This window comes from Mustelus asterias, unplaced genomic scaffold (assembly GCF_964213995.1).
Source record: "Mustelus asterias unplaced genomic scaffold, sMusAst1.hap1.1 HAP1_SCAFFOLD_129, whole genome shotgun sequence".
Classification (NCBI taxonomy): Eukaryota; Metazoa; Chordata; class Chondrichthyes; order Carcharhiniformes; family Triakidae; genus Mustelus; species Mustelus asterias.
The window spans coordinates 10,884-155,062 of record NW_027590163.1 but is presented as its reverse complement, the minus strand read 5'-3'; the positions used below and the strand labels follow the sequence as shown (position 1 = coordinate 155,062).

Below are 144,179 nucleotides of genomic sequence, written 5' to 3'. Positions count from 1 at the left end.
GCCATTTCAGAGGGCAGTTAAGAGTCAATCACATTGCCTTTTCTCTGGAGTCCCATGGAGGCCAGAAAGGAGAAGGATGGCAGATTTCCTTCTGCAAGATGTGTTTTCATGACAATCAGAAAACAAAGCTTCATTACTGAGACTAGCTGTCACTTCCGTTTCAGTTCGAGACTGTGGTGGGATCGTGACCTGTGAGCCTGGGCCACAGGATTCATACTCCACTGATTTTACCACTATGTTACCATCTTCCCGGAAGAGCGTAAGTTTAAATGCTTCACATGGAATCAAACCACTTAATTTCACATTGAAAACAATCATTTAAAGCAGTGCACTGTGGAAATCAGTGTCGTCCACTCAGGATACAGGGGAATTGACGAGATATCTATTGCTTTCATTCAAAGACAGAAAAATGTGGTGAATCCTCAGCGTGAGTGGTGAAGGAGCTGCGCTCCGAAAGCTCGTGATTTCAAACAAACCTGTTGCACTTTAACCTGGTGTTGTGCGAATTCTTACCGGGCACTGAAGGGCATTTCATTTACAATTCGCAAAAAGATTACTTTTATAAAATTAACAGCTTTCAGCAAATCGCACCGCAATCACATTGCCGACGGTGCAGTTACTCTCCTGGCCTCATTGTATCAGCCCCAGAGGACGATTTCTCAAGAACACAAAAGGCTCAGCGATAAAAAGGTCGGTGGCTTCATTCATCAATGATTACCCTCGAGCACGTGACCTTTCTCCCAATTCTCACACGCACACACAAGCACACAATTGCTCAATAATGCTCAGGTCACCTCAATTTCCGTGTTGGTTTCGTTGATCGAATTCACTGCTTTCACTGCAATGGTCTGGGTTCGATTCGCGGTTAGGGAATGATGATTCATTGCTCTCGTGCAACACATGAATCAAGGAGAAAACGGGAGCGATACTTGTGGCAGTTTGAACAGGAAGAAGGAAAAATCTGCCCCATTCCACAATCCTGTCAATTACCCACAACAATTCATATTTACATGAGGAAGTCTTACAACACCAGTTCTATTTGGAGTCAGAAGCTTTCGGGGCGCAGATAAAATAAAGCAAATTGATTTTATTATCGGAGCAAATGAACCTGTTGGACTTTAACATAATGCTGTGAGACTTCTTATTGTGCCCACCCCAGTCCAACCCGGTATCTCGACATCATATTTACATTGCAATTGCTGGTACCAATTGTCAGAATGAGTGAGTTACCTTCTGCTGCATTAAATTTCACTGTTGCTCACCACATTCAAAGAGTAATGTTTGTTATAAATCTTATTGTGGTAAATCTGTTGAAAAACTTCAGCTTATCACTGCTCTGCTTTCATCACACTGGAAGCTAATGTGAAAAGATGAATAATTTCAAAGCTGAACAACGTGCACAAGACTAGAAGGAGAATGCGACTGTGAATAATTGGCACTGTGCATATTCCTGTATCCAGTCTATGGGAGAACCAGGAGAATGAAACCCTGGTGGTCCAGTGCTTAGGATTTGGCGCTTTCAGGGTCATAGGTCGGCCTCGATATGCCAAGATTTAAAGTTTTTGCTAATCTATTTCACAAACCTGAGTTGTTTCCTGATCGAAAACAGCTCTGTCAGCAGCAGTGGAGTTAGATCTATATTTCTGTCCGAATTGGAAAGTCACATGGGCAACAGTTCAAGAACAAACACAGATAGTGAAGGACAGTGATAGGCTGCAAAGCGCTGCCAATAGAGATGGGGATGCAAGGTCAAATCTGTATGACAATGGGGTAGATTGTATCGATTAGATTGACACAAACATCTCCTAGACCTGGATCCAAATCTCAGCCAAATCACAAGAAAGCATCTCGCTAACTTAAACGCTAAGCTCTCCGACTTCACTCAGAAACTCTGAGACAAAGCGGGATGCAGTCTGACCACTGGATCCCCCTCCACCACTTAATAAGACTATGCTGGATCCCGAGCACTAGTTTACAGCTGAGGGGGCATAGCTCAGTGGTAGAGCGTTTGACTACAGATCAAACGGCCCTCGGTTCAAATCCGAGTGCCCCATTCCTTGTCTAATTGTTAACTTAGTTTCAATTGTGCCTGTTTTTCTTTGGCTGCAAAGCGCATTGTGACGTCCACCAACCCTGAAAGGCGTTACATAAATACAAATCGGTCTTTCATAAATTACCTTCAATCCCTATTATTTGCTTACTGACAATCGTCAGTGGAAACAGTTTGTCCCTTTCTGCTCTATCAAACGGCTCTTTCCCATGTTGGGAGAAGCGGGAAACCACTAAATCGCTGCAACCACTGTGGGGAATGAAGTCGTCAAAGGGGCTTGCATAGTATTGTAAACGATGTGGTCATGTTGTAGTTCTCGACTATGTTTTTATAAAGAGAATTGGGGTTGGATATATACAGCACTCGCTGACACCCTAATATAGTGTGTCTTCATCTCAGTGGCGGGATTCGTTAATGCGTTCGACTTTAAGCAAATGGTTGGTGGCTCAGTACCATCCAGAGGCGGTGGTTGTACTTTTATTTTCCCCATAAGCATTCATTGTCGCGCAGTTCCGGCTTGTGAACCGAGGCAGCAATAAAAATATTTCTCAAGTGTTGCCGCTCGACTGTTGTCAGGTGTTGTCAACGTTATTTATTTAATGAATATTCATATCATACATATCACATGGTATAATATATATTCATTTCAAATATGCAATTAAAGTTAAGAATTAGAGTCTTGGTTGGATGTGTTTGTGTGTCAGTTCTCCGATGAGTCCTCATCTGAGACTGGGAAACAATCTCTCATTATTCTGTAGGTTCAATAAGATTGCCTCTCAGTCTTCCAAACTCCAGGGAATTTCAGCCCAATTAACACAGCCTCACATCTCAGGAGAACTCTCTCATCACAGGAACCTACCAAGTGGACCGTCTCCAATGGAAGGGTAGCCTTTTTCTGAAAAAAACATTGTGGATATCAGAACTGCACCGAATATTCCACACTTGCTCCCAACAAAACCCTGTATAAATGTAGGTTGGTGTTTTTATTCTTATACAGCAATCTGTTGGCAATAAAGACCAAAATGTCATTTCCCTTCCTATTGTTTGCTGCACCACCACGCTATCTTCCTGCGTTCCTTGGACAAACACACCCAAATCTCTCAAGATAAATGCTTATATTAGGAAGGACGATGGCCTTGTGGTATTATCGCGAGATTATTTATCCAGAAACTCATCCAATTTTACGGGGCCCCGCTTTTGAATCCTGCCACGGCACGTTGTGCAATTTGTATTCAATTAAAACTATCTGGAATTAAGAATCTACTGATGACCATGAAATCATTGTCGGTTTTCGGAAAAATAAACATGGAGTTCGGTAATGTGCTTTAGGGAAGGAAATCTGCCGTCCTTTATCCGGCCTGGTCTACATTGATTCCAGAGCTGCAGCAAAGTGGTTGACTCCAAACTGTCCTAGGGCAACCAGGATGGGCAATAAATGCTGGCCAGCCAGCGACGCCCATTTTTAATGAATTAAGACAGAACTACGTCATCTTTCCAAACATTGTCTGCTCTTTCTCCGTTTATGAACAAGAGAATATCTTTTTGGGCAACATGGTGCCACAGCTGCCTCACAGCGCCAGGGACCCGCTTTTGATTCCCGGCATTGATTACTGTCTGTGCAGAGTCTGAATGTTTTCCCCGTGTTGCGTGGGTTTCCTGCGCGGGCTCCTTCTTACTCCCACAGAGTGAAAGATGTGCTGGTTAGGTGCATTTGCCATGCTAAATTCGCTGTCAATTTACCCGAGAAGGTGCCGGTTCTGCCGACGAGGGAAATGTCACAGTAACTTCATTACAGTATTAATGTAAGCTTAACTGTGCCACTAATAAAAAAACCTTTCAATTGTCCAACATTATACCCGATGTGCTCCAACCACTGAGCTATGGAGCCAATTCCTGCGCCTAGTGCGGAGTTCGTGTATCATCATCAGTGGAGCGAAGAAGAGGTTGAATTTTCAGGTGGGTGATATTTGATGGATGTGGAAATATCCGAGGTGGAGAACAAGGAGTTAATCGATGCGATTTGAAAGAGGAAGAATTTGACATGTGTGTCAGTTGTTTTTGTGATAAATGTCTGCCGTGTCATTCTTCTTCAGAGTTTACTGCTGTTGTTACATCTCCGATTTTTCCAGCTCTGATTTAATTCATCTCAGTGGTTGGAGCACATCGGGTATAATGTTGGACAATTCGGTTAATGAAGAGTTAAATAAGAAGTTATTCACTACTTGCCTGGCAATCCAACGCGGAACATGGCGCCGAATCCTAACCACGGGACGCCAGGAAAGCTGATATCAGAGATTTGAAATTCGTTAATAACCATCTCTGTCTTCACTGCTTCACTTCAGGTCACGTTCGTTACTGACATTGTCACACAGTCATTCCAACATCTTGTAACCAACTGAAGCAAATTATGTCTTCTTCCTTTATTTTCAGATACTTTCAACTCCAGAAATTGAGTACGTGCTGAGCAAAGTGCTCTGTTTAGTTAACAGTTTGTCATCAATTCCGGGCCATAGCGGTGGAAACATTGACTCTGAACAACTAGACCACACAGGCAGTACTATCACTGGCTCAATGTTGCCTTGCCTACCATTCCTGGTGTCATGAAATTCATCATGCCTTCTGATCTATCACAGAAATTCCTTTTGTTCCTTTCACTGAGTGATTCCTGACTTTGCAATCAGAAAATACTGGGAATACTCAGTAAGTCAGTTCATTTCGTCGTGATAAACGCGCAACTAATTCCAATAGTCGAATCCTTTGAGATTAAAAGCATTTGGAAATTTTTGTGTGAGGGCAAAATACTGCTGGAACCTGAAATAAAAATTTTAAAAATGCTGGAAAATCTCAGAAGGTCTGACAGCATCTGTAGAGAGAGAATAGAGCCAACATTTCGAGTCCGGAGCTCTGACGAAGGGTCATCCAGACATAAAATGTTGGTTCTATTCTCTCTCCACAGATGCTGTCAGGTCAGTTTAGATCTTGCAACCTTTTCTCTTTATGATGAAAGTATTTCTGCCCAAATCAAACCGGGGACCTTTCGCGTATAAGGCGAATGTGACAACCACTACACCACAGAAACATTGCGATGCAATGATTCAAGGAAACTGGTTCCACAAACCCGTCAATTGCCAACAATAATTTACATTTGAGTTGCATGGAATTAGTGTGATAACAAAGGTATTTCGCAAAAATAATTAACTGGACATATAGCATTGGTGAGATTCGATCTCACGCTTCAACTAATATTACTGTCCTGTAAGTCCAACAGGTTTATTTGGTAGCACGAGCATTCGGAATACTGTCCCTTTATCAGGTGACTCATGTGCTGAACGGGCAGTGCTCCGAAAGCTTGTGCTACCAAATAAATCTGTTGGATTTTAACCTGGTGTTGTGAGACTACTTACTGTGCTTACCCCAGTCCAACGCCGGCAACTCCACATCATTACTGCCCTGAACTCATCAATGGTACCAACAGAACCTATTGATGCCGTATCTGGTGTTGCCAGTGAATAGAATCAATGGAGTAGAATTGGTTCACATGTCCCATTGAACCTCCTCCACGATTGAATCAAGGCAGATCCATAGCCTCAACCCCAATTTCCCAGTTTATCCCGATTGCCCTTCATTCAATTAGATTCCAACAACTCTCCACCTCAACCTTCAATGTCTTCATCAACTGAAGATCCACAGACCTCTGTGCGGCTACAGAATTGATGCAAGGTGGCGCCCGAGCGAGGCTATTTCTTGCAAGCTGTGCCCTGCATACCTTCTAATTCTATCCTTCACTCTCGTTCTATGCTTCTAAAACTTCATTCGAACTATTTTAAAGTCTCCAACAATGCTTTCATCAATTTCTTACAATCTAGCTTTGATTGGAACACTACATTCTGCACTCTCTCATTCCCTTCTCTATGAACGGTATGCTTTCTCTGTAAAGCGCGCAAGAAACAATACCTTTCACTGTATGCTAATACATGTGAAAATAAATCAAAGAATTCCAAAGATTCACAAGACTTTGAGTGAAAAAATGTCTCCGTACCTCATTCATAAATAGCTGAAACATCATCCAGAGAATATTAGCCCAGAGTACCTTACTGAGGCACTTTTTGTCACCGTATAACCGTAACGTCACTCACATGCCATGGCAAAACCATCTAGCCTACATCAGCTGCACCGTGAGTGTGACAGTGGAAGTAGAAAAGCAACAGAAGTTCAGTGGCGACTTTGCTGAGGGCATTTTTTAAATAAATGGTGAAGAACAAATTAACATTTTGTCTGCTCCAATCCAGTTCATATGCAACAACGATCTAGAATCAGGGAAAAAAAATTAAAAATATTAATTTCGATTATGTCTCCACCTTATTTTGAATCGAGGAGCCCATCGTTTATGAAATGAACATGTTAACTCCTCCAATCCAGAAACGCTGCTCATGTCCAATGTGACCAGCCGAGAATATCAAACCGTGCAGTCAGATTGCAATGTAAATCCTTGTTTTGTAGAATTTTAATTCTGTTGAAAATCTTAGCCAAGTGGCAGAGTCATTGATCTAACATAAGATTCAGAAAGTAACATTTGCCCCGAATTTTATCTCTTTCTCCGTGACTGCAGTTGCCGAATATTATTCAAGCATTGGGGAAGTGTAAGTGCCACATGGCTGTGAAATAATGTGATGCCTTAATATTTAATAACACTTAGCGATGGGACAGCTGCTTTGAAAAGGTTTTGTCAGTTTTTTTGAACTCAATAATCAGTATACTTCAGGAACACAGGTAACACATGGAAGTGTTTAAAATTTGATGCGTGTCCAAAGATTCTGCCAAACCTGCTGATGCGTGTATTATAAATATAGGTTTTGCCAGAACCTAAAACAAACTGCAAGACGGCAATGATAAATGAAATAGTCCCACAAGCTGTTCGCGTGTAACTTCAAATTTCAAAAACCCACCAATCTCATCATTGCTGATCCTGTGAAACTTACCATGTAAAACACGGCAGGCATTCATCTCTCAAAGAAACTCAAGTGTGAATTATCTGCTCTCAATCTCAGGACTTTGCAATTATAAAAACAGCATTCTGGTGAAAGTTTAACTCAGTCCTCATTCCACTGATTATTGCCGACTTGTTGTGTATTTCCCTCGTTGAACACATTTCAGGATGGGATAGGCAAATTCCTGATCTATCTGAGAAAGAAGGGGAGTGTGCAGGATAATGGCAACCCAAGATCAAACATGGGTTAAAGTTTCGAGTTCACTTATTGAGTTTAATAATATTTGAAATATATAAATTGTTACAAATAATATGTTAGAGATAAATGTTCAATAAATTAACGTCGGCTAACAGCAGAGACAGAAACATACGATACGTTTTTTTTTAGTGTTGCCCAAGGACTCAGTGACACTCAAAACCCAAGAGACAATGAAAGCAGATGGAGAGAAAAAAGAAGTGAAATCACCATCCCTGGATGGACTCAAACCACCAACCTTTCGCTTAACAGCCGGACGCGCTAATCAATTGCGCCACAGAGACTGACACAATGAAGAGCAATATGGCATCCTTAATCAGGGTGGCAGCGTGTTGGCTGCAAATTCGACGCCAATGTAATTTTCACGAAACCTGACACAGAAAGACCAAATGATGGTATCGTTTACAAATCTAAACATGTAGATTTTACTATTTTACCCCACAGTGTTCACGTTTTACCCCAAGTACTGTTCACGTTTAGTTCAAAATTGCACTCAAATTAATTACCTGTAATAAACGCTCCAAATATTGCACAGATACCGAATAACGACATTGCTGTTTGTCTTTACGCCTATTTACTTAGAAACCTGCAGACACTGACAATATGTCACCGCTGGTTCTACCAGTATTGAGGCTCGGTGCCTCCTGTTCCCGCTCATATGTCATGACATTCTGTGTTTGGCGTAGGGTACAGCCACCAGTCTCCTGACAATCAGACAGTAACTGATCCAAATGCACACACTGCAAAGATTGAAATTTCAAGCGGGATAATGATATTCAGAAGGAAGTAACATTTATCATTCAGTGACATCAATGCACAATGCCGCGATTCACACACTGGGTGTGTGTGAACGCACAGTAATCACTGACACTGCTGAATACTCGAATTCCTTTTGTTTAACAGCAATATATTGAAGTTCACTGACGTCGTACGTACGTCATAGCGAACACAGAATGTGACACACATTGATAACTTGCAGGGAATATATTATAAATAACGGATTTTTCATCAATGTTTAGTTCATGCAGGATTTTTAGAATCCGGGATTAATATTACACACATTCAAAGGGATTTATAAGTTTCTAGTTTGACTTATGGACAATTCTGCTAAACTTTCAGTTAGCACTTGTTCAGCAGAGTTTTTTTTTACCTTACGTCCTCGCTGTGACCATAACTTGCAAAATCAGTCTTCCAATGAATGAAATGCTCACTCTGTCACCTTTACCCGAATGAAGATTCCTTGAGGGAAAAAAAGTGCACCGTTGTCAGTTTAACCGCTAACGTTATTATAATCCGAGGTCGGGAGGTGGAGCTTCTCGCTGCTGCCACAACCTGAGATTGGCAGTTGCGGTCCCAGTTACCTCAGTCAGATACATGTGCACTTCCGGTTCTAACGGTAGTTTCCCATCTACATGTAACTCCTGATAGAAACAGTGACCGAGTGTAAGGATGTGTAATTCTCTGCTGAAGATGATTCATGGAAAAATAGTCAGCTACTGCAAATGCTACTGAGACCACAGATTTCCGCTCCTAAATTCATTCTGATGATCAGATTATCTAATTCAATTTGAAGCAATTGAAACATAAAGTAGACTAATCAAAATCAGAACAGAGAAGGGGAAATGTTTTAACAGGGCATATGAAACACCAACACTTCCTGTGACGTCAGCTTTCGAGACGAAGAAAAACTTTTAGCGCTTTATAGTGTTCATTATCAGCAGCAAATTCCTCAGATAAATCATTAAAAGTTTATCAATTTTGGAGAATTGGAAACTGGAAACAAATACATTTCAGCACCACGAGTTATCCAAAAGCACGTGACAGCCAATCTGGTACTTTCGCAATGCAGTCACTGTTGCAATGTCTCGAAAATAACTTCCCTTATCGAGGAGACAGTGGGCATGTGACAATGTCACTCCGCGCATTAGTCAGAGGGCCACGTTAATCTTCCACACCAATTGATTCAATTCTAACATTTGAAACTGGTAAACGTTAAATTAACACAGTCTGTGATTGAAAATTAATATCAATAATGGTGATCGTGAATTTTCATCGTTTGACATGGAAAATTAATTTACTCAGCAATGTCCTTCAGGGCGTCGGGCGAGGACATCGCCATCTTTCCTTAACCTGACCGAAATGCGACTCCAGATTGACTCTACACTCCTCCCTCAACCCATTTGCAAGCCATTTACTTTCAGGACAATGAGGGATCCATGGAATGCATGCGATCCCTGCAGTGCAGATGATGGCCAATTGGCCCATCGCGTCTGCGCACATTTCCGAAAGAGCGTGTAATGTCACACATCACCTGGAACTGTTAGATTTTGTACGAGTGTTAAGGCTCTATGTAACATGGTGCTTCATCGCCGCGCAGTAATACACGGCTGAGTCAGAAATCTGAGTGTCTGTGATGTTCAAAAGGATGTTTGTGTTCATTTTATCCTGTACAGCAGAAAACCGCTTTCCAAATGTAGGCGCGTTCTCTTCATTACCAGCAGTATGTCTGACCAGAATGTACTGAAGGCCTATCCCGAGTACTCTACGTACCAATATAGGTAAGCTGCTGTGTATGTGGTGGGGTAGTGACAGGACAACACCACAGTACCCCCTTCACTCACTGCTACTACTATGGGCTTTTGGAAAAGTTTCTCCAGCTGGCTCTGCGCTGGAAAAAAAACAGAATGTGACAAACATAACTTTTAGATGTGTTTTTGATATAAAATGAAATACGTTTTGAGCACAATTTTTTACTCTCTCGAACGCATACACTCTTACAGACAAAAATACACACATTATCTCTCTCTTTCTGTCACATACAATCACAAAAAGATATTCTTTCTTTCGCCACACAGATTCCCTCTTACAGACAAAAAGAGGTACGGTTACACAGAAACTCACAAAACGCAGGGACACAAACAAAGACACACAGACATCCACACATAGTCAGGCACGCGCAACCATACAGCCAAAAACATGTACACAGACAGATAGACACACATATACACACACACACGGAAAAACACACTTACACAGATATACAAAAAATAACGCGGGCTCTTATTCACTAATCTACTGAAATTTAGCGATGGACTGCATTCCGTGAGTAAAATTAAAATGGGGGAATGTTCAGAGATTATTTCCTTAGCGAACTGGCCCCAGGCTATAAACATTGCAATTTTCTTCTGGGTATATTCATCAGCTAAGGCTGCTCTTCTCGGAGAAGCAAAACCCCTCCCCCAGACCGGCCGTTCTGACTGAGATAGTTCAGTTTGATTTTCCATTCAATGGACTCGGGGCATTCATTGGTCCAAGAGCAAAACTCGAGGAGCCAGGCTTCCCCAATGAGGGGAATAAATATGAGAGGAAAATCGAAAAAACATCAGTGAAAGAAAACGGTGATAATCGCCCGAAATACTCACTCGTTTGAAGGATCATGAGCAAAAGTAATAGGTTGGTGGATATTGTTCTGGGCCTGCAATCACAATGAGGATCAGAAGGAATGTTTGTGCTGAATATTACGTCCAAATTCTATACTGTATGGAAATGTACGCTGCACATTCAATCAATTTGATACGTCCTATTACCGCATTTGCCAGCACATGACCATGAATCCCATACACAACATGCAAACTGCGATTGCCAGCTAACTTTTCTGACGTGTCCAGGCAGCCAATTGGTGCGGTGTTGCGGCTTTGTGTGTGTGTGCTTGCGTGTGTGTGTGTGTGTGTGTGTGTGTGTGAGAGAGAGAGAGAGAGAGAGAGAGAGATTGGGCGGGGGGTAGAGCCGGGCGTGGAACGGTGGGGGCAAGAGGGATGGGTTAAGGGTAGTCATGGCAGGAGAGCTTGCACCTATGACTGTTCGATATGGCAAAAGTGCAAGTTTCAGGTGTCACTAGTGACCATGTGTTCAGGAAGTGTGTCCAAACGTAGCTACTGGCCAACCACATTTCGAAGCTGAGGCTCAGGAGATTCAATGTGGGGCATACCCATGGCTGAGCAAGTCGTCGATAACACGTTCCGAAAGTGACCACACCGCAGGTGAAGTTTGAAAAGGCAGAAAGCCCATGGGTGACCATTAGGTGGAGTAGAGGAAGGAAGGTAGTTCAGGAGTGGCCTGTGGGCATCTAGCAGATATAACGTTTTGGCTACTGTTTCTTTCGTGGGGGGATGGGGGAGGGGGGCTGCTCTACTGGTTCTTTCGCGGTGGAGCGGGAAGGGGGCTGACTGTGCCGGGGAAAGCAGTGAAAGTCAACGTCGTGGCAACATGCATGGGTCTGCTGCACAATAGGGGAGGAGGACAATGGCATTGCTATAGAGGGAGGGATTCAATTCTAAGGGGAAAAGTGTTAACATTTCTGGGACGGTGTGCTGCCTCCCTCGTGCCAGGGTCAGAATGTCAGTAAACGGCTGCAACTTTTTCTGAAGGTGGAGGGGGTGGGGGAGGGGGGAGGGGGTGGAGATGGCTACAGAAACCGTGGTAAATATTGATTTTAACTAAATAATAGAACAAGCGAGGAAATCCTGCAAGCAGAGTTCAGGGAGCCAAGAAGTAGATCAAATTTAAAAAAACAGAAGTTCGCAATCTCTGGATTACTCCCGTGCCACGTGTCAGTGAGTTTAGAAATAGGCGGTTAGTTCAGAAGAATGCACGTCTGGAGAATAGGTGCAGGAGTGAGGACTTCAGACTTCCAGAACTCTGGAACTGTTCTGGGAGACGGCAGGACCTGTGCAAGGAAGTCGGTTTGCAACTGAACCGAAATTGGAATGGCTACCAATATATTGGTTTCAATAGTGTAAAATTCCCTCGATGCAGAAATAGTTCTGGTGGATTGAAAATATGCAAAGACAACGTCCTAGCTCTTTAAACTCGGTTTGACTGACATCATCAAATCTGAAAATGTTTATCTCACTCACGAGTGCAGCTTATTTTGTTCAAGTCAGAACCCAAATGCATTTATTTTTCTCAATTAAAGGAGCTTCTCATTATCAATCCACACCAGACTGGAGAGTAAAACTGTGAATCTCATGTCCCCAGCAGTTCAGACTTGGCCCTGTGAAGAGAGAAACAGATGATCAGGTGACAGCTCTCTGACCTTTCATCTGAACTGAAAGAGAAATGTAATACTTTATTACCAAATGAAAAGGGGACACGTTAAAGCCAGGAGAAATCAAAATTGAGTTCAACATTTGATATATTAATCTCTGTCTTATTTTCGTTCGCTCTTCTTTCCCCATTCATTTGTCTCTCACTTTATGTTGCTTGAATCCCTTCCCGCAATCCCCGCATGATCACAGTTTCTCCTCAGTTTGGTTGTGCCTTTTTTTCCTTGTTAGGTCGGATTATCAGCAGAGGCGTTCGTCACTGACAGAGGACATGTTGCATTTCTCCTCACTGTGAACTGTGCTTAGTCATAGAGTCGTACGGCGCAGTAGAGACGGTTTGGCCCATCGAGTGTACAACGACAATAACTGCCACTAGCATCGCGCTGATCCCATTTTCTAGCACGTGTCCCATATCCTTGAATGCTATTATTTTTCAAGTGTTCATTCCGACACTTTATAAAGTTTGTAATTTTTCCGGCCTCCAATACCTTCCCAGGCGCTGTACTGCACATTCCCAACAACCTCTTCGTGAAAGAAATACCTGCCGAATCTCGAGCCCCTTAACTTAAAACTATGCCCCGTCGTGATTAACATCTCAACAAAGGGGAAGAGCTGCTTTCCCTTCACCCTGTCCATGAACCTCAAACTTATATGCCACAATCAGTCCCCGCACTCCCTCAGCCTTCTCTGCTCAAAGGAAAATATTCCAACACTATCCACTTCCCCCTTTTCGCTCAAATGTTCCGTCCCAGGAAAAATCTTGGTGAATCTGCTCTGTTCCCCTGTTAGTATAATCACATCCTTCCTATAGTGAGCTGGCCAGAACTGTGCACAGTACTCCAGCTCTGGCCTAACCACCGCTATGTACAATTCCAATGTTAACTCCTTGCCCTTATATTCTATGCCACGACTGATAAAAACAAGGTGCCCCTTATGCCGTCGTAGCTATCCTATTCAACTGCTCTGCCACCTTCAGGGATCAGTTTATAAGTATTCCTAATCCACATGTTCCTCTGAACTCCCTAATGTCCTGCGATTCATTAAATATTCACCTGTGTTATTATTTCTTCCAAAGTGCATCACCTCGCACTTATCCGGTTTATACACCATCTGCCACTGTTCGTTCCATCTCACCAACCTATCGAAATCTTCCTTGAACGTAGGGCTTTCGTCTTCAATATTAACCACGTCAACAATCTTTGTACCAGCTGCAAACTTGCTTATAATTCCCTTCAAATTATCATCTATATTATTTATGCATGTAACAAACAAAAAGCGTCTCAGCACTGAAACCTATAGTAGGCCACTTTGCTCTAACCTCCATTCATTCGAACAGACTTCTACCACTACCCTATGTGTCCTATTATGAAGACATTTTCCGATCCATCTCACCCAGTTTCCTGAATTCCAAGTGCTTCTATATTCTCAATCAGTCTCCCTTGTGGGACCTTCTCAGTGCTTTGCTCGAACAAAACAACTAGATCAACTGCACTTCCCTCAGTTACAGGGGAAGGAAGTTAAAATATGCAACTTGAAAGTGTATCATCTGACTCTTCTTCAGAGTTTATTGTCAAAGATACACCTTTGATTTGTCCAGCTCTGATACAAGTTCATCCAGCTGGAAGATTAACCTTGTTTCTCCCTTCACAGGCGCTGTGAGTCGTGTTTTCAGTAAATGAAGAATTGAACAAAAGATGATTGACTCCATGACCGGGAATTGAACGTGGGGCCACTGCGCCGAATCCTGATCATTATGCTCTCAGGGAAGCTGATGTGACACATCGGTAATGAGATGACCATCTCCGTACCCATTGCTTTAATTCAAATAACTTTCCCTAAAAACATAGTCACAATGAGGAATGATGGGAAGCGGACATGACAGGATTTGAACTTCACTTGGAAAATCTAAATTCATCACATTTGTCCCTGGAACCAAATCAGAAAATGTTGGAAAACCTCAGCAGGTCAGGTGTAGCATCTGTAAGGAGAGAAAAGAGCTGGAGCTTCGAATCCAGATGACTCCTTTTCAGAGATTCCAGCATCCGCAGTAATTTGCTTTTATCCAGAGCTTAACCCCTGGGCCGGGAATACAGTCTCACTGTTTGCAACACTGTTGCTTATATCGGCAGCCAGTCATTCAGCCAGTGTTTCCGTGTGTGCTCCCTGTCGGAGCAACTGCACTCCTTCCACACTCTCTCCTTTACCCCAACAACTGTTTAATTGGCACTGTTCCTCCTCTTTTTTCCTACCAGGAACGACACCACCCACACTTCTACATTCAATCTGAACTGTTTATCTTCAGCTGCAAGGGCCAAAGCAAACAACAATTCTGTCAACTATCGAATTCGAAGAAACTTTTTTGCAGAACTGGAGTATTATTTCCAGCGCCGTAGATCACTCGGCCACGCTAAACAACATGGTAAGCGTGTTATTTACTGTTATTGTTACTGAAATACATTAGAAGCAACGGAGCTGGGAAAGGCCATCAGAAGGCTTGAATCTGCTCCTTCGCTGAATCTGGTAATCCTGAACTGTGTAACAAATAGATTCCATCTCCAGTCTGAAACAAAATGAGCTGCAGTGAAGGGTCGGCACCATTTAAACTACCTTAACCTTGCCTGTTTCCCAATCTCCTGCGAAATTAAAATAAAACTTCCTGTTGAATTTGATCACGGTCTTCACTTCAGACAGGACGGACACGAAGCGAGACTGAGATTTCCCTGTTCTTCCAGGAAATATCCGATATTTATTTTCACGGTTAGGACGAGAGCAATAAATCTTCATTTTCTGACCTGCAATTAAAACAGCAGTGAAAGTATCAAACTCTAACCCCCAGACAAGCATCTTGTAGCGTGTTTTACAATTTGATTCATCCACATTCTATTTGTTATTTTGTCATCATCCATAATTGAATGTGTTCAGATAATGACGACAAACGCTCCACTGCAGTTATCACGTTTGGTTCCGAGGGTGCGACACCGGACATAAATATTTCCAAAGATTGTTCATTACAGAGTGAGATAATTTTCAAAGTTTTACAATTCAGTGTCAGTATAAACGGTGAAATCTGATCCATTCTCTTCCAGATTTTACCTTGCTTCACCATCGCTGTCCTCAGCGATTTGTAATCTATCACTTTTAGAAGTCTCACAACAACCAGGTTAAAGACCAACAGGTTTATTTGGAATCACCAGCTGAGGGAGCGCTGCTTCTTTGAACTATTTATTCCGAATAAAGCTATTGGACTTTCAGTTGGTGTTATTAGATTTATTTCTGTGCCCACCCCACAATGCCAGCAGCTCCACCTCATCACATTCTCTCACTGTTCTTCTCTTTCTGAGTTTGTTCTTGGCATTTCCAGCTCTGAAGTAAACTTGCAAACTTCACTCTGCTGATTCTACTGATCTGCTTTACATCAGAGTTTAAATCAGATTACTTTTAACCGTTTGCTGAGAGCAACGATTTACTTCGCAACCAACGGGAAGAGGTGCTTTCCGTTCACCCTGTCCATGAACCTCAAAATTGGAAACGGCAAATGATTCTTCTTTTCCTGAGCGGGAATTGAAAGCAAACATAACCTGGGGTGGGGGTGGGGGTGGGGGTGGGGGGGGGGGGGGGGGGGAGGGGGGGCGAGGGTTACTTACACAAACCACTGGACTCCAAGGGTAACGGGTGAACTGTATTTTTAAACTGACGTACCCTATGGGACGGTGGTGTAGCGTTTGGTACTGTTACCTCACAGTGCGAAAGACAAGCATTCGATACTTGGCTTGGATCATTGTCTGTGTGGGGCCTGCACGTTCTTCGTGATTCTGTGTGGGTTTCCTGCGAATGCTCTGGTTTCTTCCCAGAGTCCAAAGATGCTCACGGTATTTGGATTGGCTATGCTAATTCTTCTGCTAATTACCTAAACAGGTAGCCAAGAGTGGTGACCAGCCGATTTTCACAGCAACTTCATTGAAATGTTAATGCAAGCCTTCTTGTCACACGACTAAATAAACTTTAAAATACATTTCTTTGCTTATTATTTTCATCTCAGATCATTTTCATCAGCGACAAGTATTTCCTTCAGAATATCCTGTTTAGATGGGACATAATTGGTTCCTTCAGCGAATGACAACACCCACTGTGTTTGCCAGGACATGAAGTCGACAGCGAGCTGAAATAGTCTCACAAGTTGCTGAAGTTATCGAGGTGTACAAAAGTCTAAAGGGAACTAATGGAATAAACGTCGACCAAATGATTCCTCTATGGGGCAATGTAGAACAAGAAGACGCAGGTATAGGTTGAGAGGCGGTGGATTTAAACCTGAAATGAGGAGGAAGTACTTCTCGCAGAGAGTGTTCTCGCAGAGTGGTGAATCTCTGGAACTCGCTGCCCCAGAGCGTGATGGGTTCTGAAAGATTGAATGGTTTCAAAAGGAGATAGATATATTTCTGATGTTTCAAAAAATGTTTAAAGGGGAAAGAAGAACAGATGGGAAAGTAGACTTGAGACCAGGGAGAGATCAGCCATGATCTGATTGAATGACGAAGCAGGTTCGAAGGGCTGAATTTGCCGACTTGAGCTCCTGATTCCTTTGTTTCTATATTACTGAGTGGAACTTTCAAAACTCAAGACCCACCAACCTCATCAATGTGGCTCCAGTGTAATCTATGTACATTACATCCACCGGTTCCCCTTTATCCACAGCACATGTGTGTCCTGGAAAGAACTTCGGAACGGCCTCATTATGTGGTTAATCGCTTTGTGATTCTCTGTTTCCGTCATCTCACCTCTCCTGACTTCCACCCAACAGGATGTTATGTTTCCTCCCTCCTGCATCTCATTTGCGCAAAACGTTCTACATTTTTAAACATCCCCAGTTTCAGTGAAAGGGTAGAGAGATGAAAGAAAAGCTTTGTTTCTCTGTGCACACACGCTCTCTGACTTTCTGAGCTATTCCAGCATTTTCAACTTTCAATGCAGATGTATGATCTATTTTGGATGACAATGAAAATATAATTATTTGGCAGATCTCTGCAACGAAGGCTCGTTGGTCTAGGGGTATGATTCTCGCTTTGGGTGTTGAAATTCGCAAGCTTGCGAGAGGTCCCGGGTTCAAATCCCGGACGAGCCCACATTTTGCTGCTGTTGCATATTGGACAAGGTACTGGTTCTGTAAATTTATTTTCCTTGCACACGGCGGGATTGCTTCACATGGGCTTTGGGTTGAGAACCTGAGCACAATCTAACACCATAGCAGGCTCACAAGTAAATCGAAACATTTTCAATGGTTGACTCTGCTGGCAGACACGAATTGAGAGGACCTCATTCCTTCAGACGACCTCCCACGTTATGGGAGACTCGGGGGAAATAGCAGGACCCCTTGCAGAGATATCTGAATCATCGAAAGCCCAGGTGATCTGCTTGAATACTGGAGGGTGGGAAATGTCGTGCTTCTGTTTAAAAAGGGTTGCAGGGAGAAGCGTGGGAGCTACAGGCCGCTGAGCCTCACATCTGTAGTGGGTAAGTTGTTCGAAGGCAGTCTGAGAAACAGGATCCCGAGGCATTTAGAGAGGCAAGGACTGATCAGAATGGCTCTGTGAGTGGAAAATCATGTCTCACGAATTTTTATTGAGTTTTTTGAAAGGGTAACCAAGAAGGTCGATGAGGGCAGTGTAATTGATGTTGTCTACATGGACTTTAGTAGGCATTTGACAAGATACCGCATGGCAGGTTGTTGCATCAGGTTAAATCTTACGGTATTCCGCGTGAGGTAGCCAAATTGATGTAAAATTGGCTTGATGACAGAAGACAGAGGCTGGTTGTAGAGAGTTGCTTTCAAATTGGAGGCCTGTCACCAGCGGTGCGCCTCAGGGTCGGTTCTGGTTCCACTGTTATTTGTCATTTATTTTAATGGTTTTGATGAGCATTTAGCAGGCATGGTTAGTAAGTTTGCAGATGACACCAAGATTGGAGGTGTCGGCGGGCATAAATTTTGTGGGTATTAGGATTAGAATATTTTTTAAACTATAACTCGATAAATGAAGCAAAACAGGACAGCATTCAGCCAGAAAGGTGTGAGTAAGGCAAGCAGACATCTTTTAAACACAGAAACCAGGTTCACAAAGACTCAGGAACTCGCATCAATATGCTATTCAGAAAATATCTTGAGACCTGGAAAACTTCCTGACATCCCATCAAACACCCATTGTCCAAAGGAATTCAGAGACATAAAGCAATTATCACACTCTTAAACCAAACTTTACATATTAAAACTCTAGACCAGAAAACCCATTAACGGGATAACTATAAAAGAAAACCATTTACACATCAAACTCCACACCCACAAACCTATTGAAACAGGATGATTATATCAGGAAACCACTCACAAACCATTTACATATCAAAACAGATCGTTACTATAACTGTACTCCGTTTTGGCAGGCAAGCAGAGTACTTTACGGGACTGTCTTGTCTGTGTCCTGATTGTACCTCCGTCGACGTAAAACACTATAATAAACTGTGCTGCTATCGATCTTGGCTCTGGGTGCTAGTGGTGTGGTATCTGTTCACTCGCGCTAACAATTGGGGGCTCGTCCGGGATCGTGACCGCCGCTGGAACATCGCCTCTCAAACACTGGGTGAGTATCTTTACTCATTTAAAGTCCGCGGGAATTCCCAGTGCCAGCGGTGTTCCACGGCTGCCGCGATCTGAACTTGTGAACAGAGCCCGATCGAGAGCTGCACAGCGGGGTAGGTTCTTCTTTGGGCGGGTGAGCGGGGTCGCGAATTGTAATTGATTGTGTACTGTTGCATTCCGTGTATCCCTGACAGCGGACCCGACCAGACATTAGCTGACCCAAAAGGTACCTAAGGAAGACAAGGGTTAAGTGGCCGGGAGGCCGGGAGGACGTCCAGGGTTAGGGCCAATGAACGCGGACTCACGAAGTTCGGTTTAAGTCCGGGCGCTGCAAGTCGGGTAGGACCTCTGCAGGCGCGAAAGTCTGGGCCACTGGAAACAGATCCGCGAGGAGTCTGCTACATGTCCGGGCGCTACTAAGTCTGGAGCCTCTGTGAGTGCTTCGGGCACTACAAGCAGGAGACCTCTGGTAGCGCGAAAGAACGGCTACACGCCGGGGGAACTCCTACCTGCGGTCAATCCCACGCTTGTCCGCACCCAGGTCAGGGTGATTCCCGGGGAGATAGGGAAACGGCGAGCCTCTGTGGATTGATTTAGCGGTATGATTTGGTCAGGAAAGAGTGGCCCCCGGCCCCTGTAGTCGTGGTCAGAGCCCCCCCCCCCCCCCCTGTTTCTGTGAGCGGTGATCTCCCCGTTACATGCAGGACGGGCTCTGCGTGTTACTGCTGAAGGTTTAAAGGTACTGACAGTGGAAACACCAAACCAGGAACCCCAGGGATACCTCCACAAGTATCTGTGGGAAGCACCAAACCAGGATTAGTACACCACTGATCTTAGCTAAGAGATTCGACATGGATAGCATTGAGACCATTTTTGAATGGGGGCCGGAAGGGTCCCTCACCCGCTATCTAGCAGATAAAAACAAGAACCTAATTAAAAGCATGATTAAAACAGGGTGGAAACCCCAAGACCCCCTTGAGAGCCAACGGGAATGGTGGGCAACGGAAAAGAGGAACAAGGATGATAAGGCTTGGATCCTCATACTAAAGGCACACCTCACCCTAGCAGGGCGAGTCCATAAATACGTTCAGGATAAACAAGAAAAGGCTGAACAGAAAAAGCATGCTGCTGTGATGGCTATTAACCCCGTGTTGCCGGCACTGACCGACTTCTCCCGTGAAGCCCCATACGAGGAATGTCCCGATTGGGAGTGCTTAATAGACGAGACAAGTCCTCGGTGCCCAACAGGGGGGAGTCCCCCGGTAACCACCGATCCCCCAAACGCCAAAGCAGCACCTCTTAAGATCGAATGTATCCCAGGGGGACAAGGGAGAGACGGGCGAGGAAGGCAGGCCCAAATTAAAATGACTTATGTGTCACTCTCGCCAGGGGACACTATGAAATTACTAGAAAAGCTCCCAACCCTGCAGCCCAGGCACAGTAACGCAATTTTTTGGCAAAAGATGAAAGAGATGTGCCACAACTTACACAACCGAGATATAGCAGGGTTAGTAAGAGCCAAGATGCCCGAGAATCACTGGGCTCGGCTCCGGGCAGAACACCAGAATGGGACTTGGTGTGCAGACCTAGACGGGAGCCGCCGGGAGCAGGAACAGGCTCTGACAGGCTTTAAAAACGATATTATCCTGACCATGGGGGAGGTCCCCGTGAGTTGGAGTGTAATAGTAGGAGTAACGCAGAAAAAGGAGGAAGGGGCTCAGGAATACGGGCGACGAAAATTCGATGCCTTTGTAGCCCACGGAGGAATGCCAGATGCAGATAGACAGAACCCGGCATTCCTCCAGTTATATAGGGATGGGCTGAGCCCAGCACACCAAGCTATCCTAAAGACAGGATTGGTAAACTTTAACACCTTCGATGAATTAGAAAACTGGGCTGTCACTGTAGACAACCAGCAAAGGAAAACACAGGGCGCCAGAGCAGGGATATCAGCGGTAGGAACTGAAGGAGGACATTGCTACAGGTGCGGGGAATTAGGCCATTTCAAAAGGGAATGCCGAGCTATAATCCCGCACCCTCCTAATACATGTAATAAGTGCGGCAGAATCGGACACACCGAATCTACCTGCAAAGACAGAAGGATCCCAAGGAGAAAGGGAGCGCCCCCGAAGAGACTGGAGAAAACCCCGGCAAGCGCCCCAGATATAAGGGAGAACGAGGTGGTTTCGGACCCAGTGCACCTCAGCCACCAGCAGCTGCTGGACATTATACAAACCTTGGCGGCACAAAAATCTGCATGAGTGGCATCGGCCCCCGCCCCGGGAACGGACCCCCGTATCTGGGTGAATGCATCGTTAGGGGGCCGGCGATGCAAAATATTAATAGATACGGGGGCTTCGATATCCCTCACCAACATGGCACTACCCACCACCCACCGTTCCATAGTAGTAGTAGGAATAGGGGGGGATAGGACTATAGCATATCAGAGCGAAGCAGTGTTACTTGAGGTAGAGGGGATCATACTCCCCGTACACTTCTGGGTGGGCCCAAATGAAGAAGGGACAATTTTGGGAATAGACCTCCTGGGAGAGTTAGGAGCAGTGGTGGACGCTTTCAATAAGCGCCTGCTGTGGACGGCAAGGAAAGAACACAATAGCGGGATCCAAGGATACTGGGTCCCTAATAAGAACGTAGCAGCCATAGGCATGGGGGCTCCGGCTCCGACGGCCCGAGACTGGAAGAAGGAGGGACTAGTGGGACTCTTATGTCAAGCACTACCCCGGGTCTGGGCTACAGGCAAGCAAGACTGCGGTCTCGTCACAATCCTTCCTTTACAAATACAAGGACCAGCCCATGCCCCTCATAAACAATATCCCATAAAACCCGAGGCGTTACAGGCAACCGAAACAATCGTCCAGGCTTTGGTTAAACGGGGCATCCTGAGACCCACCGTGTCCCACACAAATTCCCCGATGTGGCCCGTCCGTAAGCCAGACGGGAACTACCGACTAACCATCGACTATACCGCCCTGAATAAGGTCACCCCAAAGGAACACCCTATCGTTGCGAGCCCGGCCACTATATTTAACGGACTGCGACCTGAATATTGTATCTTCTCCGTGCTAGACATAGCAAACGGATTCTGGTCAATTCCACTCCACCCAGACTCCCAGGAGAAGTTTGCCTTCACCTGTGGAGGTAGACAGTACACCTGGACCCGTCTCCCCCAGGGATTCCACAATAGCCCCAACATATTCCACCGGGTTATGAGCAAAGCCCTCGAAAATTGTAACTTATCCCCCTATGAGAGCGCTTTTCTCCAATATGTGGATGACATCTTGATCGCCTCCACTAACCCGACGGGGCATTTGGGAGCCCTGTCAGTAATCCTGCGGGGCTTACAAACAGCAGGATTTAAGGTTAACCCAACCAAAGCACAACTCGCAAAACCAGAGGTCCGATATCTGGGGCATTACATAAGTCAGGGAAAGAAAACCCTTCCCACGGACCGAAAAACAGCAATTGCCAACATGACCCGTCCGAACACAGTTAGGGGGGTGCGTAGGGTAATGGGACTCTTTAATTACTGTCGGAATTTCATCGATCAGTTTGCATCCATAGCAGAACCTATCCAGCGATTGGTAAAAGGGGGGAGGCCGGGGGCAGAAATCATTGAATGGGGACCCGAACAAGAAACAGCATACTCCCACCTGAAATCAGAATTATTAGCGGCCCCAGCCTTATGCCTGCCCAACATAGCGAAACCGTTCCATCTTTTTTATAATGCGGAGGACGGATTCTATAGCTCCGTTGTGACTCAAGAAAGTGGGGGCACCATGAGACCTGTAGCATATTATTCGGTGCGGCAGTCCCCGATAGCCAAAGGACTACACAAATGTGTGGCAGCCCTGGACTGTGCCGCATGGGCAGTCAGGGTGTGCGAACCCATTACTATGTTAGGACAGATCATCCTGCACACAAAACATACAATAGTAGAATTATTAAACACAGGTCGACTCCGAACTGTTTCAGATGCTCGAAGGGCAACTTGGGAGGCAGTGCTCCTTCCTCAGGACCAATCTATTAAAATCGTACGAGATACCGGAAGAAACCCAGCAGAGGGGTTCCTTCCAGACGGCAGTCCACATCACTGTCCGATTAACCCAGACATGGATACAGAGGATGGGATTAGTGATCAGCCACTGGAGAACCCCGATATAATACTATACGTAGACGGGTCCCGAAGGCAGGTGGAGGGACAGTACCGCACAGGATGGGCAGTGGTAGATCAGGAAGGAACACTAATAGCAAAGGGCACCATGGGGGGGGAGACCTCTGCTCAAGTGGCCGAGCTTATAGCATTAACAAAGGCCCTTAGCGCAGGAAGGGACAAAAGGGTAAACATATACACGGACAGTCAATATGCGTTCGGGGTGGTTCACGACTATATGATAGCATGGAATAGGCGCGGATTCATTACCGCAGCGGGGGGACACATAAAACATGAAAATATAATTCGAGACCTGGCCACAGCATCCAGACTACCCTCAGAAGCAGCCGTAATTAAAATAAAAGCCCATCAAAAGACAAGGACTGTAGAGCAGAAGGGGAACCAACTAGCAGATGCCGCTGCTAAAGCTGCAGCAGGGGAAGCCCTCCCACAGATAGCTGCCATCATCTCTTCCCCCATGGAAGAGATGGATGTTCATAAACTACAGGGTAGCGCTGACCCAGACGAGGTGGCGCGGTGGAAACAGACCGGGGCGTCCTTAGACGAAGATGGTATATGGAGGAAAGGACATCAAGTAGTCGCCCCCTCATTCATACAGGCGGAACTACTTCGACTCCACCACGAACCAAACCACTCCGGACGGGATGGGACCCTAGCTCGTTTATCAGGAGATTGGTGGTGGCCAGGGATGGGGCGGGATGTAGCTAAGCACTGCCAAAGATGCATCATATGCGCACAGCATAACCCTGGCCGGCCCCTGAAGGTTAAACTAGCAAACCAACCCAGACCAAAGGGACCTTGGGAAAACCTCCAAATTGACTTCATCGGCCCTCTACCCACCAGTCGTGGGAAGAAGTACTGCCTGGTCCTCATTGACCAGTTCACCCGATGGGTAGAAGCCTTCCCAACCCGGGATTGCGGGGCAACCACTGTAGCCCACATCTTAGCATATGAGATAATACCCAGATGGGGAGTCCCGTTACAACTGGACTCCGACCAGGGGACACACTTCACAGGCAAGGTAATGAAACACGCATGTAAAACCTTAGGGATCCGACAGCGGTTCCATATACCATACCACCCCCAGAGTGCTGGAATGGTAGAGAGAATGAATCGCACCCTCAAGAACACGATAGCAAAAACTATCGCAGAAACAGGTCAGGGGTGGGTAGATGTCCTTCCCTGTATCCTGATGCGCCTACGGGCCACCCCAGGTCGAACCATAGGGCTCACCCCGTTCGAACTAATGACCGGGAGAGCAATGCGACTCCCCGAAAACATCGCCGTGGGAGGGGAAGAAATGACACCCCTCCGGGACAAGCTCAAACGATATGTGCAACACTTAGATTCACAACTCCGAGACCTGCACCACACAGCCAGGGACCAGCAAGCCATTAGAGACCAGGCTAAAAAGGAAAATGTCAGTCATACCCCCACCCTCCCTCGAGTAGGGGATAGGGTTTTGATTCGGATTGCCCCAGACCGACCCGGGTTTGCACCGAAATGGATGGGACCCCACGAGGTTATCCTTACCAGCGATACATGTGCGTGTGTCGATGTGAAAGGAAAAGGCCGATGGAAACATTGGTCGCAATTAAAATCCTATCACCACGGGGAAAGAGGACAGAGCAGACTGACTGAAAGGACAGAGGATGCTCCGTCCACTCCACGTATTGGCCCTTAACCATCTTTGTCCTTACAGCGGAAATCGAAATAACAACCTTTATTTTCCAACACTAAAGGAACTATATGCCAACCGAGGCATGAATGTATATATGTAGATAGAAATAAGAATAAGATAAGTAAGACAAGTTCATCACCTAATATGAACCTAACGACTGGCGGCCACCAGGTTTTATATATCCTCCCCCAACCCCTCTCCAGAACCATGTGGACCACTTGGAGGATGATCCTCGCGGCGACCTTCCTGACGAGTGTGGCACCCGAAGAACACCCCATCTACCCGCGATTCCACGGGGTAGCCTTCAACACATCCGAGGCACTATGTGTGCCAGCTGGACCGGACCCTATGAACAGTAGAACTTATCTTAACGCATGGCTACAAGTTTACCCGGGTATCAACGAGATCTGCTTCACTTGCACTTTAGAAGGACTCCGAACATGCATTCAACAGCGGGACCTCCAGAACAGAGACCAGTGCGTTTTTGGGACTCTCTGCGCCCTCCCCGACAACCCACAAGAGGCCCGACCACAGGACACTTTGAATTCAAACATGGACATTTGCGGCTATTACGGACTTGTTGAGGCTCCCGCAGTCTCATTGTATGTATGTTTTGCACCGCTTCCAGCGCGGGCCCCCACGACCACAAGGCCCGAAATCTTACCCTGTCCCTTGCAAAGCAGGGGACCGGAGGGAGGACTGGTGTTGTGGAACGAGGGGGAAATTGTGTACGACAACGTAAAACATGAGGTGGTACCTGTCCTGATCGACATTTCAGGAATCCAGGTACCCAGGCATTGCTCAGAACAGGTACAGAACTTGTATCAGATGTTAGAGAGAGAGACCATAAAACGGGCCATTGACGCAATGGGGGCCACACACTACAGGGGAAACATAAACACCAACACATACCGAAGCAAACGGGGTATTATCAATGATATGCTCACAGGGCTGAATACAGGAGACACAATGATTAACTCCATTGACATCCAGGGCCTCAACAGTAAAATTGAACAGCTGAAAGGGGTAATGAAAAACATATTACAGCGGTCATTAGACCAGCAGGCGGAACAAGCATTCTTAGGGGAAGCGGGCGCCCATATCCAACTAGATGGGATTGCAGTGTTAGAAGCACATGCCCGAACTATCAATCGCCTCATAGACAGGGAAAGGGAAGACACTGCCCGGGTACAACAGGGACAGTTATGCCATGCATATGGTCAGTGGATGGTGGCACAAATACGACACAATTTGGACCAGGTACACAGGGGGGAAGTGCCCGATTGGATCGACAGCGCCCAACTAGCGCAACTCGCAGATCAGAAGGGGGTGCTGGATGACCGGACCCTGAAGGGGATGACACGAGTATATCCAGTAATCCCCGACTGCGAGGTTAGTGAGGGCACCGGGATAGGAATGGTTCTGCTAATTCCAACGGTCACACAGGACGCTGGACCATTCCCCATCTTCCGAATTGAAAATATTGGTGTTGTTAGGGGCAATGCTTCCCTCCGCTACCACATAACCGAAAACATGGCCATCTCCAAACATGGCATAATGTCCAGTGTTTCTCTCGCAGGGTGCAAGCAGAGGGGAGAGGTCACCATCTGTCCTCACCCACTGAGACAAGGAGAGGCAGCAGAATGTGGGTTTAACCGAACACAGGACTGCACCTTAGAGATTATACCCGTAGACCCACATTTCGCCCGGGCAGGATACGGGGGGCGGGGTAGATACTGTGTAGCCACCACACGTACATCATTCACATATAACGGATTAACATGCCCAATCCCCGACCCTAACTTCTGTTTTACCCCTCGCAAGCCAGTCACTATAGGTCAAGCTCACATCACCAATATCCGAAATAGGCAGACCATAGCCTTTAATGCCACAGACCCCCTAAAAGACAACCTAAGAGACTACCAAGAACCCGAGCAAGCCCCCATCCCACACCTGACCGAAGTCCTAAGGGAGCTCCGACTTAAAGTAGGACACTCCGTCCGATTATACCACCAGTTACAGTCACACATCAAAACCTTGGAACAAGATACCGAGACGGCGTTACGAAGTCAAACATGGGTACAGAAGGTGTGGGACTGGGGTCTAAATGTAAACATCCACCCCTGGGTCCGAATTACATCGCACACACTGGTGGTCATCCAACTCATCTTAGCCCTTTCCTGGGGATTGGCTACATGTTATACCTACCGCCAGCGGAAGAGAATGAAAGCACATAAGAACTTAGTTAGAACAATTGGTATGATGGGGCAGGTAGCCAAGCGGGATGATGACTCCCGCCTACACATGATTTGACAAACTCCGGGACTCCCCTAAACTGTACGACTGCAGCGTACGGAGGCAGGAAGCACCGGACACAAAATATAATAAAGGGGAGAAAGATCGGTTAGAAAAGTGAAAAGGAAATAAACAACAAAAATTCACTTTTGACCGACAGGGGGGACTGTAGGCGGGCATAAATTTTGTGGGTATTAGGATTAGAATATTTTTTAAACTATAACTCGATAAATGAAGCAAAACAGGACAGCATTCAGCCAGAAAGGTGTGAGTAAGGCAAGCAGACATCTTTTAAACACAGAAACCAGGTTGACAAAGACTCAGGAACTCGCATCAATATGCTATTCAGAAAATATCTTGAGACCTGGAAAACTTCCTGACATCCCATCAAACACCCATTGTCCAAAGGAATTCAGAGACATAAAGCAATTATCACACTCTTAAACCAAACTTTACATATTAAAACTCTAGACCAGAAAACCCATTAACGGGATAACTATAAAAGAAAACCATTTACACATCAAACTCCACACCCACAAACCTATTGAAACAGGATGATTATATCAGGAAACCACTCACAAACCATTTACATATCAAAACAGATCGTTACTATAACTGTACTCCGTTTTGGCAGGCAAGCAGAGTACTTTACGGGACTGTCTTGTCTGTGTCCTGATTGTACCTCCGTCGACGTAAAACACTATAATAAACTGTGCTGCTATCGATCTTGGCTCTGGGTGCGAGTGGTGTGGTATCTGTTCACTCGCGCTAACAGAGGCATTGTGCACAGTGAAGAAGGTTATCGAGGATTGCAGCGGGATCTTGATCAACTGGGCTAGTGGGCTGATGAATGGCAAATGGAGTTTGTTTTAGATGAATGCGAGGTGATGCATTTTGGTAGATCGAACCAGGACAGGACTTGCTCAATTAATGGACGGGCGTTGGTGAGAGTTTTAGAAAAAAATATATCTCGGGGTACAGTTCATCGCTCCTTCAAAGTTTAGTCACAGGTGGAAAGAATGGGAGAGACGGCATTCAGCATGCTTGGTTTCATTGGCCAGAACATTGAACACAGCAGTTGGGACGTCTTGTTGAAGTTGTACAAGACATTGGTAAGGCCACACTTGGAATACTGTGTACAGCTCTGGCCACCCTATTATAGAAAGGATATTATTAAACGAGAAGGAATGCAGAAAAGATTTACTCGGATGATGCCGGGACTGATATTTTGAGTTATAAGGAGAGGATGGATAGCCTTGGACTTTTTTCTCTGGAGCATCATAGAATCCCTACAGTACAGAAAGAGGCCATTCGGCCCATCGAGTCTGCACCGACAACAATCCCACCCAGGCCCTACCCCCATATCCACCCACTAATCCCTCCAACCTACGCATCTCAGGACACTAAGGGCACTTTTTAGCATGGCCAATCAACCTAACACGCCCATCTTTGGACTGTGGGAGGAAACCAGAGCACCCGGAGGAAACCCACGCAAACACGAGGAGAATGTGCAAACTCCACACAGGTCCCGTTATTTAAGAAGGGTAGGAAGGATAACCCGGGTAATTATAGGCCGGTGAGCTTGACGTCCGTGGTGGGGAAGTTGTTGGAGAAGATTGTTAGAGATAGGATGTATGCGCATTTAGAAAGGAATAAACTCATTAACGATAGTCAGCATGGTTTTGTGAGAGGGAGGTCATGCCTCACTAACCTGGTGGAGTTTTTTGAAGAAGTGACCAAAATGGTTGACGAGGGAAGGGCCGTGGATGTCGTCTATATGGACTTTAGTAAAGCGTTTGACAAAGTCCCTCATGGTAGGCTGGTGAAAAAGGTTGGATCTCATGGGATAAAGGGGGAGGTGGCTAGATGGGTGGAGAACTGGCTTGGTCACAGAAGACAGAGGGTGGTAGTGGAAGGGTCTTTTTCCAGCTGGAGGCCTGTGACTAGTGGTGTTCCGCAGGGCTCTGTATTGGGACCTCTGCTGTTTGTAATTTATATAAATGGTCTGGAAGAAGGTGTAACTGGGGTGATCAGTAAGTTTGCGGACGACACAAAATTGGCAGGACTTGCAGATAGTGAGGAGCATTGTCAGAAGCTACAGAAGGATATAGATAGGCTGGAAATTTGGGCAAAGTAACGGCAGATGGAGTTCAATCCTGATGAATGCGAAGTGATGCATTTTGGTATAAATAATGTAGGGAGGAGCTATATGATAAATGGCAGAACCATAAAGGGTGTAGATACGCAGAGGGACCTGGGTGTGCAAGTCCACAGATCCTTGAAAGTGACGTCACAGGTGGAGAAGGTGGTGAAGAAGGCATATGGCATGCTTGCCTTTATAGGACGGGGCATAGAGTATAAAAGTTGGGGTCTGATGTTGCAGATGTATAGAACGTTGGTTCGGCCGCATCTGGAATACTGCGTCCAGTTCTGGTCACCACACTACCAGAAGGACGTGGAGGCTTTGGAGAGAGTACAGAGGAGGTTTACCAGGATGTTACCTGGTATGGAGGGGCTTAGTTATGAGGAGAGATTGGGTAAACTGGGGTTGTTCTCCCTGGAAAGACGGAGGATAAGGGGAGACTTAATAGTGGTGTATAAAATTATGAAAGGCATAGATAGGGTGAACGGTGGGAAGCTTTTCCCCAGGTCGGTGGTGACGTTCACGAGGGGTCATAGGTTCAAGGTGAAGGGGGGAAGGTTTAACACAGATATCAGACGGACATATTTTACACAGAGGGTGGTGGGGACCTGGAATGCGCTGCCAGGCAAGGTGGTGGAGGCGGACACACTGGGAACGTTTCAGACTTATCCAGACAGCCATATGAACGGAGTGGGAATGGAGGGATACAAAAGAATGGTCCAGTTTGGACCAGCGCGGGGTTGGAGGGCCTATTTCTGTGCTGTATTGTTCTTTGATACAGTGACCCAAGCCGGGAATCGAACCCAGGTCGCAGGAGCTGTGAAGCAGCAGTGCTAACCACTGTGCTACCGTGCCACCCTAGTTGAAGACTGAGGTTGTTCAGAGGTCTATAAAATAATGAGGGGCATAGATCAGCTGGATAGTCAATATTTTCCCCAAAGGCAGGGGAGTCTAAAACTGGAGGGCATAGGTTTAAGGTGAGAGGGGAGAGATACAAAGTGCCCAGATGGGCAATTTTTTCACACGGAGGATGGTGAGTGTCTGGACCAAGCTGCCAGATGTCGTAGGAGAGGGGGGTACAGGTTTGTCTTTTATAAAATGTTTAGACAGTTAAATGGGTAAGATGGTTATAGAGGAATATGGGCCCAACACAGGCAATTGGGACTAGTTTAGTGTTTAAAAACGTGGCGGCATGGACAATGTGGGGCGAAGGGCCTGTTTCCATGCTGTAAACTTCCATGACTCTATGCTTGTAATTCGGACAGCTGGCTGTGTGTTTATTATTGTTCATTCGTGGGTTGTGTGTCCATCCCAATCTCTGTCACTATCTGTCTCACTTTGTCTCGATGTTTCCTCCGGGTGCTCCGGTTTCCCCCCACAGTCCAAAGATGTGCGCGTTAGGTTGATTGGCCAAGCTAAAAATTGCCCTTAGTCTCCTGGGATGCGTAGGTTAGAGGGATTAGTGGGTAAAATATGTAGGGATATGGGGGTAGAGCCTGGATGGGATTGTGGTCGGTGCAGACTCGATGGGCCGAATGGCCTCTTTCTGTGCTGTAGGGATTCTAAGATTCTAAGATTCTAACGGTCCCATTGTTTTCTCCCCTCAGTCTCTCTGTCTGTGCATCTCGCACTGTTCATTTTTTGCTGTTTTTTCCTGCTGTGTCTGTGTGAGCTAAATTCCCTGGATTGATTTCTGTGATGAGGCAGTTGTCCAGGGAGGACACATTCAGTGGGATGAGTCTGTTCGTCCTATAGTTCAGAATAACCAGAAGTAATCTGATTAAAAATTCTGAAACTGGGAGACAGTTTTACAGTGTACATACCAAGACGTTGATTCCACCCAGCCGGGGTACTTGGAACAAAAATATTAAGGTGAAACATGTAAGAGGAGTTTGCTATGTTAGGATGGAGATGAAACTAAGAAGTGGAGGGTGTGAATGAAATTATTGATGATTGAGAGGAATACATTGAAACCTTGGGGATTATGTCGGTCGATTAATTGTAAACTTTTTAATCAGAATAAACTGAGACAACAAATGGACAAAAAACAGGCTAGTCTTCACATATTTTAGGATATGGAGTGCCGCTTCTTCCATGTTCCTGGCTAGCTCAGTCGGTAAAACATGAAGCTTTAATTTCAGGGTTTGAGCCCCAGTTAGGTGTCATTACTTTTAAACTTTGCTGCTTTCCTGGGTGAACTCCAGCTCCACTTTCCCCCGGCAGTGTCAACGCTGAAACTGAGACTTTCTCCATCCCACTTTGTTCACATCACATTTATTGCTTTCTGCTTTAAAGTTATCTCTGTTTCCCTGCAAGTCGACTAGTTTAGTGCTTTATTCAGCGAGAAGGATTCTTCTAATTTTGCGCCAAATTTGAAACCAAATCTGGGATATTGTGTCAGTGGAAACAATAATGATTCCCGTTGTCATTCAATCACTCCAGCCTTTCATTTTATCGTAAGGACGTTTGATCTTTCCTCCTCTCATCATCTGTTTTCCTTGACTCTGTTTTTGTTTGTAAACCATTAAATCTCTAATTTCTTCCAGTTTTATCCCACATTGTATCTGTTTCTCTGCATCTCCGTCGGTTACAGGACCACAACTATTTTTCCAAGTATTCTATTTTCAAAACCAATGGAGGGTTCTGCCTCATCACAGCTCAGGCTGTGAGTTCTATAAGCCACCGTCTGGGTGAAATGCATTACTGAACCACTCCCTCTAATCCTGCCATTAATTCTGTTACATTCAATAGTTTAATTTCCTGTGACTCTGTTGGTAACGATTTTGGAATGTCATTCGGCCAAATTGTATTACTGCCACTTGAACACAACAATATAGGTTAAAACTCCCGCAATAACTGAGAGTTTGCTGCACTGACGGATATTTTAAAATGATGTCCCCTCTGTCCCATCAGGTGTTGATGGAATATCCCATAAAGGAATATTTGTTCGGCTGCAATGACAAACGTTTTCCATTTACTCCCAGTGAAGTTGGGCGGGGGGGAGGGGGGGGGGGGCGGCGGGGGGGGGGGGGGCGGTGGCGTGGGGGGGGGGGGTTAGGTGTGGTGAGGGGGAGGGGCGGAGGGGGGTAGTTTTCAGTGACAGCTTCAGTGTATTGATAAACAGAGCCAATCGAGTTGCGCAGAGACACAATGCAATTCCAATGAAAGAACATAGACTGGAAATGTAAACAATGTTTCGCTCTTCACAGACGCACTCAGATTGGCTGAAAGTTCCAGGATTTACTGCTTTTATTGCAATGTAAATCATCTGCAGCAGGATAACTGTGTTTAATTGGTGAGTTCCCGCAATAAGGAATTATTGCAAAGAAAGCTCTGAGATCCCCCTGTGAGCTGAAAACTGACTGGTAAAATCAAAGTGTGAATAAGGTCATTAGCAGCTGAAAGTGAAAAGGGATTCACTCGGTCATCCCATTCACTGATACAATAGTAGAGTCACACTGGAGAGGAACCATTCAAATACTTCACTGTTGTGATCGGATTCACACCAGGGCTGGTTCTGACCCGGGATTTCTTAGTATCATCGAATAATACAGCGCAGAGGAGGCCCTTTGGCCGATCGAGTCCTCACCAACACATTAGAAACATCCGAACTGCCACCTAATCCCATCCACCAGCATTGGCCCATAGTCCTGAATGTTCTGATGTGCCAAGTGCTCATCGAGATACTTCTTAAAGGATGTGAAGCAATCCGCCTCTACAGCCTCCCATGTAGCGGATTTCAAACCGTCACCACCCTCTGGTTAAGAAAGGAAATCCTCAGATCCCCCCTAAGCCTCATCTTAACCCCGTGTCCTCTTGTGGCTGACCATTCAGCTCAGTGGAACAGCTGTTCCTTGTCCACTGTTTCCATGTCTCTCATAACTATAAGGACCATGGCGAGAGTACACAGGAATCAACTTTTCCATTTGGTGGAGAGACCAATGACTCGGAGTAAAGATTTAATGTAATTGGCACGAGGTTTATTGGGGATGCGATGAAAACAACTTTTCCCCCAGAGGGTGATGGGAGGCTGGAAATCGCGAGCTGAAAGGATGGCGGGGCAGAGACCTTCTTAACATTGAAGACATATTCCGATATGCACTGTGAAGCCAAAGCACATACGGCACTGGACCAAGTGCTGGAACATGGGATTAGAATTGAGAGACGATTTTGACTGGTGGGGACGCGATGGGCCGAAGGGACGTTTCTGTGTGATTTATGAATGGGCATTTGCCCCTGTGAAAAATGACTCTTTCTGGACACTGAAACCAACGATCTGAGTTCAAATCTTGGTGAAACCTTGCTTTTCTTTGCTGAAGCCGATGACCGGTTTGCTGAAGGACATTTTATTTCAAAGGCTCAGAAAGTGGAATTCGGAACATTGAAATGTTTTCATCAAATTCCACCGCAAATACACTGCAGACGATGCAGTGAATGTGTCTCCTGGCGCCATTGCATCATCCCCAGAGGACGACTGCTCAAGAATACAAAGGGCTCAGAGGCAGAGGTGCCACAGAAAGCAGGGGGTCCACCTACAGATGTTATTGACTCACTCATCTGTCCCAATCTACGTAAGAGGTGGGACGGCGACAGTCCAGAGTGCTAACCGTTACACCATGGAAACGACAGCACTCTGACCTAAAATACTAGACCATTCTTCCAACTCACACACACACACACACTTGCACAATAATTGTCTGTCTCCAGTTGAATAGTTGTTATGTGACATCAGCTGCCCCTTTCTTTGAACAGACAAGTTAAAGAGAAGAGAAAAGACTTTAAAAAAACACTGATGTTGCAGGCATCTGTCGCCAGAGGCTCAGCAATGTGCAATGTAATAGAAGTTAAACTGGCTGACAATTTGTCCTCTCGCTTCGTACTTGGTGAAAAATTTAAACGAAATTTCCTTCAGTAAACTAATCATCAGCTTTTGGAAAGAAATCAAAAATCCGCCTCTGGATCCAGAGTGCTCACCATTCGACCAGAGCACATAGAACAGAGCAGCCAGCTGCTAATTCTCACTCAAAGCATTTCACCCACTTGGTGTTGCTGCCATATTGAATGAAAGAGGTCACATGCTTTGAGTGACCATTTGCAGATGGCTGCTGTGCTCCTGGATCTGTGGTGTAATGGCGAACACTCTGGACTCTGAATCCAGCGATCCGAATTTAGATCTCGGTGTAACCTTGCTTTTCTTTGCCAAAGCCGATGATGGGTTTGCTGAAGGGCATTTTATTTAAAATTCTCAGAAAGTGGTATTTTAAACACTGCAGACGATGCAGCGAATGACTCTGCTGGTGTCATTGCCTCAACCCGAGAGAACGATTGCTCAAGAATACAAAACGCTCAGACACAGAATCATTGAATCCCTCCTGTGCAGACGGGAGCCATTCGGTCCATCGAGCCTGCACCGGCAACAATCCCACCCAGGCTCGATCCCCGTAACCCCACGTATTTGCCCTGTTCGTCCCTCTGATGCTATGGACAATTTAGCATGGCCAATCACCCGAAGCCGCACATCATTGGATTGTCCGCCGGGTGCTCGTTTTCCTTCCACAAGGGGAGAAAGTGCAAACTGCACATAGACAGACACCCGAAGACAGAACTGAACCCCGGTTCCTGGCACTGTGAGGCAGCAGTGCTAACCACTGTGCCACCGTGCCAGAAAAGCCACATTGGTCAGGGTTCCCCTACCGATACCATTCATTGAATCACTTGCCCCAAGTTAAACAAGAGTTGGGATGATGAGCATACTGGTTCCCCGAGATTCAAACTCGGATTGCTGGATTAAGAAACCAGAGTGCTAACCGTTACACCATGGAACCAACAGGGCGCATGTTTAAGGCAGGAAACCTTTCACCCAGATATCACTTGCACACTCTTTCTCAATAATTGCCAGACTACTTTCGAAGGATTGTTGTTGTTTGGCACCAACTGCTCCTTTGTTTCGACAAAGCTTTAAAGAGTAGCGAAAAGTAAGGGAGAAAAACACAGATGTTGCAAGCACCTGGCGCCGGTGCATCAACAATGTGCATTGAAATAGCAGTTGAACTGGCTGACAAATTGTCCTCTCGATTCACACTTTGTGAAAAATTTAAATGAAATGCTCTTCCGCAAAGCAATCATCATTATTGGCAAAGAAAGGGACGGCCTCGCTGAAGTTTGAACGCAGATCGTTGGATTCAAAGTCCAGAGTGCTTACCGTTACACCACGGAACGCAGGATACAACAAAGCGCTGCAAATGACCTGTGAGACATGACTATTTCTGCTGCTATCTCCCGATACGGCTTGCGAAGGAAATGACTTGATGTCGAACTGGGGGACTGTGTCTTCGCAGAGTGAGGCGTTTCTGTTGCACTTGCTGTTGCTGCCACATCGAATGAAAGAGGTCAAATTCTTCGAGTGATCATTTGCAGCTTGTGGGCGCGTTTCGGGATCCGTGGTTTACCGGTGAGGACTCTGAACCTTGAATCCAACAATCCGAGTTCAATCCCGCCAGCGCATTGCTTTTTTTTTGCTGAAGGGCATTTTATTTCAAATTCTCAGAAAGTGGAAGTCTAACCACTGAGGAAATCTCAGCAAATTCCACCGCAATCACATTGCAGACGATGCAGCGAATGACTCTCCTGGCGTCACTGCATCAGCTCCAAAGGACTTTTCCTCAAGAATACAAAACTCTGAGAGACACGGAAGCCACAGTGGGCAGGGGGTCCACCTTCATGTGTCGTGTCATTCACTCACTCATCTGTCCCAACTTAAACCAGACTTCGGAGGCGACAGGCCAGAGTGCGATCCGTTACACCATGGAATTGACAGCACTCTGAGCGAAGACACAATACTTTTCTCCCAAAACACACACACACACACACACACACCTACACATTCTCTCTTTCAAACACACACACACACACTTGCTCAATTATTACCAGACTCCAGTCGCACTGTTATTTTGTGACACCAACTGCTTCTGTCTTCCAACAGATGGTTTAAACTGTAGATAAAAGATGAAATGCACTGACATTGCAGGCATCTGGCGCCAGTGGCTCAGCAATGTGCACTGTCTTAGCAATTGAACTGGCTGACAAATTGTTCTCTCGATTCTGACTTTGTGAGAAAATTAAACGAAACGCCCAGTATCATATCAATCATCTGCGTTGACAAATTAAAGCAAGGTTCCGCCGAGATTTGAACTCGGATCGCTGGATTCAGAGCCCAGAGAGCTCACCATGACACCACGGAACCAAGCACATGGCACTCTGACAATGTTCGTTCAATGCCTGTGCCAATTTGAACAGCAGGGAGAAATATCAGTCCCACTCACAATCCCGTCAATTACCAAAGCAATCCACATTCACAGTGCCCTTGCTGGTTCATTCTGTCAAAATGTGTAAGCTACCTTCAACTGCATTAAATTTCACTGTACCTCACCACATTCAAAGAGCAATGTTAGCATCGAACTGATATGAACCTTACTGCGGTAAATGTACTGAACAACATCAGCTTATCACAGCTCTGCTTTCGTCACAATGGAAGCCAATGTGAAAATATAAACAATTTCAAATCTTAATAGACAGGAAGGAGTTTGTGCCTGTGGATAACTGGCGCTGTGCACGTTGCTGTAATCAGTATCTGGGAGAATCGGGCAGATGAGATCCTGGTGGTCTTGTGGTTCGGATTCGGCGCTTTCAGGGTCGCAGACTGCCTTCGATATATTCAGATTTTAAAAAATAAACAAGCCAGCAATACTTCCTGTTCCAAGGCACCTCTGCCAGAATCAGTGCAGTGAGATTTGTAGTTTTGTTTCCGAGTTGGAAATGTTACATGGGTGACAGGCTGAGATCAAACACAGACAGTCAAAGGCAGTGATAAGCTGCAAAGCGCTGACGATGGAGATGGTGATACAAGCTAAAATCCGGGTGGTAAGAGGTCAGATTTAACCGTTTACATTGACAGAAATATCACTTATTTCTGGATAAAAATCTCGGGCTAAATGACTTCTAGAAAACTTCTCTCTGAATGAAACACTAAACTATTTGACTTCTACTGATTGCAAATAGTTTTTATTCAGAAATCCGTAATTGTGAGATGAACAACGCGGGATGGAGAAAGTCTCAGTTTGAGTGGTGTCACTGCCGGAGGAATGGAGAGCTGGAATTTAACCAGGAAATCAGCAGAGTATAAAAACTATGGCGCCAAACGTTGGGCTTGAACCCAAGACTCTGCAATTACATCTGCCATGCAACCGACTAAGATAGCCAGGCTACTGCTGTGATTACCGTTGTCCGACTCTTAATATGCATGAACCCAAATATTGTTCGAATCTGGTGTCTCAGTTTGTTCTGATTACAAAGTTTACAATTAATGGACGAACAGCATCCCCAAGGTTACCAAGAAAATGCTGGAAAATCCCAGCAGGTCTGCCAGAATCTGTAAGGAGAGAAAGGAGCTGATGTTTCGAGTCCAGGTGACACTTTTTCAAAGCTCAATTAGAAATGTCAGCTTTGAAAAGGGCCATCTGGACTCGAAACGTCTGCTCATTTCTTTCCTTACAGATGTTGCCGGACCTGCTGAGATTTTCCAGCATTTCGCCTTTTGGTTTCAGATTCCAGCATCCGCAGCAATTTGCTTTTATCCCCAAGGTTACAATGCGTTCCTCTCAACCATCAATAACATATTTCAAATCTTCCAGTTCTTAGCTGCAGTTCCTTCAAACATTACAAACTCCTCTTACAGCTTTCATTCTGATCTTTTCTCTGTAACATTTCGAGATTCAACTTTTGAACGAATATGAATCATTTTGTGACGGTAACAGCTGTTCGTTCCCATCGGGAACTGAAGCACATTGAGACACAGAGAAAACGAAGCAAATACACACACCCGAGAGACAGGGGCCTAAGGAGAGACAAACACAATGAAAACAAGCCTGACACTAACATGGTTCTGATGTGTTCCAGTTCCGGCTGCAGCATCCGTGAATGCTTCTGTGAATTAACGGAAATGGGAACACGCCCGAGTTTTTGCATGGATTTGATTTAATTCACTCTGTAGACATACAATTAAAAGCAGGAATAATGAAAAGCGGGAAATCCCAATGGATTTTAACTCGATCACGTTAATCACTCGGACACGATTACTAGTTTCTAAGCTATTAAGCCAACCGCAGGTCCAATGTAACAGTTACTCTACAATTTACTTTAAACGTCATTACTTCTAACGTCATTAATCGAACATGTAATCACTAAAAATTCATGCAGTAGAATGTAGCATTATTCATTTTGACAGGAGGAACGAGCAGAGGCAATGCAAACATGAATTGCTGTGGGCAATTGATAGGCTTGTGGAACCAGCTTCGTTCGTCCTCCAGCAAAGTAGATCCGTTAGTTCAAAACCCGTCATTGTATATGTGCAGTTTAGTTCGCCTCACACGCGAAAAATTCCAATACTTCAATTTCAGAACAGCTCCGATTTCAGTATGATTTGCATTCGTCATTTGCATCAACTGCGTTGCTGCGTGTAACCAGCATTTTCTGCTTTCAGTCAGTGTCTGTGAAGGGCAAAACAAGACTCACCTTCCAGCTGGATATCTTGTATCAGACTTGGAAAAGTCAGAGATGTAACAACAACAACAAGCTCAGAAGATAAATCACATGGCCCAAACATTGTTCACTCAAGAATTTGATACATGCCCAAATCTGCCGCTCTCAAGTCACATTATTTTAACTCCCTGTTCTACATCTCAGACATTTCCACACCCATCAAATATCAACCAACAAAAATTCAGCCTGCTCCACAGTTTGTGGTAAACTTACTGTCGATCTTCGCAAGTAGTTGGCTTCATTACAGCACTGTTTTTTTGTAAACCAATGGTCGCGAGTCAAATTCTCGCTGGAGCCTGAGGTTACGTTTGAGATTCCGGTAACAAGTTAGATGGTGAAATAAGCTGTCGGGGGGAGACAGACATTTTAGATTAATGAGCAAGAAGATTTAGTTACGGAGGGAGAGAAGTAGAAAGAACAGGACCTACTTGAAAATGTTGAGAAAGTTATGTGTTGATGTTCAAAGTGATGAATGGGTATTTGGGTCTTCATTATCAGGAGAATGAAATGGAAGAATCAAGAAGTCTGCCACAATTGTAACCTGGTTCTTCTGAGACCACAGCTGCAACATTCTGTGCAGTTTTGATCCCCACGGTGGAGAACTGATAGACTTTCATTGGAGGTTGCAGAGGGAATGTTCGAAAGATTGGATCCTGAGATGAGGGAGTTGTCCTATGATGATGTTCCCAGGAGCAGGCAGAGGGTAAGAGAGTGGGTTTTCTGACTTTAATTAATTATTTAATTTTTCAGTTAATTTCGGGTTTAAAATCGGAGGTTTTTTTCAAAACCGGAAGTCGGGCCAGGAGGGGCCTGGGGAAGTTTTTGGAGGGTTTAAAAAGGGCTTACCTTGGAGGTTCAGCTTCATTGTTCCCAGGAGCAGGCTGAGGGTAAGAGAGTGGGTTTTCTGACTTTAATTAATTATTTATTTTTTCAGTTAATTTTGGGTTTAAAATCGGAGGTTTTTTTCAAAACCGGAAGTAGGGCCAGGAGTGGCCTGGGGAAGTTTTTGGAGGGTTTAAAAGTGCACCAAAGTATACAGCGGGCAGCATCGTAGCGGGCAGCAGAGTGAGTGGGAAGTTGAGTGAGCTGTCAGGGCTTTGGCTCACAGGGCTTGGACGAGCAGGGGTGAGTTTTTGTTTCCTTACATTCTTATTAACTTTTCACTGTCTAACTTGACATAAAGTGTCCAATATGAGTGTGAAACCAGTGTGTTGTTCCCAGTGTAGGATGTGGGAGGTCCTGGAGGCATCTGGCCTCCCGGACATCCACATCTGTGAGGGGTGTGTCGAGCTGCGGTTCCTGAGGGACCGTGTTAGGGAGCTGGAACTGCAGCTCGAGGATCTTAGGCTGATGAGGGAGAATGAGGAGGTGATAGACAAGAGCTATCATCAGGTGGTCACACCAGGGCCACGGGAGGAGGCCAAGTGGGTGACGGCCAGGAAGGGTAAGGCTAGGGTGGTTGAGAGCACCCCAGTGGATTTGCCCCTGCACAACAAGTACTCCTGCTTGAATACTGCTGGGGGGGACAGCCCGCCTGGGGGAAGCAGCAGTGGCCGTGTCTCCGCAGTGGAGTCCAGCCCTGTAACTCAGAGGGCTAAGGAAAAGAGGAGGAAGGCGGTATTAATCGGGGACTCGATGGTGAAGGGGACAGACAGGCGTTTCTGCGGAGGTAGGCGGGATTCTCGCATGGTGGTCTGCCTCCCTGGGGCCGGGATCCAGGATGTCGCTAGTCGCGTCCCGGAAATCCTGAGGTGGGAGGGAGAGGAGCCTGAGGTAGCGGTACATATTGGTACCGCTGATGTGGGTAGGAAGGGGGAAGGGGTCATGAAAAGGGAGTACAGGGAATTAGGGAGACAGCTGAGAAAGAGGAAAGCAAAGGTAGTAATCTCAGGATTACTGCCTGTGCCACGGGAAGGTGAGGGCAGGAATGGAGTGAGGTGGAAGATGAATGTGTGGCTGAGGGACTGGTGCAGGGGGCAGGGATTCAGGTTCCTGGACCATTGGGACCTCTTTAGGGGCAGGGGTGATCTGTATACAAAAAACGGGTGGAACTTGAATCACACGGGGACCAATATCCTGGCCGGTAGGTTGGCTAAGGCTACTGGGGAGAATTTAAACTAGATAGGTTGGGGGGAGGGGAGCTAGAAGAGTTGACTAGGATCAAGGAACTAATTGATGGGGGGGAGGATGCAGGGGTAAGGGGAATTACAAAATTAATGGTAGAGGAGAGGGTGCAAGTGAATGAAGGCGGTAATTTAGATAAGGGAGTAGAGGGAGAGGGTGTTCGCGACTCATCAAAGCGGGTCCAGATAAAAGCTGGAATAAGGACACTTTGCCTGAATGCACGAAGCATTCGGAACAAGGTAAATGAGTTGATGGTGCAAATCAGCACAAGTGGGTACGATCTAGTGGCCATTACAGAAACGTGGCTGAAAGGTGACCAGGACTGGGAGATGAATATCCAGGGGTAGCAGGCGTTTAGGAAGAATAGACAGGAAGGAAAAGGTGGTGGGGTCGCGCTATTAATAAGAGATAATATCAGGGTAGTACTGAGGGATGACATAGGCTCTGAGGAACAAAACGTGGAATCATTATGGGTAGAGATGAGGAATAGTAGAGGGAGAAAGACACTAGTAGGTGTGGTATATAGGCCCCCGAATAATAATGTTGAGGTAGGGAGGGCTATAAACAAGCAGATAAGGGATGCGTGTAAAAACGGAACGGCAATAATCATGGGGGACTTCAACATGCACATGGACTGGCAGACTCAAGTCGGTAAGGGTGGAATGGAGGAAGAGTTCTTAGAATGCTGTCGGGATAGTTTCCTTGAACAGCATGTTACGGAACCGACGAGGGAACGAGCTATTTTGGATCTGGTATTGTGTAACGAGGTAGGTAGAATTAAGGATCTTATTGTGAAGGACCCTCTTGGGTCTAGTGACCACAATATGGTCGAATTTCTGATTCAGATGGAAGAGGAGAAAGTTTGGTCCCAAACCAGTGTCCTCTGTTTGAACAGAGGGAAATATGATAGGATGAGGGATGAATTGGCTAAGGTAGACTGGGAGAGCAGGCTGGCAGGTAGGATAGCTGAGGAACAGTGGAGGATTTTTAAGGAGATCCTTTTCAGTTCTCAGCAAAAATATATTCCAGCAAAAAACAAGGATTGTAAGAAAAGGGAGAACCAGCCGTGGATAATGAAGGAAATAAAGGAGAGCATTAAAATAAAAACAGCTGCGTACAGAGTGGCCAAAAATAGTGGAGAAACAAGTGATTGGGAAAAATTTAAGAAACAACAAAGAGAGACTAAGAAAGCGATAAAGAAAAGAAGGATAGACTATGAAGCTAGGCTAGCAATTAATATAAAAAATGATAGTAAAAGTTTTTATAAATATATAAAAAGGAATAGAGTGGCTAGAGTGAATGCTGGACCCTTGGAGGACGAGAGGGGGGAGTTAATAGTGGGAAATGAGGATATGGCTGAGTCTTTAAATAAGTTTTTTGTGTCGGTCTTCATGGTGGAGGACACAAATAGTTTGCCAAATATTAACGATAGAGGGTTGGCAGCAGGAGAAATACTTAATACAATTAATGTTACCAGAGAGGCAGTGCTGGGTAGACTAATGGGACTGAAGGTGGACAAGTCCCCGGGTCAGATGGAATGCATCCCAGGGTATTGAAAGAAATGTCAGAGGTAATAGTGGATGCGTTAGTGATTGTTTATCAAAACCCGTTGCATTCTGGGGTAGTGCCCGTTGATTGGAAAACGGCTAATGTTACGCCGCTGTTTAAAAAAGGAAGGAGACAAAAGGGGGGTAACCATAGGCCGGTCAGCTTAACATCTGTAGTAGGGAAAATGCTGGAATCCATTATTAAAGAGGAGATAGCAGGGCATCTGGATAGAAATGGTACGATCAATCAGACGCAGCATGGATTCATGAGGGGAAAGTCGTGCTTGACGAACATGTTGGATTTTTATGAAGATGTGACTAGGGCGGTTGATGGAGGAGAACCGGTGGATGCGGTGTTCTTGGATTTCCAAAAGGCGTTTGATAAGGTGCCCCATAAAAGGCTGCTGAAGAAGATTAGGGCATACGGAGTTGGGGGTAGTGTGTTAAAGTGGATTGGGGACTGGCTATCCGACAGGAAGCAAAGAGTCGGAATAAATGGGTGTTTTTCCGGTTGGAGGAAGGTAACTAGTGGCGTGCCGCAGGGTTCGGTGCTCGGGCCGCAACTATTTACCATTTATATAGATGATCTGGAGGAGGGGACGGAGTGTAGGGTAACGAAGTTTGCAGACGACACAAAGATAAGTGGAAAAGTGAATCGTGTGGAGGACGGAGAAGATCTGCAGAGAGATTTGGACAGGCTGAGTGAGTGGGCGAGGATATGGCAAATGGAGTATAACGTTGAGAAATGCGAGGTTATACACTTTGGAGGAAATAATAACAAATGGGATTACTATCTCAATGGAAACAAATTAAAACATGCTACCGTGCAAAGGGACCTGGGGGTCCTTGTGCATGAGACGCAAAAGCCCAGTCTGCAGGTACAACAGGTGATCAAGAAGGCAAATGGGATCTTGGCCTATATTGCGAGGGGGATAGAATATAAAAGCAGGGATGTCTTGATGCACCTGTACAGGGCATTGGTGAGGCCGCAGCTGGAATACTGTGTGCAGTATTGGTCCCCTTATATGAGGAAGGATATATTGGCATTGGAGGGAGTGCAGAGAAGGTTCACCAGGTTGATACCGGAGATGAGGGGTTTGGATTATGAGGAGAGGCTGAGGAGATTGGGTTTGTACTCGTTGGAGTTTGGAAGAATGAGGGGGGATCTTATGGAGACTTATAAGATAATGCGGGGGCTGGATAGGGTGGAGGCGGAGAGATTCTTTCCACTTAGTAAGGAAGTTAAAACTAGAGGACACAGTCTCAAAATAAAGGGGGGTCGGTTTAAGACAGAGTTGAGGAGGAACGTCTTCTCCCAGAGGGTGGTGAATCTCTGGAATTCTCTGCCCACTGAGGTGGTGGAGGCTACCTCGCTGAATATGTTTAAAGCGCGGATGGATGGATTCCTGATCGGTAAGGGAATTAAGGGTTATGGGGATCAGGCGGGTAAGTGGTACTGATCCACGTCAGATCAGCCATGATCTTATTGAATGGCGGGGCAGGCTCGAGGGGCTAGATGGCCTACTCCTGCTCCTATTTCTTATGTTCTTATGTTCTTATGAAAGGCTGAGTAAATTGGGTGTTTATTCTCTGGAGTCAGACGAAAGAAAGGAGATTGTTTCCGCTGGTCAGAGAATCTAAAGGACGGGGACACAGTCTCAGGATGTGGCGCTGATCATTTAGAACTGTGTAAGATGCTATATCAGAGATTTGGTTCAGAATTGGTGGGCCGCATGTCCTGATTCTGCATTGCAGGGACACAATGATAGCAATAGATTTAGCAATGTCGAATTCAAATAAAATTAGACAAATTATATCAGTCCTGCACATATTATCAAACCTATTGTCATTCTCAGTAACTGATAGAAATTGATGCTCTGGTTGTAGATATAGAACTGTAACGCACCATCACACCGAGCAAATCCACTGCCCGTTTAAATGTTGATCAGTGAAATTTTAATCAGCTTCCGCTATGAAACATGCGGGAACTGACTCAATAAAGTCTCCATTCACGAAAGAAGTGTTATTTCCTCTTACAACTTCAAAGCTTTTGTTATTTTTTGTACCATTTAGCGTGAAGATTTATACAGTAAGTGAACAGAGATTTGATGCTAAAAATACGTCCACATGTTCCCTCCGGGTACATAGCCACAGTGACGCACACAGAGGAGCAAACGTAAACATAGACGGTGAGCGTGACAGACGCTTAAGGACGACAAAGGCAGAGGCTTGACGCTCAGTTGTTGAACATTTGACTGCATATCAAAAGGTTCCTTGTTCAATTCGGGATGTCCTCTTCAGTATTTAACTGGATTTTTTTGTATTTCTGACAGTCCTTCAGTGGTTGGAAAGTTCTTTATGACGTCCGCTGGTCGGAAGAGGCTCTATAAAAATGCAAGTATTTAATGATCTTCAATCCCAGTCCTCTGTTTACTGACTCAAGTCAATGGAAATAGTTTGTCCATATTCTGCTCTATCAAACGGCCCTTTTTCCATTTTTGGCAGAAGGATTTAACCACTGCATCAAAACAACACTGTGGAGGTAAAGTAGTCGAAGGAACTTGTTTAGATTTGTAAACTATATCATCATGTGGTCTTCCTGTATCAGGTTTGGTGCAAATCGAACTGGCGTCAAATTTGCAGAGAAAAAGCTTCCAGCCTGATTAAGAATGTCGTGCGTGTCATCCTCTCTGGCGCGATCGGTCAGCGAACATGGTTATTAACCGAAAGATTGGTGATTCGAGACCGTCCGGAGATGGCACTGCCGCTGTGTTTCATTTTCCCCCACCAGCTTTTATTGTTACATAGTTTTAGTTTTTCTTTTTCATTTCGTCCATGGGCGTCAATGAAAGTATTTCTCATGTGCTTCCAGCTCTGCTGTTAACCGGTGTTATCGACATTACTAATTCAGTGAATATTCATCCCAAACACATTTGTAGTAATTTATATATTTCAAATACTATTAAACTTAATAACTGAACGCGAAACTTTAACTCATGGTTAATCCTGGGTTTCAATTTAATTTTCCCACCCACTCCACTTCATTCCCGGTTCAATCAGAAATCTGTCCATCCCAGCCTCAAGTGTGTTCAGTGAAAGAGCTACTCTCATTCCAAATTTCTTGCTCGTGGTTCTGGAGAATAGAAGAATGGTTAGTGATTAGCGCCACTGTCACACAGCTCTCTGGACCCTGTTCGATTCCCGGCTTGAATCACTGGTTGTGCGGGTTTTCCCCATGTCTGTGTGGGTTTCTTCCGAGTGCTGCGGTTTCCTCCCACGTTCTGAAAGACGTGCTAATTAGGTGAATTGACATGAACTGTGACGACTCGGGTAGCTTCACTGCAGTGCTAATATAAGCTGGATTTGTGACGAACAAATAAATTAAAGAATGAGAGGGGATGTCACTGAAACTTACACAATTTTGACAAGGCTTTATAGACTCGACAGTTGGGTGTGGTTTGCGATGGCTGCGAGGGGGACGGCTGTGGAACAAGTGTTCATAATTGCAGGATACAGGGGAGCCAGTTCGATCTGCGACACGGAGAAATATCTTTACTCTGAGGGTGGTGAACCTGTGGAATCCTCTGCCACACGAGTGTCTGGATGAATTGTTTATGTATCGATCCTCCAATGAGGTTTCAAAAGTGAGAAACTTATGAATGTTGATGCCGATTTGGTTGCGTTTGTACAAGAAATGCAGTTTTATTCCATTTCTGACGAGAAGTTTGTAAGTAGCTCAGATTTCATGCAGCAAAATGAATGGTATTCATTTTGACAGGAGGAACCAGCAGAGGCAATAAGTTGCTGGGGATAATTGACAAGATTGTGAAAATTAGCGATTTTGTTTCTCACCGCAGTTCAAACTGGGTCAACTATTATTCCTGTTTTCAATCAGGAAATAATTCCAGCTCCTCTTCATTCATGTGCTACGCGCATTCAATAAATTTTCATTGACCGGGAATCGAATGCGGGTCGTGGCAGTGGGAGCGCCGAATCCTAATCATTAGACCATCAGGGAAGATAACGACGCAACGTTTAGCCTGACTTTTCCACTTCAGAATTTTTTTAAATGCACAAGAAATATTTGTTGGACAAAAATCACATCCAGAAAGAACACGTGTGACTCCTTCAGCCAATGAAACACTAATTGTTGCTGTCTGGAACAAGGAATCAACAGTGAGGTCTCACAGGCTGTTCATGTGTATCTTGCAATTTCCAAAACCGACCCATCTCATCATGCTGATCCTGTGAAACGGATGAGGTAACACACAGCAGATGTTCATCGCTGCAAACTATCTGCTTTCCACCTCAGCATTGTGTAGGTTTAAAAGCACCGTTAAAGTTTAAGACTATCGTCATTCCACTGATCATTACCGACTTTCTGTGTATTTTATATTGTGATAAAACCTGTATTTATAATATAAACAGCTGATGGTAGACATTCTCTGCTGATTTGGCAGCATCTGTGGACACATAAAAATCTAAATACCTCCATGCGTTAGCTGTTTCTGAATTATAGCGATTGTTGCGTTTGCAAAGCGGCAAAATATTTTCAAAACAACTGACTCATTTCAAATTTGTTTTGTTAAATATTAAGGCATTACATTGTCTCACAGCCATAGGACATTTACACTTCGCCATGTCCTGAATAATATTGTACAACTGCAGTCAGAGAGAAAGGAAAACAATTGGGACAAATATTATTTTCTGAATCTTACGTTAGATCAATGAATATGCCACATTGCTAAGGTTTCCAGCCGAATTGGAATAGGAGAAAACAAGGTTCTAAATTGCAATCAGACTGCACGGTTTGATATTCTCGGCCGGTCACATTGGTCATGAGCAGAGTTTCTATAGTGTAGGGGTTATCATCTTCATATCATCCAGGATAGGCTCCCCGATTCGAAACGGGGTTGAACATGATCGAAATTTACTGCTGGAAAGTTGCCCGATTGTAGTTCGTTGTTGGATGTGAACTGAATATGGATCAACCAAAATATTAATTTGTTCTTCATCAATTATTGGAAAAAATGCTGTCCGTGTGCAGCTGATGTCGGTTTGATGGATTATCCATGGGAAATGTGTGGGCTTAAGTGGGTTAAGGTGGCGACAACAGTCTCGGTCAGGCACCCTGGGCTTACATTCTCTGGATCATGTGTCAGCCATTTATGACGAAGGTATGGAGATATTTCTTCTCTCAAAGGCTTGTGAATATTTAGAATTCTGCAGCCGGCCAGAGGTGTGTGGATCCTCAGTCGATGAGGACACTGGAGGGTTGAGTTGGAGTGGTTTCTGAAATCTAAGGGAATGAAGGGCTATTGGGATAAGCTGGGAAATTGGGGTTGAGGTGGCGGATCTGCCTTGAATCAATCGTGGAGGAGGCTCAATGGGACATGTGACCCAGTTCTACTTCATTGATTCTGTTCACTATCAATACCAGATCCGGTACCAATGACGTCTGCTGACAGCATTGAAGTCTTGATTAAGGCGTATGGTCGAAACCAATCACTGCTGAATTTTCAATTAATTAACTTCATGGAGTACCTTTGATTTGATTTTTTATTGTCACATGCATTAGCATACAGTGAAAAGTATTTTTCTTGCGCGCTACACAGACAAAGCATATCGTTCATCGGGAAGGAAACGAAATATTGCAGAATGTACTGTTACAGACACAGCTAGGGTGTAGAGAAAGATCAACTTAATACAAGGTAGGTCGTGCATGTTAACACGTGAATTCCATGCAGTAGAATGTGTCGTTAAACATGTCAACAGCAGGTACCAGTAGACACAATGCAAATATAAATTGCTGTGGGCAATTGACGTGTTTGTGGAGCCAGTTTCCTTACATCGTTTCACCGCAGCGTTTCTGATAATTATCACGTTCGCCGTACACACGCAAGTTTCCTGGTTCAATCCTGGGCAGAAATGTATTAAACAGGAACAGAAAATGTTGGAAAATCTCAGCAGAACTGACGGCATCTGTGGGGAAACCAGCGTTTCAAATCTGGATGACCCTTCATCAGATTTCCTGATTCGACACACTGGCTCTGTTCTCACTTCACAGATGCTGCCAGACCTGCTGAGATTTTCCAGTATTCTTTTTGTGTGTTTCAGGTTCCAGCCTCAGCAGTATTTCATCTTTACAGAAACATTTCCAAATGTTTTCAATTTCAGAGTAACTCAGCTTTCAGAATTAATCACGCATTTGCCACGAATCATTAACTGCCGAGTATTTTCAACATTTTCTGATGGTAACGCCATGAATCAGCTTGTGAAAAGAACAAAACGGATGTTCTGTGATATAAAGCAAGGGAGGATGATTAAATGAAACAAGCAGTGATGGATAAGGCAAGATTTAGCTGGCGATGGTGGAGGCCGGGTGGTCAAGTCGTTCAGACTCAATCCATTCACCACCAAGGCCCAGAATTGATGATAAACTGTCAACTAAACAGAACATTTTACTGAGCGTGTAATCAGTTTCTGGAGGGGAAAGTATCTGAAAGCAAAGGAAGAGTATATCATTTGCTGCAGAAGGTAGAATGACTGTGTGACTATGTCTGTAGCGACAGTGACCTGGAATGAGGGAATGGAGACAGTAATGATGATCAATGAGATACAAATCTCTGATGTTGTTCAGCAGATTTACCACAAGAAGCTACAGAAGACGCAGAGGTTACGAATGATCTGTCAATGTGGTGAGCTACAGTGAAATTTAGTGGGGTCGAATGTATTATTATTCATTTTGACAGGAGGAAGCAGCAAGGGGAATGTCATGAAAAGTTGCCGGGGACAATTGACGGGATTGTGCAAGTGGGTTTATTTTGTTTCTTCAGGTCGTTCAAACTGACACAATGATCACTCCTGTTATTGATCAGGAAGTAATTTCAGCCCCTCCGCATTCATGTGTTGGTCGGCAGCAATAAAGCCTCTATTCCCTGACCGGGAATCGAACCCGGGCCGCGGCGGTGAAAGCGCCAAATCCTAACCACTAGACCACCAGGGAAGATTCAAGCAAGCATTTTAATCTGACCGATACATTGCAGCGTTTTTCAAATACTCGCGAAAGGTTTGTCGGGGAAAAAAAACCTAATGTTTCGATCGAACACGAATGACTCCTTCAGCCAACAGCAAATTACTGCAGATTCTGGAACTTAAAAGACAAACTTAAAATGCTCGAAAATCTCAACAGGCATGACGGCCTCTCCGGAGAGAGAATAGAGCCAACATTTCAAATCTGTATGGTCAGTCATCAAAGCTGAAGACAGGAAAAGAGGACAAGGTTGATACTTTAAGTGTGGGATATGTTGTGTGAGGGTGGGAGCCGTGGGTAAGAGTTGACAAAGTTGTGATGGGAAAAAAATCAAAGGGAATGTAAATGGTGGCGCGAAAAGCAAAATACTGCGGTTGCTGGAATCTGAAACAAAAACAGGCAATGCTGGAACATCACAGCAGGTCTGGCAGCATCTATGGAGAGAGAACAGAGCCAACGTTTCGAGTCTGGATGACCCTTCGCCAGAGGTCTGTCGATCCTCAGTTAATTAGAATATTGAAGTTTCAGGGGAGATATTTTTGGAATCTAAGGGAATGAAGGGCCATCAGGATACGTTTGGAAATTGATGTTGATTCCTGGGATTCGTCATGATCTCCTTAAATTGTGGAGGAGACTCCATGGGACATGTGAGCCAATCCTACTCCATTAATTCCGTTCCCTGCAGCACCAGATCTGATAGGAATCACCTCTGTTAAAAGGGTCGGTGAGTGTTCTGAGGCATTGAATTCGAGGCAGCAGCATTTGTGGGGGAAAGTGATCAAATGCCGCAAATGTCAGGTGTTCGGTTGATTTGTTTTACACGTCATGAATACTTTTTCTCGAACATGTTATTACGAAACGTTAATGCAGTAGGATGTATCATTACTCATTTTGACAGGAGAAACCAGCAGAGACAATGTCATAGCAATTGCTGTGGGCAAAAGATGGGCTTCTGGAGCCAGTGTGGTTGTTTCTTCAGTAAACCGGATCTGCTTGCCCTGAGGTCATCACCGTGTTTCTGTAGTTCGGTGGTTATCACAAGAGCCAGGTTAATTCTGAAAATATCTGGTGAGAACGAGGAATGATGGGACGTGTACATGATAGGATTTGAACTTCACTTCGAAAGTTCAAGTCCATCACTTTAATTCCTGGGCAGGGAATAAAGTCTCACTGTCTGTAATCCTGTTATTTATATCATGATGCAAAGATGCCGGCGTTGGAATTCAGTGGGTACAGTAAGAATTCTCACAACACCAGGTTAAAGTCCAACAAGCTTATTTGGAATTGCGAGCTTTCAGGAGCACTGCTCCTTCATCAGGTTGTTTGACTCCGCAATCAGAAATTCAGCCTGTGTGTGCTCTCGAAAGGAGCCACTTGAACACACGCTGCTTTACCCCAGCAACGTTTTAAGTTGGTAATGTCCCTGCTCGTTGTTCATGACGAAAACGACACCGCACGCACTCCTGCACTTAATCTGAGCCGTTAGACCAAAACTCAAATCTATTTTGGCAGCGGTGGGATTCGAACCCACGCCTCCGCAGAGACTGGAGCCTTAATCCAGCGCCTTAGACCGCTCGGCCACGCTACCACATCGCAATACATCGCGATCATGTTATTTAATGATATTGTTACTGAAATTCATTAAAAGCAATGAAACTTGGAAAGGCCAACAGGAAGCATGAGCTGCTCCTTCACTGATTCAGGTAAACCTGAACTGCGCAACAAACAGAAATCATCTCACGTCAGAAACACAATGAGCTGCAGTGAAGGGCCGGCATCATTTAAACTGTCCTTAAGCTCGTCTCTTCCCAATTTCCAGCCAGAAATTACAAGGGAACCTCCTGTTGAATTTGCTCAGGGTCTGCACTTAAGGACACGAGGCGAGATTATGTTTTATATCTTCATCCAGGCAATAACCCACATTTGTTTTCAGAGTTTGGATGGGAGCAATAAATCTTCAATTCCAGACCAGTAATCTAAACAGCAGGGAAAGAGTCAAACTCTAACCACCAGACCAGCAGCTTGCAGCGTGTTTTAGAATTTAATTTATCCACGCTGCTTTTGTTACTTTAATTTTCACGCCACTTTCGCCACAAATAGCTTTCTCCTGCAAAATGGCGCCCTCTGTTTCAACGCCAGTGATCTGTTCAGCCAATGACAACATATAACAAACACTCCAGTGCAATTATCGCTTTCGCTTCCGACGGTTCGAAACCGGACAGAAATATTTCCAAGTGCTTTTCAATGCAGAGTGCGGGAAAAAGTTTCATTATTCAGTGTCAATGTAAACGGTAAAATCTGACCAATTACCAGACAGATTTTACCTTGCAACAACTTCTCAATCGTTCGTACGATGCACCCTATCACTGTCCTTCTCTTTCTGTGTTTGTTCTTGAACTGTTGCACAGGTGAAACTTCCAGCTCTGATATAAACTTGCAAACCTCACTCGGCTGATTCTAATAGATCTGTTTTCGATCAGAGAGTAAATCAGATCATTATTAATGGTTTGCTGAGAGCAAATAGTCCTCTTTTCCAAAGCGGGAATTGAAACCAGACATCACAGGGAGAGTGCTGAACACAAGCCACTGGACTACCATGGAAACCGGTGAACTGTGTTTTTCAAACTGACTTCACACATGTCCCTTTGCTCATTATTTTCCGCTCAGATCTTTTTCACTTGTGACACGTTTCCTCTTCAAAATGTCCTGTTTGGGTGGAACATAATTGCCTCCTTCAGCCAATGACAACACGGATTGAGTTCGCTGGGTCATGGAATTGATAGTGAAATGAAATGGTCCCACAAAATGCTAAAGTTTAGAAGGATGAGGAGGGAATCTGATAGAGGTATATAAAATTCTAAATGGATTGATAAAGAAAAGGTAGACCAAAAGTTCCTGCTCATGGGGCAATCAAGGACAAGAGCTCACGTGTATAGTTTGAGAGCCCGTGGATTTAAAACTGAGGTGAGGAGAAACTACTTCTCGTAAAGGGTGGTGAATTGGTGGAACTCGCTGCTCCATAGCACGTTGGAATCTGAATCGTTGAATGATTTCAAGAAGGGATAGAAATATTTCTGATGAAGAAAAACACATTAAAGGGATATGGAGAATAGGTGGGGAGGTGGATTTCAGATCAAGGAGAGGTCAACCATGATCTGATTGAATGGCAGAGCAGGATCACAGAGCTGAATTTGCCGACATCTGCTCCCAATTCCTATGTTCCTATGTTTCTATGTATAGCGTTCAATTTTCAAGCCCACCAACCTCATCACTGCGGTTTTGTTGAAATATATGAACAGTACGCCCTCTGGTTCCCCTTCACCCACAACGCATGTGAGTCCTGCAAGTAAATTTGTAATCGTCTCATTCTGTGGTGTAATCATTCTGTCATTCTCTGTTTCCCTCATTTATTTTCCCCTGGCTTCCACCATATCAGATGTTGTTATGTTTCCTCCCTGCTGGATTTCACTTCTTTTAAAATTCCTACATTTCTAAACATTCCGAATGTTAACGAAAGGTCATGGAGGTGAAAGTTTATCTTTTCTTTCCCTATGCACAGACGCTGTCTGACTTCTTGAGTTTTTCCAACATTATTACATTTCATTGCAAATTTCTGATCCGCTGTTAGATGGCAATGAAAATATATTTAGTTGACATGCTTTTTTGACGCGGGCCTGTTGGTCGATGGGTAAGATTCTCGCTTTGGGTGTTAAAATCCGCAGGCTTGCGAGAGGTCCCTGGTTTAAATCCTGGACAAGCCCTTGCTTTGTAATGGACATGTCGTGGATTTTGTTAGTTTATTTCCCGTGACATGGCGGAATTGGTTCACATGGGGCATGATTTGAGAACCTGAGAACACACTGAAAGGCTTCCCATTGACTCTGTCTACACTTCCCGCTGTCTCGGCAAAGCAGCCAGCGTAATTAAGGACCCCACGCACCCCGGACATTCCCTCTTCCACCTTCTTCCATCCGGAAAAGATACAAAAAGTCTGAGGTCACGTACCAACTGACTCAAGAACAGCTTCTTCCCTGCTGCTGTCAGACTTTTGAATGGACTTACCTTGCATTAAGTTGATCTTTATCTACATCCTAGCTATGACTGTAACACTACGTTCTGCACTCTCTCGTTTCCTGGTGCATGAATTGTATGTTTTGTCTGTAGAGCGCGCAAGAAACAATACTTTTCACTGTATGTTAATACATGTGACCATGAATCAAATCAAATTCTGTTCGCACAACACACTCACAGAGGTCCAGACATTTTCAAAAGGAGACAATGCTTGCAGACATTCATTTAATCCTTATTCACCCATTCAGAGGACCGCATGTTTTGTGGGTTCCGACAGTTGTTTTGTGTATATTGAGTTGCGGGTGATTGCTTCACTTTCTTTCCCTGTCTGTCTCTTTTTGTCGCTGGAGACCTGTCTCTGACTCTTTCACTTTTCAGTCTTTTTGTCTGTGCATCGATCACTGTTCCCTCTTTTGCTCTTTGCACCCTCTATTCTCTCGCTGTCTATGTTTCACCAACGTTCACTGGATTTGATCCTGTGATGAGGCGGTTGTGCGGGGAGGAGAGACTCAGTGGGATGATTTTGGGCTGAGAGGTGGTCAGATCGAAAAGTCTGAAAATGGGGCGATAGTTTGACTCCAGGCATACTGAGATGCTGTTTCCCCACCTGGTTTGAGTAGTTAGATCAAAAATATTAAGGCGAAAGATGTAAGAGGAGTTTGCAATGTTTGGAAGGAGATGCACCTCAGAAGTGCAAGATGCGAATGAAGTTGTCGATCATTGAGAGGAATGCATTCTAACCTCAAATATTCTGTCGGTTGATTAATCGCCAACTTTCTAATTGGAATAAGCTGAGATAGTAGATGGAAAAGCCATATTTGTCTCCATGCATTTGAGTATATGGAGTGCCAGTTCTGATATGTGTCCGTCTAGCTCAGGGTCGTGCATTTGAGTCCCACGTTGGGCTCTGTTTTTACTGGGTTAAGTTCCAGCAGTGTCGCCGCTCAAACTGAACCTTTTCCCATCCCGTTTTCTTTTAAAGTTTATTTAGTAGTCACAAGGAAGGCTTGCATGAATGAAGTTACTGTGAAATTCTCCTAGTCGCCAGACTCCAGCGCCTCTTCGGGTCAATGCACCTAACCAGCACATCTTTCCTACTGTGGGATGAAACACTCGCTGACACGGGGAGAACGTGCAGACCACACACAGATAGTGACCCAAGGCGAGATTCGAACCCCGGTCCCTGGCGCTGAAAGACAGCAGTGCTGAGCACTGTCCCACCGTGCCGCTCTATGAATTTCACAGTTACTACTTTCATGAGTTAAAGCGATCTCTGCTTCCCTGGCAGTCGAAGAGTTTAGTGCTTAATTCAGCTAGAAGCTTTCTTCTCATTTTGCGCGAGATTGGAACCAAGATCTGGGAGATTGTGTCAGTGGAAACAATAATCATTCCCATTGCCATTCAGTCACTCCAACCTTACATCCTGTCACCAGGTCATAAAAAGAGTTCTTGTCCTCTTTTTTTCCTTCACTCTGTAGTTGCTTGTAAACCATTGAATCTCTAACTTCTTCCATTTTGGATATAACGTCAGCGACCCGAAACATTCACTTTGTTTCCCTCTCCAAAGACGACGTTTGACCTGCTGAGTTCTTCCAATATTTTCTGTTTTGAAATGGGATTTTCAGTAACTTCAGTGTTTCTTTTTCTAGTTCAATGTGGATTAGTTTTCTTGGACTGAATGTTCCCTGTTTAAATCGTTAAAGGGCTGAGGTATTAAAAAATAAGATACAAGAATGTGTCACCCTATTTGACATAAAATGAAACAAAATGAGGATCAATCATTCCAAAAGATGTTACTAATTCAAAATATCTTTTGCAGGGGGTCCACCTCCGGGTGCCATTCACTCACTCATCTGTCCCAATTGAAACAAGAAGTCGGACGGCGAGAGTCCAGATTGCTCAGCGTTACACCAAGGAAAAGACAGCACTCTGACCTATGACACCAGACCTTGCTCCCAAAACACACACACACACACACACACACACACACAATAATTGCCAGTCTCCAGTCGAATGGTTGCTGTTGTGTGACACCAACTGCTTCTTTCTTTCAGCAGATGATTTAAAGAGTAGCGAAAGATGAAAAAAAACATTGCTGATGTCGGCATCTATCGCCAGAGGCTCAGCATTGTGCAATGTACTGGAAGTTGAACTGGCTGACAAATTGTCCTCCCGATTCCTGCTTTATGAGGAACTGAAATAAAAGATCCATCGACAAATCAATCCTCAACAATGGCAAAGAAGAGCAAGGGTCCGCCTAAATTTAAACTCGGTTCACTGGATTCAGAGTAGTCACCATTAGACCAGAGGACCTACAACATAGCAGCCGGCTGCAAATGGTCACTCAAAGCATTTGACCCACTTGCTGTTGCTGCCGCATTGAATGAAAAAGGTCACATGCTTTGAATAACCATTTGCATCAGGTGGCTCTGTTTCTGTTTCTGTGGTGTGATGGTGGGCACTCTGGACCCCGAATGCAGTAAACGGAGTTCAGAACTCGGTGAAAGTTTGTTCGAATTTGCTAAAGACGATGATGAGTTTGCTGAAGCGCATTTCATTTTTACTTCTCAGAAAGTGGAAAACTAAACACTGTGGAAATTTCAGCAATTTCCAGCGCAATCACATTGCAGACGATGCAGCGAATGACTTTCCTGGCGTCATTGCATCAGCTCCAGAGAACGATTGCTCAAGAACAGAAAGGGCTGAGAAGCAGAGACACCACAGTGGGCAGGGGGTCCACCTACATGTGTCACTCATTCACTCATGCGTCCCAATTTAAACCAGAATTCGGAGGCGAGAGGCCAGAATGCGAACCATTACACCATGGAATCGACAGCAGTCTTTTCTCCAAAACACACACACGCACCGACTCTCTTTCTCTCACGCACTCACACGCACACACACACGCGCACACACACATTTTGCTCAATAATTGCCAGACTCCAATCGAATTGTTATTGTGTGAAACCAACTGCTTCTATCTTTCAACAGAGGAGTTAAAGAGTAGCGAAAAGATGAAAAGCACTGATGTTGCAGGCATCTGGCGCCAGAGGTTCAGCAATGTGCATTGGAACAGCAGCTGAACTGGCTGACAAATTGTCCTCTCGATTCGGACTTGGTGAGAAAATTAAACGCCCTTTAGTATATCCATCATCTGCAAATTAAAGCAAGGCTCCGCCGAGATTTGAACTCGGATCGCTGGATTCAAAGTCCAGAGTGCTCACCATTACACCACGGAACCCAGCACACATAAGCAATCTACAAATGGTCGTTCAGTACCTGTGGCAATTTGAACAGCAGGGCGAAATATCAGTCCCATTGCACATTTCCATCAATTATCCACAGCAATTCATATTTACATTGCCCTTGCTGATTCCTCCTGCAAAAATGAGTAGGCTACCTTCAGCTGCATTATATTTCACTGTAGCTCATCACGTTTAAAGAGCAATGTTAGCATCGAACTTTTATAAACCTGTTGTGTTAAAGATGCTGAACAACATCAGCATATCACAGCTCTGCTTTCGTCACACTGGAAGCCAGTGTGAAAATATGAACAATTTAATGTCTTAACAGACAGGGAGGAGTGTATGAATGTCGATAATTGGCACTGTGCACAATCCTGTCATAAGTATTTGGGAGAATCAGGAAGATGAGATCCTAGTGGTTCGGGTTCAGCCCTTTCCGAGTCGCAGACTGGCTGCGATATATTAAGATTTAAATGTTTTGATAAAGAAACCTGCAATACTTTCTGCTCGAAAGTAGCTCTGCCAGAAACAGTGGAGTGAGATTAGTATTTTTGCTTCCGAGTTGGAAATGTCATATGGGCATCAGGTCAGTTCGACAACCAATACTGATAGTGAAAGATAGTGATAGCCTGACGTTGGAGATGTTGATATAAGGTAAAATCTGTGTGGTAATGTGTCGATTTAACCGTTTGCACTGACAAAAATATCACTCATTTCTGGATAAAAATATCTTGCTGAATGACAAGAAACTTCTCACTGAATTTAGCAGTAATCTATTTGACTTAGACTGATTCCAAGCAGTCTTCATTCAGAAAGCAGTAACTGTGAGATTAACAAAGTGGGATAGAGAAAGACTCAGTTTGATTGGTGACGCTGCCGGAGGAATGGAGAGCTGGAGTTCACCCAGGAAAGCAGCAAAGTTTAAAAATAATGAGAACCAGCCAATGTTGCCCTTGTCCATCATTCCTTGTTTCAGTTCATCCATCCTGTTATACTCTCTATCACAGACCTTCCCTTTTAATCTCTTTACTGATTGCCAAGTTCCGCACGCATGAGGACGGCCTCAACCGGGATATTGGGTTCATGTCACACTATCTGTAATCCCCACAGCTCGCCTGGACTTGCAGAATTTCACTGGCTGTCCTATCTGGACATCTCTTTAACCTGTCTTAATGCTCTCTCCACTCACATTGTTTGTACCTTTAAGACTTGATTAGCTGCAAGGATTCGCATTCCAACCATTATTCTGTAAATTGAGTTTGTATCTTTCTATGCCCTGTTTGTGAACAGAATTCCCACTCACCTGAAGAAGGAGCTTAAGGCTCCGAAATCTTGTGGCTTTTGCGACCAAATAAACCTGTTGCACTTTAACCTGGTGTTGTTAAACTCCTGACTGTGTTTACCCCAGTCCAACGCCGGCATCTCCACATCATGACAATCAACCTAACCCACACATCTTTGAAAAGGAAAGCGGATCACCAGGAGGAAACCCACGCAGACAGGGGGAGAACGTGAAAACTCCGCATATACAGTAACCCGAGAAATTGAACCTTAGTCACTGGGGCTGTGAGGCATCAGTTCGAACAACTGTCCCACCGTTTCGGCCTTTCTACTACATTCAATTTTACTGCAGCTCGCTGCGTTCAAAGGGCAGTGTTAGTATCAACCTGTGATTAAATTATGTTGTGGTAATTCTGCTGAACAACATGAATTTATCACCGTTAATGGACCGTGGGTTCCAGCCCCACGTTGAGCGCGATTGTTTTTAAACTTTGCCGCATTTCTGGTTGAACTTCAGCTCGCCATTCCACCAGCAGTCTCATCACTCAAACTGAGTCCTTCTCCATCCCGCGCTGTTAATCTCACCGTTACTGGTTTCTGAGTGAAAGCTGCCACCACTTCACTGGAGGTCAGAAAGTTTGCTGTTTAATTCAGTTAAAGGTTTTCTTGTCACTGAGCCTGAGATTTGGATCCAGATCTGCAAGATCTTTGTGTCAGTGGAAACAATGAAATCCACCCCATTATCAGCCAAATTTTACCCGCATCACCATCTCTATCGTCAGCGCTTTCCAGTCCATCGGTTTTTTAAAATTCTTGACGTGTGACATTTCCAATTCAGACACAAAAGAGGAAATCTCCCTTATACTGATTGCGACAGAACTGGTGCTGACCCGGAAGTAACGCGGGACTGTTGTACAGGGTATAGCAATAAATCGACATCCCCTGACCGGGAATCAAACCCGGGCCGCGGTACTGAGAGCGCTGAATCCTAACCACTCGACCATCAGGGAAGTTAATGCGAATTCTTTAAAGCAGTAATTTATACATGGACCACCTGCCTTTTATTTTATGTTGGACATATATTCACCAGAGCATGTTTCTCCTTCAAAGTTTAATGTTTAGATCGAACACAAGTGACTGCTTCAGCCAATGAAAACAGCGAATTCTGTTAGTTGGAACATGAAATCGACAGTGAGGTGAAATAGTCCCGCAAGCTGCCATGTGACACTTTCAATTTCCAAAACCCACCAACTCCATCACTGTGGCTCCTGTGAAACTTACAAGGTAACACACGGCAGGCATTCATCACGGAGAGCAAGTGATACAAGTCGTTTACGAAACACTATCATGTCGCTTCTCTTCCTGTTTCTGTTCTCCAGCTTCCTCTGACCGTCCAGCTCCCAGGGTCAATTAGCTGCTTAATGCAGACAGAGACAAGTAGTGAGCCCGAGCTATACCTGGAAAGCAGGGGCAGGGAATGTAAGACACACGGGACTGAGAGGAGATGGAGTTTAGAGATGACAGTATAAAGAGATCCAGATATCTCATCTTCCTGATCCTCCCAGTCACTGATTACAGGAATGTGCACACTGCCAATCACCCACTGTCACACTCTCCTTCCAGCCTTCAACACGGAGTTAAGTTTTGAAATTTTTGAAGTATTGCTACTGTTGTTCAGGGTTTAGCAATGCTGCCTCACAGCGTCAGGGACCCCGGTTCATTTCTGGCCTCAGGTGACTCTCTGTGTGGAGTTTGCACGTTCGCCCCGTGTCTGCGCGGCTTTCCTTTCAGTTGTTCCACTTTCCACCCACAGTCCAAAGATGTGTGGATTCGGTGATTGGCCATGATAAATTGCCCCTCGTGTCAGAGGGGTTAGCAGGTTAAATACGTGGTGTTGCAGGGATTTGACGTCGGTGGGATTGTTGTCGGTGCAGGCTCGTTGTACCGAATGGCCTCCTTCTGTGCTGCAGGGAATCTATCATTCTATGAATTTGATAGGGTGTATGCTGATACATTATTTTCCCTGGCTGTGGAATCTCAGACTTTCGCAGTAACTTCATTGCAGTGTTAATGTAAGACGATTTGTGAAACTAATAATGAATAATAAATGAATAAACTTAAATAATGTTTTGCTTCTAATTGTTAAGTTTAATGGTATATTGGAAGCAAATTTAAATTACGTGTAATTTGTTTGAAATCAATATGCATTAAAGAATGTTGATAACACCGGATAACATTCCAACCGGTAACACTTGATGGATATATAGATGTACGAGACACGTTATTTACACAGACGGTGGTGAGTGCCTGGAACTCATCGGGAGAGATAGTGGAAGCAGATACGATGGTGAGTTTGAAGGGGCGTCTGGACAAATACATGAATAGGATAGGAATAGGGGGATGTGGTCCCCGGAAGGGTACGGGGTTTTAGTTCAGTCGGGCAGCATGGTCGATGCAGGCTTGGAGGGCCGAAGGGCCTGTTCCTGAGCTGTAATTTTCTTTGGTCTTTTGTTCTTATATATTTAATGACACCTCCGGGCCCATTGCCAACCCGCAACTGTTTGCCTATGAATGCTGATGGGGTCAAAACAGTGAAAACTACGTCTCTGGGTGGTCTTAAACTGATGTGGAGATGCCGGCGTTGGACTGGGGTGAACACAGCAAGGGTTTTAACAACACCAGGTTAAAGTCCAACAGGTTTATTTGGTAGCAAATACCATTAGCTTGAGAGCACATTTCCACTCCAGCTGACGAAGGAGCAGCGCTCCAAAAGCTAATGGTATTTGCTACCAAATAAACCTGTTGGACTTTAACCTGGTGTTGTTAAAACTCGTGCTGTGGTCTGAAACTACCACAGTAAGAAGTTTAACAACACCAGGTTAAAGTCCAACAGGTTTATTTGGTAGCAAAAGCCACACAAGCTTTCGGAGCTCCAAGCCCCTTCTTCAGGTGAGTGGGGGCTTGCAGCTCCGAAAGCTTGTGTGGCTTTTGCTACCAAATAAACCTGTTGGACTTTAACCTGGTGTTGTTAAACTTCTTACAGCATTTATTACCGATCCCTAGTTGAGTCAGAAGGTTTTTTGTTTTAGTTTAGTTAGGGCATCATGATCGGTACATCATAGAGTACATATGGGAGAAGGAAAGCAGAGCGATTCAAATTAGAAGTACTGAACAATCTGGAATCAGTGCTGATAAGAACATAAGAACTAGGAGCAGGAGTAGGCCATCTGATCCCACAGTCAGAGCATTTAAAGGGTCTCTCATTGGTGTGAGTGAGATTGTGACTCAGCAGGCTGGATGAATGAGTGAATCCCTTCCCACACACAGAGCAGGTGAACGGTCTCTCCCTGGTGTGAATTCGCTGGTGAATCTGCAGGTTGCATGAAGTTCTAAATTTCTTTGAGCAGTGAGAGCAGCTGAACGGTCTCTCCTCAGTGTGAATGCGCTGGTGGGACATCAGATACTGAGAGCTTTTAAAACCACTCCCACAGTCACAGCATTTAAATGGTCTCTCATTGGTGTGAGTGAGATTGTGTTTCTGCAGGCTGGATAAATGAGTGAATCCCTTCCCACACACAGAGCAGGTGAATGGTCTCTCCCCAGTGTGACTGCGGTGATGAATTTCCAGCTCAGATGGGAACCCGAATCTCTTCCCACAGTCCCCACATTTCCACGGTTTCTCCATGGTGCGGGTGTCCTTGTGACTCTCCAGGTTAAACAATCAGTTAAATCTCACACAGAACACGGGTACAGTCTCTCCCCGCTGTGAATGCTGTGATGCATTTTCAGGCTGTGTAACTGGTTAAAGCTCTTTCCACACTCAGTGCACTGGAACACTCTCACTCGGGTGTGTGTATCTCAGTGCATTTCTCATCACAGCGATGTTTACAATCTTTTGAAGCCAAGAGGCCAAACAAACATTTCTCCTGTTAGATTCAAAGGCCAATGATATTCAGGTCCCAAGAAATCGAGTCACTCTGTCAGATCTCGATGTGATGTTGGAGATTTCTGTCTGATTTCTCCTTGTCTAATATCCTGTAAGTCAATTTAGAAAAAAAAATCGCAATTCAGAATACAATCGAAATTCAAATCTACATTTCTAGTTTATGGAGCATTCATTAAAGACACAGTCATGGAGCATTAAACTTGCCGAGCAGGGCCTCCCGTATCAGCACACAGGCAGCTGCTTTGTGAGACTGCCAGCAGTACAGACAAGTCAGAGATAAGGGTGTCCTCAGAAGTGGGATTCATTGTGAAAGCTCAGGGACGGTTGATAAGATGCAGCAATTCTATGATTCTAATGAACATTCTTTCCTCTCCCATTCCCCAAAAGCCGTGAATCTCCATTCCACACACTCTCCCTCCATTCTCACTCTGCTGTATCTAATATTCACCCTCCCAATTCTCCTGAAGGTGCTGATTGAGGCTGATTGACAGATCCATGCTCACTGCTTCCTGTCCAGCACAGAAATCAGAACAAATAGGAGCTGCAGTCAGCATTCAGCCCATCGAGTCTGCTCAACCATTCATTGAGATTATTGGTTGATCTACCTCTGCATTATTTTCCCCACACTTTCCCCCATATCCATCGATATCTTCACTATCTAGAAACCTATCAATCCCTCTCTTGAAAATTTTTGATGACTGAGGCTCTATAGTCCTCTGGGGTAGAGAATCCAAAACATCACCACGTCCTTGAGTGAAGAAATCCTTCCTCATCTGAGCTTTCTCTCCATTTTCCAGCCTGTTCCCAATAATTATTGACTCCCTTGTCATTCGAAAACTGTCTAACTCATCCTTGAATATATTCAATCCCTCCACTGGTCCCTATGGAAGAGAAATCTAGATACTAACAATTCTCTGAGGGAAGAGATTGTTTGAAATATAAAATATAGCTGCAGTCCAAAATTACACAGCCAGATATAATAAGTGTATTTTATTACAGAGCTATAAATAATATATCTAATCTGTACCATATAACAACAGGGGAGCTGATAGCCTTGTGGTATTATCGCTAGACTATTAATCCAGAAACTTAGCTAATGATCTGGGGACTCAGGTTCGAATCCTGCCACAGCAGATGGTGGAATTTGAATTTAAGGGAAGGAAATCTGCCGTCCTTACCCAGTCTGGCCTACATGTGACTCCAGAGCCACAGCAATGTCGTTGACTCTCAACCATCCTCCGAAATGGGCCAGCGAGCCATTCAGTTCAAGGGCAATTAGGGATGGGCAATAAATGCTGGCCCAGCCTGCAATGCCCGTGTCCCAAGGATGAATTAAAAAAAACCAACATCAGACATGTCTCTGTCCGATATTAGTTTACTGTCCCCTTTAATATATTTCAGAAATTAGATGGGCACATGAAGGAAATAAACTTGCAGGGAAAAGGGAATATAGAAGGGGAATGGGACTGACTGGATTGTTCTACAAAGAGTCGGCATGGATTTGAGTTACTGAATGGACTCCTTCTGCGCTGTAATGACTCGATGAGTGGAAATATATAACATAGCTTCAGTGTTACATTACAAGATGAGAAATAATAATAAATGTACTTTGTTACAGAACCATAAATAATATATCAAATCTACAATATAACAACACTAGGCATATCTCTGTCCTGTATTAATTTATTGTTCTCTTAAATGTCAGGCATCTCCTGGGAAAACCAGCCCTTTAATTGTGAACATTAGGAAAGGGACCATCCTTTTAGCCAGACAAATCAATGTGTCAAGCTGAGGGAGCAAAGGATGTCAATGTCTTTCAGTCAGAAAGAGAGAGACCTGGGCCAACCTTTCCAGAGTCTGCAGCCTCCCTGGATTCACTTTCTTTCCCTTCAGTTGCTGCAAGTCCCCAATTTCCCCCAGAATGAGAAAAGAAATGGATAGGGGGATAAAAGAAAGTGTTTTACTCACAGATGTGGGAGACAGAAGGAAGTTTGAGTCTGTCTGTACTCAATCTTCATTCAGAGAGACCTCTTTTTAGGTCAAACCAAGTAAACAAACTCAAATTAAATCAGGACTAAGTAAAAGGGGCAGCTCCCCAAAAAGGAGGGGGAACAGCCCGAACAGAAATCAAAATGCAAAGGAAACTTAAAAACATCAAATTAAAATGTGATTATCAGGGTCAATAATGCACCCCAACCCCTGCGGTGCCCAGTGGGCGCGGAAAGCGTCAACCTCGCCCGTGGACACCGCATGCTCCCTCTCCAGGGACACCTGGCCGCGAACGTAGCCGCGGTAGAGGGGAAGACAGTCAGGATGGACGGCCCCCTCGATCGCCCGCTGCCTGGACCGGTAAATGGCGCGTTTCGCCAGGCCCAGGAGCAGGTTCACGAGGAGGTCGCCATCCCGACCCTCCCCTCTCCGCACCGGGTGTCCGTAGATCAGGAGCGTGGGACTGAAGTGTAAACAAAACATCAATAAAAGGTTCTTCAGGAAAACATAAAGGGAGTGCAGCCTAAGACACTCAACATAGACATGGTCCACGGACTCCACAAGGCCACAGAAAGGGCAGTCTTCGGAGCCCGTGAACCAGTGAATCCTACGGTTGTGCGGAACTGCTGCATGCATCACCCTCCACCCCAGGTCCCCGACGTAATTGGGGGAGATCCCTCCGTAGAGGGACCTCCAGCGGGGACCTCCGCCGCCCGGCGGCAACAAGGCCCGCCAAGGTGTATCCGGGCGACAGGCGAGGAGGCGGTAGTGGAGGGTGTGCAGCAGCAGCCCGCACAGGAAACGCCTCCGCGCGGTAGAAAAAGGCACGGAGGGCATTTCCGCGAGGCGGCTCAGGCTGTGGGGCACCTCACCCAGGGGAGGGGGCTGAGGCTTTGGGCCAATGTGGAATTCCGCCCGAACAGGGGAACGCTCGGGCGGGATCCCACCGCACGCCTGCGCCGTCTCGAGTTTGCGTGCAGTTTCGGGGCCGAGCACGACCGTCCTAAGGTCTAGGATGGCTTTGGCCGCGCGCCGGACGGACGTCCCCGCGCGCTCAGCCAGCACGCGGGGACTCATCCAGCCCGCTCCTCCGCCATCGAGCACGTCCCCGATTCTGGTCACCCCGGCGTCCACAGCCCCCCTCTCCGCCAGCCACCTGAAGTTATACGGCTGGAGGAGCGGATTCCTGAGCAGCGGCTCTCGCACAAGAGCCGCTACTCCTGACGGGGGAGAGCTGCGTCGCGAGGCGACCTTGTTCCAGACAGTGAGGAGGTCCTGGTAAAAGACGGGCAACTCCTGCAGGGTGGTCGAAGCACGCCCCAGTTCGATATGCAGGAGCTGCACGTCATAATTGAGGCCGTGCCACTGGCGGAAGAAATACGTCGCCATGGCACACCACTGTGGAGGGGGCTCAACGTAAAGGTACCTCTGCAGGGCCTGGAGGCGGAAGGTCGCTATCTGAGTGCGGAGGCACACCAGACCTTGTCCGCCCTCCTCAAGCGGGAGATACAGGACCGCAGCAGGGACCCAGTGCAGTCGATTGCCCCAGAAGAACCGCACGAGGGTTCTCTGGATATCGGTGACAAAGCCAGGGGGAGGGGTCAAAGGGACCAGCCGGTACCACAGCATGGAGGCGACCAGCTGGTTTATGACGCGAGCTCGCGCCCCGTAGGACAGCACTCGGAGCAGTCCTGTCCAGCGACCCAGGCGGGCGGAGACTTTGGCCTCCAGCTCCCGCCAGTTCGCCGGCCAGGATTCCTCGGCTGGGCAGAGATGGGCCCCCAAGTAGAGGAGGTTGGTCCTGCTCCAGGTGAAAGGCCTGAGCTCCTCCGGAAGGGGGTCCGTCTCCCAAGGACCGACAAGGAGTCCGGAGCACTTGGCCCAGTTGATCCTGGCGGAGGACGCGGCGGAGTACACCGCCTGGCATTCTCGCATCCTCCGCAGGTCAGCCGGGTCCGTGAACATGAGGAGCACGTCGTCGGCGTAAGCTGACAGGACCACCCCTACGTCCGGTCCGCGCAGGACCAAACCTGACAACCTCCTCCGCAAGAGGCGCAGGAATGGCTCCACGCATACGGAATACAGTTGGCCGGACAAGGGGCAGCCCTGCCGTACTCCTCTCCCGAAGCGAAGGGGCGCCGTCAGGGACCCGTTAACCTTAATCAGACACTCTGCGGCAGAGTACAGTAATCGGATCCGGGCGACAAAATGCGTCCCGAACCCGAATGCCCGCAGAGTCCCGAGTAAATACTCGTGCTCCACCCTGTCGAACGCCTTCTCCTGATCTAATGACAAGAAGGCGCCCGACAGACCAGCCCTCTGGGTGTGATGGATTAGGTCCCGGACCAGGTGGAGATTGTCATGTATGCAACGGCCCGGGACCGTGTAGGACTGGTCAGGGTGGATCAAGTGGTCCAGCACGGATCCAAGGCGTGAAGCCATAGCCCTGGCAAAGATTTTATAATCCGTGCTGAGGAGGGAGACCGGGCGCCAGTTCTTGAGCAGGTGGAGATCCCCCTTCTTGGGCAGCAGGGCAATGACGGCCCTGCGCCACGAAAGGGGCATCTCCCCGGTAGCGACGCTCTCCCCCAGGACCCCCGCGTAGTCACTCCCCAATGAGTGCAGATCTTTGGGGGCGTGCGGGGAGGGGGGGCGCGGGGGTGGTGGCGGAGGTGGAGAGAATGTTTATCCTCCGACCTTGACCCGGGAGCCGTAAAGGTTGGTGAGAGTCGTAGCGGACATGCCGAATTTCCTTAGTCTTCTGAGAAAGTAGAGGCGTTGGTGGGGCTTATCTATGGTGTAATTTTTCATTAGAGAGAAGAAGGTGAAGAGGTGACTTAATAGAGGCGTACAAGATGACCAGAGGATTAGATAGGGTGGACAGTGAGAGCCTTTTTCCTCGGATGGTGATAGCTAGCACGAGGGGACATAGCTTTAAATTGAGGGGTGATAGATATAGGACAGGTGTCAGAGGTAGGTTCTTTACTCAGAGAATAGTAAGGGTGTGGAATGCCCTGCCTGCAGCAGTAGTAGACTCGCCAACATTAAGGGCATTTAAATGGTCATTGGATAAACATATGGATGGTATTGGAATAGTGTAGATTAGAGGGGCTTTAGATTGGTTTCACAGGTCGGCGCAACATCGAGGGCTGAAGGGCCTGTACCGCGCTGTAACGTTCTATGCTGTCTGATCTGCTGAGATTTTCCAGCATTTTCTGTTTTACTTTCCCTTTCTTTTTCCTTCTCTGTCACCGCCTCTGCCTCATCAATAAGACATTGGGACTCAGAGGGTTGATGCAGTTTGATGGACAAGTTGTCTCCATTCTGAACACTGGGGAACAAGCGCCTCCCACTGATCGACAACATTGCCCTCTACAAACATGGCGGCCGCACGTGCGCACTGCTGCATATTGCCCCCAATAAAGATGGCGAACGTTAACCCCAGACGAACATGAGGAACTGCAGCCCTGCTCGGTACAAACGGGGTCCGGGAAGCACTCTTCTGCGGTTTGCGGCTTACACAACATGCTTACGCAGCGTTTCCACCCACCTGGGCGATCCATTGCTCTCTCCGTACCGCCAATCACCTCGAACAGATTTCCGAGCCCAAAATAAACGTTTTCCATCGCCATTACTCACACTGCGCATGCTCGAGTCAAAGTTGGCCCCGCCCCTCGTTCGCTCCTATTGGTTGGAGGACCGACCGCTCCAGATCGGTCCCCCAGCACTGCCCCCTCCTCCCATTGGCCCGCGCTGCCGTCAATCAGCTGGTCATTGTGACGGTAACTTGCTGTTTGTCCAATAATCACAGTGACAGAGTCTCAGTATAACAATGACACACACAGGCTCCAATACAATCAGAGTGGGGATGGAGCACAGAGACAACACAGCAAAGCACTGACTTACTCTGAGTGTAACAATGACACACACAGGCTCCAATACACTCAGAGTGGGGATGGAGCACAGAGACAACACAGCAAAGCACTGACTTACTCTGAGTGTAACAATGACACACACAGGCTCCAATACAATCAGAGTGGGGATGGAGCACAGAGACAACACAGCAAAGCACTGACTTACTCTGAGTGCAACAAATACAATGTTTGTTCAAATAATAAGAGTCACGTTGCAGTATGTTAGCGAACACAGCATTAGATCCAATGTAATGATAATACAGTCAGTATCTAGTGCACCATAACCAAAGTTTAGGTTTCATTTGATAGTGTGAGTGAGTCATGGTCCATTGATATAATGTATTTAGATTCCGGTGTGTGTTACTCTGCCACTGTCAGTATCAGACAATAACCTGTCTGTTCTTCCAATTCTGCTGTATTTTACAACGTCGATGGTTGTTATGATGTGGAGATGCCGGCGTTGGACTGGGGTGAACACAATAAGAGTTTTAACAACACCAGGTTAAAGTCCAACAGGTTTATTTGGTAGCAAATACCATTAGTTTTCGGAGCGCTGCTCCTTTGTCAGCGCTCCGAAAACTAATGGTATTTGCTACCAAATAAACCTGTCGGACTTTAACCTGGTGTTGTTAAAACTCTTACTGTATTTTACAACTGCAGCTCCTGGGGCTGATTGGAGTCTGGTATAACAATCACAAAGGTCGGTTTCAGTGTCTCTGAGGTCATTTTAACTGCAGGTAATCTGACATTAAGGGAGACAAGAGGCCCAACAAACATTTGATTATAATAGGAGGACAAAGTGTAAGGGAACAATGATATTTTAAGGTGTCTGTGTTATGGTGAGTGTCACTGGGAAGTGAGTGATAAAATACAAGTGGAAACATCATGACAGAGACACATGTGACTGACTCGGCCTGACTGAGAGCTGTTATAGTCAAGGCGAGAATAATGAAGACATGTGGATCTCCTGAGATTTCTGATATCTGAGGTGTGTCTGTTAGAGGAACTGAAAATAATCAGTTCCTCCTCATGGTTATCTCCAGTTCGCAAGTTACACAGACACACAGGAAAGAGATCTGACAGCTCATCAAACACAATATTTTAATCTTCTGTTTGAGACACATTATGACCGAAAAGTTCAAATATTAAAACTTTAGGAGAGAAACATTCAGAATGTCACAAAGATGAGTGAACTGTCCAGTGGGTGGCACGGTAGCACAGTGGTTAGCACTGCTGCTTCACAGCTCCAGGGACCTGGGTTCGATTCCCGGCTTGGGCCACTGTCTGTGTGGAGTTTGCACATTCTCCTCATGTCTGCGTGTGTTTCCTCCGGGTGCTCCGGTTTCCTCCCACAGTCCAAAGATGTGTGGGTTAGGCTGATTGGCCATGCTAAAATTGCCCCTTAGTTTTCTGAGATGTGTAGGTTAGAGGGATTAGCGGGTAAATATATGTAGGGATATGGGGGTAGGGCCTGGGTGGGATTGTGGTCGGTGCAGACTCGATGGGCCGAATGGCCTCTTTCTGCACTGTAGGGTTTCTATGATTCAGTAACTGATCCACAGACACAGCTGGCTATATCTGCGAATGGAAACTCTGAACAGAAATAACTGACTCATTTGTAAATGTCACCACAATGTGACCTGTGTGACTCCGCCCTGACTCTGTGGACAGATAAAGGCCGCATTGACAGATGTTCTTAACAGATTGTTGTCCCTGGATTTATTTTCTGCTCAGAACTGAGATGTGCGTTTTTGAACCGGCAGCAGAGAGACAGGAAGTTGTGTTACCCGAGAATGAAACAGCCGGCGTCAGTTTGATGTTATCACCGTGAACAGTCTTCCTTCCTGTGAGGGTGAACTCACTCTGACAGCATCAAGAACAACCACACAGATTGCTACCAGTCTCAGCATTACATTCAGCTCCATTCCCATTTTAAACAATAAAGAAAGGAGATCATTTGGATTTTTAACACATTCACTGAATTGGGAGATGGACTGAGGGTCATCACTGGGAGAAATGAGGAGGAATTAGAGAACAAATGAGTTTTCCCAAAGAGGGTTATTAGAAAAGAGGAGATTTAAAGTGAGTCAGGGCCTGTCAGAGGAAGTGGGAGAGAGAAACAGAGAGGATTGAATCTCCATCAATTAGATGTTTTCTCAGACAGCGAAGAGAGATGAAGTGTGTTTGTGCTTTTTCAGAGAGAGATAATGAGAGAGAGAAAACAATGAATAAGTTTAAGCATTATCTGAAATAGGAAGGTTAAATGAGTGAGTGTTTGAAAGAAAGATAGAGAGACATTAAGTGATGAAGACAGTTTCTGAGAGGAGAGAGGTTAAGTGAAAATGAGAGAGGAGCGAGGTTAGAGTGTAAGAGAGGTGGAAGGTAAGGTGTGAGTGAATGCCTGGAGAGAGAGAGAGACGTTCAGTGAGTGTGAGAGAGATGAGAGATGTTAAGTGATTGAGTTTCTGAGAGAGAGGAGATGTTGAGTGAGTGAATGTCTGAAAGAGAGGAGAGCAGGTTCACACCCAGGGGTCACTGAGAATGATCAAAATAGGGAGATCACCCAGAAAACTACCAACAGGAAACTTCAGCTGAACACATCACTCATTCTAAAATGGTCAGTCAGGGCTCTGATGCTGCTCAGCTTCTCTCTGTTCTGTTCATAATGGTTAAAGGCTGATAGGAGTGAGGTTTATTTGAAAGGATAGTGTGTGGGAAGCACACAACAAAACTGAGAATTCTTGGACAAACACTGCAGCTTCTTCTCTATCTGGGAATCAAATTGTTGTCTCATTGTCCCAGCAGTTAACAGGCTCCTTTGAACGTCTCCAGCTGCTACTTTAATGCAGACTTCAACCAATTTATTTGAAGCCAGTTTCTGTTCAATAAACCAGGACTGATGCACACACACATTAAAATGTTTTAGACTTTTTTTCATTTTTAGTCTGGAAATCTAAACCTGCCATTTCACTCTCAGTCACGAATAGATCCCAGTTTTACACCAATCTTTGACAGCACGTTTCCAGCATTCACCGTTGTTCTTCCTGACTCTAAACACAGTTGTAAAGGAGCTTCTGTTCCGTGTCTAGGAGCTCTGAACCATGGAAAAGAGCAACTGGGACACATTTCTTACACACCTCAGGATTCACCCACACGGGGACTTTGCTGTCAGTGAAAAAGTGCCGAAAAAGACCAAAGTGCTGTGTGACCCTCTCAGCGTGACCCTGAAGGACTGTGTCAAGAATTAAGTTCTGTTCCTACTGTATGATCGTCCCTCAGATTGCCCTTTCTGAGCTCCAGCCTGGTGACGTTAAACACTCAAATGGAAAAGACAAAAATCTACAACAATAATTCAATTAAATGTGTATTTCACATTTATTCAGAATATCGAACCTCAACAGAAGAAAAAAGTCAGAGTGAATATGATTCAGACCTGGATATGATTCACAGCATCGATAAGTGTAGAATCCAAACCTTGCAGTCCCTTGTGAACTCGCCGGTGTGTTAGCAGGTGGGATGACTGAATAAATCCCTTTCCACAGACATTACAGGTGAACGGCCTCTCCCCAGTGTGAACTCGCTGGTGGTTCAATAGGTTGGGTGAAAGAGTGAATCCCTTCCCACATACGGAGCAAATGAATGGCCTCTCCTCACTGTGAACTCGCTGGTGTGTCAGAAGGTTGTATGAACGGGTGAATCCCTTCCCACATTCAGAGCAGGTGAACGGTCTATCTCCTGTATGGAACTGCTGGTGTATCAGAAGGTTGGATGAATTAATGAATCCCTTCCCACAGTTGGAGCAGGTGGAGGGCCTCTCCCCAGTGTGAATTCTCTGGTGGTTCAATAGGGCAGATGGGCAGCTGAATCCCTTCCCACACACACAGCAGGTGAATGGCCTCTCCCCAGTGTGAGTATATTGGTGCGTCAGCAGATCCTTTTTGTTTTTAAAGCCCTTCTCACAGTCAGAACAATTAAAAAGTTTGTTGTCAGAGTGAACAAGTTGATGTGTCTGCAGGTGGGATGACTGAATGGATTCTTTCCCACACACAGAGCAGGTGAACGGTCTCTCCCCAGTGTGAATACGTTGGTGTGTCAGCAGATCTTTTTTGCATTTAAAACTCTTCTCACAGTCAGAACATGTAAACAGTCTCTCATCAGTGTGAACAAGTTGGTGTGTCACAATGTCGGATGAGCGAGTGAATCCCTTCCCACACACAGGGCAGGTGAACAGCCTCTCCCCAGTGTGAACCCGTTGGTGAGTCAGAAGGTTGTATGAATGGGTGAATCCCTTCCCACACACAGAGCAGGTGAACGGTCTCTCCCCAGTGTGACTGCACCAATGAACTTCCAGTTGTGATGGGAAATGGAATCCTTTCCCGCACTCCACACATTTCCACGGTTTCTCCATGGTGCTGGTGCCCTTGTGTTTCTCCAGGTTGGATGATCAATTGAAACCTCGTCCACACACACAACATACATGTAATTTCACCCTGCTGTGAACTTAACTGTGTGATGTTTTTTCAGGCTGTGGACTAGTTAAAGCTCTTTCCACAGTCAGTTCACTGGAACACTCTCAATCGGGTGTGTGTTTGTTTCAATGCTTTTCCGGTCACACTGATGTTTAAAATCTTTGCCGACAGACAGAAGAGTCAAATATTTCTCCTCCCATATTCAAAGACCAATGATATTCAGCTCCTAATGAACAAAATGACTTTGCCAGTCATGATGTTCGGTTTGAGTTTTCTGTCTGCCAATCCTCCACTTCCAATATCCTGTTAAAAAAAATTTGGAAAAGTCATCAGCGTCAGTCCAGGATAGAAATCCTGAACAGACAATTCTAGTTTCTCTGGGACATTTTTTCCTTTCTTGTTCCCCAAAATCTGTAAATCCCTGTCCCACACACTCTCCCTCCTCCCTGGGCTGAAATCCAAACCCATCTCACCATTTCTTTCCTCCACTCCCAGTTTTCTCCCTCCCTCTCCTCTGTCTGGGTTCAGTTCTCCAGCTCCAGTCTGCAGACTGACAATAAAACCAATGGGTCTTATTGGGGGTGTTGGGGCCTCCAGCGGGTGTTTGTGAATCCTCCCCGCCCACCTCCCAGGGTTTCCTTCCTTCCCAGAGATCAGAGTCCTCATTGATTTGAGGCCAAAGTGTAACCTCATATTTATTGTCCCCCTCCCCCATCCTCTGATGTGAACCATCCTCCAGTGGCTGAGCCAGGATGGGGCCGTTAACCTGGGCCTGTTCCCGGGAGGGAGGGAGGGAGAAGCCCCGCAGCTGCAAACCAGGGAGCTGACAATGATTCTGAAGGGTTTGCGGATCCACAAAGTGTTTCCAAATCCTCCCAGCCACCGCCTAACGCTGACTCCGCTTCTCCGGGACAAACAAGCGCCAAGGACAGCAATGACACTGCGCATGCTCCACATCACAATGCCCCGGGACTGATTGACGGCAGCTCCGGACCAATAGGAAGAGGGGGCAGGGCTGGAGGACCGAGCGGGAGCGGCTGGTCCTCCAACCATTCGGAGTGAATGAGGGGCAGGAAGTGCGGGTAATGGCGACGGACAGGCGGTTTTAACTCGGAAGCGAGATCAATACCAGGTAGAGGGCGGCGCGCGGGGAATGATAAATGTGGCGGGTGGGTGGAGAGGCTTCGTAAACATGTTGTTCAAACCCAAGCCCCGGAAATGAACTTCCCGGTCCCCCCCTTTGTACCCAATGGAGCAGCAGCTTGTAGTGTTAGACCCGGGCTGACTGCCGCCATTGAGGCTGCATGTGGGAGGCCGGCAGGGATTGTGATCGGAGAGTGAAGCCCTGACGTCACAATGGAATGGGTGAGCGTGTGACGTCACAATGGAATGGGTGAGAGTGTGATGTCACAATGGAATGGGTGAGGGTGTGACGTCACAATGGAATGGGTGAGGGTTCCTGATGAGCTGAGACTGGGCTGGAGTCGGGCGATGGCACTGACATGTGGCCCGGTGGCACAGTGGTTAGTGCAGCTGCCTAACAGCGCCAGGGACCCGGGTTCGATTCCAGCCTCGGGTCGCTGTCTGTGCAGAGTTTCTACATTCTCCCCGTGTCTGTGTGGGTTTCCTCCGAGTGTTCCGGTTTCCTCCCACAGTCCAAAGATGTGCCGGTTAGACGGATTGGCCATGATAAATTGCCACTTGGTATCGGGGGATTAACAGGTAAATATGTGGATAGGGCCTGGATAGGGATTGTTGTCGGTGCAGGCTCGATGGGCTGAATGGCCTCCTTCTACACTGTATTTTATTATTCATTACTTTTAATTAATTACTATTAATGCTTCTATGAATGCAGGTGGTCTTGATGATGATGTGGACATGTGGCTGGAAGCTCATCTTGAGATGAACTATTTCACCCTGGTTGTGAACAGCCTGGTTCAGCCTCAGACAGTTGCCAGGAGGAGAGATAAAGTTGTTGGTGAGGGAGTGGAGTTCATAGTGGGGACTGAACACAATGGGTTCAGTCTTCCCAGTATTTATATGAAATAAATTTCTGTTCTTTCAGTACTGGATGTCAGACAAGTCAGGATGGTGTGTGGGTTGGAGAGGAACTTGGAGCTGATGGTGTTCACAGGGTTTGGAAATTCTGTCAAAGTTCCTGTTGAGTTGTTGATGAATAAAATCTCTCTCTTCACCTCCGGCCTCTCCTACTTCTCTCTGTTTCCACTCAGAGTGTGGAGATGCCGGCGTTGGACTGGGGTAAGCACAGTAAGAAGTCTCACAACACCAGATGAGAATCCATTGATATGGATGGAGATTTACAACTTTTTGGGAATGAAATAGGAAAGAATGTTCCATAGAAACTAGAATTGTCTGCTCTGAATTTCTATCCTATATTAACTGTGATGACTTTTGCAAACTCATTTCACAAGATTTTGAACGAGGAATCACAGGCAAAAATCTCAACTGTCACATCGAGACAGTCATATTCCTTGGGATCTGAATATTTTGTAATATGGAACTGTAGCTACGTTATATCTTTCCAGACATCTCTTCCCTCAGAGGATTGTTAGTCTTTTGGATTTCTCTTCCACAGGGACCAGTGGAGGCTGAGGATCATTGAATATATTCCAGTTAGACAGATTTTTGACTGACAAGGGTGTCAAAGGTTTTGGGGAACAGACAAGAAGATGGAGCAAAAGCTAAGATGTGGGGGGATTTCTTCACTCAAGGATGTGGTAAAGATTTGGAATTCTCAACCCTTGAGGACAGTGAAGCCTCAGTCATCAACTATTTTCAAGAGAGAGATTGATTGGTTTCTCGATATTGAAGATATCAAGGGATATGGGTTTAGTGTGGGGAGAATGATGCTGAGGTAGATGAATGAATTATCTCATTGAATAGTTTAAAAGGCTCGATGAGCCAAATGGCCGACTGCAGCTCCAATTTGTTATGGTCTCTGTGTCCAGGACAGGAAGCAATGAGCATGGATCTGTCAATCAGCCTCAATCAGCACCTTCAGGAGAATTGGGAGGGTGAATATTAGATACAGCAGAGTGAGAATGGAGGGAGAGTGTGTGGGATGGAGATTTACAGCTTTTGAGGAATGAGAGAGGAAAGAATGTTCCATAGAAATTGTCTGTTCTGAATTTCTATCCTGTACTGACACTGATGACTTTTGTAAACTCATTTTACAGGATATTGAAAGAGGAATCACAGGCCGAAATCTCAAACGTCACGTCTAGATCTGACAGAGTCATATTCCTTGGGAGCTGAATATCATCGGCCTTTGAATCTAGAAGGAGAAATGATTGTCCAGTCTGTTGATTTGAAAAGATTTCAAACATCAGTGTGACTGGAAAAGCACCAACACACTGCCACACTCGAGTGAGAGTGTTCTAGTGCTCGGACTAAAGAGCTTTAACCAGTTACACAGCCTGAATAAATACCACACCATTCACAGCGGGTAGAGGCGGTACCCGTGTTCTGTGTGTGGACGAGGCTTCAACTGATTGTCCACCCAAGGGAGAGGCAAGGACACCTGCACCATGGAGAAACCATGGAAATGTGGGGACTGTGGGAAGAGATACAGAGCCCCATCACAGCTGGAAGCTCATCGGCGCAGCCACACTGGGAGAGGCCATTCACCTGCTCTCAGTGTGGGAAGGGATTCACTCGGTCATCCAGCCTGCGGGCACACGAGCGCATTCATACTGGGGAGAGACCGTTCACCTGCTCTCAGTGTGGGAAGGGATTCGGTGATTCATCCAGCCTGCTGAGACACCAGCCAGTTCACACTGGGGAGAGGCCATTCACCTGCTCTCAGTGTGGAAAGGGATTCTGTGATCCATCCAGCCTGCTGAGACACCAACGAGTTCACACTGGGGAGAGGCCGTTCACCTGCTCTCAGTGTGGGAAGGGATTTGCTCAGTCATCCAACTTGCAGGCACACCAGCGAATTCACACTGGGGACAGGCCATTCACCTGCTCCGTGTGTGGGAAGGGATTCACTCAGTCACCTCACCTGCTGAAACACCATCAGGTTCACGAGTGACTGCAAGGACTGGATTTTGCTGTTAATCACATCGAGGTCCCAACCATTTTCATTGGTGTCTGTTTCTGCTGATGTTAATAAACCCGAGCCCAGTTGTAAGATTTGTATTGTGGATTGTCTTGTCTGAGTCCTGAACTCGTAAATAAAAACAAGAAGTGCTGTAAAAACTCAGCAGGTCTGACAGCATCTCTGGAGAGAGAAACAGATCTAATGTTTTGACACTGAAGAAGAGTCACATTCAACTGGAAACATTAACTGTTCCTGTCTTTACAGATTGTGTCAGACTTACTGAGATTTTGCAGCAACTTCTGTTTTTAGAATGACGGTGAATGCTGGATACATGAATCAGAGATTGGTGTAAAACTGGGATCTGCTCCTAAATCAAAGTGAAACAGCAGGTTAAAGTTTCCAGTCTGAAAAGTACTATGGTTATTATTCTCTATCTACCATTTTAAGGCTGGTTTTAACTCATTTAAAATAAACCTATTTAAAATATATTTGTTAAAGTCAGTATTAAAATACGAGTTGGATGAGTTCACAGGAGCCTGTTAACCGCTGGGACAATTATTCAACAAACATTGGATCTCCAGATAGAGAAGAAGCTGCAGTTTGTTTGCAGGAATTCCCTGTTTTATTGATGTGTGTGTGTTAGACATCAGGATAACTAAAAATACACAAACCTGGACATCAATGGTGATATGATTGACAGTTACTCTGGGAATCACTCCCACTGTGAAACTTCAGCACTGACACTGCTGAATGTTGTCGGCTCAGGGAGTGGGGCCTCCAGGAGTGGACTGTAAAAAAGTTGGGTTTCAGTATCCTGACTAATATATGGTGAGGAACCAGAAAAATCCTCACTGAGGAACTGCCTGGGGTTTTACCAGTGTAGGTTCAGGGGCGAATGATTCCTGACTCCCTGAAATATCTGATATTGAACCCAGTTTGGAACAAGATTCATTCAGTTTCCAGGAGAATAGAGACAAAAATCACCCACAACTGAGAGAGAGAAAAACAGCCACCTTGATCAATGACTTGGATGAAGCCAGAATTGATGATACAAAGATAGGTAGAAAAGCAAGTTGTGAGGTTGTTACAAAAAATCTGGAAGGGACACAGATAAGTTACCTGAATGGACAGAAAAATGGCAGATGGAGTATAGTGCAGGAAAGTGGGAGCTTTTCCACTTTGGCAGGAAGAATAGAGAAGCAAACAATTTATAAATATACAGAAACTGAAGAATACTGCCGTAGAGAGGAATCTGGGTGTCCTTGTACATGAATCGTGAAAAAGTAGGATGAAGGTACAGCAAGTAAAGAAGGCGGCAAATGGAGTGTTGGACTTTACTGCAAGGGGGTGGAGTTTGAAAAAGGGAACTTGCTGCACCTACACAGGACATTGCTGAGATAGCAGCTGGAATACTGTGTGCGGTTTTGGTCTCCCTACTTATGGAATGACATGCTTTCATTGGAATGAGTTCAGAGAAAGTTCACCAGGCCCATTCCTAAGATGAAGGTGTTGGCTTTTGAGGAAAGGTTGTGAAGGTGTAGGGGAGAATTCTCCCATCCCACCCACCACAGGAACCGTAGCAGGCCGGGGGGTCCTCTGACCTCAGGGGGGGATTCTCCAGTTTTGGGGAAGTGATCCCACAGAATCCAACTCGTTGTCTTTTGGAGAAAGGTTGCACCTATACTCATTAGGTCTGGAAGAATGAGCAGTGAACATTCTGAAACATGAGATTCTCATGGACAGTTGACAGGCAAGAGGCCAAGAGGATGATTCATGAAGGAGTCTTGAACTTGGTGCCACAGATCTGCAAGGAAGCCAAGGGTATTGTTTTAGCCCTTACAGACACCAATACTTTATCCTCAGTTTTACTCAGGTTAGTCAGAGGTTTAGTCAGGTGTGGTGAAAGCTTCAACCAATCATCTGGCCTTTTGGAACATAATTGCAGTCACAGGGAGATGCCATGGAAATGTGGGAATTGTGGGAAGAACATAAGAACTAGGAGCAGGAGTAGGCCATCTGGCCCCTCGAGCCTCGTGGCTGATCTTTTTGTGGACTCAGCTCCACTTACACGCCTGCTCACCATAGCCCTTAATTCCTTTACTGTTCAATAATTTATCTATCCTTGCCTTAAAAACATTCAATGAGGTAGCCCCAACTGCTTCACTGGGCAGGGAATTCCACAGATTCACAACCCTTTGTGTGAAGAAGTTCCTCCTCAACTCAGTCCTAAATCTGCTTCCCCTTATTTTGAGGCTATGCCCCCAAGTTCTAGTTTCACCCGCCAGTGGAAACAACTTCCCTGCTTCTATCTTATCTATTCCCTTCATAATCTTATATGTTTCTATAAGATCTCCCCTCATTCTTCTGAAATCCAATGAGTATAGCCCCAGTCTATTCAGTTTCTGCTCATAAGCCAACCCTCTCAACTCCGGAATCAACCTCGTGAATCTCCTCTGCACCCCCTCCAGTGCCAGTATATCCTTTCTCAAGTAAGGAGACCAAAACTGTACACAGTATTCCAGGTGTGGCCTCACCAGCACCTTATACAGCTGCAACATAATCTCGCTGTTTTTAAACTCCATCCCTCGAGCAATGAAGGACAAAATTCCATTTGCCTTCTTAATTACCTGTTGCACCTGCAAACCAACTCTTTGAGATTCCTGCACAAGGACACCCCTGTCCCTCTGCACAGCGTAAGAAGTCTCACAACACCAGGTTAAAGTCCAACAGGTTTATTTGGTAGCAAATACCATAAGCTTTTGGAGCACTGCTCCTTCGTCAGATGGAGTGGAAATGTGCTCTCAAACAGTGCAAAATCAAATTGCAGAATACTGATTAGAATGTGAATCCTCCAGCCAGGTCTTAAAGGTACAGACAATGTGGGTGGGGGGAACAGTAAACACGGGTTAAAGAAATGTGTATTGTCTCCAGACAGAACAGCTATTAAGATTCTACAAGCCCAGGAGGCAAGCTGTGGGTGTTACTGATAATGTGACATAAATCCAACATCCCGGTTTAGGCCGTCCTCATGTGTGCAGAACTTGGCTATCAGTTTCTGCTCAGCGACTCTGCGCTGTCGTGTGACGTGAAGGCCGCCTTGGAGAACGCTTACCTGAAGATCCAAGGCTGAATGCCCGTGACTGCTGAAGTGCTCCCCCACAGGAAGAGAACAGTCTTGCCTGGTGATTGTCGAGCGGTGTTCATTCATCCGTTGTCGTAGTGTCTGCATTGTTTCCCCAATGTACCATGCCTCGGGACATCCTTTCTTGCAGCGTATCAGGTAGACAATGTTGGCCGAGTTGCAAGAGTAGGTACCGTGTACCTGGTAGATGGTGTTCTCACGTGAGATGATGGCATCCGTGTCAATGATCCGGCACGTCTTGCAGAGGTTTGTTTGAGGTCATTAGGTTACATTGAAGCTTCATATGTTTCATATGAAGCAATTTTTAAAAGCAGTATCTCGGCCTTTTGGCTAAGATGCAAATGAGATCAAGTCATAGAGGAGGAAGTGCTTTCCCTCCTCCAATCAGCTTGGCCTCTGCACAGCAGCATGCTGCAATTTTTTACCATTTAAATAATAGTCCATTTTGCTGTTATTCCTACCAAAATGGATGACCTCACAATTACCAACATTGTACTCCATCTGCCAGACCCTCGCCCACTCACTTAGATTATCTATATCGCTTTGCAGACTTTCAGGATCCTCTGCACACTTTGCTCTTAGTGTCATCTGCGAATTTTGACACACTACACTTGGTCCCCAACTCCAAATCATCGATGTAAATCGTAAACAATTGCGGTCCCAACACTGATCCCTGAGGCACACCACTAGTCACTGATCGCCAACCAGAAAAACACCCATTTACCCCCACTCTTTGCTTTCTGTTAGTTAACCAATCCTCTATCCATGCTAATACATTACCCGTAACACTGTGCACCTTTATCTTATGTAGCAGTCTTTGGTGCGGCACCTTGTCAAATGCCTTCTGGAAATCCAGATACACCACATCCACAGGTTCCCCATTGTCCACTGCACATGTAATGTTCTCAAAGAATTCCACCAAATTAGTCAAACATGACCTGCCCTTCATGAACCTATGCTGTGTCTTACCAATGGGACAATTTATATCCAGATGTCTCGCTATTTCTTCCCTGATGATAGATCCAAGCATTTTCCCTCCTCCAGAAGTTAAGCTAACCAGCCTATAGTTACCTGCCTTTTGACTACCTCCTTTTTTAAATGTTTGCGATTTTGTGAAACCTGTTTTTGTTGTCTGAGCTGACTGGAATTAGAGCCAGAGCAGGAGTAATCCAGGGGAATGATTTGGAGATAAAGGAAAATCCAGCAGATGCTGGAGTTCTGAAAAGAACCGACCTGCTGAGTTTATCCAGCATTTTCTCTATTTATTATAATGATTTTGGGACCTGGGTTTGAATCCCACCACGTTTCAACAAAAATATTGATGAGCATGAATTAATTGTTGTAAAAACACATCTGGTTCTCTAATTCCCTTCAAGGAAGGAAATCTGCCGCCCTGATCCAGTCTAACCGACATGTGACTGGATTCACAAACAATTCAAGGGCTGACTGGGTAAACAGGGAATGTCACCATCAGAAAAACAGAGCCCCCTGGAGGGCAGAAGTGTTAGGACAGGTTACGGAGAGGTTAAAACTGTCATCATTGAGAACAACACAGACTTTAACGGAACAACTGGTCCCAAACACAATCTGTTGTAGTTAGTGTGGCAGGGGTGTGGTGAATCAGGTTTAAAAAGAGTCAAATTATATATGTTTCCTAGTTTGGACAACCACATTTAAATCTGGGACTCGGATGAGGATATGAATTGGTGTTTGGTGGTAAGATCTAAATCTGTGTATTACGCCGTGAAGCCTTAAACCCAGAGTGAGAATATTTCAAACCAGGGTTCAAAATAAATGGCTGTGGATGGTGAATTCACTCTCAAAAGAAAACAAAGAAAATTACAGCACAGGAACATTCCTTCAACCCTCCAAGCCTGCACCAACCACGCTGCCCGACTGAACTGAAACCCCCTACCCTTCTGGGGACCATATCCCTCCATTCCCATCCTATTCATGTATTTGTCAAGACGCTCCTTAAAAGTCACAATTGTATCTGCTTCCACTACCTCCCCCGGCAGCGAGTTCCAGGCACCCACCACCCTCTGGGTAAAAAATCTGCCTCGTACATCTCCTTTAAACCTTGCCCCTCGCACCTTAAACCTATGCCCCCGAGTAACTGCTCTTCTATCCTGGGAAAAAGCTTCTGACTATCCACTCTGCCCAAGCCCCTCACAATCTTGTAGACTTTGTCAGATCGCCCTCAACCTGCGTCGTTCCAGTGAGAACAAACCAAGTTTCTCCAACCTCTCCTCATAGCTAATGCCCTCCATGCCAGGCAACATCCTGGTAGATCTTTTCTGTACCCTCTCCACCCTCTCCAAAGCCTCCACATCTTTCTGGTAGTGTGGTGACCAGAATTGAACGCCATATTCCAAGTGCGGCCTAACTGAGGTTCTATAAAGCTGCAACATGACTTGCCAAAAGGCCCGCAGAAATTCTGTCTTGGGAGGAACTACTGGAAAAAATAAATCATCCTGTACATGGGAGAGACAGAAACTGTGAGGACCATCTCCTCCAATCACAGATTCTGTCTCTCCTGATGTTGCTACATCTGCAGAGACAGTCTCAAACTGGAGGAACAGCTTTGCCACCTATTTTGAGAAAAGAAGTTCACTGACTCAGCAGCCTATCGGTGATGTGTGGAGGAGTTGTGTCTTCCTGCTACAGAACTAGTTTCATAGCAGTGTGAGCCTCAAAAGGAATGATCCGACCATCGGCAGAGCTTTCCCCATTCTGCTGAACAAGTCTTGATTATTTTTATATATCTCAGGAGGTGGGGTTTACAGCTCAGGAATTTGAGTAAACAGATATTGTGAACGTACTTACAATCACTTGGGTCGTCACATTAGAAATTGAGATCCATTCATCCAGGTTCATATTCTAAACTGCTTTTATTTGCAGTTTAACGTTCACAGACAACATACAGAATCCCCGGTCAGAGCTGATCTCAGCTGGTGTAGTGAGGTTATTGATGGGTTATCAATGTAAATCCACACACAATGAAGATCAGAATCGGGAGAGATTTTTCCTGCTCCACCGTCTGAACCAGTAAACATCTGATTCAGTTACCTTGTGTCAAATAGTTAGAATTCTCATTTTGGAAAGAGAGTATGGGAGTATTTTTAAAATAAGTTAACAAAAAATATCATTCATAGATTCCAATTTAAAAGATTTAATATATACACAGTCTTCAGTATTTGTGCTATCTTATTCAAAGAAGTAAACTAACAGAAACACAAAAGGTAATGTTACTACGTGACTACATCACTAATAAAGGAGTTACTGAGAATGGAAAACGATGCCCTGGAAACCAAAAAATAGCCCTTAAAAATCAAAGAGCAGCTTTCCAGAAAATCTCAATACAAGCATTGAAAATAAATACTTTGTGCCCTGCAGATGGATCTTTCAGAGAATGAATTGTAGATTTTGCCCCAAAGATCAAATTAGAATTGAAGCAAAAGTTCTTAATTTTATTCTCAACAGGTTCCTGTGAGAGTTCTTCAGTTAAGAGGGAAGATCACAGGTGTTGCTTTTAAAAAGTGACATTGCAGCCCCGAAAATCAGTGACATTTCCAGAATATTAAATTCCAACTAGTTATAGGGTTTGTTCACATCAGCAGAAATAAAATATTGTCAGACTGTCAATACTGAACAGCAGCAAAAACAGCAAAATCCAACCCCTGCAGTCACTTGTGAACTTGTTGATGTCTCAGGAGCCATTGTGACTGAGTGAATCCCTTCCCACACACAGAGCAGTTGAATGGCCTCTTAGTGTGAGTGCGTTGGTGAGCCAGCAGGTTGAAAGACTTTGCGAATCCCTTCCCACACACGGAGCAAGTGAATGGCCTCTCCCCTGTGTGAACTCGCTGGTGAGCAGAGAGGTTGGATGACCGATTGAATCCCTTCCCACACACGGAGCATGTGAATGGTCTTTCTGCAGTGTGAGTGCGTCGGTGAGCACTGAGGTTGGATGACTGCCTGAAATTCTTTCCACAGTCAGTGCAGCTGAATGGCTTCTCTTCAGTGTGAATTTTCTGGTGTCTCAGCAGGGTGGGTAAAACTGTGAATCCCTTGCCACACACAAAGCAAGTAAACGGTCTCTCCCCAGTGTGAATTCGCTGGTGTGCAATGAGGGAGGATGCCTGTCTGAAACTCCGTCCACAGTCAGTGCAGCTGAATGGCTTCTCCTCAATGTGAACTCGCTGGTGTGACAGTAAGTGGGATGACCCAGTGAATCCCTTCCCACAGTCGGAGCAGGTGAACGGCCTCTCCCCAGTATGAACTCGCTGGTGTGACAGCAGGTGGAATGACTGAGTGAATCCCTTCCCACACACGGAGCAGATGAATGGTCTCTCCCCGGTGTGAGTGCGTTGGTGCACAGTGAGTGCTGAAGAATGCCTGAACCTCTTCCCACAGGAGGTGCAGGTGAATGGCTTTTCCTCAGTGTGAATTCTCTGGTGAGACCAAAGGCCAGATGACTGAATGAATCCCTCCCCACAGACAGAACAGGTGAACGGTCTCTCACCAGTGTGACTGCGCCGATGGTTTTCCAGCAGGGAAGGGTAACTGAATCCTTTCCCACAGTCCCCACATTTCCACGGTTTCTCCATGGTGCTGGTGTCCTTATGTTTCTCCAGGTTAAACGATCAGTTGAAGCCTCATCCACACACAGAACACGTGTACAGTTTTTCCTTGCTGTGAATGGTGTGATGTTTTTTAAGGCTGCGTAACTGGATAAAGCTCTTTCCACAGTCAATTCACTGAAACACTCTCACTCGGGTGTGTGTGTATCTTGGTGCTTTTTCAGTCACGCTGATGTTTGAAATCTTCTTCTCCAGACAGAAGACAAACATTTCTCCTTCCACGGTCAAAGTCTGAGGATATTTAAGTCCAAGTGAATCGAGACTCTGTCTGATTTTGATGTGATGTTTCTTCACCTCACCTGTAAAAGGACTTTACAAAATTAATCACTGTCAGTCCAGGATAGAAATTTTGAACAGGCAATTCTAATTCTCTGGAATATTTCTTCCTCTCTTGTTCCCCAAATCAATAAATTCCTGTCCCACAAACTCTTCCTCCTCCCTGGGCTGAAATCCAAACCCATCTCACCATTTCTTTTCTCCACTTCCAGTTTTCTCCCTCCCTCTCCTCTGTCTGGGTTCAGTTCTGATGTGGAGATGCCGGCGTTGGACTGGGGTGAACACAGTAAGAGTTTTAACAACACCAGGTTAAAGTCCAACAGGTTTATTTGGTAGCAAACACCTAATGGTAGCTAATGGTGTTTGCTACCAAATAAACCTGTTGGACTTTAACCTGGTGTTGTTAAAACTCTTACTGGGTTCAGTTCTCCAGCTGCTGTCTGCAGACTGACAATAAAACCAATGGGTCTGATTGGGGGTGTTGGGGCCTCCAGCGGGTGTTTGTGAATCCTCCCCGCCCACCTCCCAGGGTTTCCTTCCTTCCCAGAGATCAGAGTCCTCATTGATTTGAGGCCAAAGTGTAACCTCTTATTTATTGTCCCCATCCTCTGATGTGAACCATCCTCCAGTGGCTGAGCCAGGATGGGGCCGTTAACCTGGGCCTGTTCCCGGGAGGGAGGGAGGGAGAAGCCCCGCAGTTGCAAACCAGGGAGCTGACAATGATTCTGAAGGGTTTGCGGATCCACAAAGTGTTTCCAAATCCTCCCAGCCACCGCCTAACGCTGACTCCGCTTCTCCGGGACAAACAAGCGCCAAGGACAGCAATGACACTGCGCATGCTCCACATCACAATGCCCGGGGACTGATTGACGGCAGCTCCGGACCAATAGGAAGAGGGGGCGGGGTTGGAGGGCCGAGCGGGCGTGGCTGGTCCTCCAACCAATCGGAGTGAATGAGGGGCGGGGCTGGAGGACCGAACGGGAGCGGCTGGTCCTCCAACCAAGCGGAGTGAATGAGGGGCAGGAAGTGCGGGTAATGGCGATGGACAGACGGATGGTTTTAACTCGGAAGCGAGATCAATACCAGGTAGAGGGCGGCGTGCGGGGAATGATAAATGTGGCGGGTGGGTGGAGAGGCTTCGTAAACATGTTGTTCAAACCCAAACCCCGGAAATGAACTTCCCTTTGTACCAAATGGAGCTGCAGCTTGTAGTGTTAGACCCGGGCTGACTGCCGCCATTGAGGCTGCATGTGGGAGGCCGGCAGGGATTGTGATCGGAGAGGGAAGCCCTGACGTCACAATGGAATGGGTGAGCGTGTGATGTCACAACGGAATGGGTGAGAGTGTGATGTCACAATGGAATGGGTGAGGGTGTGACGTCACAATGGAATGGGTGAGAGTTCCAGATGAGCTGAGACTGGGCTGGAGTCGGGCGATGGCACTGACATGTGGCCCGGTGGCACAGTGGTTAGTGCAGCTGCCTCACAGCGCCAGGGACCCGGGTTCAATTCCAGCCTCGGGTCACTGTCTGTGCAGAGTTTCTACATTCTCCCCGTGTCTGTGTGGGTTTCCTCCGGGTGTTCCGGTTTCCTCCCACAGTCCAAAGATGTGCCGGTTAGACGGATTGGCCATTATAAATTGCCACTTGGTATCAGGGGGAATTAACAGGTAAATATGTGGATAGGGCCTGGATAGGGATTGTTGTCGGTGCAGGCTCGATGGGCTGAATGGCCTCCTTCTACACTATTTTATTATTCATTACTTTTAATTAATTACTATTAATGCTTCTATGAATGAAGGTGGTCTTGATGATGATGTGGACATGTGGCTGGAAGCTCATCTTGAGATGAACTATTTCACCCTGGTTGTGAACAGCCTGGTTCAGCCTCAGACAGTTGCCAGGAGGAGAGATAAAGTTGTTGGTGAGGGAGTGGAGTTTGTAGTGGGGACTGAACACAATGGGTTCAGTCTTCCCAGTATTTATATGAAATAAATTTCTGTTCTTTCAGTACTGGATGTCAGACAAGTCAGGGTGGTGTGTGAGTTGGGGAGAAACTTGGACCTGATGGTGTTCACAGGGTTTGGAAATTCTGTCAAAGTTCCTGTTGATTTGTAGATGTATAAAATCTCTCTCCTCACCTCCGGCCTCTCCTACTTCTCTCTGTCTCCGCTCAGAGTGTGGAGATGCCGGCGTTGGACTGGGGTAAGCACAGTAAGAAGTCTCACAACACCAGGTGAGAATCCATTGATATGGATGGAGATTTACAACTTTTTGGGAATGAAATAGGAAAGAATGTTCCATAGAAACTAGAATTGTCTGCTCTGAATTTCTATCCTATACTGACTGTGATGACTTTTGCAAACTCATTTCACAAGATTTTGAACGAGGAATCACAGGCAAAAATCTCAACCGTCACGTCTAGACAGAGTCATATTCCTTGGGATCTGAATATTTTGTAATGTGGAACTGTAGCTACGTTATATATTTCCAGACATCTCTTCCCTCAGAGGATTGTTAGTCTTTTGGATTTCTCTTCCACAGGGACCAGTGGAGGCTGAGGATCATTGTATATATTCCAGTCAGACAGATTTTTGACTGACAAGGGTGTCAAAGGTTATGGGGAACAGACAAGAAGATGGAGCAAAAGCTAAGATGTGGGGGGATTTCTTCACTCAAGGATGTGGTAAAGATTTGGAATTCTCAACCCCTGAGGACAGTGAAACCTCAGTCATCAACTATTTTCAAGAGTTTGATTGATTGGTTTCTCGATATTGAAGATATCAAGGGATATGGGTTTAGTGTGGGGAGAATGATGCTGAGGTAGATGAACGAATTATCTCATTGAATAGTTTAAAAGGCTCGATGAGCCAAATGGCCGACTGCAGCTCCTATTTGTTATGGTCTCTGTGTCCAGGACAGGAAGCAGTGAGCATGGATCTGTCAATCAGCCTCAATCAGCACCTTCAGGAGAATTGGGAGGGTGAATATTAGATACAGCAGAGTGAGAATGGAGGGAGAGTGTGTGGGATGGAGTTCACAGCTTTTTGGGACTGAAATAGGAAAGAATGTTCCATAGAAACTAGAATTGTCTGTTCTGAATTTCTATCCTGTACTGACACTGATGACTTTTGTAAACTCATTTTACAGGATATTGAAAGAGGAATCACAGACTGAAAACTCAAACGTCACGTCTAGATCTGACAGAGTCATATTCCTTGGGAGCTGAATATCATCGGACTTTGAATCTAGAAGGAGAAATGATTGTCCGGTTTGTCGATTTGAAAAGATTTGAAGTGTCAGTGTGACTGGAAAAGCACCAACACACTGCCACACTCAAGTGAGGGTGTTCCAGTGCACTGACTAAAGAGCTTTAACCAGTTACACAGCCTGAATAAATATCACACCATTCACAGCGGGGAGAGACTGTACTCGTGTTCTGTGTGTGGACGAGGCTTCAACTGATTGTCCACCCAAGAGAGAGGCAAGGACACCTGCACCATGGAGAAACCATGGAAATGTGGGGACTGTGGCAAGAGATACAGATACCCATCTCTGCTGGAAGCTCATCGGCGCAACCACACTGGGGAGAGGCCGTTCATCTGCTCTCAGTGTGGGAAGGGATTCACTCAGTCATCCAGCCTACAGAGACACCAGCAAGTTCACACTGGGGAGAGGCCCTTCACGTGTTCTCAGTGTGGGGAGGGATTCACTCGATCTTCCGATCTGCCGGTCCATGAGCGCATTCACACTGGGGAGAGGCCGTTCACCTGCTCTCAGTGTGGGAAGAGATTCACTCAGTCTTCCGACCTGCGGAAACACCAACGAGTTCACACTGGGGAGAGGCCGTTCACCTGCTCTCGATGTGGGGAGGGATTTACTCTGTCATCCCACCTGCAGAGACACCAGCGATATCACACTGGGGAGAGGCCATTCACCTGCTCTCAGTGTGGGAAGGGATTCTGTGATTCATCCAGCCTGCTGACACACCAGCGAATTCACATTGGGGAGAGGCCGTTCACCTGCTCTGTGTGTGAGAAGAGATTCAGTCTTTTATCCCAGCTGCTGAGACATCAGCGAGTTCACAAGTGATTCCAGGGGCTGGATTCTGCTGTAATTGTTTCTGCTCTCAATTACATCCAGGACTGCATTTTGTTCATTCTCACAGTTGGTCAATGGGGAGGGTCGGAGGGTTTCTTTCTGCTGGACTGGCCGGTCTCATGACTTTGCCTCCAGTGGGCTGATTCTCTTTGAGTCTTGTTGCGAATACCTGGTTTCAGATTTCTCAAGGATCACAGAGTGACAGGGTGTGAGGAAGTTCAGAGTCACTATATCTGTTTGGAAACCCCCTCAAATGCCCATCCAATTTCCTTTGTAATTGTTTATTGTCTCCACTTCCTCCACCCTCGTAGGCAGCGAGTTCCAGGTCATTACCATTCGCTGCATCAAAATATTCTTCCTCACATCCCCCCTTCCTCTCTGACCCAAAACTATAAATCTGTGTCCCCCTCGTCCTTGTCCTGTCAGCTAATGGGAACAGGTTTTCTTTGTCCATCTTATCTAAACGGCGGCACGGTAGCACAGTGGTTAGCACTGCTGCTTCACAGCTCCAGGGTCCCAGGTTCGATTCCTGGCTCGGGTCACTGTCTGTGTGGAGTTTGCACATTCTCCTCGTGTCTGCGTGGGTTTCCTCCGGGTGCTCCGGTTTCCTCCCACAGTCCAAAGATGTGCGGGTTAGGTTGATTGGCCAGGTTAAAAATTGCCCCTTAGAGTCCTGGGATGCGTAGGTCAGAGGGATTAGTGGGTAAATATGTGGGGGTAGGGCCTGGGTGGGATTGTGGTCGGTGCAGACTCGATGGGCCGAATGGCCTCCTTCTGCACTGTAGGGTTTCTATGATTCTGTGATAAACCTGTCAGAATCTTGTCCACCTCTATCAAATCTCCCCTCAACCTCCTTTGCTCCAAGAGGAACAACCCCAGCCTGACATCGACAAGAATGGACAAACTAACAGAATGTGTTAATTTCTGAAATCAAATGGGAATGTTTAATTTCTGTTTTAAAGATATTGTAAATATATTGTCCTGGACAATAAAGGATTTGGAATAACTCGCCTTGGGAGTGGTTGAATGGAATATATCAATCTGATATCCACCTACAGTCCAGTGAAAGTCTGGAATGTGTAGCTGGAAATCCCTCCCTAACAGCACTGTGGGTGTACTTACACCTCAGGCATTGTAGCAGTTCAGGAAGGCAGTGTTGGGGTTGACCACGGCCGAGGCAGCTACATACAGCCACATATTCTGTTATAATTGAAGGACAGCAGATTGAATGTGAGGCATTATGGGACTGGACTATCTTGACCACATTCCTGTGACTGCTCAGTTTCTGCAATCATGGACCATTAAAGCTGCTTAGCAGAGCCCCAACAGAGGACCTGGTGAGAATATTTACTCAGAATGAGTTAGAATTAAACTGGGGTGGCACGGTGGCACAGTGGTTAGCACTGCTGCCTCACAGCGCCAGGGACCCGGGTTTGATTCCCAGCTTGGGTCACTGTCTGTGTGGAGTTTGCACATTCTCCCCGTGTCTGTGTGGGTTTCCTCCGGGTGCTCCGGTTTCCTCCCAAAGTCCAAAGAAATGTGGGTTAGATGGATTGGCCATGCTAAATTGCCCCTCAGTGTCAGGAGGACTAGCTAGGGTAAATGAATGGGGTTATGGGGATAGGGTCGGTGGGATTGTGGTTGGTGCAGACTTGATGGGCTGAATGGCCTCCTTCTGCACTGTAGAGATTCTATGAGATTATTGCAGGACCGGCTGGTGTTCAGCAGCTGAGATTTTCCAGCATTTTCTGTTTTTGTTTCGGATTGCAGCATCCGCAGTATTTTACTTTTATGATAAAATGATTTGGTCTGATTGGAATCCCCACGACCCTCCCGCAAAACAGAGGGAGTGGTGGGAGAGGAGAAAAAGGATAAGGATGATAGAGTCTGGGTTCTGATTCTCCGAGCCCATGTGGAATTAACAAAATGAGTGAACCAGTTTATAAAGAACAGAAGTTACCCATCCCTAACAATAACTGATCAAATTAAATAGGTTGAGGAATATAACAAAAATAATTAATAGATGAAGTTTAAGATCATTTGTTTTGTTTTAAACTTGTGTAAAGTGATGTAATTGTGTGCCAAGTTTTTGCTGCTCACTCCCCAACCCTTTAGGTTCTGTAGAAAAGTTAACCCTTTCCGCATCAGTTCATTTGTTTTTAAATCGCCCGGAAACTCGTGTCTATTTTAGTTCATAATTGAAGATTTATGGGAATTGGCTCAGATGGTCTTTTGACATTTTTAAAGTATAAAGAAGTGGTCTTGAGAAGGCAATTTGGTAGAGAGAGGTGGAGGGAGATATGTTTACAGAGAGGTGTTGAGAGCTGTTGGTTTTACAAGTTATCCACGTTTTCGGAGCGGTCACTTCATGTCCTGGTCTGAGAGGGATGGAGAGAAGTCTGTTCAATTGTTAATGTTAAACTTTCTCTATTAACTGTTAATCAACACTCTGTTTTTTTTATCTTTCTGACTTGTTAAATTTTTAATGATTTAATAACTTTCTGAATTCACCATTTAAAGTGTTCTTTCTTGCCATATGGTTAAGACACTGGAACCTGGTGTGATTTACGATTAGGGAGGTTCTTGTAAACAAGAGAACCCCCATAAATCTTAGTTCAAACAAATCAAAGTTCTGACAAATGGAATGTTATCCTTTATTATTCCGGACAAATGTGAGGTAATGTATTTTGGAAGGTCTAATACAGATAGAAAATATACAGTAAATGGCAGAACCCTTAAGAGTATTGATAGGCAAAGGGATCTGGGTGTACAGGTACACAGGTCACTGAAAGTGGCAATGCAGGTGGAGAAGGTAGTCTAGAAGGCATACGGCATGCTTGCCTTCATCGGCCGGGGTATTGAGTTTAAAAATTGGTAAGTCATGTTGCAGCTTTATAGAAGCTTAGTTAGGCCGCACTTGGAATATAGTGTTCAATTCTGGTCGCCACACTACCAGAAGGATGTGGAGGCTTTGGAGAGGGTACAGAAAAGATTTACCAGGATGTTGTCTGGTATGGAGCGCATTAACTATGAGGAGAGGTTGAAGAAACTTGGTTTGTTCTCACTGGAGTGACGGAGGTTGAGGGGAGACCTGATAGAAGTCTACAAGATTATGAGGGGCATGGACAGAGTGGATAGTCAGAAGCTTTTTCCCAGGGTGGAAGAGTCAATTACTAGGGGGCATAGGTTTAAGGTGCGAGGTTTAAAGGAGATGTACGAGGCAGATTTTTTACATAGAGAGTAGTGGGTGCCTGGAACTCGTTGGCGGGGGAGGTAGTGGAAGTGGATACGGTCGAGACTTTTAAGGGGCGTCTTGACAAGTACATGAATGGGATGGGAATAGAGGGATGTGGTCCCCGGAAGGGTAGGGGTTTTTAGATAAGTCAGGCACCATGGTCGGTGCAGGCTTGGAGGGCTGAAGGGCCTGTTACTGCTGTAATTTTCTTTGTTCTATTACGAGAGAAATTGAACAGAGAAGTAAAGATGTTGTACTTCAGTTACAGTCCAACAGGTTTATTTGGTAGCAAATACCATAAGCTTTCGGAGCAATGCTCCTTCGTCAGATGGAGTGGTCTCAGAACAGAGACCACTCCATCTGACGAAGGAGCATTGCTCCGAAAGCTTATGGTATTTGCTACCAAATAAACCTGTTGGACTTTAACCTGGTGTTGTGAGACTTCTTACTGTGCTTACCCCAGTCCAACGCCGGCATCTCCACATCATGTACTTCAGTTATACAGGGCGTTGCTGAGACTGCATCTTGAACACTGGCTGCAGCTTTGTCTCCTATTTAAGAAATGATACAAATGCATTGAAAGTGGTTCAGAGGAGGTTTAATAGATTGCTTCCCAATTCTTGACCCTCACAGGATAAATTTTATCCGATTTTTCTTGTCTTCACCTCTGATAAAGAGTAATCCTGACTCAAAATGTTGTCTCTATTCTCTCTTTACAGATGCTGTCAGACTTGCTGAGATTGTCCAGCGTTTTCTGTTTTTGTTTCAGTTTCCAACAACAGCAGAATTTTGCCTTTATACTCATTCTTGTTCGATAAGGACATCAAAAGTATCAGGTATAGCACGAGAACGCAACACAAAAAGATCATCCATGATCTAAATAAATGATGGAGCAGACTCAAAGGGCCAAATGGTTACTTCTGCTCTGATGTCGAATGTTGGTCACAAATTCCTGAGAATTCTGAACCAAGGCTGGAAGATTCGCCTTGCTTGTGTTCGTGGGAAAATGTCCAGGAGAACCATCACTGTGAAGGACAGTTCTGGGATTAAAGGTTGCCAGACTGGAAAAGGAAAACAATGGAAATAAACCCTTGGAGTAAAGAATCACTTTGGGCTGGTTTTTGGAGAAAGTATGTCAACATTCCAAGGCAGGGTAAAATATATCCATTGAGTGGATATTTAATGGTGTTAAGAGTAAAAGGGCAAAGTTTAATTTTACAGTTTAAGGGCTATGTTCCCTATGAAAAAGTGTTTAATCATTGTTGCTTCCAGTTTGTTGGAGGAAACATCAGAAAACTTGAAGTTTTGTCATGTGATTCTTTAATTTGTTTACTGGGTTTAGAATTCATTTTTAAAAATTGTTGATCGTCAGAGATCCTAACAGTTCATTTAAAGCCACACGTTTCGACTTCCCATTTGAGTCTGGGACACCTTTCTGTCTCTCTATTGCTCGTGTCAATGACAGCCAGGCGACGGAGCTGAGAGCTGAATTTAGCTGAGAATAATGGGGCCTGCGCCCCAGTTGGGAAACTGCCATGGACGTCGCACTAATAGAGAGACAGGAAGGTGCTGGAGGACTGAGTGGGAAATGGGCCTCCAACCAATTGTTATATCAGTTACTCAGAGCTAAAGAGAAACCTGTCTCTTTAAATACAGATACAGGGAAGAGGCTGCACTGAAATCTGTCCCTTTTAACCTGCACAAAAGCAGGAGGCTGAGATTGACAGGCTGCAGGAGGAGACCATTCAGCCCATCATGTCCCTGCTATCTCTTTTAAAGAACACTCTGATTTATCCAACTGCTCTGTTCTTTCCCCACAGCCCTGCAAATTCTTCCCTTTCAAGTCTTTACCCTTTGGAAATATACTATTGAATCTTTCAAGCAGATCAGAACAATTTGTTGTGTCAAAAAATAAAATCTCATCTCCCCCTCTGACCCCTTTGCCAATTACCTTCGAGGGACTCACTTTCTGTTAAAGAGCCTGCCAACCCCTCTCACCCACTTTCCCTAAAGTGTATCAATCTCATCAGGAAAAGTCCAGCAAAATCAAATATTGTTACTGATAAAAGTTTATTAATGAAACAGAACATGATTAAAACAAACAGAAAATTACTTGAGGATCAAAGACAACCAGAGTAAAAGGATGTTCACAATGTTCTGGACACAAATGGTTTCTCTTTATCTGTTCCCTGCCCTCTTTGTGGTAAAGGCAGAATTCTCTGGATCGTAAATTTAAAAAGAAGTTTATTGAATGAAAAAGGTTTACTGAACACAGTGGCACAATGGTTACTGCTGCCTTACAGCGTCCTGGCTTGGGTCCCTGTCTGTGCGGAGTCTGCACATTCTCCCCATGTCTGCATGGGTTTCCTCCGGTTTCCTCCCACAGCCAATGATGTGCAGGTTAGGTGGATTGGCCATGCTAAATTCTCATTAAGTGTACCTGAACAGGTGCCAGATTGTGGCAACTAGGGGAATTTCACAGTAACTTCATTGCAGCGTGAATGTAAGCCTACTTGTGACTAATAAATAAACTTTAAGACATTGACTTTTACAGCTTCATGCGGGTGATCAGTCTGTAGAAGAGTAACCCTCTCTGGCTCCTTCTTTGTCAGGAATTCTTGTGGAAATCAACTTTGGGAGTCTGGCTCCTTCTTTGACAGCAATTTCCTTGGAATTCAGCCTTGGGAGTCTTCAGAATTTGGTTCACATGAAAAACCTTCAGAACCTCTACTTTTATCCCCAAAGTGACCGTTACCACACGTCAGAGTTGGGCCTGTTGTAACATGACAATTGATCAATTTGGTCACCAGATTAATTGAATTGGATCCTCAATTACTGACACCACTTTCTATCACTGTCTCAGACAGGAATACAAGAGAACTGGTTCATGTTATCCCTTTATCTGATTGTGTACAATACCCTTATTCACACAGTTTCAAATGTTGAGGCTAATCAGAGCTTGAAGATCTCTCTCGCCAGTACACTACGCCAGCTGCGGCACGGTGGCACAGTGGTTGGCATTGCTGCCTCACAGCGCCAGGGATCGATTCTCGGCTTGGGTCACTGTCCATGTGGTGTCTGCATGTTCTCCCCGTGTCTGCCTGGGTTTCCTCCAGCTGCTCCTGTTTCCTCCCACAGTCTAAAAGATGTGCTGGTTAGGGTGCATTGGCCGTGCTAAATTCTCCCTCAGTGTAACCCGAACAGGCGCCGGAGTGTGGTGACGAGGGGATTTTCACAGTAACTTCATTGCAGTGTTAATGTGAGCCTACTTGTGACACAAATAAATAAACTTTAAAAATTTATCTTCATTTCACATTCGTTACATACACAGCAATTAAGCTTTTACATTTAACAGCAAATAAAAATTCAGTCTTTTACTATAATGACTGATTCATTAATTGTAACTCAATTCAGAGTCACTGCTTATTCAATCACCATGATGCCCCCTCCGTGGACAATTCCTGAACGCCCCCCCCCGTGCACATCCATCCCCCTTGGCAGAGATTCACCTCGACCACCCGATCACCTTCCCCCTGCAAAGCTCCCCGCTTGGCGTCCACCCTCCTTGCATAAGCCCCCAGTCATTATAAATACCCCTCCACTAAGACCCACCCCCACCCATCCCCTTGGCACTGCCCATGGTACACTTATGGTGCTCAACTGGGCACTGCCAGGGTGCCAGGAGGGTACTGAATGTGGCATTGCCCAATGGGCACTGCCCCTGACCACCATGGTGGCTTCAATGGCCTCCGATCCCACACACACAGCCCCCCCACACAACACACCCAGTGTGGCCCAAGCACCTGGTCCCCGCTGGTGAAGACCAGTAGTGATTCTCGGCGATGTGACGTCTCGCCAGCGAGGGGGGGAAGCAGCCATGCTGAATCCACCAATCACATTGTAATGTCGGCAACTCTGTGCAAATAGCCTTCACTCCCTTTCTGGGAATGAAGCCGGAAAAACACGGGCCGGGAAGAGAGCAATCCTTTAGTCTCGCACGCTATCTTCCTGGCTCACCGGTCTAATCGAGCGGCGAGTCGAGCCGGTAAGATCGCCCCCTGTATCTTTCTTTCACACTCAGACTGAACAATCAGCCTTATTCTTGAGGCAGATTTCACAGAATATAATGTCCTCTCGCTGATCAAAATGAAAGAAGAAATTCTTAGTTTAAACAATTCCTGCTCGCTGCACAGATTCCACAAACATTGAGGTGAATACAGTGTGGTCACAACAAAATGACAACAATACAGTTCAGTAACAACACAAACTTAATTTAAACTTCATCTTTTTTTTGTTATATTCCTCAACCTAATTATTTTAATTTGATCAGTTTTTGTTAGGGATGGGTAACTTCTGTTCTTTATAAACTGGTTCACTCATTTTGTTTATTCTACATGGGCTCGGAGAATCAGAACCCAGACTTTATCATCCTTATCCTTTTTCTCCTTTTGCCACCACTCCCTCTGTTTTGCGGGAGGGTCGTGGGGATTCCAATCAGACCGAATCATTTTATCATAAAAGTAAAATACTGCGGATACTGGAATCTGAAACAAAAACAGAAAATGCTGGAAAATCTCAGCAGGTCTGACAGTATCTGTGGAGAGAGAATAGAGCCAACGTTTCGAGTCTGGATGACCCTTTATAAGAGCTCTTCTGAAGTGTCATTCAGATTCGAAAGATTGGCTCTATTCTCTAATCGTTTTAATCGATAAGCTTCTTGTTCTTAGTTTCCAAATGGCAGGTAAGAGACCTGTCCGGTCCCCACTCGAGCTCTGGTTTTTCACTGGCCATGCTTGGGTAAGATTATAACCATTAGAATCTACTCTCAGAGATCTGCTTTTCAATCCAGTGCTACTTGGAGTATACCGTCACTTCACCAACTATCATAGAAACATAGAAACATAGAAACCCTACAGTGCAGAAGGAGGCCATTCGGCCCATCGAGTCTGCACCGACCACAATCCCACCCAGGCCCTACCCCCACATATTTTACCCGCTAATCCCTCTAACCTACACATCCCAGGACTCTAAGGGGCAATTTTTTTTTTTTTAACCTGGCCAATCAACCTAACCCGCACATCTTTGGACTGTGGGAGGAAACCGGAGCACCCGGAGGAAACCCACGCAGACACGAGGAGAATGTGCAAACTCCACACAGACAGTGACCCGAGCCGGGAATCGAACCCGGGACCCTGGAGCTGTGAAGCAGCAGTGCTAACCACTGTGCTACCGTGCCGCCCTAATTTACAAATTTATGATAAAATAATTTAAATAATGCCTGAGAACACTCTGAACCAACTACCTATCATCGTTTGTTGATTGATCAGACCCACGTTTTACAGATTCAGGAATCTCAGCTGCTGAACACCAGCTGATCCTGGAATAAGTTTAATTCTAACCCATTCTGAGTAAATATTCTCACCAGGTCCTCTGTTGGGGCCCTGCTAAGCAGCTTTAATGGTCCGTGATTGCAGAAACTGAGCAGTCACAGGAATGTGGTCAAGATAGCCCAGTCCCATAATGCCTCACATTCAATCTGCAGTCCTTCAATTATAACAGAATATGTGGCTGTATGTAGCTGCCTCGGCCGTGGTCAACCCCAACACTGCCTTCCTGAACTGTTACAATGCCTGAGGTGTAAGTACACCCACAGTGCTGTTAGGGAGGGATTTCCAGCTTTACATTCCTGACACGATTCTGACAGGTTTCGATAAGGTGGACAAAGGAAAGCGGTTCCCATCTGCTGATGGGACAAGGACAAGGGGGACACAGATTGAAGGTTTTGGGTCAGAGATGCGGGGGAGGGGAACGTGAGGAAGAATATTTTGATGCAGTGAATAGTAATGGGCTGGAACTTGCTGCCTATGAGGGTGGAGGAAGTGGAGACAATAAACAATTACAAAGGAAATTTGGTGGGGATTTGGGGGGTTTTCAAACAGAAATGCTGACTAAATATCTCTGAAGTCCAAAGATGTGCGGGTTAGGTTGATTGGCCAGGTTTAAAAATTGCCCCTTAGAGTCCTGGGATGCGTAGGTTAGAGGGATTAGCGGGTGAATATGTGGGGATAGGGCCTGGGTGGGATTGTGGTCGGTGCAGGCTCGATGGGCCGAATGGCCTCCTTCTGCACTGTAGGGTTTCTATGATTCTATGAAGTTCCGAGCACCAGCCACTGGAGGCAAAGTCATGAGACCGGCCAGTCCAGCAGAAAGAAACCCTTGTCCCTCCCCATTGACCAACCATGAGAATGAACTAAATGCAGTCCTGGATGTAATTGAGAGCAGAAACAATAACAGCAGAATCCAACCCCTGGAATCACTCGTGAACGTGTTGGTGTCTCAGCAGCTGGGATGAAACTCTGAATCCCTTCCCACACTGAGAGCAGGTGAAGGGCCTCTCCCCAGTGTGAACTCGCTGGTGTGTCCGCAGGCTGGATGAGTTAGTGAATCCCTTCTCACACTGAGAACAAGTGAATGGTCTCTCCCCAGTGTGAACTCGCTGGTGTCTGGCCAGGTGGGATGACTGAGTAAATCCCTTCCCACACACAGAGCAGGTGAACGGTCTCTCCCCAGTGTGAACTTGCTGGTGTCTCCACAAGATGGATGACTGAGTGAATCCCTTCCCACACACAGAGCAGGTGAATGATCTCTCCCCAGTGTATATCCCAGATTAAGTTCGCATTCACTGGAATACGAGTTTTGCAGAATAAGACGTTGCTTTTTGGCTATTTTTGTATCCGAATACTACATTTTTTTTCTGCGCAGTCGCAACCAGATTATTCCTTCCAAGTAATTTGTAATTGGATACCGAGATAATTAATTACTAATCTCATCTCAAAATTTCTGAAATGGTTTGGTGTTTCTCAATTGTTTCTGTATTGGTTCAACTCAGTGATACTGAACGGTTACACGTTTTCTGGCTAAATGAAAATAAAACTGCGTTTGAAAATTCTTGTAGGGGTAAAGTAAACAGGTTTCGGAAAAATAAAATAATTAGATGTTAGGACTTTTATTCATGTTAACTGATGCTTACAGATTAAAATAAATCATGAATTACAATTCTTACTGTGTCACCGTATCTCTGTTAGGGACATTACACTACCCTGAATCTTTTATATTTGATGTGCTCATTTTCAGAAAAAATACATTTTTGCCCAGTTTTCGGGATTTGAGACAGACAGGGAGAGATAGTTAAAAGGCGAAGGGAGTTTTGAAATGAACATCAGGTTAATTTAAAATATGTATTGATTTTTTTGTTGTTGTAATTTGACCTTTGATCAATTAGAATCAAAGAGTTTGTATAAATTTGACAGAGCGAACAGAGTTTTCTGACAGGTGGAATTCGCTGACACTCAAGCAATTGTTCATATGATTGTGTTTGAATTGTAGTAAAGTGTCAACACAAACTGGCTAGAGATGGACAAGTTAATGCTTGAAATTCAAAAAGATTAATTTATATAAAAATATTCTGATATTATAAAAATAATCTTAGCTCTGCACTTAATAATAACATCATGTCTCCCATTACTGCTGAACTCAGGATAGAATTATGGGAAGAATAAATGACAGAATAGAAGAATTGATTATATCTGAACCTTATGTTTAATACTTGTTAAATATTATAATGAAGAAAAAGTCTGGACTTATATTCTGCATCGTGCTTTAGAGGATTTGAATCAATTGTCCTCTTTGTGTTTGCACTGTTTAATTCAGATTTTCTTTAATTCAACAATGTGTTTAATAATTAAGTTATATGGATGGTCTAACTTTTTAAATCTAGAATGCATTATTATTGATTTCAAACTGCCAGGCCGTTACAGCCTATACAAATTCAGAAGTATGCATTTTTAACACGTTTCTAGGTTATAATACGACATTTGTAGTAAAAGTGGAAAAGTAAAATATTACAATGTGATTGGATTTAAGTAAATGAATGACAGATTCTGAATGTTTCCATTCAGTAATTTGAAACTATTGTTTAACATTGTATAAGATTTAATTGTAACCTAATTATTTAACAATGCTGGAGGTAGAAGCGCGTTTTGAATGATTGAAAACTCATTTTATTACAGAGTTCAAATCAGCTGATAAGTGAACTAACTGGCAATTAACAATAACTTAAAATATAATATTGGTGCTGATTAATTTAAAACAAAAGAACTTGGATACTGTACAGGCGTGCAAAATACAATCCGTTTTGAGAATATTTAATTGTATCGAAAATGAATTCAGAAACAAAACATTTCTTTACTCAGCTATGCTCAGCTCGATAAAGTGTTTTGCCTTGATTATTTTGTTCATTAATTTAGTTAAGAAATTAACTCGAATCAGATAATGATTTTTAATGTAAATGTTTCTTGATTTGTTTACTTCTTACTGTGTCACTGCGTCTCTGTTAGGGACATTGAACTGTCCTGAACCTGTTATTTTTGATTGCTTATTTTCAGCGAAATTACATTTTTACATAGTTTTCGAGAAGTGAGACAGAGAAATAATTAAAAGTCGAAAGGAGTTGTGAAATGAATATCAGTTTAATTTAACATAGGTTATTGATTTTCTGTTGTTGTAAGTTGACCATTGATCAATTAGAATCCAACAGTTTGAATGAAATTGACAGATTGAACAGATCTATCTGCTGGGCACTGGATTGTTGCACCGTTTGTGTCTGTTCTGTTTCTGTGCGCGTGGTCACTGTGCTGGGACCAGGAATCTGCCTGGCTGGTTGCATACCTTCTGGTTCCTTCTGCTGTATTTCAGGGAGTGAAATTTGATTTATTTCTTTATAAACTTGTAACTGTGAGAAACATGACAGTTTGACTTGATGTTTGACTTGTAGTCTCAGAAATGAGATCCCTAAAGCATATTGTGACCATCAGGCAGAGCAGAAACGTCAGACTGGAGAGGGAGATTTCGGTGATTTTTAAGCTTTGATGTACCGACCTTGGGAATGTTCGATGAGCAAATGCAAAGTGAGATTTACTATATTGTGCTCCTTACTATAGCAGTCCCTGACCTGTTTGGTATGACAGTTGAAGGGTCAAGTTCTTTTGCATCTTATTTTTAATCTTCTAAAGACATTTTAGAGTCATTTGCTCGGCCAGAATTTTTAATCTTCCCTTATTGTTCCTTGATGAAAGTGTTGATGTGAAGCATTCTTGAATAACTGCAGTCCATATGCTGCAGGCATCCGCCGTGCTGTTAGGCAGGAAATTCCAGGATTTTGACCCAGCTACTGTGAAGGAACTGAGATACTGTTTCAAGTCAGGATGGTGTGTGTCTTGGAGGGGAGCTTGCAGGTGGTCGTGTTTATGTGGCTGCTGCCCTTGACCTGTTAGGATGTAAAGGCAGCGGGTTTGGACAGTGTTTTGTATGGAGCCTTGGTGAGTTGCTGCAGTGCATCTTGTATATAATACAAACTGCTGACACTGCTTGTCAGTGATGGAGAGAGCGAATAGGGTGAATGAGGGGGCGCATAATCTTGTGGGTGGCTTTGCCCTGGATTGTGTCAATTTTTAAAAGTTTTTACAGTTTTCGCTCATTGAGAAAAGCGGAAACTATTCAATTGCGACTGATTGTGGAAGATTTAAATGTTTTTCCAACCCTTGCCCCGCGCTCCGTATTGTGCTCACTTGCCACTCCCATTTACTGTGAGAGTGGGTGGGTTTGTCTGGAGTGAGGGTGCATTTCCAAACTGAATTAACTAGATATAGAATTTCACACGTCACACACACTCTCTCACACATAAATACACACATACACACTCTCATATACTCTCACACATGCACACACACATACATACTCACACTTACTTTCTCTCTCATACGATCTCTCTCACACACCCATACACATTCTCTCTCTCTCACGTTACACATGCATTCTCTCAAATACAAATACATACTTCCTCTCGCTCTCTCCATCAATCTCTCACACCCCTATACACAAAAGCAATCACATCCCACACACCCACGCATTCTCTCTTATACACAGACACACACTCTCACATAAGCAGTCTCACACTCTCGCACACGCACTCTCACATGCACTCTCTCCCCCACTCTCTGTCACACATGCTCAAGCTGTCTCACATTTCTTCACACGCTCTCTCACAATTCCTCTTGCACACGCATCTCTCTCTCGCTCACAGACACGCACATATTTCTATTTCTCTTGCACACACTATCTCACACCTCTACATTCTTGCTCTCACACACTGGCTCTCTCACAAACACTCTCTCACAAACATAGACACATGCACACACTCTAACACACACTCTTACACACAGACACAGTCTCTCACACAAGCACAGTCTCGCGCACACATTCTCTCTCTCACACACACGCATGCACTATCCCTCTCACATTCCCTCTTCCGTACACTCTCACTTCGTCTCACACACATTCCCGTGCTCTCTCTCTCTCATACGGACACTTGCACACGCATTCTCTCACACAGGTACATATTTCTCTCTCTTTCACCCGCTCAGTCCCTTACACATTGTCTCACACACGCACAATCTTGCTCTCAAACACTGTCTCTCACAAACACCCTCTCTTTCACACGCACACAATCTCGCACACAGTCTCTCCTTCTCTTACACACGAACACACATGTATATACAATGTATCGCTCTTTAAACACTCCACCTATCACAGACACATGTTCTCTCAACAGTCAATTCACTCACACACACTCACGCATCCACTCTGTCTCTCCCCGCCCCTCCACACACACACACACACACACACACACACATACACACACATACACTCAAACACCCCACATTGCTTCTATCTCCCACACACATTGTACACATCTTTCTCACTCACACGCCATCCCATGCACAGTTTCACACACTGATGAACATATTATTTTGCTTTCCAATAGGCACTCCCTCTCACACACACTGTCTTTCACATGAACACAACACTCTCCCACACACATACCCTCCCTCTCAGGCACACACACTCTCTTTCACAGACATCGTGTATCTCAAATAGACACACTCTCTTTCACATCAACATACACACAATCACACACAGAAGTACTCTTTCACACAGACTCCCCACACACACTCTCCCCGCCCCTCCACACATATACATTTTCAAGAAGAGTCACACTGTCACACACAAAGAATAATTCTTCAAACACACATTCTGTCTCACACACACACATTATCTCACACATCCTTTCTCTCACGTACACTCTCTCCTCTTGCACGCACAGCCCACTGTCTCACACACGTGCAAACGCATTCTATCATACACAGGCATGCTCACACACACATTCTCTCTCTCTCTCTCTCTCTTTCTCTCTATCTCTCTCTCTCTATCTCTCTCTCCCTTTCTCTCTCTTTCTCACACACACGTTCTCTCTCTCTCTCTCTTTCTCTCTATCTCTCTCTCTCTCTCTATCTCTATCTCTATCTCTCCCTTTCTCTCTCTTTCTCACACACAGACACACACTCTCTCTCTCTCTCACACACACTTTCAATCTCGCATACGTCAGAGTGTCTGTCCTTGACACCATAGAGTGGAATCATAGGATGCTACAGTGCAGAAGGAGGCCATTCAGCCCATCGAGTCTGCACCAACAGCAAACCCACCAACGCCCTATCCCCATAACCACATGTATTTACCGGAACTAGTCCCCCTGACACTAAGGGGCAATTTAGCACGGCCAATCCACCGAACCCACATCTTTGGACTGTGGGAGGAAACAGGAGCACCTGAAGGAAACCCAAACAGACACGGGGGAACTTGCAAACTCCACACAGACAGTGACCCAAGTCGGGAATCCAACTCTGAGGCAGCAGCGCTAATAACTGTGCCACCGTGCCACCGCCACCGCCCCCCCCCCCACCCCGATACCCCCATCCCCCCACCCCGGTAGCATTTGAATGAGGGTGGGATCAAGGGGCCCGAGTAAAACTAGTCAATAAGAATCGGCGGGAAATTCTTCTCTGTTTGGAGTCATACTTAGCACAAAGCAACATGGTATTGGTGGTTGGAGGTCAAACATCTAAGTTCAGATTTCACTGCAGGATTTCGGCAGGGGAGTGTTCTGGGAGCAACAATCTTCTACTGCTTCAACAGTGACATTCCCTCCAACATGAGGTCAGAAGTAGGAATTTCCATGTGTTACACCGGACAAAAACTCCAAAAGAATAAGAAGGGAATTGGCTGAGACCAAGGCCGCCTGGCTCCCCAATACTGGTGTAAACTTGGTGTTTGATTCCTGTGCGACCCATCCTAGTTTTGCTGTCAGCTTCCCTACAGCTCCCTCAGTCTGACTATTTGTTCACTGGTACGTGTTTCTTAAAGAAAGACACCGACATTAAAGCAGCTGCCCGGTGATTTACACATCCCTGTTACTGAAAGCTGATCAATGTGGAGAATCGGGAAAAGATCGATGGAGAGGAAGAGGTGGAGGTGGCCCACTGACTCTCTCACCCTCATCCACACTTACTCACTCACCCTCAATCTCTCATCCTCACTCAAAGAACTTGACTCACTCACCCTCACTTATCCACCTTCCCTCGCTGACACACTCTCACTCATTCATCCCCACTCACAAATCCCAACTCACTCATCCCAACTCACTCATCCCAACTCACTCACCCTTGCTCACTCATCCACCCTCACACACTCAATTTCACACACTCAATCTCATACACTCAACTTCACACACTCAATCTCACGCACTCAACCTCAGAAACTCATTGATCCTCATTCACCCTGAGTCACTCACCCTCACACCCTCACACCCTCACTCACTCAAAATCACTCACACACATTCGCTCTCTCACTCTCACCCATCCTCACTCACTCACCCTCATTCACTCACATTCACACCCTCATTCACTCACCAGCACTCACTCACTGACTCAGACTCACTCGCCCTCGCACACCCTCACTCACTCATCCTCATTCACTCACTGTCACTCAGTCACCCACACTCACACGCTATCACTCACCCAACCTCACTCACTAACCCTCAGTCACTCACTCAGAGCCTCAGTCACTCACCAACACTCATAGTCACCTTCGTTCACTCATCCCACTAACCCACCCTCACTCACCCAGTCTCACTCACTCAGCCCACTTACCCACTCTCACTTATCCAGTCTCACTCACTCTCACTCACCCTCACTCACCCCACTTACCCACCTTCACTCATCCAGTCTCAATCACTCTCACTCACTCACCACACTACCCTCCCTCACTCATCCAGTCTCAATCTCTCTCACTCATCCTCACTCACTCACCACACTTACCCTCCCTCACTCACCCAGACTCACCCCCACACACTCAAGCTCAATTACCCTCTCTCTCTCTCACGTACGCCACCTGACCCATTCAAACTCACTGAGACTCATGCACCTACATTCACTCACACGCCCTCACATATTCACCATCACTCACGTTCACCCACCCGAACTCACAGATCCTCAATCACTCATCCTCAGTCAAACACCTTTACTCACTCACCTTCACTCATCCACCCATCCGCATTCATTCTCCCTCACACACTCTCACACACCACCCTCAATAACACACCCTGACTCACTCACTCTCTCACCCTCACTTACTAAGTCACATTCACTCCTCACCCTCATTCACTCGCTCTCACTCACCCACCTTCACTAACCTTCACGCATCCTCACTCACTCACCCTCATTCATTCTCTCTTACCGACACTCACTCACCCACCTTCACTCACACATTAAGCCACCTTCACTCACCCACCCTCTCTCACACACCATCATTTACTCACGCTCTCTCACCCTCACCCACACTCACTCACTCACCCTCAATCACTCATCCTCACTGAAAGAACTTCACTCACTCACCCTCACTTACCCACCTTCCGTCACTCACACACCATCACTCATCCACTCTCACTCCTTCAATCACTCACCCTCACGCACTCACATTCTCTCACTCACACTCGCTAAACCTGTGTGTGGAGGTCTGCAACGAGAGAGAAGAAAGATCTCAAGCGGCAGTTTGGTGTTCAAATGTGGGAGCTGCCCTGCGAATGTGGAGAGCTGGGGGGAATCCCTGGGGGCTCAGGGCCAAGGACAATGGCAAAGAGCCGGGGAGAACAGGAGGCGTGCTAAAGGGCAGAGAGCCAGGGGGGAAGGGCAGAGAGCCTGGGGAATGGGCCCACAGCCGGGCAACAGGGCTGAGAGCCGGGAAAGGGCAGAGAGTCAGGAGAAAGCGCAGAGAGCCAGAAGAAAGGGCAGAGAGCTAATAGAAAGGGCAGGGAGCCAGGTGAAAGGGCAGAGAACCAGGAGAAAGGGCAGAGAGACCAGGGAAAGAGGAGAGAGCCAGGATAAAGGGCAGGGAGGCCGGGGAAAGGACAGAGAGCCGAGGAAAAGGACAAGAGAGCCCAGAGGAAAGGGCATAGAGTCAGGGGGAAAGGCGGAGAGTCAGGGGGAAAGGGCAGAGAGCCAGGGGAAAGGGCAAAGTGGATAGGGAGCAGGAACACCGGGCAGAGAGCCGGGGGAAAGGGTAGGGAGCTGAGGGAAAGGGCAGGGAGCCGGGGGAGAGGGGACAGAGCTGGAGGGAAGTGTAGAGAGCCAGGTGAAAGGGGAAAAGAGCCACAGGGAATAGCAGAGAGCCAGGGGAAAGCGCAGAGAGTCGGGGAAAATGGGCAGAGAGTGGATGATCGACGGGCGGAGTGAGGATGTGCAAAATAGAGCGAGCACCACAACCAGATCATCTGTAATCTCAGTGAATAATGGAGGAGACTTCAGGGCCCGAATGGCCAACTCTTGCTATTAATGTCTGACCCTTCAATTAGTCAATGTTGCAATTATTTGAATTTGTAATCACATTTAGAGTTTCCTGGTCATTCAGTAAGTATTCATTCCGAAGGTAGTTTTGAAGCAAAGTCACTAATCTTCGTTTTGTGGAGTGAGAGGCAGTGAGTTGGAGAGAGGAAGGGACATCAGCTAGTTTGTACACAGGCAATATCCAAAACTACAATGTGGATATGCCGACGCTAGGTTGGGGTGGGCACAGTAAGGAGTCTCACAACACCAGGTTAAAGTACAACAGGCTTATTTGGAATCGTGAGCTTTTGGAGCTCCTTCATCAGGTGAGTGGATGATATGAATGAAGAGACAACTTCTTCATCACAAAGTGCTGTTGTTTGAGAAATAGCTAGTGCCTGAAGTAATGGAGAAACTCTTTACACTTTTCTGTTAATCTAATGAATGGTATGTCATTACAATGACATCAAAATGTTTTTGTCTTTCCAATCTGATAGAGGTGGAGACAGTGATGTGAGTTTCTACAAAGATGGCGATTCTCAAATGATAGGAGTAACAGAAGCTGAAAGGTGTATGTAGGTCTTAATCGGGAAATATAAAGTTAAGTTCATAATTCTAGACAAATCGTGATGTAGAAACATAGAAAATAGAAGCAGGAGTAGGCCATTCGGCCCTCTGACCCTGCTCTACCATTCACTTTGATCACAGCTCATCAATATCCTGACCCCGTCTACTACCCATATCCACTGATCCCTTTAGCCCCAAGAGCTATACCTAATATAGAAACTTACTTGTATAAATATGTTTGATTAATTAATAAACGCAAGTAAGAGTCTAACTTGTTGAATCGACTATTCTTTCCCAGCGACACCGTCTCCGCCCACTCTCTACAGCCTCGTCTCTTCCTGTCAGCAACACAACCCCGGCGGCTCCATCACCTACGGCTGTTTGGCGATGGACTACTCTCCGGATGTCTCCAAACTGACCTGGAAGAAAAATGGGCAGCTGATCGCCACTGGATTTAAGACTTATCCATCAGTGAGAAACGCGAAGGGAACCTATACCCTGAGCAGCCAGTTAACCATCACCCAGTCAGTGGGAGAGTGCAGCAAAATCAAGTGTGAGGTTCGACACAGCGACTCAGTCAACAGCATTGGAATGCAATGTAAGTGTTGTGGAACTTGGGCAAGACAGGAACGCGCCGATTGAACTGTATAAGGCCTTAGTTATAACTGATCTGTCGCATTCTGAAAGAAATTGAATTATGCAAACTCCAGGTAAGTGTCTCCTGACTGAAACGTTGTTCAGAACCAAAGAACAACAGGACTGTTACTGAGCAGAATGAGGCCATTTGGCCCATCCTGTCTGTGCTGGCCAAAAGGGAGAACAAATAAACTAGCCTGACATTTGGAGCCCATTTTCCAGCCCTTGCGCCGTAGCCGTGCAGGTTAAAGCACCTGAGATGCAGACGTAATGACCTTTTAAATGACCATGCTCCCTGGTAATTGAGCCCTCGACTTGGGGAATGAATTATTTCTGCCAACATCCCTTATAATTTTGTGAACCACAATTACGTCACGCCTCAGCCTCCTCTTTTTCTAAGGAGAAAAACCCCTGCCTATCCAATCACGCCTCATGGCTGCAATTTTCAGGCCCTGGCAACATTCTTGTCAGCCTCATCTCTCTTCAGAGTCATTACATCATTCCTGCAACGTGGTGACCAGAACTGTACAGCAAACTCCAAACGTGGCCTAACTAGCGTTTTATACAGCTCCATCATTACACCACTGTTTTTGTATTCAATCCCTCACATAATAGAGGAACTAATCCGATATGCTTTCTTGATCAACTTTTCCAGCTGCCCTACCATCTACAAGGACCTGTGGACATGCACTCTAAAGTCTTGCATTTCCTCAATCCCTCTTAACATTCCAGTTTATTGCCTTGCGTTGTTTTCCCTCCCCAAATGCATTGTGTGGCACTTTTGACGGTTGAATTCCATTCGCCATTTCCCTGCCAATTCAACCAAACCATGGATATAATTCTCAAATCGGCAGCTATGGTGCTCAAATAAAAGAATTAATTTTAATTGATGTCAATTGAATCTTCAAGTAACGTCTGAACATTTGTTTGTTGAAGGCCCACGCGTTCTCCCCCCAACCGTTATCCTCACCGTGAGTTCCAGTGAAGAAATCACCACCAGAAAATTTGCAACCATCGTCTGTTCAATCATCGATTTCCAGCCAAAGTCAATGACGGTGAAGTGGCTGAAGAATGGACAACTCATGGATTCAGGAATTGTCACCTCTCCCGCCTGTGAAGTGAATGGGAACTTCTCGGCCAGCAGTCGGCTGACAGTCTCCGCTCAGGAATGGTTCAGTAAAGTGGTCTATACCTGCCAGGTCACTCATCACGAATTCACCCAGATTCAGAACATCAGCGGATCTCTGGGTAAGAGACTCAAACCGACGATAAAATATATAATTTCGATGTTAATCGAAATTAGGGATCTATTAAAGTTAGTACAAAGATAGAACAACTTCTAATTTACTGTCATGTGTTTTGCTGCATTAGGACAGTGCCCCATTCAGAATTTCATCACAACGGCAATTTTTGTTATTCCTTCATGAGATATGCATTTATTTCCCATCCCTGAGGGCACTTAAGTGTCAACCACATTGCTGTGGATCTGGAGTCACATGCATGCCAGGCCAGATAAAGACAGCAGATTTACTTTTCTAAAGGGCATTCGTGAACCAGGTGGGTTTTTACAACAATGGCTTCATGATGATCATTTGACTTTTAATGATAGATTTTTACTAAATTCAAATTTCACCATCTGCAGTGGTGAGATTCGAATCTGTGTCCCCAGAGTCGTGCCCTGGGTTACAAGACCATTGGCAACACCACCATGCCACTGCCTCCCCTTGAAATAGTGTTCCCTTCCATTTTGAAGTAACAGAGTAAGCGAGGTGGTCTTGATGTCAGCTTTTTCCTGAGACAGCCGGTAAGATTTGGAGAGACAGTCGGTGTCGGACTGTTTCACAGGTCACAGCATAGGGGTAAAATATTGGGAAGTGCATCCACCCGACTTATAAACTAACTGCCAGTACTTGGTTCCTGAGTTCAGGAATGGTATATTTGTTGGGGAATACTGCAATGTTGATTCATGAGAATGATACCGCTGCTAAAATACTTGAACAAAAAGAGAATAATTTCACAGAGCAGGCTGGTTTTCCATCCTCCATAGAGGTTGAAAGGTGATAGTTAGAGGTTGATATATCGAAGGCAACTTCGTCTCCTTCAGGCTGAAGACTGCTGTCCTGCTTCTGAAGAGGGAACTAGGGTTGATTTTCATTTGTCATTCACAGATCCTCCCCAGTGCCCTGATACCACAGTGACGATACAGCCACCACCAATAGAACAGGTCTTACTGGAGGCGACCGTGACCTTAACCTGCATCATTTCTAATGCTCCTTATGGAGTCAATGTGTCCTGGATCCGAGACAGGAAGTATTTGAAATCAGAGATTGCAGAAAAGCCAGGAGCGAATCCTGACAGCGTGGTCAGCAACTTAAACATCTCGACACAAGCCTGGCTGAGTGCGGCTGTGTTTGACTGCGTGGTGAGCCATCAGGATCTGCCGACTCCTTTAAGAAAATCCATCCACAAGGAAACAGGTGAGCTGAGAGATTGAAGCAATAAATGCGTCACTGTGTCTACTTCCAGTGTCAGTGTACTGGTCAATATTCAGTATTCAGTGCATTAATGGTGTCCCCTGAGTGGAAACTCTACTAACTAAAGACTCTGGTCCTGCATATATTTTTACGGGGAAATTTGATGTGTTGATGAATGAAAAGTGAACTGAAGGCGATGTTATTGGGTTTAGATCGAATAAGGAGGGAGGAGACTGATGTGGAGCATGAAAACCAATAAAAAAAGCAGATCAGTTGGGCCGAAGAGCCTGATTCAGTGCTGTAAACTTTCTGAAACTTTCCAGTCCAACCCGCTGAGTTATTTGAGAAAACAATTGCGTTCACCTCTCCTCCAAGCTGGAAGTCAAAAATAGAAATATTTAAAATCGAAAGCGAAGCACATTTTTCTGATACCTAGCCAGCAGTTTCATTGTCTCCAGAATTCTCCAGTTTATTGACATTTATTGTACATTTTCTGCAGATCCAAATCCGCGGGAACCGTTCGTCTCTGTCCTCTTGCCCTCGGCAGAAGAAGTCTCCGCTCAGAGATTCGTCTCCCTCAGCTGCTTAGTGAGACGTTTCTCCCCTCGAGAGATCTTCGTCAAGTGGACCGTCAACGACAAGCCGGTGAATCCTGGGAACTACAGGAACACCGAGGTGGTCGCGGAGAGCGGGAATAGCTCCTTCTTCATGTACAGCCTGTTATCTATTGCAGCAGAGGAATGGTCCAGCGGCGCTTCTTACTCCTGTGTGGTGGGACATGAAGCCATCCCCTTGAAGATCATCAACAGAACAGTTGACAAATCCAGCGGTAAACCCAGTTTTGTGAACATTTCCCTTGCACTGATGGACACCGTTAATTCATGTCAATGAGAATCACTCGGTTACATTAAAAACTTCAATAAAAAGAATAAAATCTTTTTCCTCCAACGATAAATGAAATACCCAATTGCTTAATTGATTGGTTTTCAATTTTACTTCCACTATGTATCTTTGGTTTGAGTCAGGTATTTTCACGTCTCGGGCCCAAGCCTTGTTGAACCAGTGCACCCAGCTCAGATACACCCTGGGTTAGAGACAGAGTAGAGCACATTCATTACAGGATTCTGCAAAATATCTTCACCGACTTTCCTCCCACTGAGGAGAAATCTGACAATTTCAACATTTCTGACAAACAAACACAATTTAGATCTCGGTGTTCCTGCTTCTCTCATTGTCCATGCCTTTACCATTGATGTCAGCGTTAAGCTGCTGCACCACACCCACTGGGAACTGAAGTGAGGGTCACACAGAAACATGGAGCAACAATCCCCCCCATCAGAGAGAGGGGAGAGTGAAATTGTGAACATACCGGATTCCTACTCACCCAACAAAGAGAGGGGAGGAGCAGTAGCTAACCCATGTACCACCACTTCCTCAATGAAAAGAGGAGGAATGTCATTATTTAATCCACTCACCTCCACCTCGTCAGTGGTTAGAACCATCAGGCACATTGCTTCACCGGGTAGAGAGAGGGAAATTATGAGCTCACTCTCCTCCCTCTTCGCAAGTAACGTGTTTGGAAGGGACCAGCTCTCTACTAGAAGAACCCAGTTGCCAACAGTACAAATTAGCTTCTGGCTTATTTGCTGCAGAGTTTGAAGTATCATTATCCTAATCAATGTGATGCATATATACTTATGCAACATAATTTTAAAATGTTTCTGCACTCTTGTTCCTGTTAATCATGTCCTGGCATTGATTTCCCATAATGCAAATTGAAACAAATGGTTGAATCCTCCCCGGTTTTTACTGTTCTGTCCCTGATGTTTCTGAGATGCATCAATGAATGATTTCATTCGTTCTCCTGATATCTCCGTGCCACTCACATAAACTACATTCATACAGCAAAACATTGAAAATATGCTCCATTATTCGTATTGTTTGGATCACTTTCAGTTAATGATTGCGGTGAAACTTGGAGCAACAGCTAAAAAATACACACACTGACAATACTCCACAAAACTGTCACAATTATAAATACACACATAAGCGCACACACACACACTCACACTCACACACATACACACACACACATCGACACAAATGCACAACTACACACACAAATACACATACTCACACATATGCACACAAATACAGAAAGACACATGTAAATATACACACACAAACGCATGCATATACCCCCACACACATACATATACAGAAATAGGGACAGGCACATTCAAATACAGACACAGAAACACACAAGTACACAACAGATACACTTTCACACACCATAGGTACACTCAATACTTGCACAGACGAACACACATGCAGAGAAACAAGAATGCACACACAAATGCACTCATGGGCAAAACATGCACAAACAAAAATACACACTTACACAAATACACCCACACAAAAATACACCCAGACACAAACACATCCGTACACAAATATACATAGGGACACACCCATTCTCTCTCTCTCTTTCTCTCTCACACACACACACATACACACGCACACACACACACACACACACACATAAGAACATAAGAACATAAGAAATAGGAGCAGGAGTAGGTCATCTGGCCCTTCGAGCCTGCCCCGCCATTCAACAAGATCATGGCTGATCTGAAGCGAATCAGTTCCACTTACCCGCCTGCTCCCCATATCCCCTAATTCCCTTATCGATCAGAAAACTATCTACCCGTGATTTAAGCATATTCAACGAGGAAGCCTCCACCACTTCAATGGGCAGAGAATTCCAGAGATTCACTACCCTCTGAGAGAAGAAGTTCCCCCTCAACTCTGTTCTGAACCGACCCCCCCTTATTTTGAGGCTGTGCCCTCTAGTTCTGGTTTCCCTTCTAAGTGGAAAGAATCTCGCCACCTCTACCCTATCCAGCCCCTTCATTATCTTATATGTCTCTATAAGATCACCCCTCATCCTTCTAAACTCACATACGAACACATAGACACGCGCTCTTGTACAAACAGACACTAAAACAACAACATACACACACATAATCAAATATGTACAAACGCACACATGTACACATGAAACACACAAGTACATACACATACACATACGTGAGTAGGTACAGACCCAAACACAAACACATACATGCATAGACACAATACAGACAGATACACACGCATGCAGACCCACATAAATACACAAGCACATACTTAGACTCAAATAAATACATATATTAGCACACGTTCACGCTGATAGGAATATAGATATAAAGACACACAATGTTATACACATTCACAAACATATATGGAAATACATATAAACAAATCACCAGACTGCATACAGAAGAACAGACAGCAAAACATTTACACACAAACATGTAGACGCAAACATTAACATGCTCATAGAACAGAACACCATAGCACACATTACTACACATCGAAACACAAATATACATCAACGCACCGTTATAAAGAATGTCAACACGTGTATACATACACTGACATGTTAACAGGCGTGCACACAGACACATGGAGAAACAGACGCACACAGAAAGGGAAACAGTAAGTAGTCACCTGATGATGGGGCAACGCTCCGAAAGCTCGTGCAACCAAATAAACCTGTTGGACTTTAACCTGGTGTTGTGAGACTACTTACTGTGCCGACCCCAGTCCAACGCCGGCAACTCCACAGAAAGGGAAACAAACATTACTAGAGTGACAGAAATTAACACAGAGCAATAGGCATAAACACATGTGCACGCATTAAGAATGGCATTAATATATATTCATAGACTTCACACAATAATAGAGTCATATATACACAATGACAAAAGAATAAAATATGCGCACAGATGCAGACACACAACTACACAAATCAACAATCACAGGCAAATGAACGCGCACATTAACACTCATAATCACATATTAACTCAGAGCCAAAGATTAATGCAGAGCACGAGATGCTCATGCACACGCACACAAATGCAAAATCTTCAATACAAACGGTAGGCAAATGATGAAAGTACAATTTAAACGTGATTTTTTAATGGAGATATCCACAGATTTATTATCCCAATGTACAATGAACAGATAAACACGTTGAGAAACTGAATTAAGCTCACGATCTACTAAATATTTCCACCATAAAGAAGCACAGATCGGAAATTACATCCCAACTCTTAAACAACAGCATTCACAGTTTACAGATCAGTAACCATCTGTGAAAACAATCATTGATCAGTGAACGTTCCTCGATATCAGTGATAATATTCTTCAATAAGGGATAGTTCCGAATTGTCAAAAAATCAACTGATTTTCAAGAAAACACCTTCAGTGCTTTCTGACATGGACTGTCCAAGGAATGTCAATAAAGATCAGGTGTGAAAATAGTTACGGAGATCGGTTACTGAGTGTCCTGAGCTTAAGAGTAGGTATACATTGAAAATTAGGTTCAAGAATAAATGAACAGTTTAAAAAGGAGAACGGGGAAAAGAAAAATAACAATAAGATTACCTGGATAAACAAAGTAATCTAATTTCATATCCTGGTCTCCGTCCCCTAGACTCCACCGACCGCATCTGGATTGAAGACAATGAGGATGATAACAGTAACATCTGGACAACGGCTTCCACATTCATTGTCCTGTTCTTCCTGAGCATTTTCTACAGCACTGCGGTCACTCTGGTGAAGGTGAGATGATTGAATGCACTCACATATCAAACTGACAGAATGGATTTGAAAAATCTCTCAATGTTCCACTGATTAAAAACTCTAACTTTAATGTCCCGCATCATCAACATCTGCTTCATTATTGTATCTTTCTTTTACAGATCAAGTGATGGGTTGAATTTTGGATGCTGCAGATTTCCCTCAGCTGATTATTATGATCTCTGTATGACACAAATACAATATCTGCTCTTGGTGACTATCAGTAAAATTCTCTCAGTTTATCATTCTGAATCTGTAACTGAGACAATCATAGACGGTATTTCAGTTTTCAGAGTGAAAAGTACGAGGCATTTTTTGTTATAATGTAATTGTGGTTAATAGTTTCCCCATAGTTTAAATATCATGTATAAATAAGAAACTTTTCTCATTCCTTATCCATATTTGTTAATTCCTCTTTCTATTAAGGTCCTGTTTTCTCTTTCTGGTGTATGTAACAGATGTACAAATATTGACGGATTCCCTGTGCATGTGTTGTGTTCTCAATGTGAAGCTCGATCGTTAAATTCACTTTTCTAACTTTAAAAAATAATGTCGCTGTAATATATTCTCTGAATTTTTAAAATAAATATTGAATGAAAATTTAACCATCTCTGGCTTGGCTTAATTCCGTTTTCCAAAGACCATCAACTCCGCCCCATATTCCATATTATACGGTTTCCCCTCTTTCCCAGACATGTCTGTTCCCCAGTCCTGTGCGGGATGTGTTTGAACTCAAGGCCGTTCAGTGAGAGTCACTGCGCCACCCAGTGGCCAATCCGTATAAAGACACCTTCATCTCTGCCTTTTTATGATAAAATCCAGAGACAGAGCGAGTGAAGAATGAGAAGAACCTCGGTGATTTCACTCATAAACTGGTCTGTCACTGACCGAGTTTCAGGTAATTCTAAAAAGCAAAGGCTCTGTTTCATCAGAGGCCGATGCAGGACAGTGTGTGGCAGAAGATAGTTTCCTTTACACTGCCCCTTAAAAAAACTATCAGTGTCGCTGCAGCGTGGGTTAACAGTGTGAATCTCTCTATATTTCGTCCGATGAAATACTTACAAGGCAGACATGCCACAAGCTAGATAGAGAACACATACAGAGCAGAGGTGCAAACCATGAGGTGAAACCAAGAGACTGGGGTGCATTTCACATAAGCAGATAATAGATTACAAATTTCCAAATTAAGGCGAGTGCGATGGGATAATTTGAGATGACCAATACTGTATTTAACTACAGACAATATAAAACTCACGTGGCAGATATCTCTGTGTAAGGACGGAACATTTATTTAAAACAAAAACAGAACTATCAGCTGCTTGGAGATGACCAAAAGGGCGAAATAGCTCTGGAACCGAGCGGCAGGATCTTTCCGATGCATCTAACGTGTACCATCAATAACAGATCAATTATAGATTTTCGTACCGATCGTTCCGACCTCATATTAGTTTAAGAATCAATTACGTTCAGTAAACATACATCAATAATAATTCCTGACAAGTTGCTCAGCCAATCGCATTTTACAACACAGCATAATGATATCTCCTTCATCCATTTAAATCGGAGGCTGACTCATCTGTAATCAGTATCTGGGAGAATCAGGAAGGTGAGATAGAGTCATAGAGTCGCAGAGGTATAAGCATGCAAACAGGCCCTTCGGCCCAACATGTCCATGCCGCCCTTTTTAACGACATAGAGATACCTGCCTCATGAGTTTTACATTAAATTAAAACATAATTGGCCATCTCAAATTACCCCACAACAGAGCAGGTGAGGATAACCGATGATCCAAAGGGAAACTTACTGAGATGCTGCTTTCCAACAGGAAGTGGATCCTGAAACTGTCGGAACATCTACTGGAGTTGAGGAAAGATACCTGCGCTGCAATGAATGTGATAATCCTGACAGCCTTAGGATGGAGTCAATCTTTATTTGGTGTAGATTTATTCACAGAGTTAAACATTACAGGTGTATACCTCCTAACTCCAGGCACCGTCACTAACTGTCCCTTTATAGATCCAATCAATAACCTCCATGTAGTTCACCTTAATCGATACAATTAACACCCACAGTCAGAGCATCAAGAAAGGCTCCAATCAGTGTGACTGCCCGAGTGTCCCAGCAGCTCCGATGACCAAGTGACTCCCATCCACACATTAGCTTTTATTAACAGGGGTTGGAGTTTAAGAGCCGTGGGGTTATGCTGCAACTGTACAGGACCTTGGTGAGACCACATTTGGAATATTGTGTGCAGTTCTGGTCACCTCACTATAAGAAGGATGTGGAAACGCTGGAAAGAGTGCAGAGGAAATTTACCAGGATGCTGCCTGGTTTGGAGGGTAGGTCTCATGAGGAAAGGTTGAGGGAGCTAGGGCTGTTCTCTCTGGAGCGGAGGAGGCTGAGGGGAGACTTAATAGAGGTTTATAAAATGATGAAGGGGATAGATAGAGTGAACGTTCAAAGACTATTTCCTCGGGTGGATGGAGCTATTACAAGGGGGCATAACTATAGGGTTCATGGTGGGAGATACAGGAAGGATATCAGAGGTAGGTTCTTTACGCAGAGAGTGGTTGGGGTGTGGAATGGACTGCCTGCAGTGATAGTTGAGTCAGACACTTTAGGAACATTTAAGCGGTTATTGGATAGGCACATGGAGCACACCAGGATGATAGGGAGTGGGATAGCTTGATCTTGGTTTCGGATAAAGCTCGGCACATCGTCGGCCGAAAGGCCTGTTCTGTGCTGTACTGTTCTATATGTTCACACACAGGGTGGGTGAAAGGCCTCTCCCCAGTGTGAACTCGCCAATGGCTCAGTCGCTTGGATGATGTTCGAAACCTCCTTGTGCAGTGAGAGCAGCAGAACGGTCTCTCCCCAGTATGAATGCACTGGTGGATCTTCAGGTCGGCAGAGTTTCTGAAACAACTCCCACAATCAGAGCATTTAAAGGTTTTCTCATTGGTGGGGAGTGCACTGGTGTCTCAGCAGATTGGATAACTGAGTGAATCCCTTCCTACACTCAGAGTAGGGGAATGGCCTCTCTCCCGTGTGAATGCGCTGGTGTATCAGCAGGGTTGATGAGTCATTGAGTCCCTTCCCACACTCAGAACAAGTGAACGGTTTCTCCCCAGTGTGAACTTGCTGGTACATCAGCAGAATGGAGGAATTACTGAATCTCTTCCCCCACACAGAGCAGGTGAATGGCCTCTCCCCAGTGTGAACTTGCTGGTATATCAGCAGAATGGAGGAATTACTGAATCTCTTCCCCCACACAGAGCAGGTGAATGGCCTCTCCCCAGTGTGAACTCGCTGGTGTTGCTGCAGAGTGGATGAATCAATGAATCCCTTCCCACACACAGAGCAGGTGAATGGCCTCTCCCCAGTGTGAACTCGCTGGTGTCGCTGCAGGGTGGATGAATCAATGAATCCCTTCCCACACACAGAGCAGATGGACGCCTCTTTCTGCTGTGCCTGGGTCGATGGGTTTCCAGTTCACAGGGGGCATGGAATCCTTTCCTACAATCCCCACATTTCCACCATATCGTCAGGGTATGGACGGCCTTGTGACTCTCCAGGTTTGACGATTTGGTTCCCTGGATTTAGTTCTCCAACCTTCCCCTTTAAGGGAATAAACCCTGACATTGCCCACAATAGATTTTCCTTAAAGGTGGCCCATTGTTCAGCCAGCGGCTTTTCTGCCAACATTTGATTCCAACTCACTCGACTCAGATCCATTCTCATCCTATCGAAGGTGAGGCTTTCCCTCCATTAATGATCCCCGTTCTGGATCGTTCCTTGTCCTTTTCCATGGCCAACCTGAACCTTATAATACAATGGTCACTCTCCCCTCAATGCTCTCCCACTGATATTTGATCCACTTGGGCCAACTCATTCCCCAGAACCAGGTCCAGCAGTGCCTGCCCTCTCATTGGAGCAGAAACACACTGCTGCAGAAAATTATCTTCAACACCTTCCAGGGACTCATGTCCCTCTTGTCCCTTTGCACCATTTGGTTTTGTAATTGGTCCGTTCAAATGTTGGCTCGGCAATGATTGGGTTAAATCAGTCTCCATAGACTTTGTGATGTAAAAAAGTATAAGAAGGGATTCCCCGAGCACAGAGATTTGTCGAGGGTTTACATATTGCATTGACTGGTGCCATGGCATCTGGGGCAGAGCAGGGAGCATTTCCGTGGAGATGCTGCTTCTACCCAGAGTGTAATGGTAATGCTGCTGCACTTTGATACGACTGCTCAGACATTAGCCTGTGTCAGCTCTTATTGATACTGAATAAAATCTAACCACTGTCACCAATAAGGGTTATCACTGGGAATCATTTCAGAGTTTGGGAAAAGGGGAGAAAGGGTTAATTGACTCCCTGAACCCCATTTTCTAACATCGCTGTGTCAAAAATAAAATCTCATCTCCCCCTCTGGCTCTTTTGCCAATTACCTTAGAGGGACTCACTTTCTGTTAAAGAGCCTGCCAATGAGCCCAGTCCCGGATGTGATTAACAGCAGCAATAACAGCAGAATTCAACCCCTGAGATCACTTGTGAACTCGTTGGTGTGTCTGCAGGTGGGATGACTGAGTGAACCCGTTCTCACACAAGGTGCAGGTGAATGGCCTCTCCCCAGTATGAACTCGCTGGTGTCTCTGCAGATTGGTTAACTGAGTGAATCCTTTTCCACAGGCAGAGCAAGTGAATTGTTTCTCCCCAGTGTGAACTCGCTGGTGTACCCGCAGATAGGATGACATTCTAAATCTCTTTGAGCAGTGAGAGCAACTGAACGGTCTCTCCTCAGTGTGAATGCGCTGGTGGGACATCAGAACCTGAGAGCTTTTGAAGTCGCTCCCACATTCAGAGCATTTATAGGGTCTCTCATTGCTGTGAGTGACTCTGTGTCTGCGCATGCTGGATAACCAAGTGAATCCTTTCCCACACACAGGACAGTTGAACGGCCTCTCCCCGGAATGTACTCGCTGGTGTATCCGCAGGCTGGATAAGTCAGTGAATCCCTTCCCACACACAGGACAGGTAAACGGTCTCTCCGCAGTGTGAATTTGCTGGTGTGTCTGCAGATGACATAACTGAGTAAATCCGGTACCACAATCAGAACAGGTGAATGGTCTCTTCCCCGTGTGAATTCGTTGGTGTGTTTGCAGGTTGGATGAATCATAGAATCCCTTCCCACACACAGAGCAGGTGAACGGCCGCTCCCCAGTGTGAATGCGTCGATGAGTTTCCAGCTCAGATGGGAACCTGAATCCCTTCCCACAGTCCCCACATTTCCATGGTTTCTCCATGGTGCAGGTGTCCTTGTGACTCTCCAGGTTAAACAATCAGTTAAATCTCACACAGAACACGGGTACAGTCTCTCCCTGCTGTGAATGCCGCAATGTTTTTTTCACTGATTAAAGCTCTTTCCACAGTCAGTGCACTGGAACACTCTCACTCGGGTGTGTGCGTGAGACTTGATAAATTCTCAGTCACGCTGATGTTTAAAATCTCCAGAAGCAAAAAGAACAGAGAAATATTTCTCCTTCCAGATACAAAGGCTGATGATGTTCAGGACATGATGAATTGAATAACTGTCAGATATTGATGTGACATTTGCTTTGAGATTACTGTCTGTAAATCCTCACCTTCTGATATTCTGTAAAAGGAATTTATTGAAGTCATCACTGTCAATACAAGATAGAAATTCAGAACAGACAATTCTACTTTCTGTGGAACATTCTTTCCTCCCTCATTCCCCAAAAGCTGTGAATCTCCATCCCACACACTCTCCCTCCATTCTCACTCCGCTGTATCTAATATTCACCCTCCCAATTCTCCTGAAGGTGCTGATTGAGGCTGATTGACAGATCCATGCTCACTGCTTCCTGTCCTGGACACAGAGAGCTGAAAATCTCCATGCAGGCTGCCAGATAGATAAATGTCTACATTACTGGAGTAAAAATGTGTGGAATGTACAGACTGGATTCACTTCCTTTCCCTTCAGTTGCTGCAAGTCCCCAATTTTCCCCAGAATGAGAAAATAAATTGAAAGAGGGAGAAAAGTGTTTTACTCACAGATATTAGAGAGAGCAGAAAGATTTTGTCTGACTGCATCTCCATGTTCATTCACAAAACGCCCGCACTCTGATTGCTGGAGGACCAGAGTCCTTCCGGTCCTCCAACTCTTTCCATTGGTCAACACTTCAGCATGAAGGTCAGGGGGTGAGCTCTCTTTGCACATGCGCAGCTTCCCCTCTCCTCTGGACATGCGCAGCCCAATGTGGCCCGCCCGCGTGGTGGATAGAGTGGTTTCTCCGTCGTGGGCGATTGTGGGAGCTGCGGCCGCCATTACTCATCCGGAGCCCAGTCTCTAAACTCCTGGGACTGTGATGGAAAGTGGGAGTGGGGGGCGCAATGACCCCACCCTGACACAAAGTACATGTGGGGAGTCACTGGATTGGATTGGGATGTCCCCTTTACAAAACAGTTTGTTAACTTCAGGTGGAAAGATTTAGACACTTGGGTGACATTGGGGAAGACAGCAGGTGAGTGTGAAACTGATCCCGAGAGTCAGCACCTTCAGGGGAGGAGAACTGGGGAAAAAGAAAGTGGAGGATAGTGTTACAATCAATCGTATCAATAGGCCTGCATGAGGTTCCTCCACGTGCTCCAGTTTCCTCCCACAGTCTGAAAGACATGCTGATTAGGTGCATTGACCCGAACAGGTGCCGGATGGTGGCAATTAGGGGAATTTCACAGTAACTTCATTGCAGTGTTAATGTAAGCCTTACTTGTGACTTATAAATAAACTTTACTTTAGGAAGGAGGAAGTCTGTGGGGACAGAGATTTATAGTTTGAGATGAAGAAGGATTTTGTGTGACATGTATTTACCTCATTAATTCCCCCAACCCATACACTAAGAGGCAATTTGCCATGGCCAATCCACCTAACCTGCACATCTTTGGAGTGTGGGATGAAATTGGAGCACTCTGAGCAAACTCATGCAGACACAGGGAGAACGTGCAAACTCCACACAGAGAGCTGTGGCACAGTGGTTAGCAATGCTACCTCAGAGTGCCAGGGATCCGGTTCAATTCCAGTCTTGGGTGACTGTGTGGAGTTTGCACGTTCTCTCTGTAGCTGCATGGGTTTCCTCCCACAGTCCGAAAGACATGCTGCTTAGCTGCATTGGCTGTGCTAAATTCTCCTTCAGTGCACCTGAACAGGCGCCAAGCGTGACGACTAGGGGATTTTCACAGTAACTTCATTGCAGTGTTAATGTAAGCTTCCTTGTAACACCTGAGGCCAGAATTGAACTCTGGTCCCTGGCACTGCTGATCACTGTGCCACTTTGCTGCCTGTGTTTTGAGAAATCATATTAAAATCTGGAACTCAGATGGGGATATGGATTGGTGTTGAGTGGGAAGGTCTGGATCAATGCATTACTCCAGAGAGCCAGGAATCAGATTTACAGAATGGATCCCTGTAATAGCAGCAATCCCATTGCTATATGTTGGTCAGATTGAGGAAAGTATTTAAACTGGACACCATAGGTGTGTTAAAGGATAACGTACTCATGGAATTTATGAACTATCTGAAAGAATATTGAGAGCAAAGAAATCAATCTGGAAAATTGTAGTCACTTCACGTTGTTCCAGGAGAAGTGGGATTAGGTTGTGTAGGTGTCTGGTTTTACACAGCACACAGTCAGCCTGTGGTTTCACCCTGGATGAAGAATCTCTGAATTGTACCATTCAAATCACTCAATGGGTTTATCAGGGGCCAGAATGTCTGCTCAGAAAGAGGAAGGTTGGTGTGAACCAATGAGAAGTAACACACACACTCACAGACACCCTCACACACACACACAGACTCTCAGATGCCTCAAAATATCTCCTGTCACCTTATTGTTCTTAGTTTTTTTGAAATAAATCCTGAATGAATTATAAATTCACACACAAATATTTGTTGAGCTTCCCCTGAAAGACATCGATACTGTTCATTTCACTCCCTGTGGTCATGATTTCCATATTCTCACCATTCTTTGGGTGGAGAAATTTATCTTGGATTTCCTATTGGGTTTCTTGGCGACTGTCTTGTATTGATGGTCTCCAGTTTTGCCCTTCTGCACAAGAGGAAACATTCTTTCAAAACCTTTTATAATTTTGAAGCCCTCTATTAGGTTACTCCTCAGCCTTAATTTTTCAAGAAAGCGTGAGCGTGTCAATCCTTTCCTGATGGATAACCAAACACACAGTTTAAAAATCATTTATGGGATGTGGACATCGCGCGCTTGGCCAGCATTTATTGCTAACCCCTGATTGACCTTGAGAAGGTGATGGTGAGCTGCTTTCTACATTTCTGGTATCATCATTAAAAATCATCTCTGTACCCTTCTCCAGTGCCGAAATATCTTTTTTATAATACGGTGACCAGAATGGCATGCAGTGGTCGGTAAGATTCTTGATCAGGGAGTCACAGGTTATCCAAAAGTGGTTTGAGCTTATCCATGGTTTTAAATCAGAATATGAAGAAGCAGCAATTTAGAAATTATGCATAATAAACAGGGGGAATAAAACAGCAGACCCATGGCAGGTGACTAGCTGGGGTCTCAGCACTGATCCTGCATTACCACAATAATCACTGCCTGCCAGTTGGAAAAAGACCTGTTTACTCTTACTCTATTTCCTGTCTGCCAACAAGTTTTCAATCTCAATACATTCGCCCCAATCCCATGTGCTTCAATTTTTGTGAAGAAGTTGCTGTGTTGGTGGACGAGGGGAATCGGGTTCACATTCTCTATCTCAGGGCATAATCAGCAACAACTTGTATTTACACAGAGTGTTGTGGGACTGGAGGAGGTTACTGAGATCCTGAGGAACTTTTTAAAAATTCATTTTTACTGGATATAGACGTCACTGGCTGGGCCAGCATTTCTTGCCCATCTCTAACTGCCCTCCATTTCAGAAGGCATTGAGAGTCAACCACATTGCTGTGGGTCTGGAGTCACATGTAGGCCAGACCAGGTAAGGACAGCAGGTTTCCTTTCTTAAAGGACATGACTGAACCAGAGTGGTTTTGACGACGATCAACAATGGTTAAGGTTTGTCATTAGACTTTTAATTCGAGATTTTAATTGAATTCAAATTTCACCATTGCCTGTGGTGGGATTCGAACCTGGGTCCCCAGAGCCTTACCCTGAGTCCAGTGATAATTCCACTGTGCCACTGCCTCAACTATTGATCCAATTGTTACTGTTTATCTCAGGGCGCAGAAACAACAGAATCCAACTTTGCCAGTCACACATGAAGTCGTCTATGTTTCAGCAGGCTGTAATACTGATTAAATCCCTTCCCACACATGGAGCAGTTGAAAGGTTTTGCCCCAGTGTGAACTCGCTGGTGTCTCTGCAGGCGGGATGGATCAGTGAATCCCTTCCCACACAGGGAGCAGGTGAACGGTTCTGTCCCAGTGTGAACTCGCTGGTGTCTCTGCAGGCGGGATGGATCAGTGAATCCCTTCCCACACAGGGAGCAGGTGAATGGTTCTGTCGCAGTGTGAGCTCGCTGGTGTCTCTGCATATAGGATGAATCAGTGAATCCCTTCCCACACACAGAGCAGGTGAACAGCTTCTCCCCGGTGTGAATGCGTTGGTGTCTCAGCAGGCCAGACGACTGAGCGAATCCCTTTCCACACACAGAGCACAGGAACGGCCTCTCCCCGGTGTGAACTCGCTGGTGTCTCTGCAGGTTGGATACCTGAGTGTATCCCTTCCCACACACAGAGCAGGTGAACGGCTTCTCCCCGGTGTGAACTCGCTGGTGTGTCTGCAGGTGGGATGGATCAGTGAATCCCTTCCCACACTGAGAGCAGGTGAATGGTTCTGTCGCAGTGTGAACTCGCTGGTGTCTCTGCAGGCTGGATACCTGAGTGTATCCCTTCCCACACACAGAGCAGGTGAACGGCTTCTCCCCAGTGTGAACTCGCTGGTGTGTCTGCAGGCGGGATGAATCAATGAATCCCTTCCCACACACAGAGCAGGTGAACGGCCTGTCCCCTGTGTGAATGTATTGGTGTCTCAGCAGGTCAGATGACTGAGTGAATCTCTTGCCACAAATGGAGCAAGAGAATGGCTTCTCCCCGGTGTGAACAGGCCGATGTTTCAGCAGGTGTTGTAAAGAAGCAAATGCTTTCCCGCACACAGGGCAAACGTAAGGCCTCTCCCCTGTGTGAACACGCTCGTGTATCACAAGCTGGGATGAATGAGGAAACATCTTCCCACACACGGAGCAGAGGAATGGCCTCTCCCCAGTGTGAACTCGCCGGTGCCTCAGAAGATAGTAAGACCGAGTGAATTCCTTCCCACACACCGAGCAGGTGAACAGCTTCTCCCCAGTGTGAACTCGCTGGTGTGTCAGCTGGTCAGTTGATTGAACTTCTTCCTTTCTACACATTGAGGAGGTGAATGGTTTCCCTCCAGTGTGAATACTCTTGTGTGTCAAAAGGTGTGAAAATCGAGTGAATCTCTTCCCACACAGGGAGCAGAGGAAAGGCCTCTCCCCAGTGTGAACTCGCTTGTGTGTCAGAAGATGAGATGAATGAGCGAATCTCTTCCCACAAACAGAACAGGGGTACGGCCTCTCCCCGGTGTGAGTGTCCTGGTGTCTCAGCAGACTAATCCTTCTTTTGAAGGTCTTCTCACATTTAAAGCATTTAAAATGTCTCTTCTGAGAATGAACCAGTTGGTGAACGGTGCAGTGGGAGGACTGAGTGAATCTCTTCCCACACTGGGAGCAGCTGAATGGCCTGTCCTTGGTATGAACTGGTTGATGCTCAGTGAGATGCACTGAGTTGCTGAACGACTCCCCGCAGTGGGAGCAGCTGAACGGTCTCTCGTGTGTGTGAAGGAGCTGGTGCTCTGCAAGGCAGGAGGACTGGCTGAACCTCTTCCCGCAGTGGGAGCAGCTGAACGGTCTCTCGTCAGTGTGAAGGAGCTGGTGTTGGGCCTGTTCCTCAGAGGTTTCAATGCTTTCCCCAGAGTCAGAGCTTTGAAGAGGCTTCTGAATAATGTGATCGAGTTGGTGAGCCAGCAGGTTGGACGAACACATGAATTTCTTCCCACACACGGAGCAGGTGAATGAACTCTCACTATTGCGAGTTCGCTGTCGTGTCAGCATGTTTTCCAGCTGTATCAATCCCTTCCCACAGGAGGAGCAAGGAAACAGATTCTCACCAGTTTCCAACTGAGATGGTCAATTAAATCCCTTCAGATGCACAAATTTTCAGATCCCGATGAACCGATTGACTCTGTCTGACGTGAGATTCGATCATCCAGACTGCAGATCCTTCTCTTCAATTTCCTGTAAAATAAGTTTACAAAGAATTACATGGATGGCACAGTGGTTAGTACTCCTGCCTCTCAGCACCAGGGACATGGGTTCGATTGTAGCCTTGGTTACCTGTCTGTATGGAGTTTGCGCATTCTCCTTGTGTCTGTGTGGGTTTCCTCCGGGTGCTCCAGTTCCCTCCCACTCTCCAAAGATGTTCAGGTTAGGTGGTTGCCCCTTTCTGTCCCAAGATGTGTAGGTTCGGGAGATTAGCGGGGTAAATATGTGGGGTTACGGGAATAGCCTGGGTGGGGTGGTCTGAAAGGCCTCCTTCTGCACTGTAGGGATTCTATGAATACATGAGATACACAATACACAAACAGGCCAGTCTATTTTTTAAATTCATTTTTAACGGGGTGTGGGCGTCACCGACTGGGACAGCATTTATTGCCCATCCCCAACTGCCCTCCATTTCACAGGGCTTTTGAGAGTCAACCACATTGCTGTGGTTACATGTAGGCCAGACCAGTTAAGGCCAGCAGATTTCCATCCTTAAAGGACATCAGTGAACCAGATGGGTTTTTACGACAATCAACAATGGTTTCATGGTCATCATCAGACTTTTAATTGAATTTAAATTTCACCATCTGCTGTGGTGGGATTCGAACCTAGGTCCCCAGAACATTATCCTGGGTCTCTGGATTGCTAGTCCAGTGATAGTTCCACTGTGCCACTGCCTCCGCCACCACCCTCCCACCCCTGCCCTGATCTGTACTGGAATTTCTAATCCACACAAATCTCCTCTCATTCTGCTCACCTTAACTCAGCTTTTCAGCTCAACTTTTTAATCCTTTTTCTCTCATGTTCTCATCTGGTTTCCTTTTTAAAGCATCTAAAGTAGTTGTCTCAACCACTTCCAGTCGCAGTGAGTTCCATATTCTAACAACTGTCCGAAGAAATAAATATCTCCTCCTGTTGATTTATTCGTCTCTGTTGTCTGTTCATGGTTCCCAGTATTAGAAACACCAACAAGTCCATTCACATCTACCTACTTATCCCATTCAGAAAGCCTATATCAGAAGAGACAACATTTTTCTCTTAGTTTGAGCTTGTTGTGTGTAAATCCTCCCCTTCTAACCCCCTGTTTAAGAAAAAGTATCCAAAATCCATCACGATAGAAAATCGCAAGATTGTCTCAGGTACAAGTAATTCAGAAAGCTATTATTTATTATGAGGGGAATTGAGTAAAAGCAGGGAAGTTATGTTTCAGTTGCACAGGGCATTGGTTAGACATATCTGGAGCAGTGTGTACATTATTGGTTTCCTTATTTAAGAAAGAATATGAGTGCATATTATTCCTTAACTGCTTTATGAGAAGCAGTTCATGGAAGGTTTAGTAGACTAATACCTGGAATAGGTGGATTGTCAGATGAGGAGCAGTGAGACAGGCTCTGCTTGAGTTTAGCTTCTGCTCGACTTCAAAAGAGTAAGAGGCAACTTAATTTAAACCTTCAAGATTCTGAAAACTCTTGACAGGGTGGATATGGAGAGAAAGGTAAAAGCAAATTACTGCGGATGCTGGAATCTGAAACCAAAAGAGAAAATGCTGGAAAATCTCAGCAGATCTGGCAGCATCTGTGAGGAGAGAAAAGAGCTGAAGCTTCGAGTCCAGATGACCTTTCGTCAAAGCATTAAAAAGGCATAGAAAGTGGGAGATATTTACACTGAGGGAATGAAAGATGGGTCCAAGCCACAGGAACCAGGGGAAAGGATGCTAATGGCAGTCCATAGAGAGTATAGAAGTGTGAATGGCCAAACAGCAGAGAAGCTGAAGAAGTTGTGATGGATGAAGATGGCAGGGGGGGGGGGGGGGGGGGGGGGAGTGGATTGGAGGGAGGTAAAATTGAGAAAAAGGGGGAAAGGAGAAGCAAAGGGGGAGAAAAGGTGCTGCCTGACCTGCTGAGACTTTCCAGCATTTTCTGTTTTGGATCTGGAGAGGATGTTTCCTCTCAGGGGAGAATCGAGGGAGTCGCTGTTTTAAAAAACAGCATTGCCCATTGAAAACAGAGATGAGATGTTTTTCTCTCAGAGGGTCATGAATCTTTGAATTCACGTTCTTCAAAAGTGGAGGTAGAGTCTGATTTCAATTAGATAAATCTCTTGGGGCGACAGGGATCAGGGTATTGAATTTGATAATCAGCCATGCCAATAATGAATGGCGGCGCATGCTCGAAGGGCCGAACGGTCGACTCCCAGCTTCTATTTTCTATGTATGTTTCTATGTAAACATGAGGAGCCTGGGGCTGAAGTGTAACCAAAAGCTGTGTAACCGCTTTAGGTAACTATACAGAGTTTGCAACCTCACACTGAATATGTACATGGCCCATGGACTCATCGAGGCTGCAAACAGCAGCTGCAGCCTGAGGGTGGGTGAAGCTGTTTAAAAACCTATTGCACGTTGTGCTATCGAACCGGGAGCTCGGACCTGGAGGGGGAAGCAGAAACATGAAGCCCCGCCCACTCGATGTTGCGTCACCGAGAGCATGCGCTCTCCTCCCTGCTGAATCAAGATGGCGGCCGTTAACCTGAGTCTCGTCTCGGGAAAAAGACCGGAAGCTGCAAACACAGACCGACGGGCTCATTTTCGAGATTTGGGGCCTTGACCAGGTATTTAGAAACCCTCTACGTCCATCCGCCGGTTCCATTGCTCCCTCTATGTTTCCGCATCCTTACCGGCTGCTGATGAGACAGAGGAACTTCTCTCCGATTGCGATCACCCACACTGCGTGCTGCAAACGCCGTTGCTTCCTGCGCATGCTCCAGACTGTAACATTACTGCGCATGCGAACCCCTTCCCGTGCGTTCCATGGGGACACCTCAGCCCCGCCCCTCATTCAGTCCGATTGGATGGAGGACCAACCGCTCCCGCTCGGTCCTCCAGCCCCGCCCCCTATTCCTATTGGTCCGGAGCGGCCGTCAATCAGTGCCCGGGCATTGTGATGTGGAGCATGCGCAGTGTCATTGCTGGCCTTGGCGCTTGTTTGTCCCGGAGAAGCGGAGTCAGCGTTAGGCGGTGGCTGGGAGGATTTGGAAACACTTTGTGGATCCGCAAACCCTTCAGAATCATTGTCAGCTCCCTGGTTTGCAGCTGCGGGGCTTCTCCCTCCCTCCCTCCCGGGAACAGGCCCAGGTTAACGGCCCCATCCTGGCTCAGCCACTGGAGGATCGTTCACATCAGAGGATGGGGGAGGGGGACAATAAATAAGAGGTTACACTTTGGCCTCAAATCAATGAGGACTCTGATCTCTGGGAAGGAAGGAAACCCTGGGAGGTGGGCGGGGAGGATTCACAAACACCCGCTGGAGGCCCCAACACCCCCAATAAGACCCATTGGTTTTATTGTCAGTCTGCAGACAGGAGCTGGAGAACTGAACCCAGACAGAGGAGAGGGAGGGAGAAAACTGGGAGTGGAGGAAAGAAATGGTGAGATGGGTTTGGATTTCAGCCCAGGGAGGAGGGAGAGTGTGTGGTACAGGGATTTACTGATTTGGGGGAACAAGAGAGGCAATTTTCTTTTTAGCATGGCCAATCAACCTAACTCGCACATCTTTGGACTGAATTTCTATCTCGATTGACCGTGACGATTTTTGTTAACTCCTTTTACAGGTGAGGTGAGGAAACATCACATAAAAATCAGATTGAGTATCGACTTATTTGGACCTGAATATCCTGAGACTTTGAACGTGGAAGGAGAAATATTTGTCTGTTCTGCCTGGAGGAGAAGATTTCAAACATCAGTGTGACTGGAAAAGCACTGAGACACACACACCCAAGTGAGAGTGTTCCAGTGAACTGACTGGAAAAAGCTTAAACCAGTTACACAGCCTGAAGAAACATCACACCATTCACAGCTGGGAGAAACTGTACATATGTTGTGTGTGTGGACAAGACTTCAACTGATCATCCAACCTGGAGAGACACAAGGACACTGGCACTATGGAGAAACCATGGAAATGTGAGGACTGTGGGAAGGGATTCAATTATCCTTCCCATCTCGAAACTCATCGTCGCAGTCACACAGGAGAGAGACCGTTCATCTGCTGTGTGTGTGGAAAAGGTTTTGTTCAGTCACAACACCTGCAGTCACACCAACGCTCTCATTCCAATAAGAGACATTTAAAATGTTCCAACTGTGAGAAGGGCTTTAAGAGCAAAAAGCACTTGAAACAACACCAACACATTCACACTGGAAAGAGGCCGTTCATCTGTTCTGTGTGTGGGAAGGGATTCACTCAGCCAACCACCCTGATGAGACACCAGCAGACTCACACAGGAAAAAGGCCGTTCACCTGCTCAGTGTGTGGGAAAGGATTCATTCAGTCATCCACCCTGCGGAGGCATCTGCGAGTTCACACTGGGGAGAGGCCGTTCCCTTGCTCCAAGTGTGGGAAGGAATTCACTCGGTTAGACACTCTCAGTTTGCATCAACATGTTCACACTGAAAAATTACTTTTTAAACATTACGAATGAGAGACGAGTGAGTTGCAGACACACCAATGCATTTGTGTTGAAGAGTGGATGCTCACCTGCTCTGTCTGTGGGAAGGGACTTATTCAGTCACAACACCTATTGAGACATCAGTAAGTTTTTGTGCAAGGGTGGGATTCTGTCAATCACTTCCATTGTGTGTTTCTGCTCATGTTAAACTCCAACCCTGTTATAGGAGTTATTGATATTCTAGATAAATGTCACTAAGTCAGTTTTTATGGAAATGCGCAGTGCTGTGTTAATATTTCTCCAATGGAAGAGGAGACTAATTGATGTCCTGCTACCAGCTTCATTTTGGGGCCTTTTATCATTTCGAACTCTAGATTATTTCAGTTCTCACGCCTTCGGTTATTCTCATGGACAATTCTCAGCTCCCCATATTTTCCAGAGTGTCTCTCCTGGCGCTGGGATCCAGGGAAGTTATCGGTCACAGTCCTGTGATCAATAAAGCAAAAACCAAATCTGCTTGTTGTTTCTGACTCTTGGACTTCACCCCTGTCCCAAAACATCTCTCTCTTCTTTGATGTGTGAATGGAACATGATGCCTGCAAACCTGGTTTAAATTGAAATCGTCTCAGCAAATTTAACAGGAGCCTGCAGGCTGATGAGACAGTGTAACACTGTCAGTGTGTTCCTCTGCTGCTCTGTATTTAACAGGAGCCTGCAGGCTGATGAGACTGTGTTACACTGTCAGTGTGTTCCTCTGCTGCTCTGTATTTAACAGGAACCTGCAGGCTGATGAGACTGTGTTACACTGTCAGTGTGTTCCTCTGCTGCTCTGTATTTAACAGGAGCCTGCAGGCTGATGAGACAGTGTAACACTGTCAGTGTGTTCCTCTGCTGCTCTGTATTTAACAGGAGCCTGCAGGCTGATGAGATTGTGTTACACTGTCAGTGTGTTCCTGCACTGCTCTGTATTTAACAGGAGCCTGCAGGCTGATGAGATTGTGTTACACTGTCAGTGTGTTCCTGTACTGCTCTGTATTTAACAGGAGCCTGCAGGCTGATGAGACAGTGTTACACTGTCAGTGTGTTCCTCTGCTGCTCTGTATTTAACAGGAACCTGCAGGCTGATGAGACTGTGTTACACTGTCAGTGTGTTCCTCTGCTGCTCTGTATTTAACAGGAGCCTGCAGGCTGATGAGACAGTGTTACACTGTCAGTGTGTTCCTGTACTGCTCTGTATTTAACAGGAGCCTGCAGGCTGATGAGATTGTGTTACACTGTCAGTGTGTTCCTGCACTGCTCTGTATTTAACAGGAGCCTGCAGGCTGATGAGATTGTGTTACACTGTCAGTGTGTTCCTGTACAGCTCTGTATTTAACAGGAACCTGCAGGCTGATGAGACAGTGTTACACTGTCAGTGTGTTCCTGTACTGCTCTGTATTTAACAGGAGCCTGCAGGCTGATGAGATTGTGTTACACTGTCAGTGTGTTCCTGTACTGCTCTGTATTTAACAGGAGCCTGCAGGCTGATGAGACAGTGTTCACTGTCAGTGTGTTCCTGTACAGCTCTGTATTTAACAGGAGCCTGCAGGCTGATGAGACAGTGTTACACTGTCAGTGTGTTCCTGTACAGCTCTGTATTTAACAGGAACCTGCAGGCTGATGAGACAGTGTTACACTGTCAGTGTGTTCCTGTACAGCTCTGTATTTAACAGGAACCTGCAGGCTGATGAGACAGTGTTACACTGTCAGTGTGTTCCTGTACTGCTCTGTATTTAACAGGAGCCTGCAGGCTGATGAGATTGTGTTACACTGTCAGTGTGTTCCTGCACTGCTCTGTATTTAACAGGAGCCTGCAGGCTGATGAGACAGTGTTCACTGTCAGTGTGTTCCTGTACTGCTCTGTATTTAACAGGAGCCTGCAGGCTGATGAGATTGTGTTACACTGTCAGTGTGTTCCTCTGCTGCTCTGTATTTAACAGGAGCCTGCAGGCTGATGAGACAGTGTTACACTGTCAGTGTGTTCCTCTGCTGCTCTGTATTTAACAGGAACCTGCAGGCTGATGAGACAGTGTTACACTGTCAGTGTGTTCCTGTACTGCTCTGTATTTAACAGGAACCTGCAGGCTGATGAGACTGTGTTACACTGTCAGTGTGTTCCTGTACTGCTCTGTATTTAACAGGAGCCTGCAGGCTGATGAGACAGTGTTACACTGTCAGTGTGTTCCTGTACTGCTCTGTATTTAACAGGAGCCTGCAGGCTGATGAGACTGTGTTACACTGTCAGTGTGTTCCTGTACTGCTCTGTATTTAACAGGAGCCTGCAGGCTGATGAGACAGTGTTACACTGTCAGTGTGTTCCTCTGCTGCTCTGTATTTAACAGGAGCCTGCAGGCTGATGAGATTGTGTTACACTGTCAGTGTGTTCCTCTGCTGCTCTGTATTTAACAGGAACCTGCAGGCTGATGAGACAGTGTTACACTGTCAGTGTGTTCCTGTACTGCTCTGTATTTAACAGGAACCTGCAGGCTGATGAGACTGTGTTACACTGTCAGTGTGTTCCTGTACTGCTCTGTATTTAACAGGAGCCTGCAGGCTGATGAGACAGTGTTACACTGTCAGTGTGTTCCTCTGCTGCTCTGTATTTAACAGGAACCTGCAGGCTGATGAGACTGTGTTACACTGTCAGTGTGTTCCTCTGCTGCTCTGTATTTAACAGGAGCCTGCAGGCTGATGAGACTGTGTTACACTGTCAGTGTGTTCCTGTACTGCTCTGTATTTAACAGGAGCCTGCAGGCTGATGAGACAGTGTAACACTGTCAGTGTGTTCCTCTGCTGCTCTGTATTTAACAGGAACCTGCAGGCTGATGAGACTGTGTTACACTGTCAGTGTGTTCCTCTGCTGCTCTGTATTTAACAGGAGCCTGCAGGCTGATGAGACAGTGTTACACTGTCAGTGTGTTCCTCTGCTGCTCTGTATTTAACAGGAACCTGCAGGCTGATGAGACTGTGTTACACTGTCAGTGTGTTCCTCTGCTGCTCTGTATTTAACAGGAGCCTGCAGGCTGATGAGACAGTGTTACACTGTCAGTGTGTTCCTGTACTGCTCTGTATTTAACAGGAGCCTGCAGGCTGATGAGACTCTGTTACACTGTCAGTTTGTTCCTGTACTGCTCTGTATTTAACAGGAGCCTGCAGGCTGATGAGACAGTGTTACACTGTCAGTGTGTTCCTGTACTGCTCTGTATTTAACAGGAGCCTGCAGGCTGATGAGACAGTGTTACACTGTCAGCATGTTCCTCTGCTGCTCTGTATTTAACAGGAGCCTGCAGGCTGATGAGACAGTGTTACACTGTCAGCGTGTTCCTCTGCTGCTCTGTATTTAACAGGAGCCTGCAGGCTGATTAGACTCTTCTCCAGTCAGTGTGCTCCTGTACAGTGGAGCCTTTGCTGTTATGAAATGTGGGTGAAAAGTAATGAGCCTCATATCCTTGCTCATGTTGCTGTGATTGTGCAGAAAGGGGATGTGTAAAGAGCTGGTCTTTGTGTGGAGATATGAACCAAGGAAATGGTATCTGTTTGTGACAGTGACACAACCTGTGCTCACACTCAGAACAATGCACAGATATCATTCTGGTTACAGTTTGAACAGGGTCAGATCACAACTGTCGTGAACAATTTAAACATGAATATCTCTAGTGTAGCTGCAGCTTGTTAGATCAGAGCTGAGGAGGAGAGAGTTCTGAATCCACTGTATTATCTCTGTTCTGCAGACTGGGTAACTTTTTAAATCGAATGATATTTCATTCAAGAAACAGGCTCACAGCCACAAGGCTGAATTGCTGTGTAACTTATATCAAAAAATCATAAAATTCAGGTACAGACCAAATAATCATGTTAAACACATGGAAACCTGTGACAATCCAGTAATAATAACAATTAACAAATTCACCAGGTAATAGGGAAGTGGTAGACAGGATATTAAAGAAGGAATATTGAATTAGATTATGTTAAAATTACAGACCAATACACCATTACAGGCTCGGGGATGCAGATAAATTTCATATAAAAGGCAGGCAGTGGCAGAGTGATATTGTCGCTGGACTAGTAATCAAGAGTCCCAGGTAATACTTCAGGGACCAGGGTTCGAATCCCACCACGGCAGGTGGTGAAATCTGAATTCAATAAAAATCTGGAGTTAAAAGTCTCATGACCATGAAACTGTTGTCGATTGTTGTAAAAAAAACCCCATCTGGTTCACGAATGTGTTTAGGGAAGGAAATCTGCCATCCTTACCTGGTCTGGCACATCTTTGACTCCAGATTCACAGCAATGTGGTTGACTCTTAAATGCCCTCTGCAATGGCCTAGCAAACTCCTCAGTCCAAGGGTAATTAGGGTGGGTACTAAATGCTGGCCAAGCCAGTGACATCCACATCACATGAATGAATAAAAAATAAGTATTTCACTGAGTACTGGAACCATGTGAGGAATTACTCTGTCTGTATTATTGCAGTGCTGTTAATAAAGTCAGTAAAAGACAATCTGTTGTTGGGGATTTGATTATCTGGTGTCTGAAACTACAAGGTTCAATATTTAGAGTCAATAAGATGAACAAAGAAACACATCAGAGCCCAATACTCCAGCTGGATATTCACAGGAGAAAGTCTGGTATCTAATACCTTGAGTGGAGCGAACAGAGAAAGATCCCAACGGTAAAGAACCTGCAAATTATTTAGAAATAGGTTTCTAATGTTGACAGATTTCAACAGTCAGTTTCTATCACAGTGAAGTCAATGGAAGGTGAGAGATGGTTAAAGGTTCCAGATAGAAATGTAACTTGATGTTATCATTACCTTACATTGTAGATCCAGGAATGTCACACAAACATTTTCAATCTTCGTACTATTTTCAGACTGTAAAGTTAAACCTGCCGTTTTACTTTCAGTCAGGAACAGATCCCAGTTTTACACCAATCTCTGATTTGACAGCATGTTTCCAGCATTCTTCCTGACTCTAAACATAGTTGTAAAGGAGCTTCTGTTCCATATCTAGGAGCTCTAAACCATGGAAGAGAGTGGCTTCCTCACACACATCAGGATTAACCCACACATTCAGTCTTCAATATGATTAAAAGCAGAATCTAATTCTTGCAGTCATTTGTGAACTCGCTGGTGTGTCACAAGGTGTGATGACTGAGTGAATCCCTTCCCACACTCAGAGCAGGTGAATGGCCTCTCCCCAGTGTGAACTCGCTGGTGTTTCAGGAGTTGGGAAGACTGAGAGATTCTTTTCCCACAAACAGAGCAGGTGAATAGCCTCTCCTTAGTATGAACTCGTTGGTGCACCAGACTGTCTGATCACTGAATGAATCCCTTAGCACACGTGGAGCAGGTGAATGGCCTCTCTCCAATGTGAACTCGCTGGTGCAACAGAAGCTGGTATGACTGAGTGAATCCCTTCACACTCTCAGAGCAGATGAATGGTCTGTTCCCAGTGTGAACCTGCTGGTGTGTCACAAGGTGGGATGTCTGAGTGAATCCCTTCCCACACACACAGCAAATAAATGGCCTCTCCTCAGTGTGAACTCGCTGGTGTGGTTGAGTGAATCCCTTTTCACACACACAGCAAGTGAATGGCCTCACCCCAATGTGATGTCGCTGGTGAATTAGCAAGTCAAATGACTGAACAAATCTCTTCCCACTCACACACAAGATGAACGGTTTCTCCCCAGTGTGAAGTCGCTGGTGTATTTGCAGATACTTCTTGCTTTTAAAGCTCTTCTCACAGTCAGAACATTTAAAAAGTCTCTGATCACTGTGTACATGTTGATGTTCAGTGACCTGGGATGACTGAGTGAATTTGTTGCCACACACAGGCCTGGTGAATGCGCTCTCCTCAGTGTGAACTTGCTCATGAGCCAGGAGGTCACATGAGTCAGTAAATTCCTTCCCACACATGGAGCATCTGAACAGCCTCTCCTGGGTATGAACTGGCTGGTGTGTCGACAGACTGGATAACTGAGTAAATCCATCTCCACACATGGAGAAGGTGAAAGGTCCCTCCCCAGTGTGACTGCATTGATCATGTCCCAGTTCAAAAGGGAAAATTAATCCCATCCCACAGTCACCATATGTCCACGCTTTCTCCGCGATTCAATTATTCATTTGTCTCTCCAGGTTGGATGATCAGTTGGAGCCTCACACAGAACACCTGTACATTTCTCCACACTGAATGGTATGATGTTTTTTCAGGCTGTTTAATGGTTAAAGTTCTTTCCACAGTCAGTTCACTGGAACACTCTCACTCGGGTGTATGTGTGTCTCGGTGCTTTTCCAGTTACACTGATGTTTAAAATCTTTCCCCACAGACAGAACAGACAAACATTTCTCCTTCCACATTCAGAGGTTGATGATATTCAGGTCCTGATGAATCAAGTGACTGTCAGATTTTGATATGATGTTTGTTCTGACTTTCCCATCTGGAAATTCTCTCCCTCGAACTCCCTGCAAAAGGAGTTTACAGAAGTTATCAGTGTAAGTACAGGACATAAATTCAGAGCAAACAATTCTGTGCCCCACACACACTTCTCCCTCTCTGCTCATTGCTCGATTCAGTTTCTAGTCTTCTCTCTAGGTTCTCTCCCCTCCTGTCCTCAAACTGGTGACACTGGCTGTGGATCAATCCCACTCCGTCACTCTCATTCTCACAAATAATGCAGCTCACAACAACAATTTAACGAAGGGTCATCTGGACTCGAAACGTTCTAAATGTTAGCGACGCCAAGATCACAGACACCGCCACCTATTTCTGTGCAGTGAAGATCAATATCGGTCGTACAAAAACCGGCAGAAGAACAGTCCTGGCATGTTTGTAGCCTGTGCTTCATCAGAGAACTGGGCATTTATATAAAGCTGTCCCTGGAAAACTTTCTCCAGTCTCCCAGTAAGTGAAATATATTCCTGATCTGCGTTCCTTATTTAACTTCAGGCGAGAAGGAACAACATACTGTTAGATGTGAGTTATTGCCTGTCCGAATCTACACCAGGCACAGTTGCTGTCCAAGGACCTTTCTGATGTCCTGGTTGTGCTGTTCGGTGATTTGCTTTCTAAAGGACCATTTTTCACTTCATTGGTTAAATTCAATCCCAGACTTTTATACATTTTGTTTTTGATATAGAACCCAGTGACACAGACTCACTGCCTTGGGATCCTTTTCAGTTAACTGGCAGGATGAACAGCCCATAATGAGCGGCATTACTGCACGCCTGTCGGTATTCTCCACCTCGGCCGGCACACTATGTTCCAAGTTATTTACTGAGCTGATATCACTTGGGGTACAGTTATGAATTCTGATTTCCCAGACAGGCTCCCCATTGATTTCAACAAGGGCAGGGACAGCAATCCAAACGTTTGATATAAAAACCTGACTCTGTAAAGCTAGAAAGAAACTAATGTCTCAGGTAAAGGCCCCAAAAACATTTGACCGAATGCGCTGAGGTTTATGTGCTTTTCCTGACGCTGTGCCTCACAGCATAGTAATCGGCCGTTCCATCCTCCGCGCTCATGCCGCCTATACTGAGGAACCAGACTCGTCAACAGCCATCACAAATGTTGCTGAGATTTTCCCTTTCCCAGTGCTAATTTTTTTTAGTGCTATTTACCCATCCTGGGTGCTCTGCCTATTTCTGCTGATGCAATTGCATAGTTGATCTGATTATTCACAATCTAACTGCGCTAAACCTTCTTCTTGCACAGTTAACGGCACCAGAGACTGAGTTACTGCACATATTCCGCCTGTAAAAGTAGATAAATAAGAGTCCAAGGTTAAAGAGGAACGATATATCTGTATGTGTGCGTAAGTTTCCATTTTACAACCTGTCCATATATAAATACATGGGCGGCACGGTAGCACAGTGGTTAGCACTGCTGCTTCACAGCTCCAGGGACCTGGGTTCGATTCCCGGCTCGGGTCACTGTCTGTGTGGAGTTTGCACATTCTCCTCGTGTCTGCGTGGGTTTCCTCCGGGTGCTCCGGTTTCCTCCCACTGTCCAAAGATGTGCGGGTTAGGTTGATTGGCCATGCTAAAATTGCCCCTTAGTGTTCTGAGATGTGTAGGTTAGAGGGATTAGCGGGTGGATATGGGGGTAGGGCCTGGGTGGGATTGTGGTCGGTGCAGACTCGATGGGCCGAATGGCCTCTTTCTGTACTGTAGGGTTTCTATGATTTCTATGATATATATATTATATACATATATACCGTGAACTATATTAAATCAGATTACAATCTATTGTCGTCAATCTGCTAAACTGTGTTAATGAACATAATTCTTCACTTACTGTCACATAGCGCCGCCAGTCTGTCTGACTGAGTATCTCAGTGAATGGGAATGGGATGATTGAGACACAATGCAGGGACCAGCCCCATTGTGACCTCACTCAGGAACACATCCCTTTTGGCTTCGGCGTTGGACCCACGTGACCTTCTAATGAGCATGCAGGGATTCGGTGCCCTCTGCTGGCAGATTCTGTTCACAGTAAGAAGTCTCACAACACCAGGTTAAAGTCCAATGGGTTTATTTGGTAGCAAACACCATAAGCTTTCGGAGCGCTGCTCCTTCGTCAGATGGAGTGAAAATGTGCTCTCAAACAGTGCACAGAGACACAAAATCAAGTTACAGAATACTGATTAGAATGCGAATCCCTACAGCCAACCAGATCTTAAAGATGGAGACAATGTGGGTGGAGGGACTTGTCTGCTAATTTTTTTTTACTGCTAATTACCCATCCTGGGGGCTCTGCCTATTTCTGCATCTGCATTGTCTGCATCTTTAAGACCTGGCTGGCTGTAGGGATTCGCATTCTAATTCAGTATTCTGTAACTTGATTTTGTGTCTCTGTGCACTGTTTGAGAGCACATTTCCACTCCATCTGACGAAGGAGCAGCGCTCCGAAAGCTTATGGTGTTTGCTACCAAATAAACCTGTTGGACTTTAACCTGGTGTTGTGAGACTTCTTACTGTGTTCACCCCAGTCCAACGCCGGCATCTCCACATCAGATTCTGTTCAATCAGGTTTGGAATGGGGTCATTGAGAACATTTTGGGGCTTGTTGATTTACATACCTCACCAAATATCTTCTTCCGAGAATTCTGAATTGGAATTGGTGAGACTGAATTTTATTATTTGAAGCCAATTGGATGTCATATGATGAGGTTGGCAGCAATGAACCAATCAATAGGGGCCCGGATATGACTCAACTTCTTCCCAACTCTTGACGAAAACAATTTCAGCTTCAACCCTTTCTGGTCACATCCACTGCGAGCTCTCTGCAAACATGTCTCCTGTTACCCTATATTTATTCCTCACAGCAGCAGCTCTTTTAACTGGTAAGTTCACAAGTTGCTCAACACTGTGTTTCACATGTTTCCCTCACACTATATTATATCGGGCAGTTCGTTCAGTGGAAGGGGGTGAGGGTAGGTGATCGGAGGATTGGCTTGATCCCAACTTCGAATAGTCATTCGGATCTCGCTGATTTCAACACTGAACACTGTTTGATGGCAGTCGACACATTTTCGAAGTTAGGCCGAGATTCAAACTTCTCTGATAACAAAAAATGATTTGACAATCACTAGACTTTCAAACACACAGACAGTGAGCAATTTCCCGTTCCAGTCACAGGGAATGAAGGCGAGGAACTAATCTCGTTAGAAAGTACAGAATGTTTATGTTGGAAGTTTTATTTAATCACCGCCAGCACCTTCCCGTTCCAGCCACTGAACTGTGAAAAATATGCTTCTGTTCAGCTGTCTGATTTCTCTCTGAGGTTATGTTCAGGTTGATGAGCAAGTCCTGGGGGAAACAGAGTGCAGGCGCATTGTGTAACTTAATATTCCTTTGTGTTTTTACAGGGCATTGTCGAGGAGATTCTGTTTCACAGACACCTGCAGTCGCCGTCACTGAAGGAGTCAATGTAGGGTTGTTCTGTAATTATTCAGCTACAAGTGCGAACACTCTATACTTGTTCTGGTTACCGTCAGTATCCCAGCGGATTCATGGAGTTCCTGCTGCAGACAAATAAATACAGCGGAAACACAGGGAGATCCTCAGGGGACCGTTTTTTAGCGGAGCTCAATGATACAACCCGCACCGTCCCGCTGAAAGTGTCTAAAACAGAGCTGGCAGACTCCGGGGTTTATTACTGCGCACTGAGACCCACAGAGACACAGAGCTGGGCTGAACCTGTACAAAAACTGTCAGAGGCTCGCTCAACATAACAGAGCGTTAGGAAAACATTATGATCAGAGTGAGTCTGAAATGAAACCTGAAATCCTGGTGATTTCTCAAACTATTAATTACAAGATATGTTTTCTTACTTGAGGTGGAGCTGGTTTATCAAAGAATTCCATTTGATTGCTCCATGATTATGCCTGGCAAAGTCCTGCAGTGGTTTCCATCACCTCCTGCAGTAAGGCTGGCCAGGCAACTCTCCTGTTCTTATCATTTGTCATTCGGCTTATTGGAAGAATTTACAAACAGATCATCAACCTCTGTGACTGGATAATGTCTGTTGCCACAATGCCCTGAATTGGGGATAGATCCCAAAGTTTCTGGTTTAGAACTTCCGTAATTCACACATCGGCTCTTGCGCTGTAGTTTGTGGTGGTGTCAAAATGCTCCAGCTGTCACCTGTGACAGGGGAACTGACGGTTCTGCAAGTTTTAGCGAAAGATGAGGTCTTGGGGCGTCATCTGTGATACAGCGATTCTCAATTTTGTTTATGTTGCTGCATCATATTGCAGGATTTTTATTGTTGCAGTTTATTATGTGTTTTATTACTTTGATGTTATTGCGACATCTGCTGCCTTTGTCATTTTGATTTTGCTACATTTGCTGTTTAGTATTGATACAAATCATTTATCTCAGTTTTCAGGTGCGCCTGCGCCATTAGCACAGTGCATGTTCAGCTGTGTAGATGGATGAATTTTGCTTTAATAAACTCATAAATCCACAACTGATATGCTTGAATTGTTCATTTCGAACGAACGGAAGTTTTGAAAGCTCGCTGACAATAAAACAATTATGACAACCAAATTTCAATCAGCCAATGTATCAAAGAATGATTTACATGTTTCTTCTGAGTGTTAATCTGCAAGTTCAATTATTAGAAATAATAACATGCATTTTCAATCCCATCATATTACTCGGACCAAGAACATTTTCTGTCGATTTTACTTGCATCACACTCATTTCTAAAGTCTATGGGCTGTTGTGCCCACTGTCCCCATGTCGAGTGAGTTATTGCTCCCTCCACTCACATTGTCTGTACCTTTAAGACTTGATTAGCTGTAAAGACTCACATTCCAATCATTATTCATGTAAATTGAGTTTGTGTCTTTGTGCCCTGTTTGTGATCAGAACTCCCACTCACCTGACGAAGGAACAGCCTGTTCCGAAAGCTAGTGGCTTTTGCTACCAAATAAACCTGTTGGACTTTAACTTGGTGTTGTAAGACTTCTTACCGTATTTACCCCAGTCCAACGCCGGCATCTCCACATCATGAGTGAGTTATTGTACAGGCTCCTCATCTCTCTGTTTCACCGTGCCTCACTGCACTGTAATACACCGCAGCGTCTGACAACTCAACCGTGTTAACAGTGAGAGCAGTGAAGCCTTTCACACGGTCCACAAATGCTTTAAACCTTCCCTCAACTGTTACATCTCTGAATGTGGATACGAGATACTCGGGAGCTTGATTGGTGAATTGCCGGTACCAGAATACAAAGTCATTTGTAGTGACAGTAACATTGTGGTGAAGGGAGACGGTCTGTCCCAGTTTTACCCGATTCAGCGACACCTGAAATGTTTCCGAGTGAAAAGGAACATCTGTCACAATAAGAATACAATTAACATGAAGATACATACAGGGATAAATAAAGTGCTTGCGTACATAGACAGAATTAACTGATCTATGCGTCTATCTATCCAAAGAACAAAGAACAAATCTACTTATTATAGATCTTTCTATCTTCCTTTTTTTCATGTTTAGCCATCTTTCTGTTGCATTTCTATCCGCTTCGGTGTCTGAGAAGCAGTTATTTTTCCTGTTTGTTTCTTTACTCAGTGTGTGGAACAAGGAAACAAGAGAGTTTACTTAATATGTTTCCATACACTGCACCTGTACTGACAGTTATCGGATATTGCAACTCTATCCAGATGGAAGGTTAAAAATGGAAAATTGATACTTCTAATATCACCGGCATTGCTAAAGGCACCAGTTTTGGGTAAATTTAAACATGCAGCGGAGGCAGGGCAGTGAGCAGGATATTGTTCATCCGGATCCGCTCTTTGTCTCACTGTGTCTGCTTCACGCACAGATACATTCCGGAGTCCTGGACCGAGGTGTCATCAATACAGATGGTTTTTGAATTCTTTACTCGGTCAAAGGACAGTGTGTAACGTCCTTTGGTCGCACTTCCATCGTAAATGGAGGCGATCAATGTCGGAGCCCATGTCAGTGTTTGTCTGTACCAGAGTACGGTAACGTCTGGACCAATGGAGAGCCGACAATTCAGTTCAAACTGTTCCCTTTCCCGAGACACCATCTGCTCAGGGTGGGAGCTCTGATCCTCACACTGAACGGCTGTGAACAGAAGAAAATCACTCACAAACCGCATGGGGCGGCACGGTAGCACAGTGGTTAGCACTGCTGCTTTACAGCGCCAGGGACCTGGGTTCGATTCCCGGCTCGGGTCACTGTCTGTGTGGAGTTTGCATATTCTCCTCGTGTCTGCATGGGTTTCCAATCGGGTGCTCCGGTTTCCTCCCACAGTCCAAAGATGTGCAGATTAGGTAGATTGGCCATGCTAAAATTGCCCCTTAGTGTCCTGGGATGTATAGGTTAGAGAGATTAGTGGGTAAAATATGTAGGGATATGGGGGTAGGGTCTGGGTGGGGTTGTGGTCGGTGCAGACTCGATGGGCCGAATGGCCTCTTTCTGTACTGTAGGGTTTCTATGATAATATGAAGAGAGTGTTGAAATAATGAATAATAGAAAAATAAACTCACACAATATCAACAGCATCAGAGTCCCAACTGGAAAGCGGTTTTTGCGGGTGTTCTTCTCCATGTTGATGAAGATGCCCAGGAGGATCAGTCCGGGTCTCATTTCTAGACTGGTACTTGCAGCCGAGGCCTAGCCTCTGAGTGGT

General features: G+C 45.4%; 5 protein-coding genes and 5 non-coding genes across 12 annotated transcripts; 3 read left to right on the top strand and 7 right to left on the bottom strand.

The window, feature by feature from the left end:
• Window positions 1-1,982: 1,982 nt before the first annotated feature.
• Window positions 1,983-2,054, top strand: trnac-aca (transfer RNA cysteine (anticodon ACA)). Its single transcript has one exon. It is a non-coding gene; the product is annotated as a tRNA-Cys (tRNA).
• A 15,373-nt stretch (window positions 2,055-17,427) lies between these two features.
• Window positions 17,428-17,517, top strand: trnap-ugg (transfer RNA proline (anticodon UGG)). The gene is given in 2 exon segments: window positions 17,428-17,463; window positions 17,482-17,517. It is a non-coding gene; the product is annotated as a tRNA-Pro (tRNA).
• A 32,019-nt stretch (window positions 17,518-49,536) lies between these two features.
• trnae-uuc (transfer RNA glutamic acid (anticodon UUC)) lies at window positions 49,537-49,608 on the bottom strand. The gene has a single exon. It is a non-coding gene; the product is annotated as a tRNA-Glu (tRNA).
• A 1,533-nt stretch (window positions 49,609-51,141) lies between these two features.
• trnal-aag (transfer RNA leucine (anticodon AAG)) lies at window positions 51,142-51,223 on the bottom strand. The gene has a single exon. It is a non-coding gene; the product is annotated as a tRNA-Leu (tRNA).
• Window positions 51,224-56,875: 5,652 nt separating this feature from the next.
• On the bottom strand, window positions 56,876-56,947 carry trnaq-uug (transfer RNA glutamine (anticodon UUG)). The gene has a single exon. It is a non-coding gene; the product is annotated as a tRNA-Gln (tRNA).
• Window positions 56,948-59,269: 2,322 nt separating this feature from the next.
• LOC144484848 (uncharacterized) lies at window positions 59,270-67,824 on the bottom strand. Of its 2 annotated transcripts, none has more exons than XM_078203220.1 (2): window positions 67,718-67,824; window positions 59,270-62,267 (listed from the first exon to the last, which is right to left on the bottom strand). In XM_078203220.1, exon 2 carries the CDS (start codon window positions 61,915-61,917, stop codon window positions 61,327-61,329), a length of 591 nt encoding a protein of 196 aa, XP_078059346.1. In that variant the 5' UTR covers window positions 61,918-62,267; window positions 67,718-67,824; the 3' UTR covers window positions 59,270-61,326. The 2 variants fall into 2 exon arrangements, with proteins under 2 accessions (XP_078059346.1, XP_078059347.1); XM_078203221.1 differs by lacking the exon at window positions 67,718-67,824 and adding an exon at window positions 64,147-64,202 and having other exon boundaries at window positions 59,276-62,267.
• Window positions 67,825-71,440: 3,616 nt separating this feature from the next.
• LOC144484814 (uncharacterized) lies at window positions 71,441-73,083 on the bottom strand. The gene is made up of 2 exons (XM_078203178.1): window positions 73,024-73,083; window positions 71,441-72,853 (listed from the first exon to the last, which is right to left on the bottom strand). Exon 2 carries the CDS (start codon window positions 72,487-72,489, stop codon window positions 71,509-71,511), a length of 981 nt encoding a protein of 326 aa, XP_078059304.1. The 5' UTR covers window positions 72,490-72,853; window positions 73,024-73,083; the 3' UTR covers window positions 71,441-71,508.
• A 494-nt stretch (window positions 73,084-73,577) lies between these two features.
• Window positions 73,578-131,511, top strand: LOC144484821 (uncharacterized). The gene is made up of 9 exons (XM_078203183.1): window positions 73,578-73,682; window positions 75,748-76,525; window positions 88,266-88,734; window positions 107,695-107,947; window positions 108,922-109,233; window positions 110,154-110,462; window positions 110,959-111,288; window positions 130,140-130,144; window positions 130,452-131,511. Exons 2-9 carry the CDS (start codon window positions 76,110-76,112, stop codon window positions 131,001-131,003), a joined length of 2,646 nt encoding a protein of 881 aa, XP_078059309.1. The 5' UTR covers window positions 73,578-73,682; window positions 75,748-76,109; the 3' UTR covers window positions 131,004-131,511.
• LOC144484812 (uncharacterized) lies at window positions 82,910-85,512 on the bottom strand. Its single transcript, XM_078203176.1, has 2 exons — window positions 84,865-85,512; window positions 82,910-84,697 (listed from the first exon to the last, which is right to left on the bottom strand). Exon 2 carries the CDS (start codon window positions 84,363-84,365, stop codon window positions 83,442-83,444), a length of 924 nt encoding a protein of 307 aa, XP_078059302.1. The 5' UTR covers window positions 84,366-84,697; window positions 84,865-85,512; the 3' UTR covers window positions 82,910-83,441.
• Window positions 124,226-129,294, bottom strand: LOC144484834 (uncharacterized). Of its 2 annotated transcripts, none has more exons than XM_078203195.1 (2): window positions 129,207-129,294; window positions 124,226-126,506 (listed from the first exon to the last, which is right to left on the bottom strand). In XM_078203195.1, exon 2 carries the CDS (start codon window positions 126,321-126,323, stop codon window positions 124,446-124,448), a length of 1,878 nt encoding a protein of 625 aa, XP_078059321.1. In that variant the 5' UTR covers window positions 126,324-126,506; window positions 129,207-129,294; the 3' UTR covers window positions 124,226-124,445. The 2 variants fall into 2 exon arrangements, with proteins under 2 accessions (XP_078059321.1, XP_078059322.1); XM_078203196.1 differs by lacking the exon at window positions 129,207-129,294 and adding an exon at window positions 129,104-129,160.
• Window positions 131,512-144,179: the final 12,668 nt, after the last annotated feature.

Bases quoted from the DNA above. Each gene is read 5' to 3' on its own strand.
- LOC144484814 (XM_078203178.1), bottom strand. From the start codon at position 72,489: ATGGAGAAACCGTGGAAATGTGTGGAGTGCGGGAAAGGATTCCATTTC.
- LOC144484848 (XM_078203220.1), bottom strand. From the start codon at position 61,917: ATGGAGAAACCGTGGAAATGTGGGGACTGTGGGAAGAGATTCGGGTTC.
- LOC144484812 (XM_078203176.1), bottom strand. From the start codon at position 84,365: ATGGAGAAACCGTGGAAATGTGGGGACTGTGGGAAAGGATTCAGTTAC.
- LOC144484834 (XM_078203195.1), bottom strand. From the start codon at position 126,323: ATGCTGACACGACAGCGAACTCGCAATAGTGAGAGTTCATTCACCTGC.
- LOC144484821 (XM_078203183.1), top strand. From the start codon at position 76,110: ATGGAAATGTGGGGACTGTGGGAAGAGATACAGAGCCCCATCACAGCT. The intron at 88,735-107,694 runs CTGCTGAGACAT...TCTTCCTGTCAG, and splicing joins GATTCAGTCTTTTATCCCAG to CAACACAACCCCGGCGGCTC. The intron at 110,463-110,958 runs GTGAGCTGAGAG...CATTTTCTGCAG, and splicing joins ATCCATCCACAAGGAAACAG to ATCCAAATCCGCGGGAACCG.